The sequence below is a fragment of the Etheostoma cragini genome, chromosome 10, assembly GCF_013103735.1.
Source record: "Etheostoma cragini isolate CJK2018 chromosome 10, CSU_Ecrag_1.0, whole genome shotgun sequence".
Taxonomy (NCBI): domain Eukaryota; kingdom Metazoa; phylum Chordata; class Actinopteri; order Perciformes; family Percidae; genus Etheostoma; species Etheostoma cragini.
Genome location: NC_048416.1, coordinates 24,879,967 through 25,024,145, shown reverse-complemented (window position 1 = coordinate 25,024,145; position 144,179 = coordinate 24,879,967). Strand labels below are relative to the sequence as shown.

General features: G+C 38.0%; 7 protein-coding genes across 46 annotated transcripts in view; 4 read left to right on the top strand and 3 right to left on the bottom strand.

Annotated features, from left to right (window-relative positions):
* The first annotated feature begins 39,314 nt into the window (after window positions 1-39,314).
* tmem33 (transmembrane protein 33) lies at window positions 39,315-45,733 on the top strand. The gene is made up of 8 exons (XM_034883830.1): window positions 39,315-39,433; window positions 40,727-40,794; window positions 41,519-41,613; window positions 41,721-41,908; window positions 42,596-42,663; window positions 42,936-43,069; window positions 44,079-44,162; window positions 44,701-45,733. The coding sequence occupies exons 2-8, from the start codon at window positions 40,747-40,749 to the stop codon at window positions 44,828-44,830; spliced, it is 747 nt and encodes a 248-aa protein (XP_034739721.1). The 5' UTR covers window positions 39,315-39,433; window positions 40,727-40,746; the 3' UTR covers window positions 44,831-45,733.
* Window positions 45,734-46,639: 906 nt separating this feature from the next.
* bbs7 (Bardet-Biedl syndrome 7) lies at window positions 46,640-54,174 on the top strand. The gene is made up of 19 exons (XM_034883828.1): window positions 46,640-47,119; window positions 47,294-47,359; window positions 47,470-47,532; window positions 47,632-47,807; window positions 47,904-48,090; window positions 48,213-48,285; window positions 48,393-48,500; window positions 48,587-48,717; window positions 48,943-49,027; window positions 50,368-50,470; window positions 50,596-50,788; window positions 50,924-50,998; window positions 51,101-51,169; window positions 51,432-51,571; window positions 52,053-52,217; window positions 52,814-52,923; window positions 53,020-53,123; window positions 53,340-53,463; window positions 53,654-54,174. The coding sequence occupies exons 1-19, from the start codon at window positions 47,084-47,086 to the stop codon at window positions 53,785-53,787; spliced, it is 2,142 nt and encodes a 713-aa protein (XP_034739719.1). The 5' UTR covers window positions 46,640-47,083; the 3' UTR covers window positions 53,788-54,174.
* A 1,312-nt stretch (window positions 54,175-55,486) lies between these two features.
* Window positions 55,487-58,932, top strand: ccna2 (cyclin A2). Its single transcript, XM_034884255.1, has 8 exons — window positions 55,487-56,078; window positions 56,655-56,904; window positions 57,041-57,147; window positions 57,277-57,500; window positions 57,603-57,807; window positions 57,885-57,998; window positions 58,128-58,261; window positions 58,418-58,932. The coding sequence occupies exons 1-8, from the start codon at window positions 55,860-55,862 to the stop codon at window positions 58,467-58,469; spliced, it is 1,305 nt and encodes a 434-aa protein (XP_034740146.1). The 5' UTR covers window positions 55,487-55,859; the 3' UTR covers window positions 58,470-58,932.
* A 5,213-nt stretch (window positions 58,933-64,145) lies between these two features.
* Window positions 64,146-88,375, top strand: anxa5a (annexin A5a). Its single transcript, XM_034884484.1, has 13 exons — window positions 64,146-64,330; window positions 64,731-64,765; window positions 68,654-68,738; window positions 70,886-70,980; window positions 74,898-75,011; window positions 76,469-76,559; window positions 78,051-78,130; window positions 78,456-78,506; window positions 81,427-81,520; window positions 84,400-84,495; window positions 84,705-84,763; window positions 85,897-86,019; window positions 87,267-88,375. The coding sequence occupies exons 1-13, from the start codon at window positions 64,177-64,179 to the stop codon at window positions 87,324-87,326; spliced, it is 1,137 nt and encodes a 378-aa protein (XP_034740375.1). The 5' UTR covers window positions 64,146-64,176; the 3' UTR covers window positions 87,327-88,375.
* Window positions 88,376-94,892: 6,517 nt separating this feature from the next.
* fgfbp1a (fibroblast growth factor binding protein 1a) lies at window positions 94,893-97,244 on the bottom strand. Of its 3 annotated transcripts, none has more exons than XM_034884485.1 (3): window positions 97,074-97,244; window positions 96,586-96,684; window positions 94,893-95,832 (listed from the first exon to the last, which is right to left on the bottom strand). In XM_034884485.1, the coding sequence occupies exon 3, from the start codon at window positions 95,810-95,812 to the stop codon at window positions 95,180-95,182; it is 633 nt and encodes a 210-aa protein (XP_034740376.1). In that variant the 5' UTR covers window positions 95,813-95,832; window positions 96,586-96,684; window positions 97,074-97,244; the 3' UTR covers window positions 94,893-95,179. The 3 variants fall into 3 exon arrangements, with proteins under 3 accessions (XP_034740376.1, XP_034740377.1, XP_034740378.1); XM_034884486.1 differs by having other exon boundaries at window positions 96,586-96,681; XM_034884487.1 differs by lacking the exon at window positions 96,586-96,684.
* Window positions 97,245-98,018: 774 nt separating this feature from the next.
* fgfbp2a (fibroblast growth factor binding protein 2a) lies at window positions 98,019-98,993 on the bottom strand. Its single transcript, XM_034884488.1, has 2 exons — window positions 98,295-98,993; window positions 98,019-98,104 (listed from the first exon to the last, which is right to left on the bottom strand). The coding sequence occupies exon 1, from the start codon at window positions 98,924-98,926 to the stop codon at window positions 98,303-98,305; it is 624 nt and encodes a 207-aa protein (XP_034740379.1). The 5' UTR covers window positions 98,927-98,993; the 3' UTR covers window positions 98,019-98,104; window positions 98,295-98,302.
* A 4,210-nt stretch (window positions 98,994-103,203) lies between these two features.
* prom1a (prominin 1a) overlaps window positions 103,204-144,179 on the bottom strand; it is a 73,489-nt gene continuing 32,513 nt past the window's right edge. For 2 of the 38 annotated variants that reach the window (XM_034884452.1, XM_034884455.1), the window contains 23 exons: window positions 142,247-142,452; window positions 126,570-126,690; window positions 125,896-125,959; window positions 125,477-125,566; window positions 125,031-125,054; window positions 122,506-122,735; window positions 122,125-122,199; window positions 121,804-121,867; window positions 121,274-121,433; window positions 120,666-120,818; window positions 120,200-120,323; window positions 119,394-119,497; window positions 118,609-118,693; window positions 114,977-115,123; window positions 113,232-113,303; window positions 112,743-112,835; window positions 111,658-111,675; window positions 111,118-111,171; window positions 110,943-111,023; window positions 110,796-110,864; window positions 110,146-110,235; window positions 108,829-108,944; window positions 103,204-103,934 (listed from right to left, as the gene is read on the bottom strand). In XM_034884452.1, the coding sequence (XP_034740343.1) occupies window positions 103,724-103,934; window positions 108,829-108,944; window positions 110,146-110,235; window positions 110,796-110,864; window positions 110,943-111,023; window positions 111,118-111,171; window positions 111,658-111,675; window positions 112,743-112,835; window positions 113,232-113,303; window positions 114,977-115,123; window positions 118,609-118,693; window positions 119,394-119,497; window positions 120,200-120,323; window positions 120,666-120,818; window positions 121,274-121,433; window positions 121,804-121,867; window positions 122,125-122,199; window positions 122,506-122,735; window positions 125,031-125,054; window positions 125,477-125,566; window positions 125,896-125,959; window positions 126,570-126,690; window positions 142,247-142,452 (2,451 nt within the window). In that variant the 3' untranslated portion in view covers window positions 103,204-103,723. The other 36 variants (XM_034884456.1, XM_034884463.1, XR_004658364.1 and 33 more) reach the window with 35 other exon arrangements.

Genomic DNA, 144,179 nt, shown 5'->3' with positions numbered 1-144,179 from the left:
ATCAATTTACCGATTATACTCAAGGAAAAAGTGTAAATGTGTTATTCTCATGTACTACAGGCTCTTCTGTGTGTGCGATATTTTCCTGTTATCTCACATTGGTCTCGTTGCTTTCCAGATTCTACAACCAGCTCCTGCAGAGCACGGCTCGTCTCTCCTGGCCTCTCCGGCCCCTTTGGGCCTTTATCTGGGCTTCCCAAGTGACCAGGAGACCAGCCAGTGGATTACCATAAAAATCGTATTCCGGGGGATAAGATTAGGAAACATATTACCCTCAAACGCGGCCCTGGCACGAGCGAGAGTCAGGCAAGGAATCAATTACTAAATTACTCCAACCTCTAAGTCGACATTAACGCAGAGAAATGCCATCGACCGCTTCTGAAATAAGATTTCGCAAAGATGTGATCATTAAATCTCTTTCCAGTGTTCAAGAATTTGATTCATAAAATCGTCTGAAATGAGATGGAATTAAATTCTTGTCGGGGCTCTTGTCATCGTTTCATCCCGCGCTGTTTAACGTTGGTCAATGGCCTTCATGAGATGTTCCCTGTAAATAAACTTGGTAATTGAATCCGCCTCTCCACGACACATTGGTTGGTTGTTATTAATTTATTGCAGACATGCAGGCGGACGGGTGGAGATTGCAGGCCTGAGTGTGGCCTAGATGTTGCTGCTCTATACGTTTTAATTCAAACAACGTTGAGTTTAGACGCAGTTAGGCTGCAACATGCTTTTTTTCCGGTGGGGGGGGGGGGGCAATCGGAAACATCATCTGTCATTTTTTTTTTCTCCTGCTTGGCCCCTCTGCATTTCACCCCCAGTGGGGTCAAGGCATATTTTATTTAGCATAGTCTACTGGCATTGCTCCCCCCTCCCCACGCCCACATTAGCAATTGACAATTATTAGCCTCAGCCTCATAAATCAGCTGCGTGACCCGTTATTATTGTTGAATTGAATAGCTGTTGGGGAAGTGAGGGTCAGTGTCATTAACTCCCCCCCCCCCCCCCCCCCCCCCCCCCCCCCCCCCCCCCCCCCCCCCCCCCCCCCCCCAACCCCCACACCCACCCTCCTCAACCCCACACCACCCTCGGGCCCCCTGAAGGCATTTGGCCCTCTATACAAGGACCTGCTGGCTAATAATGCCGTGTGGTCGGCCTAAAAGCTTAATCACACATGCATTAAGCGGCAGACAGCGGTCTTTTGTGCTCACGTAGGTTTACTGGAATTAAGCGATTAATGGTCATCTGAGCGGCAGGCGACAAGGCGGCGCATCGAGAATGATGGAGCGGTTTTTAATGTCAAAAAAAGGGAAGAGAGAGACTGGCCTGTAGCAGCGGAGGCGTCAGGGTGAAAGGAAGGAAGAAGGGAGGGAGGAGTGGGCAGCAATTACAGTAGGCCGTGTCTCCCAATCCATCATAAAAAGTCATGGTCATTGTGAATTATATTGATTATTATACAACGCATTGTAATGTTTATTGCACACCCCTGCTTCGACATTATGCTATGCAAAAGATACCACATGTAAACACCTGCTATCAATTTCTAAAGCTGCAGATTTGTCTCGCCTTGTGCACCCCCCCCCCCCCCTCATCTCATATTCTTTTGAAGTGTTATGACTAAACACATGGCCTCTCTTGTACATTAGACTCTGTGTTTTTGCCCCTAGCCTCCATCTGCATAAACCATCAGGCAACTCATATGAATTATTATTTCCATATAGTCAAAAGAGTCCCAACAAGGGCCTCTAATATTCATAACATGCACACAACAGGATACTCTGCCTAGTATTGTTTCAAATAGACTAGAGGAGTCAACACACAATCATTAATCAATACTTGATTGGGGTGCTGTGTTTTCATGAATAAATTGACAATATAACTAATCTTGTATCATTGTCAGTCGAAGACAAACATCTCTGAAAAGCAGCTTGAAAAAAAACGCCACACACTTATGGTCTACCCACACAGATGTATTGGCTGATTAGCTCTATGTCGACTCGTATGACTCCTTTCTCTATGCTGTGTTGCGCCTGTAGGGTTGGGACAGCTTATACATACTCTTTAAAGCTCCTACAGTATGTATGCACATGCATATAAACTCTGTGTCCCTTAATCAGTCCATGTCATGGATGCTGTAATTTTCTCATATTTTGCAAGTATAGGTGAAAGGACCCCCTAACCCCTTTAATCATTCATCTCAGAATAGACCGAGGAGCATAAGCGACATTTTGAGTTTTAATTTGTTCAACTCAGCACCCTTGTAGGTAGTGTGTCCCTTATTTATTGCATCATAATCATTCTAGAGGGCTTAAATGTCTCAATTTAAAATGTTCTTTTCAGGCTCATCTCCTACGGGACAGATAACCAACTTGCTTGCGGTTTTGTTTTGCCCTCCATTTTATTTGGATACAGACTTTTTACTGCATATCATTTTTCTAGGAGATACTGTTTTAAGGGTGTTTAAAGGGTGTTTCATGTATGACACTCTCTTATTGGGTGGGGCAAGCTATTCCAGAGTTTACTTCCTATTATTCAACAACAATATGTTTTGTCCAGAAGTGGTGCGTCTAAATGGTATCACACAGTTTCTTTTACAGAGGCCTGTGTACTACCTCTGCTTTCAAGACTTTGGAAATAGCCATGCAGAACAAGTCAGAATTAAGTCAATGTGGGTTCGTAGGATTGTACCACTGTTAAGACTTTGATATCACTGATAAAACTAAATATAAATATTAATTTTGATTTGATAGCAAATTTGGAGCTAATATTACATTAATACTATGACACCATAAATACTGTAAAGTAATTGACAGCAGCCAAGAATGCCAGTAAATAATTTCATTAGAACAGCTGGCGGATTAGGTAATTATTCCTTATTTGTTTATCCTAGGTTAAGATAAACCCCATCCATCTTTGAATACAATGATCCAAACATCATCATCCCTCTGTTCACTAACAGAACCTAAGCTGTGTATTGGCCAAAAAGGAAGTCAACTTCCTTGAATTTCGTATACACTTTGTTCGTTTTTTTTGCTCTTCCTCAGAAAAGCCATCCATATTGATGGCACCGGGTGATTTATATCGCCATGACCACCATCCAATGGCAGCGCCTGTTGATCAATCAAGCCTAATTTGATTGGATGAAATCCTTAAAGAACAGCCAGATGGGAGCCATCAGAGTCAGTCTGTCCACTGCAAACTCTGATTCACTTCCGGTTCCCAGAAGGCCACTCTGAAAGATGATGCTGCACCACAGAGCTGGACAAGATAGATTTGGTATTCTGGCAGAAATCGATATATGTGGATGGTAAATTGGCTGGTACACAAAATGGGAGTCCTAGAGTGTTTTATAATACTGTCAGAAAATATGTGTTAGTGGGCTGCAACACACACAGTTTAGAGAACAGATAAGTTGCTTGTTTGAGGACATTAGGTAATGACAACTAGTCTGTGATAGTCTGTTTTTCTTATTGTCAACAAATCACATGCAAACACCAAAACCAACCATGAATTGACCCCAACTAGTATTTTATCTGTTTCCAAAGCCTAATTTATCTTATTCTTCTGTGACTTAGGGCTCCATTGTTGTCCAAAACAAAAAAGTATTTAAAATACAGTCAATGAGCCACACTGTTACACTGTGTGACATGATCCTTTATTTGAGTCAATCTAGCATACATCTTCCTAAACACTCTACTGCACCAAATCTGCTGCTGAAAATAGTCCCCAACAAACACATGTTTACTCCTGTTTGAGTGCTGTTCACACTGTGACCAGTTTTTAAAGTTTCAAGACTTAAGTAGTGGGCTTGGGACTGAGAGTAAGTGCTATGCTAGGGAAGTTGGAAAGTATTGAGACCAGACACTACTGTTGTTTTTGGTGTTTTCATGGGACTAAAAAAAAACCCTGCCTTAGTAGCCGTATCCTTTAAACAAGACTTTCAACGGGAGCCAAGTTTATGTTTAACCTCTGTTAAACTCAAACTCTGGGACACAGCTAATGAAGCAATCTCAACATTATTGTACAAGACTAAGGGCTGGGTCGTACTAGAAAAGAGCTTGATAAAGTTCAAAACCTGCTATCTCAGTCACCTTTGCTAATTCAGCTAATTCCTGCGCTACTTGATTGTGAATGTCGATTTTGATTTTGATTGCCAGACCCAGCCTTCCCAATTCTGACTTTGCAAAGCTGTGGGTAGGATTTTGGGGGGTTCGGTTCTGAAGCTCAGCCACCATCAAACGAGCAGTTCTGATGGAGTGCAGGTGGTGCTGTATCTGCAGTCAAATTAGCAGCTCTGTTAGGCTGGACTTTGACGCAGCAGTGCTTTGAATAAATGCTAACATCGCAATGTTATCGCATGCTCGCAATGAGAATGTTAATGTGCTGATGTTAAGCAAGTAATGTTTACAATGTTCGCTATCTTAGTTTAGCATAATAGCATGCTAACATTTGCTAATAAGCATTAAACACAACTTAGGCTGATGGGAATATTATTGGTCCCGTATTAGTTCATAACTAGGTTCTCGAACCTTTTTCAATTTGATGTTATGATGGGGATTGTTGAAAAGCCAGTTATTACCATTCATTTTGTGACAAACATAAATGTGTTTACCAAATTTTATGACAATCCATCCAATATTTGGTGAGGCATTTCCCTCAAAACCACATATGCCATCCTTATGGTGACACTAGAGGAAGAGTCCGGGGACTCACTGGGATTCATTGTCTGCGGGCCATGAATGTCTCTGTAACATTTAATTGCAGTCTATCTAATAGTTGAGATGTCAACTGAGTTCCTTGCATGGCTTAAAATCTGTGGCATCTCTCTTAGTTTTTCAAAAGTGGATTGCTGTTCTATTCCTTCTGTTTCTATGCAGTGTATCTCTCCTCCTCTGCCTCCTGGTGTTGAAGCTTGACGTGACAAATAGCTGGATCTGCACTTTTCTGTGGCAAAACCAACATGCCCCTCATCATCGCTGGGTGCAAATTTGATCAGAACACAACCAGAATCCCCCAGCTGCCTGATGATGAATTGGCATATTAGGAACGATGTTTATGCATCAGGCCAGCACTCTCTGGCAAATGACAGTGAACTGCTTTCTCAGACAAATCTCTGGTCGGGGATTCCACTGACTGTGGATGGATTGAACCTTCTTTGTGCGTTCCGAGAAAACTTGTCAAAGAGGGTAGATGATGACTTGGGTTTAATCGGCTCGGACACTTTCCTGTAAAATTAGTCATTTTTAACTCATTTATTAGATCAAATTGAATATAAAGTCAAACAAACCTACACACACAGCAGCAGGAACAATATTGATTGGTTTTGAATAATTTAAGAAAAGCTACGTTCATCCACAAATTACTTTTTACAGTATATATATCTTTTAATACACTGTCAAATCTAATGATGGAATGAGCTGAAGTCAGGAGTTGAACTGTTCATATAGCTTTTATATGAATTAACGTCAGTGTAAACTGGTCCAGCTGAGCCTGGTCCAGGTCCAGATTGAAGCTACAGAATGAAAACCAATAGCCCTGGGCTGATATAGAGTAACAGTGAGAAGACAGAGGGAACCGTAAGAGGAGCAATAAAGCTAATGTGATCAAAGAAAATAGCTCTCTGAATAGAGGTTGGATGAAAGCCATACCCCTGAAATCTGGGCTTGCAGGCCCTGGCAGAGGTGACAGCATGATGAAGTTTCTACTGGATTTCCTGAGAGTAGAGGCAAAGTGGACCTAAACCACCACCACTCACGTGTTGGATGTGAAATTGATAGGCAATATATGTGTTCATTGTGGGCCTCTATATAATATAATATATTTGATTATAAAAAAGCACAGTTCACATGGCTGTTTTGTTATTTTAGCGTGGAACACCTTTTACTTATGTCAGCATAAACAAGAAATTGGTTCAATGCCAGATGCCAGAATTCCCACCAATACCAGTACATACAGTATTTTTTTATTCCTGACATTGGATTCATGATTCGTTTTTATTTTATAAAATGTCTATGTATATATCTTCTCTAATAACATTGCATATATTAATATTCTGTCAAGTGGTTTCATAAAGTATGAAGTCATGTTAACAGCCTAAACTAAATATAACTGGATATTTGACTTATTCTTTGCATTAAACACACAGCTTTAAAACTCTTTATACTTGATTGCAGTTTAATTTACAGCTTTACGATCAAAACAATAAACTTAATTGGTCCCCATAATCTTGTTATCTGTAGGGTATCAACAGTATGTATTAGCTATCAGCAGCATGCAACACCCAAACGCAACAACCAGGGTGTGTTGAGGTCTGTTTAGCTGCTATTCAAAATCAATCACAAATTGCCCACCAGTTTGCAACCAGCATTTGTCCGCCCTCTCCTTCCCCTGGCTGTGTTTGCAGGTTTGCATCTGAATCAAGAGGCTGGCGGGGCCCCGAGCCGCTTGGCCACGTGGACCAGATTGATGTCATTGTCTCGGCACACTGACCTTTGCTGTAATACCCACGGTAGACATCACAAACTCTCACATCAATTTAGTCCAATTGGATGTGGCATGTCTTGGCTAACTCAATTTGTGGAGAAATGCACCTGTCTCTGCCATCCCTCCCTATAGATTTACTCAAGGGGAGGGGGGGGGGGGAGGAGGAGGTATTGCAGGGAAGAGAAAGGGAGAGTGAGGGGAGGGTTTTGGAGTGCAGTTGGCTGCTGATCCACTACCCTCCCCCCTCCTGACCAACCCAAAAACACGCAGCCATATGCATATAAACACCATACACCGACCTCTCCCTCTTTCTCTCAGCTCTTTTCCCTCGGCCTTACTTTGCAGATGTTCCTCCTCTGCAGTGGCACACTGTGTGTGTGTGTGTGTGTGTGTGTGTATTTGTGTGTGTGTTCCAAGGTCTGGGCAGAGCGTCTGGGAGGAGCAGAAGGAGAGCCATTAGCCCAGCGGTAATCAGATTAGAGCGACGATAAAGGGGGATGTGAATTTAAACAGCCAACAGAGAGAGGAAGAGGAAAAGTTGGAGGTGTTATTAAGGTTGTTCATTACTCATGTGCTCTCTCTGTTTGTGTGTGTGTGTGTGTGTGTGTGAAGTACATGCTTAATGGTATAGTATGCAAGGTCACTTTTGCATTCAGTATATGTCCATACATACAGTACATGTTATTTAGGCAGCTGTACAGGATGTAGCAATTCATGACAACCTGTTAGTTTAAGTGTGTGTGTGTGTGTGTGTGTGTGTGATGCAAAGCGGCGAGCTGTCAAAGATGAATAATATGTGTTGGGATCTGCGCATTAGGTAATGAGCAACATGCTGTTAGGCATAAGCCTTCCATCTGCGCTGTTACTGTTTACTTGTAACTATACACACACATTTGTTATAGTATTCTTGTGAGGACATTTTTTATTTATTCATTCATGAACACTAATCTTAACCAAATGAATATTAAATTGGGTTGAGTGAAAGGAGTTGCTTGTTATGATCCACGGACAAATATCATACACCTGTTGTATGGTGCCTTGTAGCCTTTTTTAGCTAATATTTTAGGTTTTCACTGTACTGTTGTCTTAGTGCTCTCATGAACTTTATTTCCTGTAGCAGCAGTCAGTTTGTTTTCAGCAGAAACCCACTGATAAACCCACTGTAAGCTACCTGCACAGCGCCAATACCACTAAGTTAGCAGCTTTCTGGTTAATGTTGGATTTACCAGCTGAAGGAACTAAACTCTCAGGAGTTCAGGTGGAGAGCAACACAGAGCTGCTTTTGGACGTGTAAATTATTTACTACATAGTTTGAATTACGTCCATATTGGGCAATTCCACACAAGGCCAATGCTCAGTTCCAGTGCAGTATGTATTGTGCTCTTTAGCAAATCAGGAAATACTGCTGTGCAGGTGGGCATGCTTTCCATCACAGTGTGTGTGTCTCTTGTGCACCGGATGTCCCTCCATCTACACTGTTGTGATTGGTTTAAAGAAATACATTTAAACACAAATCTGTGTAGCCAGACCATAGGAGATAGGTCTGGCAACGACTACCTTTTTTTAAAACTACAATCTTTCCCATAACCATATCATAAACATTGTTTATTTGCCTTAATCACAATGATTCTCTAACCTCAACCATTATGTAGTTACCATGCACAGACATTGTTGAAAGAAAGAATTAGAAAACCCTAGGACTGAAAAAGAAAGCGCAATTGAATGGCCAATATCACAGTCTTGTTTGGCAAAAGGGTTAGTGTGCTTAAATATTACTCATAACTGCTTTATAAGGCTAACATATCACCTTGGCACTATTGGCCAAACATTAAACTCGAGTCCTAAACATCAGATATCACCTAAATCAGATTTTAATACTTTTCATCTTTCTTTTATTATGAAGAATATATTTATTATGCACTTGTCCTCATAAGACATGGAAAAACACATATCAAAAAGATATATTTCATACACATGCAATAGAATTGTACTGTATATTTACGTACACAATGTACATCCTAGTAAAACATTGTTTAACCTTTAAAGCCTTGCAGGCATGAGTGAACACACAAACACCCGTAAGATGGATGTTGAGATAACATTTGCAGGCTTTATGGATTTTCCCTGCAGTGATATTGACAGGTGAGCCAATAAGCCAGCAGGGTAAACACACACCTAACCTTACTATTCACTTAACATTGACTTTAGTAGAATTTCCTGGACAACACAGTAAAAAGGCCACTGCACGTCAAAATACCAAAATGCTTTACTCGTCAGTGATTTTCATGTGATGAGTGTTGAAACATTTAGCTTTTCAACATGGCTAATTGTACCGCTATCACACTGAACAATAAATAAAATCTGCAACCTTTGTTTGTATAAAATATCATTGAAGTAGAAATGTTTCCAGAATGGCTGGAAGTTGGCAGTTGGCATCTTGTTTTTTACATTTTGACCTGTACAGAATATAAGATTGAAGACAATAACACCCAATGAGATGTCCAGATAAAGGAAAATAACACACGCAAGGAAATGCCTTGCTTATTTTTGTATGTGACAACACAAAGTAGAGTAGCTTTCCCACTATATCATTTTAATGCGTCATAATTCGTTATTTGGGGCACGGTGGGTAGCTCTGTCGCCTCTGTAGGCACCAGTGATGGCTCTGGTTTCCTCTCCCCACTAGAAACATGTATGTTAGGTTTGTGCTTTTGTCAGTTCCTCCTGACCATAAAAGGAAGTGCAGTTGATCCCCGTGACTTGCGACTGCCTACTACTCCTATGTATAGGAGCATAGGATGGGATAAATGCGGAGGACACATTTTGTTTCTCTGTGTATGCTTAGAAATAACAATGAGGGCACCTTTAACTCCCTTTATTTCATGTGGATAATTTCTTAAACCAGACTTTAATTTAAAGGGGCAATGCATTCTAATAAACAGGTTGAATGATATCATATGAAAATGTATGCACAACAATTCGTATGATATCCTACAAAATTACGGCTAGCGCCAGTTGGTCACATAAAAACAAGACATGGCAGTTAAGTTTAGTGGTCTTTACAGTTAAATTTAGCTGATATAAGGTTACTGCGAGCCAGCTGCAAAGTACCGTGAGGTCCCGAGCGTTTAAGTAACCATTACAGTTAAATTTAGCTGACAAAAGGTGACTGTCATGCCTAGTGGTGATGTAGAATTTTTTTACATGGGGTTACAAAGGGGCAGCGAGAGATCTTGACAGGCTGACAGGGGAAGAATGAACATGGAAACTCCCATATGTAAACACACTGATATGCCCTACTATGCCCTGCAACACACTGTTACGCCCTGAACTGCTATTATTTTTAGTCATAGTTCCATTATCTTAATTGTTACTTTAATTGCCACCATTCATCATACCAACTGCTAAATTATTATGAATCACAATTCTCTATATCTGTAATTAGCTCTATATCTGTGTTTAAACTTCACCTGGGGAAACTAACTTCACCTTCAGAGATTATGTAGTACTTCCAGGACATGAACACTTGTTTCCTGGGTGAAAGGCCTATGTAACCTCTTTGGGGGGAAACAAACTCTGCCCCCTGCTTGAAATTCCTGTGTTAAATGTTTTTTTAACATGAGGGTGTATGGGGATTGAATCCCTTGTAGAGCGAGCCGTAAGTGGCCACTCAATGAACTGCTGTTTTTGCCTCCTCTGTATTGGCTGTTATTTTCAACACTGGGATCTGACAAACAGTTGAAACCTTAATTTGCAATGCAAGTGCTCAGAGGTTGGATAGTATGCAGGATTTTAATTTCTCTCTCAACCTTTATTTTTTCATTCTTCACACATCTACTTCTGTTTCCATGTGAACAACAGAGTGCATTATTATGAATGCCTTTGGGAAATGGTATGTCAAGAAGTGTGGGAGTTAACAGCATTTGTAAGATGGCCGCCTTTGAGCATGGCTCTTTGGGACACTTTGCATGAACCACTTTGTTTGAGCATACTAAACCTTTAACCTGTGGTAGTTCCTTTTTTATCTGTGATTAACTTCACTGCCAACGTTCCACGTCCACTATCTCTACATACTTGTATATTTTGGATTTTGTGAAAATCTGTTAACTAATACTTTATTTACACATATATTGATATTTAATATTTGCACTCCTACCTTCTTTGTACTGCTACACAACAGTTTCCATCATGATCTAGCTTATCTTAACTTGCTGTGCTCAATATCACATCCTATTTGCTATAGTGCACTATATTTACTTTCCCCCATTTTGTCTGATGTGTTTCAGTGTCTGGATTTTCAGTGTATAATGTATGGACATCAGTGAGGAAAAATACATAATGTACATAACATTATGTCAACAGTATGCACACTGTTTTTTTGCTTAAAAACAAAAATCCCATACCCATCCCATTTGTATAAAATGCAACAAATACATTAGAACAATGCATACATCTTAGACATTAGATGTTCCTCCAGTCCCAGGACAGCATGTGGTGGAGATTGACCTTGGTACGGATTTAGGATGTGTTTAGTTTGGTGTTTACAGTGGTGACCCATTTTCACTGCATAATAAAGTACAGAATAATGTATATATTGCCCTATTTCTATATAAAACATTAAACATCATATTTTACCCACCACAGAATGTTGTTCTCTTCCCCTTCCCCATCTTCAGCTGTCCTGTCAAATAAATGCCCCAAAAACCTTTAAAAAAAGACATTCTGGGAAATGTAGGAAATGACAAACTGAGGTAGAATTGGGTAAAGGAACCTGTGGGAAGATGCCACAAAAGTAAATTACAATACTTCATTACTAAAATGAAATTAAACGAATGTGAGAGATTTATAATATCTGACTGAGAATCTCAGAGCAGATTTTTATTTATGAAACACCTGAACAGGTTACGTACACACATGATGTGCACTAACACACACAGAATCACATATTCACCCACACAAACAGGTTCCTCCCCTCTTGTTTCCAGCCAAAGGTCCAGTCATTGACCTATTACAACATGGCTGCACAGAGTGACCCCCACTGCCCCTCTCACACCACCCGTCTCTTTGCCTTGCTCCCCACCCAAATGCTGAGGCATCATTGCTCCTGAGCACACAGTGGTGTAGCACCCCCTGACCCCGCGCTGTCCCCCATTATGGAGCAGTCAGAAAGCTTTTAGGGGCTCTGGTAACGCTGAAAGATTGATGGCGTAAAATGGGGTGGAGGAGGGGGAAGAGCAGGTGGTTAAAAAGAGAATGTCCTGCTTAATGGGTTGCCAGGAATGTAATTCAATAATTATGAAAAGTGACTTAGGAGAGCTGGCTGGATGGATGGATGGCGGCTGAGGGAAGCAGAGAGGCTGCCGACCTTCTGCACATGCCAGAGCATCCTCAGCCTCCAGCCGGGCCAAAACAGGTGAACGCATTAAGGTCATTCAGCCTTAATTTGAAAAGAACACAAATTGCTACACTTTGTGACACGCACACCAGGTAATGGACCCACAAATGCAAGACTCAGATGAGTAAGGTACAATGGTTTTATTAGAACACTAATAAAACTTTCAGGCAGCAGTGTCCAAGAAACAAAAGGAAAAGTAAATCCTCAAAAAAACAGGTGGTCAAAAATTCAATGGAAACAACAAGGAAAGAACGCTTGAAGGCTGCACACTAGGAAAGCAGACGTTTTCGAAAGACTGAACTTAAATACACAAGACAGGGGAGACAATAAGACACACAGGGGCGGGGACAGGTAATCACACAGGTATGACAGCAGATGACCGGAAGTAAAACAAGACATAACATGGAAGAGCAGAAAAACTACAAAATAACACAGGAAAAAACTCACAATCGTTAGCTTGACGTCGTCATACTCAGAGTCTAGTCAGAATAGGAGTCTGATACTGCTCCACTGGGCTGCGATTATGGGGGCGTGTTTCAACCAACCAAACAAAACCTGCAATCAATTGGATAGACCTACAACCAATCAGAGCAACGGAGTAGGAAGAACGGCAAAAACATCTTTCCGATCAACTAATGCCTTGATTGCGGTTCCCTGTTCCTCTTTTAAAACGAATGCACTGTTGATAATTTCTATAACAGACGCATTGGCGGAATCGACACATCTCAATTATCCAGCGGCAGCCATCTTTGTTGTAAACAAATTCAGCCCAAGCGCTCTTTGGTGACGTGGTTGCATTACTGTTGATCATCTGTCCATCGTATAAAGCCCACCCTGACAATGTAATTTGTTCGAACAGCTCTGGTTCAAGCATAGTTGCTCAACAACAAATCAAGTCCAGACCGAACTTCTTGACCTCATCTGTTGTGGGCGGGGCTAAGTTTGGCTGTCAATCATGTCACTGTGGGCCAAATTCAGCAGTGTAACCCCACACTTCCTATAAATGTTTGACTGAAACCAAATATTCATTATGAGACTTGTGAAGGGAGGCGTTTTTGGTGCCCCTGTTTCTGGAGATTATTGTCCCATTTATTTTTCCCATAGATAATGTTACGTGACTCAAAGTTGGACTACTTTTACGTCTTGGATCAGCGTTAATTCTTTAAGTTCAATCATCAGGACAAAAGACGAACAACTGTTTATGGTTCTTTGATTAGATTTTTTTTAAATCTAAGCCTGTTTCCGTTTTGGGGGCGAAACTTTAGCGGGAAACGTACTATTCCAAGAAAGATAGCCGGACTAACACTTGCAGCTAATATTAGATAAGCTCTGTTGTTTTTGGTTTTGGAACAAAAGAAGACATGACCCTCAAAACTCTTCCTGAATATAACTTGACAAGGTTGTTGTGCCGTTTACAGTTGCTAAGCTATGATTGGACAATCACTGTTCATTGGAGTGGTTTTCAGCTGTCAGTGATATTCTAGAAGGAATTTTTCCTAATTTTTATTCTTAATCAATGTGTATAGTGTGTGTGTATATGTATATAAACATATATATACACACCTATACCTGTATATAGCTACACTTTGTGTCAGGCACACCAGGAAATGAACCCACGAATGTACGAATCAGATGAGTAAAGTACAATGGTTTTATTAGAACACTAATAAAACTTTAAAGAAATTACCCTTAGGGAGCCTTTAAAAACCCACCAGGTGTATTTTTTGTGTTTTTATATGGCTCAATGGATGTTAATTGCTGAGATAAAGCCTGATATGTGGTGTGTTTCCCTTGTGCCCGATTGTGTGTCCCTCATTTTCAGCCATATCCGCTCTTTATTTTGCAACGGCATCATTACTGCATCCGGGGCTTAGCGCCACCAAGGACGGTTGTGATTGGTTTCAAGGAATCCAAACAACCCAGAGTGTTGTTTTCCCTATCCCAGAATAGATAAGCCGTGTAGCCAGACCATTTGTAAAACATAAACACCTCATCAATCAGTTGTGTAAATCCCCACATTCTCTGAAACCATAATGAGGACTCAACCTCCGTGTCCTCAATTCTAGTCCCAAACGCAAGCCCAAAAAGTGGTCCAATTCAAAAGCAAAAAAACATTATTTAAACTTTGTTTTAGTCTAAAAAATATGAATAATTAAGAATGTTAAGATGGCATCACTTTATAATCAAGGACAAAAATTACCCATAATCGTTGTATTATGAATTAAAAAAAAATATATATCATCGCATCAAGCACATTTTCAATTAATGTTACAATTTGCTTTTTAGGTCCTTTAATTAACCACAAACACTTTTTAGTTTAGGTGTCACAGAGAGAAACAGACAATCTTACGGCCTGTCAAATGTTCACACATAGAAGAGTTTAAACTATAATATAACTATTATGTAGCATTTTCAGGCAAAAACCTGCATTTCGTGTTTGTACTACAAACATGTTTACATGCTTTAAAGGTCCAATGTGTAGGAATTTCTTCCATCTAGTGTTGAGATCATATATCGCAATCAACTATGATATCAAATATCACTATGCAGTTTCAAGTACTGTATACATCACAGCTACGGTAGCCTTCACGCTTCAAAAAGCCTCTCTTTTGCTCTGTTCAATCTCCTTTTCTTTTTCTAGGACGAATAAGAAGACTCCTTTTCCTGAAATTTTGATTTTGAATATGTGTGGTCCTCTATGTCTCCTTCTTCAAACTTGCCAGGCCCAGGAAGCGACGATACCCATTACCAGAGCATATGTGAGTTTATCTTGTTTACCTTTAAAAACATGAAAGGCAGGGCAGTATATTCTGTATATCCCTTACCGGCTAACGTATTTCAAGATGGCGCGTGAACATGGAGAGTCTACCCCAGTTCATGTGGATGGAAATGTCAAGCCGATAGGAATACTTGGAATTGATGGTGGTGGGAAATATTTATGAAAAAGGACAAGTTTGTGAACTCTTGCCTGCTGGCTTCTGCACTTTGCAACCACTGCTACCGGCAGTAAGACAGTGCAGGGACATCCACAAATTACAACACCGAAAAAAGATACAACAAAAATGTCTATTAATTTAATTGAGTTTTATTAAAAGTGCTTTAGTACAACTAGCAGGAGACAAGTAATAATTGAGGTAAGTTTGGAGAAACTAACTTCTTTAATCATTAAATTAATGAATGTGGTTGTTGTATCTCTTCGCTGTTGTGACTTCTGGACATCCCTAAGCACTCTTACATTCCAACATTGCAACATTGTATGGCAGAAAAAAAGGAAAAGCATGATATGTCCACTTTAAACAATAAAGTTTGATTAGGTCGCAGGTGATTAAAACAAAGTTCAAGTAGCACAAGCCTAATATGTATGTATATTTTTAATATTATTGTCCATTTGTAAAATACCTGACTGCTTTACAGTTTTAAAATCCCATTTCAGGATGGATTTTTCCATGTTTACCGTATGAGTTTAATTTTTAAATTAAAGCTATTGGTTTGCCTCAAACTCTGTCATCAATATTTTGCAGATCAAAATGCCAAAATAATTCGGACCGGCTGCATCGCTTTAAAGTCTGTAAGTAAGTTATTTTTTATTTTGTCAGAATCATTTACACAGCAAAAGAAAACAGAGAAAACTGTGTTCAGAACTGAATCTAAGTTAGTGCAGTCTTACTGTTTTTATGTTGTGTGTTTGCTCAGTGAAAACCGAACTGCTGATGATCGCAATTTTAGTTTTTGTCCGTGTTCAAAAGTTGATGTGGTAATTTATCTGATAAATGAGCTTCTAAAGTTCTGTAACTTTAAGAAATGTGCTCACTCAGAAAAGGAATTTTCTGTGCTCCTAAAAAAAATTGTTATTTCTTTTGTTTGTTTTTTATTCCTGGCAACCATAAAATTGTATTTTTATTTACTGTACACTGCTTCAGTTCCACATTTCAATATACCCACTTTATCAGGCTCACAACAACTATCTTCTCTGTGGGAGTAGTATTTTGCCGTTTTGATGTGATTTACAAACTGTAGCATATACATCTGACCCTAGTTTGTCAATAAATCCTTTTTTTCAGTTGGTGAAAGTCTTTCCATCAACTCTTACTCATCTTTCATCTATTTCCTCCTCCATCTCTCTCTACCCAGGGTCTACTTTCACTCTGTGTCTTCTTACTTTTGCCTTCCAAGATGTATTGATAATTTCCAGCAAAAATAGGATTTCAGTTTATTCTACAGAGCAAAAAATCTAATATTTGAGTCCTCAATCCAATTGTGTTTTACCGGAGTGGAGAACAATAAACAGGGAGGAGGGTGCCGTTCCAGACGTTCACCATGAGATTGTTGTTCAGAAGAGATCTGATATGATTACAGGAAGCAATAGATGATAATTACATCAGAACATGACTTTTCCTCGGCGAACACTTATATTCATCTGGGTTATGCATCGGCCCAAAACTGAAATGTGACAATGCATGAGATGTCATGGCTTGCTAGTGCCCGAGGGGGGGGTGTTTGCAGTTATCACAGGGTCATCACATGAGGCCAGTTAGGATGTTCAAACTACACTGTGGCATCACATCTTGTATTTAAAAGCTGAATAAATTTAAATTTTATTGTCTACTAATTGTCAATTTTTAAGGAAAATTTCACAAACATAAGTGGTTCGCAGCTTCTAAAATGTGAATATTAGCAGATTTTCTTAGTTTTCTACAATTATAAACAGAATGTATACAGCTTTTGCAGTAATTGGTCAGAAAAAACATGCTATTTCAGTATGTCAGCTTGTGCTTTGGGACCCATTAAATAATTAATTAAAAAATAAAATAATAAATCAAATTAAATAATAATCAACAGTTAATGAAGGATTGTTTGCAGCCATATGTATGAATTGTGACCTGAAAGAATTTTCTGTGATACAGAAACACAATTAAAGACATATTATTTTTTCTCCAAAAAAGAAAGTTAAAGTTGCCATTTAAAGTTTGATCCGTAGAATTTTGACTGTAAACATTTTTACATTGCCTCAACCAATCATATTTCCAAATATTGGCCAACTTCCATGAACAGTAGGCTTCTGATGTAAACAAACGTTTAACATAACAGTTCAGTACTTGAGTAAATGTACTTAATCAATGCTCACCACTGCTTGTTTACAAGTGGTTCTGTTGTACATCTGTATTGTATAGTGTAACAACACTAAAATACCATTACAGACCGGGTTATACATTTATTGCATTCAGGAGTTGTGCAGGCAAACATTAAATGTGTTGTATTTAAAGCAAAATAATCTGCTTAAGCAAGACAATTTTGGATATAATGCATAAAGTTAACATACATTAACATAATGTAAACCCACACATTGAAATGAAAGTATAATGCATAATATAGATAAGAGAAATAACAACAAAATGTTTTTATTGTATATATATATATATATATATATATATATATATATATATATATATATATATATATATATATATATATATATATATATATATATATATATATATATATGTAATAGAAGGATAAGAAATGAAAAACATATATGCATCATATTCGTAAGTAATAGCTATAATTGTGTTGTTAAAATAATAATTTAAAAAGTGAGAGGATAAGTAAGTTGTCATAGATATTGTAAATACAAAAACTGCTCTTTAGACATGGAGTTTGAATAAAGTGTATGGTATAAGCACTGATTATGAGTGGACCTATGTGTTGCTGTGGCTCTGGTGAGCCAGTTCCTCAGTATGAGTTGGCTACACAATCCGGGGAGAACAAGAGCAAAACAAACAACAACAAAAACTTGGAGTAATGACACTCGCAGTTTGCCAGGGTCGGCTGTTTGGTAAAGAACGAGCAGTGGTGAGGGCCAGGCGGTGAAAGATGGCCACTTTTACAAGGCAAGACAATGCAAAAGAAAAATAACAAAACTGGCCAACTTTGATGGCCCATGAATATATTGGGCACTCTGCCTGCCTGGGTGTGTGTGCGTGTGTGTGTGTGTGTGTGTGTGTTTGCCTGCAGCAGCAGCGGATGGGGGGCAGAAGGGTTAAGTAGGATAGAAGGCACCCATACTTCAGATTGGCAGCAAGCTGCCGCAAGGATAATCTAATCAGGGGATGCAATTCAATTAGCCAAGGGTCTCTGGGGCCAACGAGCCAGGCAGCCGGTGGCAGCGCTGCTACCGAGGGCTCTGCTGCCTCCACACCCGACACCCCGACGCTAGCCTCCACTGGGGCTCTGGCCCCTCCGTATGAATGCAGATGAAATTTGAAATATGAAAATCTCCAATAATTTATGGAAGTTGTCAGGAACACAGAGCCAAACTGCCGCTGCTGCTGGCCAAGGGGAGAGGGAGAGAAAGAGAGGGAGAGAGGAGGAGGGGTGTTATTCTTCTATGGAGTTAAAATTGTCTTTCTGCTGCTGACATTATAACACACATAACAGGGTGCTGCATCAGTGCTCTAATGAAAAAAAACACATCTATGTTATCGACATTTTGGTTTTTTTCAACATTTAAGGTCTATAAAACAAAGATAATTTATATATTTTTTATTTATCTTGAACAATCAACATAGCCTAGTGGAAAAGAAATTTGATTCCATAAAATAATGAAAAGACTGAGTTTGAAAAGATGAAGAACCATTTCATTTCTGGTCACGTTTTGTGGCTTGGTTTTTGTTTGGGATGTTCAGTATGATGAAAGAGAGCATAGAGGGTATCATATGTTCTTAACTGGAAAAAAATACTGGGCTTTTGTCAAGGCATCATGTTCAAGCTTAGATTTTAGCCCTATGCTTTAAATTGCTAATTAGAAATGTATTTTTCTAGGGAATGTTGTCTATTGTTGAGTCCCACACTCAGTTGCCAGTTAGCTAAAGCTAAAGCAGTCAAATACAACAGCCCGGCAGTAATAATGAGGGTTGTTGTTTTAAACTAGTTTTGTCCAATCTTTTTATATCAATGAGGGTAGACGAAATATTAGAAACACCTGTCAGTAAAGCAAAACAGTTCAACAGCATCACAAATTACAACGTCCCAAAATATGGTTGAATCAATCAAAAACTGAACATTGTAACCTTCATTAGGGATTTATTGCAGGACTGTTGTAGTAGACTTCATAAGTTTTAGCTAGTTTTTAGCTAAGTTTTAGGTGTATCCTAGCCCCCGTTTGTGCCTTTCACACTCAAGTCCCAGAGTTATGAATCTAATTTTCGGAAATATAAATTCGTGACCATCTCTGGCAAACCCAGACGGTTCCCGAAGCATACTGTAGTTCTAGAGGTATTCTCAAAGACTCCTTAAACCATAAAAGATGAAAAGATTTTAATCTGTTGCACGCTAAAACAAATTGTAACCAGGTTCCTGGAATGTCCATGCTTTTTGTAAAACACAAGCCAAATATTAACATGTTTTGAATTACATATATGGAATATTTTAAAGACACATCAATATATAAGTATACGTACTATAGGATTTTTTTGTTTCACATTGTACAACATGGTATTCCTGGCTACCATCTTTGTTTGGATTGGATTTGTATACAAGAAACTTGGGAAACAGGTTAAATATCTTTCTGTATTGTGCAATAGAATGTTGTTTTTCATGATATTCTTTGAGGATTTTGAATGTAGCTTCAGAGCAGCCATGAGTGATCTTAAAGAGCTTTCTTCTTCTGTTAGCCTTTTCATTTTTATTACCAAAATGCATTGTGTGCATCCAGAAGTTTACTGAACACATTGAACGTATTTCCTCACTCATTAAACATTTGAAAGTCAAATATGTAAAATCTTTTATTGATTACATTTGCATTGACAAGTTTGCAGTCTTCTTTGTTGTCTTTGTTGGAATATTTCATTCATTTCAGGAATGAGTATCAACATCTTAAATATGTAAAACAAACAACAATGCTGCACTAAAAATAAGAAAAATATACACTTCATTACGGGAATTGTTTAAGTGAGATTACAAATAGCTAATTGTATTGGAAAGAGGTTCAAATATTCTAACTGCTCTTGCAGGTTTTCTTTAAAGAAAATTACACTTTTAACAGAACAATGGTCAATATGGAGAAGTTTGTAGTGTACATTATATTTCCTGGTGATACATTTTCATTGAATGTGTCGATCCACAGACTGGTCTTAAATATTACTGCACGCACCTGTATTGTGCAGATACTCCTCTCCCATCCTCCATGTCTGTGGCACATAGCTGTGACATGCAGCTCCTCAGGGAAAGAGAAGGAGCTGATGAGAGCCAGAGTGGGGGTAGGTGGAAGGAGGTGGATACGATGGAAGATGAAGAGAGAAACCAAAGCAGAGAGAGAGAGAGAGAGAGAGAGAGAGAGAGAGAGAGAGAGAGAGAGAGCGAGCTCTTAGACAGATTATTGCTCATTAGAGGCTGCCTTGCACCATACCATTATGTCAGGAGGAATCCTTTTTCATTTGCACAAATTTGCCTGGAATATTTCTTATTTAGCCTGGCCTCCATTATCAGACCTGGAAATCAGATTAGCCTATGATTATTCTCTGGCTCGCTTGCCAACATTTCCCCATGCGGCCAACGCCAGTGGCTTGGATTTGTCTTGGCCTTTTGCTAACCTCTGCCCACCAACAATCACACAACAACAGCCGCAATATGAAATAATTCAGTGCTGGGTAATGTGCCCAGCCTGAAGGGCCAGTCAGGATTGGATTTGTTCAAGCTGCAAATAAACACATGTTTTCCATGTCAGTTGGAGAAGGGATGTTATGAATCATAAATCCTTCTGGATGCATAATTCTTGATGTAAATATAGTGATATTAATCAATACATTCTGACTTGATTTTAACAGGGACAAAGGTGTGGTGAAAAGTAATTAAATACAGTAGAATTTTAAAGGGGACCTCTTAGATTCTGCTCATCAAAGTCTGTTTACGTATTGGGGAGTACTACTGGATATGTGAATAAAATCACACCTTTGCAATTGAAAAAATCCGGAGGGGTGGAGTTAGAAAGAAGTGATCTTACCAGACCTCTGTAGCGCCTCATCGCCGCTAGACTCAATCATTAGCTGCTAGCACAACAACTGTCTGTGACAGGTTGCATTGTGGGTAATGTACGCACCTGGTTTGACAAGGAAGAAAAGTGTGTAGAATAAAAATAAAAATATCTTCTCTTGGGTTCTTTTGAATAGGATAGGCGTCCGTTAGTTCAGAAATTCTTACAGTATAAATTATGTTTAAATTCTCAGATTGTTACCCTTTTGTTCCCTAACATTGTATCTTCTTCCCTTGTATGCATCAGTACCATTAGTACAAAACACTACTCTGTAAATAAGTAGTTTTATGATGTACACTGCGGACCATAATCTAAAGCGTTAGCTAGAAAGTTTACTAATTTACTAATTTACTCATTAGATTACTAGTTACTTTTTGAGATTAAGATTATACATAACAGGAAATTGCACAAAATGTTATTATAGAACAGCTCTAGGTTGTACAAAATATTATTACCCTACTTAAACACAGAAACAGAAACATGTAGTTATTAAAAACACAGTATACATGTAAAGTTATGGCCTAACGTTAAAGCTTGTCCAAAAGGCTGCTCCTCATCTTTTAACTGGATCAAAAAAGAAAGAGCACATTTTACCCATGATGGCCCGCCTCTATTGGCTTTCTGTGCATTTTAAGATTTATTTTAAGATTTTATTATTTGCTTTTATATTTTGAAATGGCTTAGCTCCACACTATATCTCCTCCGGGTCATTGAGGTCTATTGACCAGTCTCTTTTAATGGTCCCAAAAATAAGACTGAAGACCAGGGAGGGATTGAGCTTTCTAAACTATTGCCTCCGAACTGTGGAACCAGCCGCCCCTCCATGTGACAACGGCTCCCCCACTGCCTGTTTTGAAATCCCAATTAAAGACTCATTTATACTCACTGGCTTTTAACGCAGTATGACAGTTTTCTTATTTGTGGTTTTATTGTTTCTCTCTGCGTATATCAGTCCCTGTGTTTTTATTCATTTCTTTAAAATTGTGTCTCTCTGTTGTTGTGAGCATTTTTTGCTTCTTGACTCTGCAGCACCTTGACTCAACTCTGTTGTTTTTAAATGTCCTTTATAAATAAAGTTGGATTGGATTGGAAGCGACGCAAGCACTCACTTATGAATAAACTCCAGAGGGTTCTCACAACCCCACTGATTTATCTTGGGACCTTTTGAAGGGCCCGGACCCCTATGATGGCAACCCCTGTTCTGCATCAGTATTACCAATATATTTAATCATAATTTATGAGTCAAAGGGGACATTTTACTGCAAAATAAGTATTTTTACTTTTCATACTTGAAATACATTTTGTTAATAATACTTCTGTAATTTTGAATGCAAGACTTTTACTTGTAATGGAGTATTTTCACGTTGTTGCATTGGTACTTTTACTTAAAGATTCTGAGTATACTTCTTCCGATAGTGGGGAGGATAACTATACGTGTCAACATGACTGTCAAACACCGTTGGCACTTCCAGAAGTACAGGAGGAACAGGTGGAATGGTTTCCCATTGCTAAATAATCACTCCAATTAGGCAATTAAAATCTGAGGCAGAATCAAGTTATGGATACCCCATGAACAAGCCCCCCTCCACTAATCACAAATCAATAAAGACACATTTGACTGTTACGCTTTCATTAACCTATTGCTTTTGAACTGCTCACACAGATTTAGTGTGGCTTTAATTGGCTGTAAAGCAATACGGTCTAATGTGCTGTTACGCAGTTTTAGATCCATTAATACATGTGTGATTATAAAGACTTGTTAAACTTAATAAGTCACATATTAAAAGAGATGAGCGTGAATACTGTGAGGCTTCAGAATGCACCTGAACAGGTGTGTTGATCTGTGTTACTGCCATCATTTGAAATTCTGTAAATATAGTTTTTTGGATTGTTGTTTATCATGAGAAAACTGGCCAACATTTTTAATATCCAGAAGGTTGTGTTTCTTTATTGAAATCTGTTTTCAGCTTTTCTTTAACCTCTCGTTGCCGATCAGTAGATTCATAATGGACACGTGTATGGTAAGCATCCTGAATGCAAAAACATTGTATTTGTTCTTGGCTTCAACAAGCATTGTCCAACATAAGATGCTAAGATTGCCATATCAATCGTTTCTGCAGTTTTTATAACATAAATTCAGAATTTAGGCTTGGCTTAGGACAGGCTTATGTCACTAAATACTGAGTTGATCCCGATTTCTAAATTGTCTGTGAATACTTGAGCCTATGGAGCCAAAAAACCTGGTTCCGGACACAGAAGAGCCTGCAGGTTTATTTTTCTTCAGTGGTCATGCTGCGATTTATCTTGGAAATGTGCTTTTTGAAAAAGTAGCAAATAATGTTAATTAATTGTGTCATTCTGATTGAATTAACGAATGAGGTTATGTAATAGTGGTTCATATGTACTGAGCTCTGTCTTTGCTATCAGCCACCCTAGAAATATTTGTAGTGCCACCTCAAACATTTTATTATGAGCTCTTCTAAGAAAACAATGTATAGTAAAATGTGTTTGAAGTTCATAGCCACTAAAACTACCTTTCATAAACGTCAGGAAACAGATATAAACGACTTGTGTTCCAATAATTTGTAATTTGCTCTGACTTGGAATTAAAAAGACTGAGTACATGAAGAGTTCTCTTGACTTGAGCATTTTTTTAACTTCTGTATACATATATCTCCTTAATCCAGGGATATTCAATGGGGGTCCGGGACCCATAAGGTGTCCTTAGAGTCAATGCAGGGGGCCACCAGACTTTTTTTTTTTTTAAATGAAAGAGTCCTAAAATCAATCCAATATATTATCAGCAAACATAAATCTGCACTGCTGATAGGTTTGCTGGCCCATAGGTAAATGCCATCTACAGATACAGTTCATCCTAAGGATTCACTGTGCCACATGTATGTTTAACATTGAAGGACAATTCCGACACAAAAGGAACCTAGGGCTTAATAACACATGGGTACCGAGTCGGCCTCTCTCTGGTAAACCCCAAATTAGCTTGCAAAGCTAGTGGTTGGGGCATGCAAAAGTACAAAGAAATTGCTATTTCTATACCACCACCAAGGCTCAAAATAGCATGACACTTCCAGGGTAGCATAATGAGGGTCCCTACATGTAAGCCGCAGCATTGAGAACTTTGTGTGTGTACAGACAGTTTATTAAAAAGATAGTTTATAAAGACAATATCATTCAGTATACAGGCAGGTGCCCTCTTAGGAAAACAGTCATGACCAGTCAAACGACAAACGCCATGTAACCAGTAACCAGTAACATAGCTAATAGTTTGACTGATCATGACTGTTTTCCCAAGACGACGCCTTCACTTATACGCAGATGGTAAGGTTTTATAGCTATTTTATAAGCATAGCATTCCATGCAAATAACTCATGTGTAACAACACATTCTCACTCCCATTGTGTAAAATACACTTGGTCAGGTGCCTTTGGCGTTGTTATTTGTGCTAAAAGTCTCCTTTAGGAGCACACTAAACACGCTTGGTTGGGACTATTGGCATCACTTTTGACAAAGTTAGATTGAGGAAAAGATTGTGGGTGAGCTTATAAAAGGTACGTTTCTGTGACACGCAGGACAATAACTGGACGGTTGGGATTAGAAGGGGGATTTTTACGTCGTATCTGACTCTGACAGCCATTGCTCAAGCACTAGTATTGTATGAGTTCGGAGTGAGAATGGGTTGTGTATGAAGGCTTTTGACCACCCTACACATAATTGTAGGCCCAGTTTAACATGCAACTTCATTTTATACAATCAGTGTAGGGGGTCCCTGATTCGTCTCTCTTAGGGGGTCCTTGGCTTAAAAAGCATTGAAGACCCTTGCCTTAATCAATGCATGGAAAAGCAGAAATTAAAAAAAAACTAAAAAGCAGTTGTTTTTTGGCAACTTTAGATATATCTTTATTAAGAACATTAGAATGCAGAGTATTTTAGATCAATGTTTTAGAGATCATTTTAGTATTAATAAGCAACCGCAATTAAGACTTTTAGTGCATTTGGGAACTTTGATTCAGCTTTATTTTAATATCCTCTGAACTTTAAGTCAGTTTGATTCAAATGTAAGTGCAACATCTGCAAAGTCTTAAACTCTATCTGATGATCTGTGATCTCTATAAACCCTCTAGATTAAAGACAATCATCAGGCCATCAGTCTCCGTCCCCACCGCTCTCTCAGATCTTCATCCTGCCAACTCCAGCCAGGAGGATCTGCAGGACATCGTGTAGGCATGCTGGAGTCACTGAAAGCTGGCTTGGTAAGAGCAGATTACTGCCTAATTGTGCTTTTCAGAGCAACTGTGCGCTGGGGGTTGCAACAGGGCTGCATGTGGTCTGGGGCCACAGCAGTGGACGCTGCACCGATGGAATCCAACCTAGCAGGGTCTCATTGATCTGCTGAATGCAAAGGTCACCACTGTTATGCATCTGTAGGCTGAATGATGGCTAATATCCTTCAGTTCAATCACTTTCTTGTGGTCAACTTTTTAGGCTTGTGATCCTTTCTAGCGAGTGTGAAAAGCAGCCTGCAGATTTCATTTCCAGTTGTGTTCATCCGCTTCCCTTTTTTCCCCATTATGCATCCTGAGACTGGATGATATATCTCTCCCTCTCTTTCTCTGTCTGTCTCTCTCTTTTTCCACGTCCTCCGTCCCTGCATCCCCCCACCCCAGCCCCCAGCACTCCACCAGCCAACCCCTGCTATTTTCACCCCACACACATCCGTCGCTGCACTTATCCAGCCTCAGACGGCTGCTGGCTCGATAGTTAAACGGATTATCTAACAACAGAGCACCTCTCCTTCTCCCTCTCTTCCTCTCCCTCTCTTTCTATGCACTCCTCTAGCCGTGGGTCCTCTGAGGCGGAGGGGCCCTATTGAGCGGGGCCCAGGCTCTCCACTAGCCTGGCTCTTTATTGAGGCGTCTATGGGGCTTTATGCTGCCAGCGCTCGGCCTTGCCCTCGCCATCATCAATCATCCTCAGCTCCAGGGCTGCTATCACTGCCCAGACAGCCGGCCAATCGCAGCCTTCCAGGAAGCTCTATAGGAGATGGAGAGAGAAGCAGAGGAGAGAAAAATAGAGAATCGCTCTGTTTCTCTTGCTGCCATTCTCAAGTCTGATTTGATTGACATCTTCTGTACCTTCTGGGTGCAAAACACTGGTATGAACCTAGGCTGGCCTGTGTGGAATATGATTAGATCATGAAGTGAGAGTCTGAGTCATGAAAGCACAAATAACCATGTTAAAATAATCATTATAGAAGGCATTTGGCAGCAATAACAGAGCCTTTTATAGAAGATCTATAGTAATCTTATAAGTTTGAATTTTAGATGAGGGGTTCAGTATATAAATATTGCAACAAAACTATAACTCCCCTAAGAATATAGCAATATTCTGACATATTAAACCTGATGGTCACTGTAAAACTCATCAAAGAGTGCCACAGCCATATGAGAAATTTCTATAGGAATCATGTAGGTTATTTAAAAGAAGGTCAGAAGAATGTCTATATTAACGCTCACTTTTCTCTTTTTCATCAAACCTCAACAGTATGTCAAATTTCTACTCAAGTCTTAACTTGATTTTTCTTTTCTTTCTTTTTGTTGCCCATCTCTGTCTCTGCAGCCCTGAGCTCTCATCCTGCTCCAGGAGGAATAGGCAAAATCTGATTACAGACCTATTTTACAGCAGACGCCGGGGCGCAATAAAGGATGAGAGAGCACGGAAACGGGACTTGGCCCATCAATTAGATCTCTATTAGCAGCCAATGCAGACCTCACCTCAGGAAACGCCGGGGATCTAAAATTAAACAATTCTTCAAGCTCGACAAGCCAGTCAACTCTGCTATATGTTTAAGAGAGGATGAGTGAGAGAATGGTGTCCTTACCAGAGTAACTATCCTACAATACACGTTATAAAACCATAAAGAATAAACAATATGGACCATAAGGAACGGCTACAGAGAAACAGGAATACATTTGTGCTAATAAAGAAGACACTTAAAGACCTAAACCTATAAGTTAAGGTCACTACTTATGCTGCGTTCCAGACACCGTTTTTAGCCCGTAAGTTACGACATCAAGCCACAACTCACGACTTGGTAGCGTTCCAGGCAAAGTCACCGCAAACCAGTCTTGCTAGCGTTAGCTAGCATAGCAACTACCTAACAGTGACATTAGCTAGCTGAAACTAGCGATTTCTAGTCGCCAACATATTTTGGGCTTAATTCAATAAACATAACCTGTGGGAGTACACAATCGTATGTGTATTGTTTTAATTACAATGTGCGGAATTTCTTTACTTTGCCTATTTATGTCTATTTCTCACTGTTAATCGCCGGCATATGGACAGCATCGACAGAGGTCGCCATTGTCGTTTATGTGTGTGTGTGACGTCAACAACTGTCACTGGGAGTAGGCCTACAACGATCTGGTGCAAGTTCACAAGTAGGGTTTGATTGCCGTTCTAGGGTACTTTAACGGGTAGAAGGTTGTGAAAACATTTGTTAAGGTTGCCTGGAACGCAGCATTAGCACCAAATACATACTTTAAATTCTTATTTTGGATATAGACCTAGATTGGATATTTAAAACATTAGGTACAATAAGGTCAAAAACAGCAGCTTTGGCCAACACAGACACATAAGTCCCATTAAATTTAAATGAAGTAAGCTAGTACTGATATTATACAAATATTACAGTGTTGTTTCCTTGGTTCCTTGTCCTGTAACCTTCTTCCAGTGCCATTAATCTCTAAACTAAACTGTTGACCTGCTGACCCGAGGCGGGACATAATGTCAATATTGGATAATTAGCCGCAGCATTAGAGCCATTTAGAGAGGACACCTTAAGAGGCGTCTGCAGGGCCTTTTTCAGGAAATTGAAAGTTTTACTTTGCAGTTTTCTAATTTCATCCCAGGTCTCTTCGAACGAGAGCTGCTAATTGGGGTTTAGTCAATAGGATGTGGCATTTCCATGTTAACAGGGGTTTATTGGTGGGAAAACGTGCAGTGCAGCAACACTGGATCAGCTTCCTGTGTTCCAAACCAAAGACTCCTATATATGTATGGCTCTTTATTCGTTACAGCCAGTATCCTGGTAGAAACACCAATATTAGGCTACTAAGATGATTTATAACGGCAGTATAGTCTCATGTCAGTCAGTCAGAGTAACCTTGCTGTTTCATGTATATTTCCAAACAGCAGACCAAAAGAAGAATTAATCTGCTAATAGTGGCTAAGCAAACTGTTTGATGTTAATGTTGTGTTTATATAGGCCACACGTGTCCTGCACTCTTAATGTTTATCCTGCTTATATTTCTCTCAGATTGCCTAGGTTTGGATAAATACAGTTGCTTTTACAGCTTAATGTTTATGCTCAATTCATTTCTGGCATGATCTGACGCAAGACCACGAGTTTAACGATCTTCTCCTGTTTCTCAGTACGGTGGCACGTATTTCTCTATTTGCTCAATCAAAGGATGGCAATTTATCATCGAGAAGGACAGCTTCGTATTTTCTATCTTGCCCGCTCGGTTCCAGCACCAAATTCAGCATTTTTATGGAAAACTGCAGTCATTTTGATTGATGAAATCCAAAGATGTCCAAAACAATCCGGGGGATCCCCAACTGTGGCGCACCGGCGGGGTGCTCCAGTGTTGTCATTGTTCCTGAGAAAGAAAGGAGCGCGTCCGGAGAACACCAGGGGAAAAAAATCACGATTTTCAGTTCAAAAGGGCCAGAAAAGCAGCATTTCTTTACAGGCAGTGGGAAAGTGGAAGAAAACCTTTCCACTTGCAGACGAAAACAATACTTGCTTGGCTTTTCCTCTTGATGCATTCAGCTGTAGAGACATTGGCTAATAGAAACAGGCCAGAATAGTTAATTGATTATTTTACTGTGAGGGTTGTTGTTATTTGTGTTCTCGCCAGTGAGCCAGCTGAATGGCTGGTGCAACACATCCTCCTGCATTCATGCGATTTGCGCATATAGCCTCATTGTGTGTCATGTAGCTACGTAAAGTAAAATAACGATTCCTTAAAACCGATTTCAGACCAGGGCTGCTGTAAGCTTTTATCTACCGCGCTTGTCTTGTTTGCAGTGATTCATAATGTCACTAGAATGTCACCTGTCTGGCCTAATTGGCACCTTCTGTTATTAATACCAGCAGTGTGGCTCCCTTTTTCACCCGCGGAAATAAGCCAATATTGCTTATAATACACCGTCACCCAAAGGGAGATTCAATAAATCTCCCTTTAACGGCGTTTCCCTTCAAAACTCCTTCGGGCGAGTGGAGGCCGTGTCAAGATTGCGATTGTGCGCCAGTGCTTAGGACCAGCTGCTCCTAGGACAGACAAGCCCTTGTCAATTAGGCGGTGACAAGCAGGTCCTCCAACTGCCTGCAGGCGCTCCACCAGCCAGCAGTGTACAGTCCCCGCAATTAGTATCCATTTCTGTCGAGACCTCCTTGGAGCGCGCAGACACAGTCCGGGTAAATGGCCAAACATTGTCCAAATAACACCAAGAGCCACAAACGACAACGTGTAATGGGCCCGTGTTAACCGCGCGGCGCTGTGGGGAAAGAACAACGTTTGAATTTAGGAAGGAGAACAGTAGGCTAAAAAAACTGAAAGGAAAGATCGTTTCTAAAGCAGACCCTTAAACCTGGGACTGCATAAATATCAACAACAAATTAGCACCCATATTTTTATTTACCACAGTTCCAACAATGTGTTGAGAAAAATATTGAAGCCTTCCTTTTTTTTAAATCAGCTTATTGTGAATAAACACGGAATTATGAGGAGCATTATTACCACTTAAGTCACCCCTAAGGGCTTATGCGTTGTAACTTAATGGCTTTATTCACAATTAATAAAGCATTTGATAATGCTTTATAGATCAGTTAACCCATAAACAATACATTTTGGGTTGGCAAGTTATCAAACCTTCCTCTGACCATTAGGAAGTTTAGGGCTGCAGATGAGCTGGACCTAAATCCACTCAATAATCTGTCTTTAACACATACAACTAGATCTGATGATTGAAACTTTATAATTACTTATTCATAAATATAATATCTCATCGTTAACATCTATAACCAACAAATACGTGAGCATGAACTAACTAATGGATCATCAGCATTTATACATGAATATAACGTGATCACAGTTTTGGGTACCAAAGTAATTTAGCCTTTATAAAGGGCTTGTACTAGTTAACAATACATTTATTAACACTTAGAGTGGTATTAAGACATCAATAAGACCACATTTTTGGTTGCTAGGTTGTGAAATATCCCTTTTGTCTAGTGTTGCTGGTACTTATTTGGCATAAATGTTCATTTATTTCTCACTTGCTAATAAGCCATCAAGTCTTATCATGGTAATGCATCATAAATAAAGGGTTTTTATCATCGGGTGTGCAGTTGTGTTAAGAAGAAATTGATAAATGGACCTAAGGCTTTATAGATCAGTTATAAGCCATGCATTATCACATTTGGGGTTGCCAGAGTTATTTTTGTACTTAAGTGTAAAGTCAGTCAGTGTTGTTAAAACGAAAAAAAATATTTTGACACAGATCATCTGCATCTCTTTTCTGGAATATATTGGTCGTACTGTCAAATACATTTTTTTAAACCTGTCAACCCACAATTTGTTCTTATAACTGATCTACAAAGCATCAATACATGATTAGGTCTACATGGCCAATAATAAAGCAATTACAGTTTATGAACCATGACTAATAAAACCCTTGTGAAGGGTTTCCTATTGGAAAGAGGTCCCCACATGATTTACGTATAACGTCTCAAACATTAGAAGCAATTTAAACGCTGTAGCTTAAACCAAACCAGCCGTTTTCGGTCCTATGAGAGAGTAAATAAATGTCAAGCCACCACTGTCACAACACTGACAACCTATAGAAGGATTGCTCACCAAGCCCCCTTTGTAAATGGTGTCATCGCTAGCAGCTGGTGGTGGCATTCCCGGGCCTTGGATGCTGCCCTTTGGCCCCTGGGGGCCTGGACTCCGGACAGGGCGGCCCAGCCGTCTCCACAGCGCCATGATAGCTCGGGTCAGCGGGGCCAAGTTTCCAACAGGAGAAGCTGGGGCAAAGTTAGTGAACAAAAACCCAAACGCTCACCAGGCCAGTGGGATCATTAGTATGAGCGTTTGTTTAACTAATTAGCAAGCTGGGCAGCAGAGGGAGGCTTGTAAAGGCGACATGGACGTCATATATGGCAAAGGTACATGGGCATCCGTCAACTGCGTCAACACTGGATGAATGCCGTTTGCAGATTATGACTAAAGCGCACAAGTCAAGTGAAGATTTGAAAGCCGGTTTAAGGGACCAGCTAATTATTTACCACCTACATTTTTGACCTAAATATGATGCCCTGACAGTCATTGGCAAACATAATCAATTCATATATAATGTATTTCAGTCCCTGAAATAAGTAGGCTACCGGCACTTCTGATTTTGGCACATGTACCCTTACTTTCTACCGAAACTGATCATATATCACGATTTATTTACACGACAATTCTACTATGGGATTGGCAGTCGAATCAGGCTCCTAAGATCGAAAAGGTCGACTTTTCAGGGTCACCCCTATATCCAAGACACATGCAATGGTCGATTAATACTGGCACATCGGTACTAAGCCCCTAAGTTTGAAAACAATACTTTTTACAATTTTCAGGGGGAACATTGTTCCACAGGGTTCAAAGTACAGGATGGGGACAGGGCAGCACACTGAAGTTCAAGAACAGTGCAAACAGCACATGCCAACAAAAGGAGCCACACAGCATTCAGCTGTGGTGGACCAGAAGAAGATGGGGGCGAGGGTGGGGTTCCCGCGTTAAATATGGGAAAGTTTGGGGAACGAGGTCGGGAGGTCAAGAAAAGTAAACAAGAGCAGTCTTGATGACAGAAGGAATTTAATATCAAAAATACATAAATCTTCAAGTGAGGGCAGGCACATAATGGGCACAAAGGAGGCGAGTGTTAGAGTCAACACAGGTTTTTTGTTGGCGATTAAATGGATCGGGCCAAGTTGTTAACATTTAACACAAAACGTTGGCACTAGAATAGAGGTTGAGGAGAAAAGAAGCGGGTTTCCCGGGTGGAGCATGGCAGTCATGACATGAAGAAAGACAGCTCATTTTCAAGGGAGAGATCTGGCGCTTACTGCGTTTGCAATTGTGCACCAATGTAGCACGCAACGTTTTAGAAATAAAAAAAATGATTTAATGTCCCATTTAAGATTGATTCATGTCATTGAAATAAGATATCTGTTGATATTTTAATGCCCTGCTTTTATTAAGTGAATGGGGCACTCTTGGCGTGCGCATTTACGCACAAATTCTACGCTTTTTGTGAATCCTTACGGATGCACTGGTGGATAATCCCACTTTAGCTTGTTGAATAACAGTGTCACTGCACATGGATATCCTTCATCCGATACAATAGAGCTTCGTCATCTCATCTTGCATGAAATAGGCGTACATTTGTCTCCACATCCCTTCTGAGACTGAATGCTGCCACACTGGACGCAGCGCTGAGAACTCTGTTTGACCTTCGCCCTCGCCCCTGCGAAGCCCTGCAAGTTCCCCGGCAGTCACAAACCACTCTGAATTCCATAATTCTTCACGAAAAGGCACTATTAGGAGAAAATCCTTCCTTTTTGACAATTTAATAGTGCAAACTAATCATCTGGTTGACACGGACCATTCATCTCTGTACAGGCAGACAAAGACAAGGCTTTTCCATAGGTTCGTCTGGATCCTGCAGTCAGACCAGCCTCTATTTTGAGATCAAGTGCACAATAAAAGCATTGTGACTGCCTAATGGCTATGTTTGTGAAGCCACCCAAAACCCAGTGTATTAAATGCATTTTTTGGACTAACTGCGGCAGAACTGAGAATAAAGCGGTTTCAACGAGAAGCAGATTGACATAAAACTTTGTTTGGTTCCTTAAAGCAATCAAAACACGAAACAAAAGAAAAGATAGTGTATAAAAAAAACTGAGCTCCACAAAATTGCTTAAACCCCCCAAGTTATGAATTCGTTTCTGAATCAATTTAGCGGTGCAGGCATTTTCCAAACATTCTCTTGCGGGAGTAACAAGACAGGGAAATTGATCCGGGGAGACTTCACCTCTCGGTGCGCCTCAATAAAAGAGACATCAGCCTCTCTAGACGACTGTGTAATTTTTAATATATATGCAATAAATGTTCAATTTGTTTCCAGAAATGACGGGAAATAATAACGTAACATTTTAAAGCCATCCATTACAGCCAAACAATGCTCATGCATACTGCTCCGACGCAGAGTGCTTTGATTAATTCCCGTTTTGATTGTGTTTGATGAAGCAATAACGTTACAGTTCTCGACTTTGGATCAGTTGGACTATATTTCCCTCCTGAAAAACAATATCATGGTGGCAATGCTTTGATTTTTAAAATGCAGCCTTTATATAGCAATATTTAATCTTTTAAGCACATTTATCACTTTTTAAGAGCCTTGTATTCCAAGTGGGGTCTGCTGAACTCCAGGAGTCCTCAAGGGTGAATTTCTACACAAATGATCTAAATTATGAATGACATCCAATTAGAGGTGTCACGCTATTTCCCTTAGCAGTACTCATTAAAAGAATTGTAAATCCTCAGACACAAAAACCCTCTATAGAATACAAATATTTAATTTCATGTAATGGGCTCTTATTGGTTAGAAATCTGTCAATTATTTGGGATAAATTGAATCAGCTATTGCATGATCATACCACCTTTTTAGTAGTAAAGGTTGATGTGACATCTTCATATAGATAATACAAAAGAGCTTTTGTCTAACAGATGTCCTTCCCAGTCCTCTGCTGATTATCACAACTGTTCCATAACATCAGAAATGTAGCTTGCCCTTATCATAAACTATTTCTCGTACCAAGGATGGGAATTGCCACTTAATATGTAAACTCAATATTGAAATACCACGAATCCCTTTAGGAATAAGTGATCATTTAAGAGATATTTTTAAAGATCCATTGAATATAATGTCACAATCCGTTCAGTTTTGAGTGGCACAATAAATGTTTTCAGTGTGGTGTGCAGCTCACATGTGGACATGTTCAGCTGTAGGTACTGTGGAGGGGAGGCCGAGGGTCTCGGATCGCTGTAGACCTTGACACAAAGTGCATTAAGTTGGCTGATCTCTCTCAAACCATTTGATTAATTCACTCCCATTCAAGCCCAAGCAAGCAAGGAGTGGAGGGACGTGACCAATGACATAATAGGCTCTGTCAAGCAGCCTTGCAAAACGCCCAGACCATTTGTGGTGACAATCCTGATGCCATCAGTTCCATTATAGACCTCCATTCAACCCAGAAACAAACATAGCTTTACCCCCAAAAAGGGAGAAGTCTGCTTTCTGGTGGATCCCCTTTGCTTTCTATGTCAATAGTTTTGGGCTGAAGGTGCATTGTGTGCATCAGATTCCCTCCAGACTTTCTAGACCATGCTGTTTTGATCATCAAAGATAAAAACACCTTTTTACGCATACCTATCCCCTCAAGGAATATTGCAGTGATTTCATTTGTTATGTACATAATATTTTAGTAATTTTATTTAGAAAATATTTAATTAACAAACTTGATTTTCATTTACAAACAAAACAATGCTTTTCCTGACAATGCATTGAAAATATCAATTTAAGCACAACATTTGTGCACACTTTTGTTAGGGAATGTTAATCGTATTAAGCTTTAATTCTTCACATTCCAAAACATGCAGAAAGCTCATGTCTTTGGTCTTGAATTCCCTTCTGTGACAATTGCATTAATCAGGAACAAGGTTTCACCGCAGGTTTTGTCTTTGCACACGTGTAGAGAGACAAGTGTGGAGTTAATGAAAGATCTTAGAGATGCTGAAAGGGTTAGGGGTTCATAGAAAATTAGTTCTGAGAAGAAATATGTACAGTAGCACACAGCGAAGACCTTGATGGAGAAAAAAATAGCATCATCAGATGATTTACATACCAGAGCCTTTTCCATAAAATGGATGACATGCATGCAGAAAAAAAAGCTTATGATCAAAGCTAAGAGGCCAAAAATCTGAATCCGGTCAGTGAATGCTACAGGAAAACATAGATGATCTCCCCCCCAAAAAGACGGTCTCACTGTCAACAGATGGACATTTTGACAGCAGCAGCTTCAAGTGAGTCCCTCAATACATTTTGTAAGAATGTTGCATGACCTGATGAAAACCATAGGAGCCTTTGTTTGTTTCTTTAGCTCAAACCTTAAAATCTTTACATCTTGTAGAAGCATAATCCTATTTTGCTTACCTGCACATGTTGAAGGCAGATGTCAACATGTTTGAAAGACTAGAATATTTCATACAGTAAACCACCAAATTAACCAATGAGCAGCTGAAACTACGAGAGCTGTGACCTCCATTCTGTAAATATAACTCTTATGAGGAGAGCAAATGTAAGAAGTTCTCTTGCAAATGTTGTCACTTTGAACTGTTTTGCCAATAATTAAGCAGTTATTTGTCCATTCAAAGTCTGTTTTGCTGTCAGTAAAAAGCATCAGAGCAAAATGTGACAAGGCCTACACTAACTAGTTTTTTTATCTAGACCTATATTTTCTTTTTTTATTATTCCAATCTAAAGAAAGTAACACAAATATAACTGCGTAAAGTGTTCGCAGGGAATTCATTCCCATCATGAAATAATCGTGAACGCCTTCTTTGATCAGGCAACAAAGAGATAAAAGGCAAAGAAGTCTGTTGATAACTCGGGTTATTGTTTCTTTAACCAGTTTGAGGGAAATGCACCGTGTCCTTCTTTTCCTCCCTATCAAACCAGCTCTTTCTTCCGGTCGTCTTCCTCGCTTGTCCCGATTTTCATCCCTTATACCCCAGCCTGTTTGTTTTGGTCCGAATAGATCCAGAGACTGAGATAGAGCGATTACAAGCGCATTCCTTTGAGTATACACCACGGTTTATTTCTTTTAGAAGGCTTTCACTTTGGTGTGTCACTCACTCTCTATTCTTTCTTTCTTTCTGAGAGATTTAAAGGAAACGGTTAAATAAAATGTAGGCTATAGGAATAAAGTGAGCGCAGGTCGGACATCTTTTTGTTGTTAACCCAGAGAATAAAAATATTATTATTATTTTAGTATTGTTGCTCTAAGTGATAGTAATCATCAAAGTCTCAATTAAAATATAATACGAATAGTTATAATAGCAGCATATTATTATAGAGTTTACCGAAATGTTCGACTTCAACTGCAGAACTTTATTTTTAATACAATTTCTTTCTTTGACTTTCGTTTCCTTTCTTTTTTTATTTCAAAGTATTTGTCTAAAAGAACCAGTAATTGTGCTTTAAATTTTGTTTTAGAGTATGGTCTTCCGTCGTTCCTTTTTTGTATTGTTATTTATCATAAGATGTCTTTATTGTATGTCTTTATGTAACCGATGGAAATAGAAGAAAAACCTCAAAACTGCTCTAAAATAAAAAAAAAAACTGAGCAATATTTCTGTTATATGGTTTATCGTTTCAATGAAATGCTCAACACATAATGTTATGAAACATAGGCCTATTCTACCTAACTGGGCTACAAACCCAAAACAAAATGTCATATTCAGTAGACTAAAACAGGATTTCATTTCATGTTTTTTTTTCTTCTAACTATTGCATATCAGCACTAATGTTTTTATCACACTTCTTCGTTGATTCGTTGTGTGTCTCTATAGTCAACAACAACATGGGGGATTATTTGCATCCCTTCACATCCCTTTAATATTCTATCGGTTATCCATACCAACCCTATTCATAATTTAGTGTATTTCTGTCTCTGAAAACGTGTCTCAGGATCTGACAGTTCTCCGTCAGAAGCCTGGGCAAATTAAAACTCGGGCAGAAAATGTCTCATTTAAATTCTCACCTTGAGCTCTCTGGTGACCGGTAATGGTCCGAGAGGAGCTGACGCTGAAAAAATCATCAAGGTCTATTCTAACTGTACGCTACCTGTTTGGAGTTCTGTCATGCCCGACATTTTAGACGAAATTATAAAGAAGAAAGAAAATATAGACTGATTTTGCAGCAGTTAGAATCATCAATTAAACATAGAAAATGCATGCGCCGCTGCAGCCTTACTTACTCTGTGTGCTGTGTTGAGTCTCCGCAGTTTAATTACAAGCCCTAATTTCCAATCGTAGATAGTGTCAAAAATATGCGACTATTTCTCAGAGATTCCCTTTAACAAGTGGAAACTTAGTGTCCTCCTGCACGATTTTATACATGATGAGCCGTCAGTAATGGGATTATTAAACAAAAACGTTTCAGGCGCTGGCGTTAACCTTTTTTAATGCCTAATTAGGTTTTGCAAAGAAATAATTAGATTCTACAGTGCTTACACTGCCTATATTTTCAAATGGCATCTGCAGCAAACACATCATCCTGCGACACTCGTGCCAATAATCTGCGGATATATGCGCTACAGCAGCAGCCAGATGTAAGATTTTAAAACATGTTGCGACCAAATAAGGTGCACTTAAAGCTAAAATAATCATCCAACACAAGCTTTAGGCCAAGCTGCAGGGACATGATTGTCTGGTGGACTGCGCCCTCTTGTGGTAACCTGCAGCATAACATTCAAAAAGACCAATGAAGTAGAACATAATTTGGATAGAACAAATATTCGAGAAATCTCTTATTCTACATGATTAACTAAATACAAACGAGCCTGATAATCGTTATCCAAGTTCTCGATCAGATCAGAGCCAAGCCTAAAAAAGAGGAGTCAGTTTGTTCTATAAAGATGTGGGCGTTGACCACTGCGCAGGCGCACTTTGAAGCGCAGGCGCACATTGAAGCTTTTTCCTTATGTCTTTAGACGTGATGCAAATGAGTAACTCAACATATATTGCACTATAGATCTTTAAATATCTTCCTTTATTGCAATATCACCGTGTAAGATACCTGGATGAGGACTTCTTGTTATGTGATCCCTAGAAGTGTCTTGTTTGTTAAAAATATCAAAAATATCAAAACGTGCCAACATCCATCTTTAAACAACGTATAAGCAGCAGAACGTAGTGCATTATTGTATCTCCTGTCACTTATATAGGCTAGTCTGAACTTCTGTTGAATTTAAAGTGTTACGTTTTGTATAGGAGTTGTTAATTAATGTATAAATAAATAAAGCCAATGAGCAAATATGTTCTTTTGAATCTGAGACTAATCAAAAGTTTCTAACAAAAACACTTTATCGCACAACTGAGTTTGGACAATATGGTTTTAAATATGAAAAAAAGTTGTTTGGTGTTGCACGGAAATTATTTTCTGGCAATAAATTCAGATAATATAAGATATAACTTGATTTGTCCCGAATGAAATTGTTGTGCAGCAAAACAAAGTAGGAAATAAAGAGTGTGAATATTACAATCTAAAATAATATTAAGGTGCAAATCCAAACTAATCATAAACATATACCAAAAAAAACTGATAAACAGTGTGTTTGGATCATAAAAAAAACAGATTAACAGTAGGCATCTTGCTGGGTTCAAGTTGCAAGTAGATACCCTGTGTATGGACAATATCAGACCTAAAGTATGTGTATAAGTGTAAGATTAGATTAGATTAGATTCAACTTTATTGTCATTACACAGGTACAGGTACAAGGCAACAAAATGCAGTTTAGGTCCAGAAGTGCAATAGCAGTAAGTGCAGGATATGCAATGGTTTCACAAGTGCGGGACATGGATATGTACTGAATAAATATAGAAATGAATACTATTGTAAACAGAATTTTACAGATAGATTTTTCCTATGAACATGATATATAGATAACAAGTATTGTGAGCAAGATTTACAGCTGGACATGTACTGAATATAATATACAGGTGGATGTTAATATAAAAATATTTTTTACAGATATGTACCATGAACATAATATACTAATGGTTTACAGAGTCTACAAGTGAATATGTAGGCTACTATGAATACAGACGGCTATTATTATAAACAGAATTTTTACAGATAGATATGTATAATAAGTTTGGCTAAAAGGAGCAGTATAATAAACTAATTATATATATATATATATATATATATATATATATATATATATATATATATATATATATATATATATATATTTATATATATATGTAAAAATTCTGTAAGGGAATGGTTAATAAAGAATGTTCATGATTATGCAAACGATTCAGTAATGTAAAGATAAATAATGTATATACCACATACTAAACGTTTTTTGAGTGCATTGCGCCTTTTATTGGTAAATAAATGTATTATAACCTTATTCTTCCATTCGAAAAAAGAGCAAGTCTTGTTGTAGTTCGTTATATTTACCACTAGGGAGAGTGGTGTCTGTGACCCAGACCCTCTCCTTCTCGCGAGAGACATTTTCCTTTTGAAGGCCAGCTGATCATTTACTTCAGTGTGGTGACTAGCCTGACACGTTTAAGTAAGCACGCAACCTCGACGCTGTACTACTGGTAAGCTGTGTGTTTTATTACTGCTATATATGTAATCAACCAGGAGGATTAATTCTGTACGAGATCCTTTAAACCGTTAACAAGCGTGAATGCACGAGGCTGCTAACGTTAGCGGAGGGTTTAGCTTAAATGCTAGTAACGATGGTAACAGGGAGAACATTCTAGAGCCACCTGCTACTAATGTTAGCATCAGTAAACCACCGACAGAAATCTTTAGTAAGTTACAGACGTGTGTCTGTAGTGATTCACTTTAAACAATGGTAACGCGTAGTCTTTTCCATTTGCATAGGTCCTCCGTTAAATAAAGTAGTCAATACTTTACGTTACCCAAACTAGCGTGGGCTAACGTTAATAGCTAGCATAGCTTTTTATCTTTCTCTCTGGTTACAGCAAATAATGGCCTTTATAGTTCGTCTGTTTCAATGAAGGTTAGCTAGTCTCATTGAAAGTAGCTAACACTTTCACTGTTAAAAGCCACAGTGTATTTAGGGTTTCCTCAGCACTCGTTAGCTCCAGTGGTGGAGGATGAATCACAGGGAAGTATTCAATACCAAACGGTGAAAACACTAATACAAGTGAAAGTCCTGCATTCAAGATGTTACTTAGGTAAAAGTACTAATGCAACACTGTAAAAAGACTCGCTCATAATTAAAAATCCTGCTTTGAACCCGTTACTTATGTAAAAGTATATAAGTATAATCAGGATAATGTACTAAAGTATTAGCTAAAAGTAAGAGTACTCAATGCAGAAATTGTTCCCTCTGACTATTTTCTTATACACTCACTTGCCTCTTTATTAAGTACACCTTGCTAGCACCAGGTTGGCCCCTTTTTTTAATCTTCAGAACTGCCTAACTAGGTGATGCAAACATTATTTTGTAGAGATTTTGGTAAAATTCAAGCATGACGTTTCACCACATCCCAAATGTGTTTTAATGGATTGACATCTGGTAATTGGAGATACCATTTGAGTACTTACATATGGTCATTGTCATGTGTGTACTTTGTTACATTCCACTTCTGCTATAAACAATGATTCACAGTCAGTCAAAAGGTAACGTTAGGTTAATAGGAAAAGAATAACAGTAAAAAAAATGCAGGTATGATTCCCAGGAGAAGCTGTGGCCTGCTGCTTTGAGACCAGTGAAAAGTTAGAGAAGAAATTATTATGCTAATTGGATAAATCTTTCTGGTGATTGACATTAAACTCAGGAAAAGTTTGTTAATTGTCACTCCTGTTAGTACGACTTCTCAGTATTGCTTCATAATGTACTATTTCTTTTCCCCCAACAGAGCAACCAACACTTCCAAAGATGGCCGAGACAAACCAACAAAGTCCTCCTCCCCAGCTAGGGCCTTTTGTAAGTTGTCCGTTTGATCCACACACTTCCAACTCTTTCTTTTCTTATAAGGTAAACTCTGATCAGACTGATACTTTATACAAAAAATCTTGTCACAAGGCTCACTACTCAGCCTTCACAAATATTTGTATAACGTCTTCTGTAGCTCTGGAGTCTTCTGAGAAAATAGCCCCTAACCCCCTTTGTGGAAACCCCAGTATTTAAAGTTGAACTGTTCCATGAATTAAACATCTTAAATTCTGAAGGGTGGTATTTATTTCAGAGCGGTGCTTAATATTGTGCAGGTGTTTCTTGTTGTTGTAGCTGTCATTTACAAATGCACAGCTATATTTTATCTGGAAGTTTTTTTTTTTCATTTAGCACTTAAATTATTGTAGCATAGTTACTAATGTTCTTGAGATATATTCTCGGCGATTAATGAATCCACAGAAAAATAATCTGCAACAGTTTTGAAAATCACTTGTTTGAGGCAAACACTCCAGTCTGGCTGGTAATGCTGAATGATGAGAGAACATGAAGGAGAGGTCTGAGACTTTCAGCAAATCAGTTGTCAGTATACAAGTGAAAACAGAATTCCCAACCTGTCAAGATTGTGTCCCAGCACTTTGCCCCTAACCCCTTTTCCCATGATGTTATATCATAATAGATGTAGGAGGTTTAACACTGCATCACATTTCCCAAAACCTCTGTCCTTTTATGTTTATTTTTTTTCTTTCTTCCATAGCAATTTTTAATGAGTAACAAGCTGGAAACTGCAATGTGGTTTTCACGACTCTTTACCGTCTACTGCTCAGTAATGTTTATTCTACCAATTTTGAGGTGAGTACTCTATGACAGTGCAAATCATCAATACACTGCATTCACCCTATTCTTCTTTCTCCCAGCCGAAGTAGATGTCAGAATATTTGACTGCTTGTGTATTTTAGACCCTATGCGGCAGCTAACTTCTATCAGCGAGCCTTGTTGGCGAACGCCCTCACCAGTGCCCTTCGCTTGCATCAAAGGCTTCCACGCTTTCAGCTGAGCAGAGCTTTCCTGGCCCAAGCTCTTCAGGAGGATAGCTGCCATTACCTGCTCTTCTCACTCATCCTGGTCAACTCCTACCCCATCACAAGTATCTTTTTCTCTTCAATTATAAGGAAAAGACAAATAGTGATTTATAGTTGATTTAATTTCTAATCTCATACAACTGTTATATAACATGGTTTCACTCTGCGCATTCAGTGGTTCTGATTAGTCCTATGATAATCCCATGATTTTAATCCTTAAAGATCCCACAACATGAAATTTCACTTTGAGGTTTAACAACATTTATGAGTTCCCCCACCCTGCCTATGGTTCCCACGTAGCTAAAATGGTGAAAGATATCGTATTCTGTCTTTGAGAAAATGAAAGCTCAGATGTGGGGGTCTGGAATCTTGCCCCTTATGAAGTCATAAGGGTCCTTCTTCTCATCATCTTCTCCTCCTCAAAAGCTACAGACACAGAAATGGCATGTCCTAAGGAAAGCTCATTGTGGGACTGGCTCTGGTGGCTGTAATTCTGCACCAAGGCTGAATTTTGGGAAAGAGACTTCCGAGATTGTATAAGGGGACCAATAAGGTCTATATCAAAGAGCATCCAAAAAACACCATGTCATGGGACCTTTAAAACATAATTGTTGCAGGAGAAAAACGCCAATAGCTGCACTAAATCATTATGGAGGGTTTATTCTATCTTTTTAGGTTACTGTAATGTACCTTGTACAATTTCATGTGACAATAAATTGATTGGTTGATTGATCCTTAACACTTGTGTCCAGTGAGCATCTTTCCAGTCTTCCTCTTCTCCTTGCTTCATGCAACTACCTACACAAAGAAAGTCCTGGATGTGAGTATTAGGCAGCAGTCCTCTGCTGTGACTTTTGACAGACAGCCTTTTGCTGAACATTGTTTAACCCTAAATGGTGTTTTAGTCATCTACTAAATTAACCAACCGTTGCCAAGACACCCAAATGCAATCTGAGGATGTAATAAAGCTGATGATTGATAATGTGATAACGATTACTTCTCTTTATCGGTAACATGTCAACTCTGTGCCTTACTTAAGACTAACTGCAGTTTTTTGTTGTTGGCTTCTCATGTTTTAATCTTTATTTGCAGTCTGTGGGTCCCAACAGCCTGATGTTTATCAGAAACCTCCTGGACAAACTTACATCCAATCAGCAGAACATCCTGAAGTTTATTGCCTGCAATGAGATCTTCTTGATGCCAGCCACTGTTTTTATGCTCTTTAGGTAAGTGCACATTAAGAAAGTGTTTGTTTTATTAATTTTGTGTAGAAACATTTCAGACCATTATTGCATTGTAATATCATTTACGTTGTCTACCAATATACTTTCTTTGATCAATGACGCTATGGAAGAAGTGATTGTGTTTGTCAGTTTTTTTTGTTGCTTATCCAACCAGTTCATCCAACCAGTTCATCAATCTTATGTTGCCAAAAATTCTTGGGGCAGATTATGAGTAACAAAACAGACCGGTACATGAAACCGAAAACAGAAGTACATGAAAATGCAATCCTGGAAATCCAAAAAGAATGTGACCAAACATTTTCGTATGCAAATCTTCAAGGCAACTGTCAGAGCACAGAGGCCAGATAGTCTTTGTGTTGGACTGCATTAGATTATGCTGTGTACAGTATGTGTGCAGAAACATACTAATATAGATTCATCCAGCATATTAAAACATTTTGGTGCTGCAGCTGGTTGGAGCAATCTGGAGCACAAGGAATGCAAATGGAGAAAACAATTACTGTTGCAAAATTTGCACAAGACATTATTCTATTTTCTTGTTACTGCACAGATTTAGATTAATAACAATGTTTCAGCCTGATCTTGCAGAATTACCTGAAATTACGACCTTTTCACCATTACATGGTGGTGTTAAAATTACCTGCCACCCCTGCTCAAACAATGCAAATGGGAAATCAGTTTGTTGTGGTGGACACAGAAATTGACTGGTTAAACACAGCCCTGTCGCAAAGTCAAACAAAGGAATTTCACTCGGGAGACCGCCATGTGTATACTGCGTGAAACCAAAAGTCAAAATTGCTATATTTTAACTTACAATTAACTTAAGTTGCAAAAACAATTTTGTGGTGTTCAGAGGTCCTTGTCATTGGCATATTTCTGGGATCAGATTGCAATTTTTATAAACACACTTATTTGCTGAACAAATGTTTATTGTTTATAATTAAAACATTGTAGAATCTACAATTGATTACATTTTACTTTCTTTTGTCAGTGGACAGGGGAGCTTGCTGCTGCCTTTCATTTACTACCGATTCCTCACCCTCCGCTATACATCCAGAAGAAACCCATACTGCCGGTAAGATTTTAAATAATACAAAACAATAGTTTTGAGCCATCCGTGGGACCTTATTCTTTGCATCAATGGGAGCCAACCTTAGCTCATCTTAGATGCAGTTTAGCGGTATCAGCGTATTTTGGCTAATAAGCTGCAAGAAAATTCAGTACAGAATTGGCAGAGATATGTTTTGAGGTAATACAGAAAAATAGTTGCAATAGTGTTTGTCCAGAGTTCAAGAGTGCACTATATATTCTGTCAAATCCAGTATTAGTCAGGCTCTACTACATGTTGTGGATGTGTGCAGAAACATACTAATATAGATTCATCCAGCATATTATACAGCTGGTCAGAGCAATCTGGAGCACCAGGAAGGCAAATGGAGAAAATGATTGCTGTTGCCAAATTTGCGCAATTTGATTGGAAATTAACATGTACTAAACTTTCAGTAGAATATAATCTGATGTAACACAGTGGTCTGCTATTCATAAATGTAAAACCTTAGTGACTTTACTGGGCTGTCAGAGTTGAGAATTAAACAAATCTGTTTCCACCACAGCACCTTGTTCACAGAGCTGCGAATTCTTCTGGAGCACTTCATCATGAAGCCTGCCTGCCCCACCTTCTTCAGGAAGATGTGCCTCAGCAGTATCGCCTTCATTAGCCGCCTCGCCCCCACAGGGGTCTGATTACACTCCATAAAAGTTTTTTTTGTTGTTGTTGTTTTTTGTTCCTCCACTTAAACTTTGATGAGGACAGACATTGTCATCAACAGAAGGAACTGTTTTTTGAATGTCAACTTTACAGCCTGTGCTCCAACTTCTCTGTAAATGAGTATAGTTGAAAGCAGCCAGTAATGCACTGAAGTCCCATGGTGATATTTCCTTCCCATGTTCTAAATGTGACCTCATTCAAGCAGTGGACACCCCTAACTTTGTTACGTTCACTGAATGCAGCACAGTAGACAACTGTGACCTGTATTTGCTGGCTGTTATTATTTTTTTCTTTTTTATGTCCTTATTTATTTATGAAATCACTTATTCTATGATGAAACATTAACATTCTGAGATTAGTAACTTAAATTAAAATGTGGTTCTACATAGTTATAAATGTTTTTTTTTTTTTTTTTTTAAATGATCATGTTGTGCTTGGATGGTTGGAAGATGGGGTTTGTTTGCAGCTTCTATGTTATCCAATTTCTTTTGTGTTCAAAGCATTCTATTTGATTTGTCTAAATGCCTAACTTTAAATGTATTCTATCAATGTCATCCACTTACTCTTAACAACTTATATCTATAAAGGTATGATGTCAAAATTGGTGTTGAATTGACAAACAAGAGATCTGCTGTATTTTACAGAATATTTTAAGGTACCAGACATTTTGCTGTAAGACTCATATTTGAAATAATTTGCACAATGCCTGTCTTGTTTCTCAGTTTGAAAGCTGTTTTGAATGTGATTCATTTATTTAGTTTTCTTGCGTCAATTTATTTTTCTGCCATTTTAAATGTGTTTTATTTGCCTACAGGCAAACCACATTTTTATGACAAGAATAAAATGATCTTTTATTAAACCAACAAAATATCAAAAAACAATTATGTGGTTTGTGCGTGCAATACGTTTTAATTTGATCTTGGCATCATGCATCGTAAACTAATTAAGCACATTTGCCTTCCATATGGCAATATGATACAAATTAAAATTATTTCTATGCAGGCCATGTGTTTTGACCAAAATATATCTACTGAGGGGAAGTTTATTCTTGTAATTAAAAGTAGTTTTACCCAAACAACCTTACCTTAAGGTTAGATAATGTAACTAAAGATAAACTTACAAGCTTTCAACTTTGCCTTGTATTGTTAGCGTATAGTTTGTTAGCAAAAAGCTTCTTTCATTTTTTACTTTAAGCCTGTTCTATTGCAGTAATATTTATATAAGGACACTACAAATTCCAAGTGCAATGTATACAACTCTTCTGCCATGAAGTGTACGTTTATGATGCCCATAATATTTTGTGTTGTGACGCTTCATTAGAGGTGTTAACCGTTTCAGCATTGAGTGCATATTTAGTAATGTGTTGTACTTGACTGTATTATATTCAGATGCGTTTCTAACATGTTGCCACCCTCATGTATACAAAAATAGGGAGGCCAAATAATTAGAAACACCTCTGAATATAATGTAGTCAAGTACAGCACCACACTTCAATTATCTGAGAAATACCGTGTGACGCGGTCGTCAAAAACCCTTATCAATTTATGGCAAATATGTTGTAACAATTGCACTACATTGTACAGGTGAACCTAATACAGAGTATATACCGATATCTAGCGTGACATTAAGTCATGCAGTATCATGGAAAATAAATACAACTCCGCCTCAGAGCTAAGATAGCGTATATACCAAACAACCAATCAGGAAAGGGCTTTAATTCGGACATTCTATCTCATCCAATAATGTTGCAGCTCGTTACTACCGCAGCGTTGTCTTGACAACGAACACTGCGTTTGTGTGGTCCTGAAGTGTCTCAAGGAACGTTGCCGTTAGCAACCGTTAGTATAAGTTGCCGTTAGTATAAGATTGAAGTTCGCGTTTACAACATATTGAGACGGTTACTTGCTTCCGGTGTCATAATGTAGCTCGGTCAATTTTTGTTAAACATGATATCTATTCACCTAAGTAGACAGTTGGCGTGCGAAGGAATCGTGTTAGTCAATTAGCTTTCTAGCTAGCGTTAGCACGTCGAGCTAATCTCCTTGCTTTAGATAATCCCAGTCTCTCTTCGCCAATACAATCGTGTTCTAATTTAACCAATACGTTGTGACTAACAGACCTAGGTGGACTGCAACTAATGATTCCTGCAGTTTTATAACCTACCTGGAACATTTGCACTAGCTATACTTCCCCCCCCCTTAAGAAAAAACACTCAGTGGAAGAAGAAGATGGAGATCAACCTTAATCGAGTTGATTATATTCAGGTAACGTTCAGACCAAGTACAGCCGGTGGTTTGTTTCTTATGATGTTCTTTTACAAGTCTTTTACTCTAACATTGGATTTTTGAACATTTACTGTGCATTCAGTGTTTTTTCTCAAAAACCTTTTTGACTTGGTCAATTTTGGTTACACAATTACCTCTCCTATGTCTTCACAGGTCGGTGTGACATCCCAGAAAACTATGAGGCTGCTTCCAGCATTGGGAAAAAAAGCAACTCAAAAGGTATCCGTCCTAAAAATGCCTGAACCTACCCTGGACTCATCAGACTTTGTCTTATGATTTAATTGTTTTGCACTGCAGCATCACAGCTCTTTGTTGTCTCTGTGTTTCAGGTTGCTGTTGCTGATCATGACGGTATACTAACGTGTTTTGGGATAAAGAAAGGAGAAGCAGTGGTAAGTGTCCTGGTTATGATTTTTCTTTCCTTATCATCCAGCCAGTTGAATCTTACTTTGTCATTTTCTAATGGAAAAGAGTCTGATTTTCGTTTTCAGCCCGTGTTTAAAACACTTCCAGGACAGAAAATAGCCAGAATGGACCTTGGAGGAGCTGCAGGGACACCACAGGAGAAGATTTTTGTTTGTTCTGGTTCTCAGGTCCGAGGATTCACCAAGAAAGGCAAACAGTTTCTCACCTTTGAAGCCAACCTCACTGAGAGCATTAACGCCATGTAGGAACCATTTCTTTCCTTCAACCTACCTTATTTTCTCATGCAGGACTGTTTAATTTTTACTGTAGTAAGTAATGTTGATTGTCTCTTCTCTAGGCATGTCTCAGGCGCTGATCTTTTTGTGTGTGCGAGCTACATCTACAACCACTACTGTGACTGCAAGGACCAAAACTACTACCTGTCTGGAGACAAAATCAATGATATCATATGCTTGTCCTCAGAAAATGTGACTCGACTCGTCCCCGTCTTGGCCTGCCAAGATCGGGTTCTCAGAGTCTTGCAGGTAGACCAAGAGTATATTTGCTGTTCTTATTTTGATACAGGTAGTTGTTCTACCTCATACAATTAGATGTGATTTATTATTCTGCTTGTTGTTGTTTTTTTTGTTTTTTTTAAATTCTGTAGGGATCCGAACTTGCCTATGACATTGAGGTCCCTGGACCTCCATCTGTCTTGGAACTGTACAATAAAGATGGAGGTAAGTTGACCTGTCTGTGTGCTGTGTACCAGAACGATAACATACAGTAAATGACACACACACACACACACAACAGATCTAACATAATGCCAATGATTTCTCTACAGGAGAGGAAATCCTCTATGGAACTACCGATGGCAATATAGGATTGATCCAGATCGGTGAGGGCTCAGCTGCGACCAAATGGGAGATTGATAACGACAAAAAGAAAGGAGGTATGTTGTTTACATGACCACACCAGGTTTTTGCATGTTGTCAATCAAATACAGATCACTAATACAATATTTCTGTCTCCTATCAGGAATTCTTTGTATTGACACTTATGACATTATGGGAGACGGAGTAAACGACATCCTGGTGGGAAGGGATGATGGGACAGTTGAAGTCTATGGGTTTGACAGCGCCAATGAGCCAACATTACGCTTTGAGCATGTGAGCAATTTCCACCCAGTCACTGTCAGTCAGTGCCTCTATACAATTATAAGAAAATAACAGCTTAATTTTTTTACAAGATCAAATAATATTTGTTATATTTTTCCCTGTGCATTGATACCTTTTTTGGCCTTTTCTTAGATGCCCGAGTCCATTGACAGTTTTTGTAAAACATGATTATACTGATTATTGATGGGCAAAGGTTTTTGTGTCTCCTGACTTTAGGTTTTGTCAGAGAGCGTGACTTCCATCCAGGGAGGCTGTGTAGGGAAGGAGTCTTATGATGAGGTCTTGACTACCACTTACACAGGTTGGATAAAAAATAATTAAAAACCATCACCTAGTGTTCCCAAATTTTCCTTCAGAGAAGAAAACGTGTCTGTTGTGCCTATCAAAGTATCTGTCAATCTGCAATATTTTGTATTTGAATATTGATGTACAGTCATTTCTGGGACTGTCTGACATGTAGTATGGATTTCCTGAAACCCAAAAGTTATTGTAAAGTATTTGAAGGAGATCTGTTTTTAATGGCCAGCAAACTGCCGGTGTTGAAGCCTCTCATGCTGTGCGTGAACAATTTTTTTCACTTTTCTACTGAGAAGGTCACTTCTATTTGGGCTAAAAAGTTACCTTCTACTTATGATTCCTCTATCTCTGTTGTCTGCTCTGCTGATTTTGGAAAGTTTGAACCTGTTACTTAGTCTGCACTACAGAAAATTGTTGGTCGCTTGAAGCCCTCAGGATCTCCAAGTGACACTCTCCCTCCTCGACTTTTTAAGAATGTTTTCCCTACTATATGTCCATCTGTTCTTGCAGTTGTTAATAGTAGCCTTTCCTCTGGTGTGGCCCCTGGACATTTTAAACATGCAATAGTCCAATCTCTAATTAAAAACCCTGGACTCGATCCTGAAGATCCAGCAAATTTCACGCCAATATCTAAAATACTTGAAAAGTTGGTTTACAGTCAACTAATGGCCTAGTCTGAAGAACACAACACTCTTGAAGTCTTCCAATCCGGTTTTAAAAATCAGTATCGAAACTGCTCTTTTTAGCTACTGATGGTGATTGTTGTTTTGATGCTTCTGGATCCAACTGCTGCGTTTGACAACCATCACCATTTTAGGAGTTAAAATTGACTGTGATGTTAAGCTTGACAAACAGATTGGGGCAGTGGTTAAAGCAGGGTTTTTCCAACTACGGCAGCTAGCTGAAATGAAGTCGATTCTTCCTAGGCAGCCCTTTAAGACAGTAATCCATGCCTTTGTGATCACACGGTTGGATTACTGTAATGCCCTATATGAAGGCATCAGTGCCTTATCTGTTGCTCGTCTCCAGATGGTGCAAAACGCTGCTGTGTATCTTTTAACTGGAGCACGTAAATATGAGAACATTACTAAAAATTATGGAATAATCTGCCTCTGCCTATTAGACAGGCTTTCTCACTGCATAATTTTAAATCTCTTCTTAAAAGCCACCTATTTTCCTTGGCCTTTCCTAACTGAGGCTGACATTTTTCTACTTTTGTTCTGTACAGCACTTTGTGCAACATTGGTTGCTTTTTAAAATGCTCTATAAATAAAAATGTGGATTGATTGATTGACATTGAGACATGCACAGTATAATCCACTTTACTGTTATTACCTCTTTCAGGATGGGTAACTGGTTTGACCACTGAGCCCCAGAAGGCTGAGGCTGGCCCCGGAGATGAGGTCAGAATGAGTAAGGAGATCCAGTCCAAAGTAGAAGCACTCAGGTACCAGCAAAAAGAGCTTCATTTTGTCATTATGCAGTATGCTCTTGTGCCTTTTTGAATGTGTTTGACTTACTGTGTAATGGTTTAAGTATGATTTCAAGACAAATCATAGTGTTCCCTTCCAGGGCAGAGCTGGAGCAGCTGCAGGTCAAAGTCAAGCAGGGCCGTGAGCAGTACCAGCAGACCTCTCAGTCCAGCACAGCCGTCTCTGCTGTGCCTGTCTTTAGCATCAATGACAAGTTCACCCTCTGCCAGGACGATGCCAGCTACAACCTCACTCTGGAGGTGCCGACGGCCATCGACAATCTGCTGCTCCAGGTCTGCTCATTGTTAAATCCCTGTGATTGCAGCCTCTGGTGCCTACAGACTCTTTTAATAATAAGTTATGCTCTTGATCCCATGTTGGAGACATAAACATGCTAAATGTAACTTAAAACTGAATCTCCTATGCAGAGTGACGTCCCCATAGATCTGCTGGATGTGGATAAGAACTCAGCTGTTGTCAGTTTCAGCGAATGTGATTCAGAGGTGAGCTGTGTAAACTTTCTACACAGGACAAACATACTTTACTACAAAGGTTATGAACCTGCCGCTGCCTCTAGAGGTCTGACTCTTTGTTTCTGTTTGTAGCAGCCTAATGGGAACTTTCTTCTGGCCACATACAGATGTCAGGCTAACACTACCAGACTTGAGCTCAAGGTAACACTTGCATCAAAACTCTTCATGATGTGGCATTTTGTTACTCCTTCTGTCATGAAAAGCTACAATACCATAGTTGGCCTTCCTTTGAGTAGTCATGAGTCACAGACAGTACTCAGCTGCGTCTTTTGCTCATTGCATCAGTCTTTACTCCCTTTACCCAAAGTACAAACATTTCTGGAACCACCTATTCCATTTGCTCAAACTATTTGATGTTTCACCGCAGAAAAATAATGTGTTTCATCCATAATAATTGTTCTAGGTGAGGTCCATTGAGGGACAGTATGGGACCCTGCAGGCTTATATTACCCCGAGACTGCAACCCAAGACATGCCAGGTCCGCCAATACCAGATCAAACCTCTGTCCCTCCACCAACGGACACACAGCATAGACCAAGAAAGGTGAAGACTTTCAGTTAGAAAATTGGGATTTGAATTCAGTAATCAAATCCTATTTTGAAGCTTCCTTAAGTCCTTAATTCCTGTGTTTCTTGGCAAAGGTTTGCTTTGTGTTGATGCCCAAAACCAGGTAAATATCAATCCCACTGAAATGATAACCTGATGTCGGACCTCTGAATTGCTGCCCACATTAGATATGTCCACACGTGAAATAAAAAGCCAATTTTGTGTGATTATAAGTTATACTAAAAATAGTATTTAATTGTTACATTTTATGTAAAAAATGTCCCTTGCCAAATGCTTAACCAGTTATTGTAGTAAAACTCAATCTCTAAGAGTCCTTTAGTTGCTGAGAAATATGTTTTGTTTTTAATTATTTATGATAAAAAAGACATCCAGTCCCATTGGTGTCATCTATCAGTTGTTACTCATAATTTTGATCTTACAAAATGTCTGTTACTTTGTCTCTCTGTATGACATACAGGCCTATGAACAGGCTCAGTCTGGTGGGACAGTTCAGTTTTGCTGAGATCCACTCCTGGGTGGTATTCTGTTTGCCAGAGGTGCCTGAGAAAACACCAGCAGGAGAGAGCATCACTTTCTATTTCCATAACACTTTTCTTGGGACACAGCTAGAAGCCACCTACTGGTAATTACTAGCACACAGTTAAAAGGCTTTTCTAGGATTGTATATACATTTGTAGAGATTATGAGCTAACTGACAAGGGGTTATAACTAGTGCTGTCAGGTAAATGCATGATTAACGGTGTTGACGCAAACCCATTTTAACGGCGTACATTTTTTAATTGCGAGATTAACGTTCTTTTTGGCCTAGCAAACTTTGTAGTTTTTTTACAGGCTGTTGCAACAACCAGTTACGTTAGAAAAACTACAACACCACACCAGATAGACCGGAAACAAAACAACAGGCACGCCACACACACTTGTTTGGGCTTGCAAGCGGGCCAAAGAGTGGTAACGTTACGTTTTGAGTGTTTGGCGAGCGCGAGACGCCGAAATGGACGCCAATTAGATTCTGAATGGAAAGTTTTTACTTTTTAAAAGTGGTCAAATGGTTTCATTGACGAGACCAAAGGGATCTGTGTGTTTTGTTGTTGTGAACTGAGCTATCATCGCAGCATGTCCAGTCTGAAATACCACTTGATGGCCAAGCACACAGCTGATGCCAACTCTCCGTTATAATCTACTTGGAATAAAATGTTTTTATTTTATTTGTAATTTTAGCAAAGGGGAGGGTCACTTCAAGTCAGACAACATCTCTACCATCTCTATACTGAGTGATGTTCTCTCTAAAGAAGCCACCAAGAGAAAAATCAACCTGAACAATTCATATGGTAGTTATATTATTATTGTTCAGTGTCTGCTGACAAAATATTTCCAAGGAATAATTAATTAAAAACTGTTTAACTAACTGGTTGTTATTCTTCCAGATATCAACGATGAGTCTGTGAGTCACACCCTGAAGATGATACATCCAAAACTGGAATCCCAGTTGTTGTTGGCTAGAAAGGTTCAGCTTATCGATGCACTTAAAGTACGTATTGATGAAATGTGTCGTTTTACAGTAAAAATCCACTCTGAAGCTGAATCCGTTCTGTTTTAAGACATTAACTTTGCCCATCTTTGGTTAAAACGCTCTGCGAGTTCTCACAAATATTTTTAGTGCTGTTGACAGGCTTTATTTGGAAATGTACCACATTTACTTACTGTACCTCCACCTCACTTCCTCTCTGATTTATCTGACTGGTAGGAGCTTCAGGTTCATGAAGGGAATGCTGACTTTCTCATCCCAGAGTATCGCAACATCTTGGATGAGTCCGCTAATCTCCTTGAGGAGTACAAGAAGCAGCCAGCGCACCTCGAGAGGCTTTATGGTGCAGCATTATTGCATTTCATTATTAATGAACTGATTTCCCTTACTCCTCTCCATGTATTTTTCTTTTTTTACATTTACATAATTGCAAAAATTTAAGACAGGAATTTACCTAAACATAAAGTTCTACTACATTATGACGTAGAGCTTGTTGGCTTGTGGTAAATTGTATATTTTTTTCTTTCCCTAAGGAATGATCACAGACCTCTTTATCGACAAATTCAAGTTCAAAGGCCAGAACGTGAAGACCAAGGTGTCCTTGTTGCTGGAGATTCTGGATAATTATGACTTAAACTCTCTGTTAGACTTTTTCAATGAGGCATGATATCATGTAGCTTAGAGATCATAGGGTATTATTTACGTGTCTTTGAGTGTCTTTATTTGTGCTATTTTTGTATTGTAAATACCAAAGGTTTTATGTTATGGTAGTTACTAGCAGTGACAGTGTTATGTTGTCATTTAGATACTTTTTGTCATAATAATAATAATGTACATTACTTTAATATTCATAATATATTTTGTTAGAATTCAAAAAACAAAGGTAGTGATAAATAAACCACTACAAGGTTGCCAGTTTCCTCATTTTATTGCTAACTAAGTTTTGGTTGAGGTTTGAAATTTCAGTGACTAAAATTAAGCCAGTAAAAAGCACACTAATTGTATGTTTTTATAATATCGTCACCATAGCACTGTGAGTTCCCACTCAGGAAATGTGTTACCATTGTAAGATGCATCATTTAAGGGGCGGATGGAAAGTAAATGGACAATACTATGAAATATCATATGATTATATGAAATTCTACGGAAAGCTAAAAGTGTGGTCATAAGCCAAATGTGACAATGAGTAACTTATCCATTCATCACACTGAAGTCTCATTAGTTCAATGTACCGTGCTTGCTTTCTTTATATTGCCATCCTCTTGACTTGATTTGAATTTAAGAACTCCCAAGCACCAAAAATAAGATCGTACAGCACTTTAACTGCATCACAGCAAGTACTTAATTTCAGTATTTCCATGTTTTGCTACTTCATACTGCCACTTACTATATTTAGGAGGAAATAATTGCACTCTTTACTACTTAACAGCATCTATTACATTATTATTTACATTACTTTCCCTGCTAATAATAGTTATGTACCTTAAGTTACATTTTTAATACACAACTTTTATGTTCTGGTATATTTCTACTTTTTCTAAAATAAAGAATCTGAAATCTTCTATTGCTGACAAAAGATGGAAAGGTGTGTGTTCATCATGAGTCAAATTACTACAGAATAACCAAAATTATTTAGTATTTAGTTCAGAGTATTATTTTCAACATTTCTATTTCAAATCATCTATGGTAGGAGCAAATTAAATTACACATGAACATTATGCAGTGGGTAATGTAACACATAGTACTTATCAATTGGGGGTACTTGTACTTTACTTGAATCTTTCTCGTTAGGCTGCTTTATTTTGGAAGCCAATATTTTACGTTTTCCATGTTACATTTATTTAATAATTTAAGTTACTTTGCAGATTTATATTATTAATTAAAAAATATGAATCATCTAATTCATGATGTTGGAGTATTATAGGTTAAGATACCCAGCAGTATAACCCAATCTAATCCAAATCATTTTCACTTTCACCCCCTGCAATATTTGTGATACTTACACGTTAATGCATCACTAATTATAACCCAGGGATATCATAGGGCCACAAATGATGCTCAAATAGGCCATTCTGCATAATGAGTTGTTTTTACTTGATGCTTATCATTTCAATTTTTACACTGTGTTATTGTTACTTTTGAAATTTTAGAGTACTTCTTCCACCACGGACATTTTCCCGCAGCTGTTACTCCTATATAACGCTTTTCTCCATACGTTCAAATCTACTGGTTCAAATGTGTCAAACCAGTTTTGAATTTGCAATCAAGCGAACATTGTACTCTTTCCGTTGCCGTACATGTAACGCGTCACTGCCTGTGCGGCTTGTGATTGGTCCGTTTCAATCCTCGCGGGCTACTTGAACTGAGAGAAAGCACCATCTGTATCTGCATGTTTCTGTGTATGGACCGAGGGTAGCTACCGTGGTTGCAGGTTGGTTGTAATCTTGGGGCTCAATGAGTATGGCAACTTGAAAACACACACACATTTGTAGAATTTGTATCGCGAAATGTGCATTGTTTTGTCTGGTTTGTGTGTTTTAGCGCTGCACCATAGTTCCAAGAGTCGTTGCCATCTCAACAGCTTAGTTTTAATTGTCCAAGGTTCTTAGCAAACTAGGAGCTAATGCGAGCTTTGATATAATCGTCCATACTTGATCTTTTAAAACTCTAACAAGAGCAAACACCAGTTGTATCTTGTTACGCGGACGGAGACAGGTTGGGCTTTTTTTGAGAGGAAACATGTCGGGAGCTAACAGAGGACAGGGAAGCGCGGCTAGTGAGTTTCACAACCAAGAAAATGTGCAGTCAAGACTGAGGGGCTCGCTTAAACCCCGAGCTGCCGTTTCAAATGATAACCAAGAAAACCTTCCACCGAAACAAGCAACCGGCAGAACTGTCCTGGGAGCCCTGCAGAACTACCAGCGGAGCAAAACCCTGAACCAGCGCGGCACGAAACAGGTCAGTTTGGGTAACTAGCTATGCTAAATAGCTCGAGCTAGTGTTTGCTAATGATGACCTAGATGGGGGTGCCATTGTAGTTTTTGGAGGCTAACTAATTTCAGTTATCCTTCCACTTAACATAACATGCATGTCGAGGTTTACTGACATATTTAATTTTAAATACATGGGTTTATTTATCGTGCTATGATTTAGCTAACAATGTTAACCAGATTGTCCGCCATTTTAATATCACCATTCACTTACTTGCACACTTTAAGCTTTACTGCTTTATTTAGCAGATTTGAAGAGCATTCCCAAAATCGATCACAAGTCCTGACCCTCTATAGTTTCTGCATTGATTGCAAAATATTATGTTTTTTACTTGCTCATTTCAGTGATAAACAGTGTGCCTCCTGGTTGCCTAAACACGAGTTACAGTTGGTGCTATTCCCATGCTTATTTGCTTTATCCACTTAGTCTATTGTGCATAGTGGTGGCCCCCCTAATGGCTTAAGTTTTATTTAAACTTAACTTTTTTTTGAAAACATTTAAACTTGTGGGACGAATCTAAACTGATTTATTTTCTGCTTGTAGGAGTCTGCCTGCTGTAAAAATGAAGACTTGGGCAAAAACTGCAATGAGAAGCCCATTGCCAAGCAGCCTGCTTTTCAGATCCATGTGGATGAGCCTGATGGATCCTGCACCAAGAAGCCACAGCAGGTGGTTGAAGCAGTCAAACCCAAATCTATCCCAGAAGAGTCTCTACTCACAATCAATACTGTGGCACGGCTCCGACAGCCCCTGGCCACTATTGAAATGCCATCAGCAATGGATGTCAGCTTTGGTGGGTTTTAAATACTTAAATGGCTAAATACTTAAATGTCTTAATCTCTAATTCACAAATTCTATGGAAACTGTAGTTGAAGACCAGAATATAGTTTCTTAGATTTTACTCTTCTAAATGTAAATTATTTCCCCAGACTCTCCTATGGACATGTCTGTGGTTGAGGGGGAGGAGAAACAAGTCGATGTAAACGAGGTCCCAGAATATGCGGCTGAAATCCACTCATACCTGAGGGAGATGGAGGTGAGCTTTTTTGTTTCTCAGCTGGTCTTGCTGCTTTAATATACTTCCCATGAGGCCTTTCTTCAAATGCATTTAAATATAAAGTGTATGGGCTTTGCCTGCAATTTTGTAACTGGTGATGCTTTACAGGTAAAAACCAGACCTAAGGCAGGCTATATGAAGAAGCAGCCTGACATCACCAACAGCATGAGGGCCATCCTGGTAGACTGGCTTGTTGAGGTTGGCGAAGAATACAAACTCCAGAATGAAACCCTTTATCTGGCTGTAAACTACATCGACCGCTTCCTTTCCTCCATGTCTGTCCTGAGGGGGAAGCTTCAGCTGGTTGGAACTGCTGCCATGCTGTTGGCTTCGTATGTACCAATTATTTTAGATTCAGTCTATTCAAGTTGCAATGTTTATGCTAAAGACTGGCTTCCTTGCTGTGTAAAGTGACTTTAAATATTCAAATGCAGGAAATTTGAAGAGATCTACCCCCCAGAGGTGGCAGAGTTTGTGTACATCACAGATGACACCTACACCAAGAAGCAAGTGTTAAGAATGGAGCATATGGTGCTTAAAGTGCTCTCCTTTGACCTGGCAGCACCAACCATCATCCAGTTTCTCACCCAGTACTTCCTCCATCAGTCTGTTAGCAAACCGGTGGAGAGCCTGGCAATGGTGAGCAGAAATATTAAAGTATTTATTTTGTTCAGTTTGGACATGGCAAGGATTAATCCCTTAACTTTGTCTTTCAGTACCTTGGGGAGCTCAGTCTCGTTGATTCGGATCCCTTCTTAAAGTACCTCCCATCACATACAGCTGCTGCAGCCTACGCCCTGGCAAACCACACAGTGACTGGTGGCTCATGGGTAAATTTTAATGTAGTAATTATTGAATCAAACTTGATCTTTCATCTCCTGAAGTGTGTGCACGCTTGTTAAAACGGCAGTATTTTGTGATGTATAAAAGTAAGATGACTCAAGTTGTCTCTTCCTCAGCCCAAGTCCTTGATGGAGATGTCGGGTTACTCCCTGGAAGATCTGATGCCATGTGTTAAGGATCTTCACCAAACATGCCTCAATGCTCCTCAGCATGCCCAACAGTCTGTTCGGGAAAAGTACAAGGGCTCCAAGTAAGTAGGCTGCTTACTTTAACTAAATGTTTCAGCTTTAGCTGTAGTCTTACGATTGCCATTGACTAGACTTAGATAAACTATGTTGGTGACTTTGGGTTGACTTCATAATTTTATGCAGTGGGGAAACTGTTCTAAAAGGATATTCTTTTCCAGGTACCATGAGGTTTCCCTCATTGACACTCCAACCGAATTGCTGCTGAAGTAACTTCCTCCCCATGTCATGTAGAGTTTTGTATTGTCTGTCTTAAATATTTTTTTAAAATGATGTGTCACAATTTCAAATGACATGGCCTGCTCTTCTTGGAGTAGCGCTAGATTTTTTTCTTTTTTAAGATGTTTTATATACTCATTAATACAGACGCTACAGTTGGTCAATCAAGCAGTTTATTGTTGACTTTTAATTGCTGACAAAATGTAGGTCTTATCCATACTGCAACATTCTGCTTTGCTCTAGTGTCAAACTCCTGTGAATGCGTTTTAAAGGTCGAGTTGATGGCAGTTGTTGCTGGTTCACCTGAGGTGTGACTTAATTTGACCTCCTAGAATGCATGTTTTGTCTGTAATAGAGTCGGCTGTCTCATTACGTCTTGAAAGTTGACAGTTTTTTTCAAGGCACCATCTGCACTGTAAAATATGGCTCTTGTAAATAAAATTCATTTAACATAAGACTTAATGTCTGTCTTTATGGTCAGTGTTGGACTCATGGGGGCAGCAGAGGCTAGGCTTAGTTTAGATGCTTCTAGTGGAAATTATGCATTTTTTGTAGTTTCTGTCACATGTACCATGTTAAGTTTAACATGGCCAAAACTTAGATTCTTGTGCTAAAACATTTAGATGCCATTTGTTCAGTACACTCGGCAAAGTAGAAATTATAAAAATGATTTTAACTAAGTGTTAAGCAACTTGAAGCCAGCCTTCCATAATTCCTTACCTGCTCTGGGAAGGAACTAGTTATCTATTTTACATTGAAGCCACTGTGGCAAACATTGTAGCCAAAGGCAGTAAAATTGGAATCTACTTTATTTTCCAGGTATGAGGACACATAAGGAATTTTTCTTTAAAACATCAATGCTCTTACTCATACAAAACTATATACTCTAAACAAACAATATAGAGGCAATAGTGTAAAGAATAGAAAGTATGCAGGTGTGAATTGTGATATTTTATGGTGCCAAGGGAGCTGGAATAAATGGTATATTAAATATGAACAGTAAGCCAGGCTACCTGTTAAATTTGCTGAGCAGACTCGTACAGATGCAGCAACTATGGGCAGTAAACTTGATATTTACAAACCAAGCATGTTAAGTTCAAGGACATTATCCTGAAATGCTTCATAACTTTTATATAAATGGCTTGTCATTCACTGTCTTGAGTTTTAGAAAACTAGCAAAATGTACAAAACTCCTGTTGTGGGGCTAGCATCACTTATGTGCATCTAATTTAAGGCAATAATTTAATATTTTATTTAAATGTTTCTCACACCAGACACCATTGATCAGTTAATGTAGAATGACGCAAGCCTTAAATAAGTAACAGCTGTTATTGATGCTGGGTAAAATGTTTTTGGCTGTGATTAACCAACTCAAAACTGAGGGAAAATGTTTGTTTAGTAAAATCTTTGTGGTATAATTTCCTTAAATACCTAGATTTATTTTTAAACTTAAATTTCTTTAAACCCTATATTGTCAAAAAATACATAAAATTACCTAAAGTGATCATGCTACTTGCCCAAAATTTGTAACACTGAATTTAAACTGAGTGTATAGGAAATATTAGGACCTGGAGCAAACATGGCTTGCCTTTTGTCTGCTCAGTTAATTAGTAAGTGACCAGAAAGGATGTCATTTTTTATACTTCTCATTCATCAGTGATTTGATTTTCTCTGTGAAAGTGAAGTAAATGCAGCCTGTGCCGTCGGTAGGCATCTCTCATCCCCCGCCCCTCCCCATGATACATTGGGAGGCTGGCTTTGTGCGAGGAGTCTGACAGGCGAGGGACGGCACAGCTGCCGAAAGCTTCCCACCATTTCATCTCAGGAGAATGGGCAGCTGCACACACTCTAAACAGGTTAGCTTTGTCACTGACAGCACGCGTGTCTAGACTACCTGGAGGATTAAACCATGGGAACAGATGGGAATTCTATAACATAGCCAAACCAGTTGCATAGCTGTTTGAATAATGGCTCCTGCATCTACATCACAGCTTCTGTGGAGCACCTAAGAAGATCCAAGTTCTTGGAAGAGAATTTTTTTTAAAAAGCGGTAGGGAGGGCCGGTGTCTGCCAAACCCCATGCCTGCCCCCAGAAAATTTCTGGTGGCGTCCACCTCGCTGCCCCTGGCACTGGGTTGGGGCTGGAACTTGAGCTTGTATGTGGGGATTATCCTTGGACTCTTGATGCTGATGTTGCTGCTTCTCTGGATGCTCCTCAAGCAGCTGAGCAACTCGGTGGGCAAATCCATGTTGCAGCCTGCCCGCTCTTTCAGACAGCCTCGCTTTGAACAGAGGTTTCAGCATGTATTGTGAAAAATGGGGACACTTGCCGTAACACTGCCGGGACTGAGGCTTGTGGGAGTGCTTTGAAGATTCATGTAAGAAAATGACTTTAAAATAAGATTTGAGTTGGACTTATGTGCAGGTTCGCTTTAAAAAACAATAAAACCTGTCATGTTCTTACTTATAGAAACTACTGTCTTTTTCTACTACATTAACTTTCTGGCATGCGCAAAAGAGGGACACTTCATCTACATCATCCTGAGTTATTAAAAACAGTTATTATGCAACAGCTATTTATTTTCATCTCTCAGATTAATTTACACAGCCAAGCTCAAACATCTAAATTGCTGAGTAAAGGCACAAGCCGAGATTAAATCTGCATCTTGATTCATGCTGATTAAAGCAATGCATTCAGAAGGGCAATTTGCACTCCTCTCATCACATTGGTGAATTGGCAGGAGGGATATTAAGGCTTTGCCGCCCATGAGAAGTATGAAAAAAGCTGTGTGCCATTTGTTTTCTCCAACCCCTTTGTCTATCATGGACAAAGTAAATGAGACCCTTGAGGAAAAAAGGTTAAATCAACTGCAAGTGCCCACGGGCTTAACACCATTTCTCAATGGTTACTATACACAGGTAGGGGTGTTTGACACGTTTTCACTTAGTATTACTGGGTACTTTTTTGTCTTTTAGTTTCATTTATCTTCAATCATTAGTCAGAGGTGCCTGACCTGTATTTGATTAAATATTCTCAGAGGAATCAATAATCGCATAGCCCTGAGGGAAGAATGTTAATTACAAATCGACAGTTGATTTCCTGAAAGAGCAAAACAATAAGATAAATATGGTTCAGACAGAGTGCTTCTGGGTGTGATGCCTCAGCGTTGAACATTTCTCAGAGGGTGTAAACAGTTTCTACAGGGAAAAGCTAGTTAGCTCTAATCAAAACTAACTAGTTGCACAAGATACTTTTTTGTTGTTCTATGAAATGCACCTTGTTGATTCATTTGGAGGCATTTCTTTTAGGTGTGTTTCTGGATTCTGTATAATCTATAGTTTGACATTTTAGGGAATACGGTTATTCGGCTGCTTGTTGAGTTAGATGAAAAGATTGTAACATACTTTGAAGCCAACGGCCAGTTAGCTTATAGCATAATGACTGATACAGGTGGAAGTAGCAAGTCTGGCTCTGTACAAAGGTAACACAATCCAACTGGCATCTCCGCTGAAGCTCACTAATAAGCAAGTTATCTCCTTTGTTTAATCTTTACAAAAACCAAAGTGTAAAAATGACAACTTATGAATTTTGTGAGCTTCCGTCAGAGCCAGGTCAGCTGTTTGCCCAATCAGCTGCTGTCTCTGGCTTCATTCATACAAAGGGTAAAATCAATCAGTGAATCTTCTTGTGTAATTCTTGTCAACAAAGCTTGTACATGTATTCCTGAAATGTTGAACTTGCAAACATTGTCTCTGACTTTAACGCTTGGTCAGAAAACACTTTACCATTTCTCTATTTCAAACCAGGAAATCTTGAGGATTTTCTCTTCAACAGGTCTGAACACATGGTTATTTTATATGTTTAAAAGTGTGCTCACTTCAGCTAGAGACCTGCATATTAATGAGGTCTGACATTGTGGATAGATCCCACGCCTGCATGTTTTTCACCTCTGTTGAGATCAAATTTGTCCTCTGTCACTGCTTGACCATCTGTGGCATCTCAATCCTCCTCTAACATGGAGGGCCATATGTCTGCTAATGCTGCACGTGTGTGCAGGTTCAAAGAAAGAAAAAGAAAAAACAAATGAACACAGACATGAAAAGAATCACAGCAGAGTCTGAGCCAGCATCCACTAGATACAGCAGACAGCAGAGATGGAGATTCTGGTCAAGGAAAGAGTTGAGGACAATGTTGCAGATGAGAACTACAAAAACACCTCTCACACTCTCAGTCCAATTTCTGGACCTCTGGTTGCATTTTTTGAGAGTGAGATTTAAGAACACATTAAACACCTGCTATGTTAAATAAAGCCTATGCCCCTGAGCAACAGAGGAAAACCATCTCAGGAATTTATTCTTCTGGTGGCTGCTTTGAAAAAGTATCTCTTCATATAAAAGGAATATCTGTAGGTCATAGTAGGTAAATTGGCATTTTATGATGGAAATAAGTTGAATGATGTCCTCTGTTTTTGTAGTTTGGTGCAATCAACATTTGATCTGATGAATTTGTAACTGCTTGTTCATTAGCGATTAAAGGAAGTTGGCTTCATGTCAGTCTGGGAGGCTGTGATCTGAAAAGGTGAGCATCCGTTACTGGAGGAGCTGGTGTTCACACTCATCTCCTCACAAGGGCTCCCTTTAATTAAGGTTTGCAGGGACGAGGACAGCCATGATGATATGTGAGCTGCACCTCACGCTTCGCTCTGCTGATTCCTGTCGCTCCTGTGAGGCATCAAGTATCTCCTGCTACCTGCACACGTTTAGCCACACCTGAGTACATGTTGTCTTCAGCAATGTAGAGCATGAAACATTAAGTGAATGATGTTGAGGGCAAAATGGAAAGGCACCAAATTAAAACATAAAACATGTTAAATTATGTCTCACTCCAAAATGATTTATTCATTCATTTAAAAAGAATGGCAACCTCTCTTACATATTTATAAGGTTTGCTCAGAAAATGTAATTAAGTGGCGGAAAGCAAGGTATATTTAGTCATTTACACATGTACTCATTTGAGTACTTGTACTTCAGTCAAGTATTTCCATTTCATCCCACTTCTTTTAATTCTACTCCACTACACTTCAGAGGGGAAGGTTGTTTAAATATTGATTTATATATCTATATTCTAATAGATATATCAAATTAGTTTCCCATGGACTGAGTAAAATGAGACTCACACATTGATATAATTCAATTTTTATAATAGTATAACACTTAATCCATAGGTTTTCACCATTGAGTACTTTTAGTTCTAATGGAGTATCTTGTGTTGAAGTAAGTAAAAGATGTAAATACTTCTTCCATCACTGATGAGGATTAAATACATATCGCTATGTTTTTTGTATATTTTTTAGATCATTTCATTAAGTGAATATTAAAAAATGGTAAACAGCGTGTTGAATGTCGACAGAAGTAACATAATTAAATCTAGGGGTTTGTGTGCTCTTAAATATTTCTGTAAAGTTTATTCTTTTTTCTGGAATTATTGTTTGCAAAGAAACCTAAACGTAAATGAAAACAATTTTCTCATTGCATGTAGGGAAATATATTAGAAACACTGCTTGAAAGGATAATAACTTTTTGAAAACAGCTTTCACATTCTATAACAACACCACTTTGAACCGTCGGATTAATAACTTTTAAACATTTAACCCTTGTCACTTCTTGGAAGGTCACATGAAGCCTCTGAGTGCATGGTGTCATGCTCTCCTGTTTCGACCGCATGTGGATGAGGAAATGCTTCATCTCAAATTTCCTGTGTGAGGCTGCAGCCTCCGACAGCACCCAGGAGCAGACAATAGAGAGCCTACCTGAGCCGCAGATCACCTGTGAGGAGAGAAGAAGCACACCTGTTGGTAAGAACACATACAGTTACTTATTCGTCTGGATTGAGGCTTAATTTGTTTTAGACAATTAGGTACCAACAGTGGTGGAAGAAGTATTTGTATCTTTTACTTAAGTAAAAGTAGCAATACCACACTTTGAAAATAGTACAAGTAAAAGTCTTGGATAAGTATCACCAAGTAACAAAGGTAAATATACTCACTGTTCTCTGCCAGTGTTTTACTATTATTGCTGATGTTTTTATGACAGCTGCATTAATGTTTATGTTGCATTTTAGTGCTGTAGATGTTTATGGTTGTGCATTGACTCCTTTAAATACTGTTGGGTAGTTTAATTTACAGAAATACATCATATTCTATAATATAGTATATCATACTATTTAAATCAGAAATTTGTTCCACTTTCTTTTAGTTTTCGACGGTTGTCTTCAATCAGAAAACAGGATGGTAAGTGTTTCCTTTCTTTGTCTTATCTTCTGTTCTTATGAAATATCATTAAACTATGTAAAGGATATGAGAATAACCAAGACAGTTGAAGGAAAAAAGAAACAGTTAGAATTTAAACTAGTGTTGTTTACAGCACCAGAACTAACATAGCCTATGTTTGCACAATAAAGCGACTCTTGAAAGGTCACTGCTTTTTCGAGCCACACTGAGCTATGTGCTGCATGATCAGTCATTAACAATACACATCCCAAGTAACTGTCAGCCCGGCCTCTGATTTACATGCAACCCTTGATGCCTTTTATTTCCATTTCCTATTTCTTCCAATTCTCCGACACTGTGAAGACTTGATGCGTATGTCTAAATTCAATGAAAGAGCTTTCTGCAACAATACACTAATTAGTAAAACCTTAGCGCGACTCATGCATCATACTCACATTGACACAAAAGAGAAGGAGCAGCTTTATTTGATATGCTTGATTTGATTTGATTCTCTCAAGCTTGTTGAGAGATCTCAGACTGTCTGATGAGGATAAGTTGATTCAAGATGTAAAGTGATCGCAAGAACCTGAGTTTAAGTTGGTGAAAGTGGTCTAATCAGAGTCAGAATCAGAATACTTTATTGATCCCCTCAGGGAAATTATTATAGTTGCAGTCGCTCACATTCAAATTCAAGGTGAAATAAGAGTAAGAAATGAGCAAGTCAATGAGTGTATCAAGTAACATAGCTACAGTAAGAAATAAATTAAAACATTGAGTAGAATTGAAGTAAGATTAGGTTACAAGTAAGATTAGGTTAAAAAGATGGTCTCAAATGGATTGCACACATTCTATTGTAGTGCTTTGTCAACATAAATACAGTGCAAACATAAATGAGTACAGTGTGAGTATAAGTGGCACAAGTGAATAATTAACACCTCTGCACATGTAGCTGTTAAATAATTGAACTGAGTAATCAATGTATAATAGTTGTCCAAGATCACTGAGATGAGATGTGAGACCAGTTTTGAAACAAAACGTGTTCGGGTTTATTGGCATTTCCGGTTGTCACGGGTGGCGCTAAGCTCCTCACGGAGCTGCTGCAAAATAGTCATGCAAGAGAAAACACAGATTGACAGATAGTCTAGCTAGCTGTCTGGATTTACCCTGCAGAGATTGGAGGAGCAGTTAACCATAGTCCTCAGAAATCCACCGAAGTTTAAAATTCCAACACAAAGAAAGCGTCATGAAACAGACATTAGTGAAAAGATATTCATCCGGCAGAATTTCATTCGGCACAGGAGCAATCCCAGAAGTGGTACATTATGGGTATAGACTATCCTCCGACTGACCAGTGCACTGTGGAGTGGGTGGGAGGAGTTGTCCAGGATGGAGTGTGTTTTGAACAGCATCGTCCTCTCTGTCACATTTGTTCCATATTCTATTACCATGTGGACGGAAACTGCAGGTGTCTATTGTGCCCCACACATGGCTGCATTTCATCAAAGGAGAGTTGGGTTCCAATGCTCCCTGACGGCACTTGAAAATGTAATAAAAACAACCTTTCTTCTTTGAGATTAGCATTGTTAACCACAGTTTAAAAAAGTATACCCTTTTTAGGCCCCACTAAAAGCTGCTGTACTACGAGAGTGGAGAAACAGGACTTATTGATACACAATGTAGAAAGACAAGATTTAAAGGTGCCACACGTATTTCATTACTTTTTGGTAATGTCTGAAGTTTTAACACAGACTCTATGATATTTGTATGTGGATAAAACGCCTTGGTTACCAGTCATTCTGGTGTGGTAATAAAGCCTGCAGGAAGACTCGATTTGTGCCACTTCTACTTAGTATTCAACAAGCTAAGCTGCTTGACTCTGATTGGATAACAGTTAGCCAATGAGAGCCTGGTTATCAGTATCCTTTACCCAGCGCAACTGGGCGAGCTCATGAATAGTAATGAGTTCAGGCAACATGACATCAGACTCACCAGCTGTTGTAATTGGCCTGATTTCTCCTCTTTTTTCTTTTCAGTGGCTAGAGCTGACAGAGGAGGTAGCAGTTCATTTTCACATTCACGACATAACACAAACACATGTGGACCTAAAGTATTTTTAAAAATGCAAGTAAAAACGTTTTTGTGTGGCAGTCCAGCTTTAAGATATATTAGAAATCTTCCACATAAAACGTTTTGAATATTTTAATGTTGTTGTTGATAAGCTTGTACCTCCAAAATGTGAAGGTTTTAGCACCAAAAAAAAATTGTTTTAGTAAATGAGCAACTTTACATCCATGCTTGCAGCTCTGTAAGGTTCTACAGTGGAGCTTTGAACTCAATGATAATGTCAAGATGCCAAAATGGTCCCAATGGCAATGCTTGCATGTTAATGTTTTGCAGGTTTAGCATGCTGACTATCTTAGGATTCATCCCCTGGGTCCTTACAGTGTCTGCACCACATTTTGAAACTCAATCAATAGTGGTGAAGATATTATCAGAGTGGACCAAAGTGTTGCTCAACATTACCATCCTGACAGCCCCAATGTTAGCGTGGCTGAAAATACTTTGACAGTTTGAAAGCTAACATTGATGTCGTTGTAGAAAATAGAAAATTGAAAGAACAATACTGTAAGTGTCGACTGACATCCTAATAATCAATGTAAAAAATGATTGAAAATTAGCTTTTGCCTGATTTGACAGTAGAAAAAGGTGTATTGTCTCTCAAGAGAGACTGAGGTGACAAATTGAAATTCAGTTTCATGAGTTGCATGCAGGCAGGATAGCCTGCTGTAGAAGCAGAGTGGGGGTTCCTCGGCACAACTTCATCTACATCCAAGAAAACTTTATTGGTATACCAACATGTTTTTTGCTGTGGATGAATCTGAAGGCCAGAAGCCAAAACATGTTGGTCTTACAATGAAGCTGTTTTATTTTGTTGAGGAACAACGCATCTTATTTCACATCGGTAAAAAATGTTTGGGTTCTGGGTTCTATTGTCTCAACTTACATAGTATGAGTTCATAATCTTGGAATTCTGTAACATACAGTACATGCTCATGGTAAACTTTGACCACGTGCAGCCAGGATCAAAGCTGTAACATTAACAAAAAGCAGTGACACTTCAAGATTGTCACTTTGCAAGAAGAGACTGTTCTCTTGAAAACAGATAACCAACAAAAGAGATAATAAAACAGAAATCATTACTCTGATATTACTGAGAAGACATGGGCATTATTCTTCCACCTCTCCCACCTGATCAGAGTTTGGAATAAGGCTGCAGCTGAGGCAGATGTTTTTTTTCTTCAAATTACGTTTTCCCTTGAGAACAATCTAAAACTGAGACATGGCACAATTTTTAATTGACCTACATGCTATAAAGCAGCAGCCAGACTTGATTTAGGTTACACTTCCAGTACTTCGCAGTTTAGACATAGGATGTTTAACCCAGCTGGGTTGGCCCAATACCTTTTTTATAGTGCTGCTACGAGCAGTCATTTGCAGCAATAATTAGTATCTTTACATTTTTTATGCTCACAGTTTTATACTTATTATGGCAGGGAAGCACTTGAAACATAGACCATAAGAGAGCACCTTCTGTTAAAACTTAGTATTTACTATTTCATTTTAGCATTTCCCCTTCCGCAACACACTTTACCAAAAACATAATGTTCATCATAATGCATATCATAATAATATGATTCTCGTTTATTTCCTTTAAATTGAAGCAGAATCAAACTGAACAACTATATGTTCAAAAACGTTGCTTGTTTCAGCAAACACATACATTTAGAGACATGGAGTGTTTTAATAGCAATTTCAACCAGGGCAGAGAAAACGGAGAAAACTGTTTTTTGTTTTTAAAAAAACACAGTAACTATAATTATTTTTGACGTTGTTGCTCTCTTCCTCCAGGCATACAGAGGCACCGTAAAACCTTTCGTCAACTTCAACGCCAAACACGATGCTGAAATCCTCCATAAAGCCATGAAAGGATTGGGTCAGTGTCATTGACCGTTTCCCTCTGCTGTTTACCCAGAATGTTACACAGTGTGATCCTCTATATTACATTTGATATATGGTAGATGAGTATATCTAAATTCTGTACATAGTGGAAAGTTTTTCAAATGGGAGTTTCATATAATATAATATAATACAATTCCCCAACACCTTCAACAATATAGTCGCATCTTTTAAGCCACAGGTTTATTTACACATACCCAAGTGAGAGTTGTCACTGTTTATATATTTGTGTGTCATTAGTATTATAACTACAGTTTACTGTACAATTTGAGGCTTGTCCTGCTCCTCTCTAAAACCAATACAACAATAGAACACATTAATGACACAGCTGTCAGGGAAGATATTCCATTTCCCGGTCTTAACAATAAGTGTCACCCATGCTTCTCCCAGTGTGTTGGTCTAATTAGAAGAAAACCTGAGTATCATCAAGTTTTAAACATAAACTTTATAGCAAATAGTTCATAGACATGTCACAGCGCTCACATTTCTACGACATGATCTGCAAAAAAGTCACAGTAATGAGCACTTATTATAGGCAAACACACGGGCACACAGAAAAGAAAACTGTCCGTTCTATAATAAGCAGGACTGGTAAATCATCTGAAATGGTTATAATAATTTGATATCTTTGTATATGCTTAGTGATAAAGTGATAACTCAGGCAACATCTTACAGGTGATACAGAATAAAGAAATATATTCTAATTTAAAACGTATTTAATTTTGTGAAGAAAATGTGTTTTTCTATTAAAATGGAAACTACATAAATATTTTATATTTCAGTTAATACATATTTTTGCCAAATATTGTTAAATATTGGCAGGGTTTATTATATTGTAACATTGAGAATGAGCTAGGAAGGTGATAGTCAACTTTAATATTAAATAATGCTTTGATCACCAAAGTATGTTTTCACTGTAAAACTAATTTTACTTCAATAATACTTAGAACAAAAAAGTTATGTGTTATATGTTTATCTATTGTTCAAGGCTATCGAAATCTCAACATCCTACATTTAAGTTTACAGTTGACCCCAAAATTAAAGATACGTCTTACCTGTAGTGCTTTTTATTGGTGTAGATTGTTTTGGTGTGAGCTGCCCAGTGTTGGAGATATCGGCCATAGAGATATCTGCCTTTTAAAAATATGATGGGACAAGATGGCCCTCGGCTTGTAACACTCAAAGCGCCAGAAAATACATTTTATAAACTCAACAGCAATGTAACTTTCTAGAAATCATGACCCAATTACTCAAAATGATCCACAGACCTGTTTGTGAGCTTTTTCATTTAGAAACTATTTTCTTTCTACCATTGTTCAACTCATACCAAAACAATCTAGGCTGATAAATGGCCCTATAGGTGAAAGGCAAATATGTATTCGGGGTCAACTGTCTATGTGGGAATGTGGCTCGCATACAAAGAGGACAAACTTACAAAGCAAGTTGTCAGAAATCAGTTAACCTAGTAGGCATTAGCAAGAGATGGATAATTTAAAGGATGCGTCACATTTGTACACCTAAATCATGTCTTATTTGAATTTTTTGGCTTAGTTTGGATTACGTTTTAATAGTTTGACTCTTGACACTGTTATTGTCTCTTAGGTGATGTTTAATTGCAGAGATGCAAAATGCGAAATTGCAATAAAAAACTTCCCTCTGCAGTCATTAGTGTTAATGGGCCAGATGACAATCATCAAATTAAAGGTGTACTACAAGAGTCACGACATGATGTGACCATTACAGATCAGCAGAGCTTTTTTCTATAATTACTATGGACTAATTTAACATGTTGATCCCTCAGGGGAAATAACGTGCTGCTCTAGTCTTTTTGTCTATCAGAGCCATTTCTGGCGTGCAAGTGACTTTCAGGAGCTATTGATTGTTAAATCATTGGCTTTGCCACCTCTTGCATTAGGTTATGCTGCAAGATGCCAATTATTCTATTACACATTACAATGCTTTATTAGCCCTCATACTGTACATAAAAAAGAAATTGGTTGAAATATAAAACTGATTATTGTCTTTATCCACATTCCAAAGGATGTGTGTTGGCATTTGTTTGTGTGAAGCTCACACACATTGTATTTGATATGTTATTTAACACTTATTTGATTTCTGGCACAGGTACGAATGAAGATACAATCGTCATGCTTCTGACTGCCCGCAGCAATGATCAACGCCAGCAAATTAAGGCAGCGTACAAAAAGGCATACGGCAAGGTAAACTTAGCCACTGAGAAGAAAACTGAGAGCTGAATAGAATTGTCATTGTTCAACCATTGTCATTGTTTGTTGAACCATACACCGGAATTAGCTTGTGCAGCCTGTAAAACAACACTCACTTTCTTATACAAAGTCACACAATAAATAAAGCAAGAAAAATATATATATAAAAACACTATCAAGGCATCCAATATTGTCCCATTTCATCGAATTCCTATCTAGAAAGGGCAGGGGGGCATGATTGTTCATTTCTGTGATGGCCCTGGGGATAAAACTGTTCTGCAGCCTGCAGGTGCGTGCTCTAAAAGCCTGATGGCAGATGGAAGCAGGGAGAAGAGATGGTATGAGGGGTGGGTCTCATCCTGCAGAACATTTTGCGCTATGCGGAGGCAGCAGATCTTGAAGGTCCTATGGCATGAAAATTTCAATTTAAGAGGTTTTTTAACATTAATATGCGTTGCCCCAGCCTGCCTATGGCCCCCCCCCCCAGTGGCTAGAAGTGGCCATAGGTGTAACCCGAGCCCTGGGTATCCTGCTCTGCGGCAGAGCTGGTCATAAAGCGCAAGGTGACCTCCCTTTTCTCTGCTTTGCCCACCCAGAGAATTTGGCCCACCCATGAGAGAAAGATATCATGGCTTTCAAATGAGAAAAGTGGCAGTTGGTCAGGGCCGCACCCCAAGTCGCCACCTTGCCCCCCACCTCTCTCCTCCTCAAAGCTACAGACTCAGAAATGGCACACCCTGAGGAAAGCTCATCGTAGGACTGGCTCTAGTGGCTGTCATTCTGCACCAGGGCTACATTTTGGGAAAGAGACTTTTAAATACAGTATTAGGTGACCACTAAGGTCTATATAAAAGAGACTTGAGATACAGTATTAGGGGACCACTAAGGTCTATATAAAATACACTTCAGATACAGTATTAGGTGACCACTAAGGTCTATATAAAAGAGACTTCAGATACAGTGTTAGGGGACCACAAAGGTCCATATAAAAGCAACCAAAGAGCACCATGTCATGGGACTTATAAAGATGTCGTCCAGTGGTGGCAGAGGAAGTCCAGTGCTTTTTTCAGAAGATCTCATGATTGGTTTGAGGGATTTTCTGTCCTACCCTGGGCAGTTTGCATACCACGCAGTCAAACAGTGTGTTAGGACACTCTCAATGGAACAGTGGTAGACGATCTTAAGCAGCTCAACAGACAGGTTGCTCCTCTTGAGTGTTTGTAGAAAGTAGAGCCGCTGTTGCAGGTGACAAGCAGCAGTCACACTGATGGTCATGTGACTGACGGTCATGTCAAAGTGTTACTTTGTCATCCTCACTAATCCAACATCACCTGGATGATGCTTTAAGACACTCAGGTTTATCTGTCTTCCTACCATCTTTTTATCATTTTCTTTTCCTTGAAGACTGAGGCTTTTTTGTCTTCCAATCCTTTCCAACTTCCCCACGTCAGGCACAGAGGCAATTCTTTTGGGCTATTTTGCTTCCACAACATGTCTTCTTTCAGAATAGTGGAAAGAAAAAAATCCAAAATACATATTTAAAGGTGTGTTTTTTACTTTTTCTATTTGCGTCTGTAGAGTTCTGTTAAATTCACTAAAAGTGAATGGGTATTTAAATTTCAGAAAACTCTAATATAATAATAGTAAATGTACATGTAAACAATCATCTGGGGAAGTTTTGTGAGGATATCTATTGGTTTAATTTTACCCTATTCACCTGTAGTGTCTTTACAACACGTATAAAGCCATTTCCCTGAAATTATTTGATCTAAGACACTAACAATCACCAATCCTTCCAGTTTTATCCTATCTATATTCTGAAGGGTTTTACTGAGGGGTTCATAAATCATTCATAGCCTGATATTTATTCCTGAAAACATGACAAAAGTGGATTTGACTGTTTCCCCCAGACAGTATTGTCTGATTCATGAGTGATAAAAAGTGTTATCCAATATTCCCTCTGTAAAAACCTTTATCTCTAAAGTGTCAACAAAACAAAAAAAAGAAATTTGAATTGTCCAATTTTCTGATCCAAATTCAGTTTTCAGATTAGAAATGTATGGGAAACGGGGGTGACCATCAGCTCACCCAGGTAATAGGCTGACCCCTCTGCAGCGGCCCGGGGTTCGAGTCCAACCTGCGGCCCTTTGCTGTGTGTCATCCCCCATCTCTCTCCCACCTTCCCTGTCTGTCAACTGTCACTTTCAAATAAAGGGAAAAGCCCAAACAACTATCTCAAAGAAAGATATACAAATGCTTAATTTGCACATTTAAAAAACAATTTAACAACAACAACAGAAAAACTGTTGTACTGAAAAAAAAATGGTCTTATTGTGAGTACTCAACTGGGGAAGTTGCATGGTGATGTTGACTGTGGTGTTTACCCGTTAAAAGGACTTTTGGTTGTAATGTAGTACCTTCTCCATTGTTGTTTTGCTGCTTTTATTTAAAAAAAGGATCTGACGTTTTCCAACCATAGCTACATGACTTTTGATCCTTAGTGTAGCTACACTAAGGATTAAAAGTCATGTAGCCCCCTGAAACATCACGTTTTTTTGTTGAAATTTTGTATATTGACATTTACCAGTCAAACAGGCAAAGAATCATAAGGAGGCAAGAAGGAAAATTTCCTAAAGTAGATGGACCAGAGGGCAGTCAGTTACATAAGACCATTTTACAATCTCCTGCTCTCATTTTTTACACCACACTGTCAAGTTATTTTATGACCACTTGTGGATGGAAAGCAGAAAGTTAATTTGCTTTCTGTGGATGTTATTGAAAAGCTAACGGAAGTGCTGCCTGAAGTATAAATAGATGAAGCTGTTTGAGAGAAAAAAGGTACATCAGAAAATCACAGTTGTTTCTGGCGTATCTCTTAATTTTAGTGTTTTGTCAAACTGAGACAACATATGAGAACAAATTTGCTGTTATCACTATTTCTGTGTGTTTCTATTATGTGTTTGGAAATGTAGCGATTGCAAGGGACACTGCTTTAAACTTCTCATTTGCAATAACATCTGAAAAGAGAACTGGTACCAAAAAGTCATATCTCTTACAGAGTGCATGCCCTTATTTCTCTGCTGCCATTTTCAGTTTTCTATAACTTACAGTGCGTCATTTATGCTCAGTAATGCACCTTTGGACAAACCTTTCATACACATTTGATTTCAAATGGAAACCGGTTGTTAGGTTAAAAGAAAGATGACTTTTGTAATGAAGAAATAAATAGACTTTGTGTTCGAGGTCTCATATATTGAGCTGTTAAAAAGATGAGTGTTTGACTCTATATTGAACTGGCCAAGCAAAGTAGATTATAGGATCACTTGGTGTATATACAAACACACACACAACACACACACACACAACACGCACGCACGCACGCACGCACACACACACACACACACACACACACACACACGAGCGCGCTATTACTCACTCTTTTCAGCATTTTTATTCCAGCAATGTGATTCATTGCATTAAAGAATCAATAAAGCCATCCCTGAGTAATTTGTGCTGTTTGATTAGCTGGTAGTTTGAGGAAATATAGCTTTTCTTTTTATTTCTTATGATTATCCTCATTCCTCTGGAAAGGACATCAATACAGTGAAGGGTCAATTATGCCCATTTTTACTTAACACGAAGATCCTGAATGCTTTCTTTCTGTTTTTTGATTAATTTGTAATTTCATGAAAATCGATATTTCTGGGAACCCTAAAGTGTCCATGTTACCTTTTGCTGCAATGCTATTGTTATGGTTGATGAATTTAAAGACCATTCCTTCAAATGGAGTTAAATTTACCAGACAGCTCTTTTGTTCTGTTTCTTTTACAGCATTTAAGTGATGCAAAGTTAAGTTCAATATGAATGTGCTTTTTTTTCTTTCATCATCAATCGTCATCTACGGACAACAGGACTTGGTCAGCGGTCTGAAATCGGAGCTCGGTGGGGTGTTAGAGAGTCTGACCGTGGCCTTGATGACCCCGCCTACCTTATATGATGCTTCCCAACTGCACAAGGCTCTCAAGGTAATTGGGCACATTTTCCTAAGATGCTCAAGATTGCAGATGTTGTATGCAAATGAGTTGAAACCCTCAGACAATTCACAATTAATTCAGTGGTATTCATGCACAGATGTTCCAACATCTGATGCTGAAACATTTAAGTGAGCAGTAGACCTTTTTTTCTTTTTCACAGCAGTCACTTGTCAGAGCAGGAAAACAATGATGAAGACTTCCTTCTATTTAAGCCTTGTCAATAAACCAGCATGCACAATACCAGAGCTCCAGAACTGGCCTACATGAATGCAACTCTTTTATTCACCTGCGATCAACAAGTTCAAAAGTCTGCCGTGAGAAGGTCCTATTTCATGTTGCCATTTCAAAGACTTCTCAATGGTTTATATTAATCTGTGGTAAAACTACAGTATGTTACATAGCATTTAAAAGATAAAATATCACAGATGTAAATTTTGGCTAATGTACGGATATTTAGAATTCCCATGGATGGAATGGAAGTAAATTCACCCAAGTGCAGTATTTAAACACAGTCTGGAGGTACTTGTGCTTTATTTTAGCATTTCTAATCTAGCTACTTTATACATCCACTCCTCTACATTTCAGAGAGAAATATCGTGAGACGGATGAGAGGGACAAACTTCCCAAACAAACCGAACCAAAAACATAACCTCATTGGCATAGGTGATAATATGTCACACATACTGTATGTGTTGATGCTGTAGGCTAGATCTATTGGCCAATTTATTTTATAGATAGATAAATGATTAATATTTTAGATGCCTTATTTTCTTGACTCGTCACATACCTGCTTTTTGGTTCACACTGAAGGCTCGTGAAGTTTGAAGGAAGGGAAATAGGTTTAAGCCAACTCCTGGATCCTCTTATAAGTTATAAATGGATTTTATTTTTCGTTCTCATTATTCTTCAATCACATTTACATTTGTATTACCAGCTCGGTTAAAATGTTCAATCCAAGTGAAGGAAAAACATCTAGGAAAACATCTTGGCCTTGACATCTTTATATCACGACTGCTCCTTTTCCTTTTGGCATGTCAGACAGTTTTTGCTGGAAGGTTAATTACAACAAAGAGAGGTTAATTTGTTTTAAAGTAGGACTGAACCTCAAAGCTACTTCTTGCTTCAACTGAGCTTGTTCATTCTCTAATTGCATACTCAAGTTTGTTGTGCCGACAAATTGTACTTATATTCTTCAACCATTTAAAAAAATGTTTTGTGTGTTTTAGTCACTAATATTGCTCTTTACCAAACAGGAGATAGATAGATAGACAGATAGATATAGCAGATACTTTAAGACATGTCACAGCAGCAGTACTCAAACAAAACCGCACTTAACAAAGAATAGTGCAAATGCCAAAACAAAAGTACCAATATAAGATGGGATAAAATAAAAGAATTGCTAACAGGCTGCCAAATCCACGTTGTCTCATACTGTGTTTGGTTCCCAGGGTGCCGGGACTGATGACAACGTGCTGATTGAGATCCTGGCCTCCAGGACTGGGGAAGAAATTGAAGATATCATCAAAGTGTACAAGAAAGGTGAGTCACTCAGCCGTGAAAGAAAGAGACGACAGCAGATACACACATTTACTGTGACTGTTGTGACTAGGCATGGGCCGCTACCAGGTTTCAAGGTAAACAGCAGTTTGAAAAAGTCACAGATTCAAAACCAGTAAAAATGTCCGTCATACCATTCCTAAAATAAGAGCTGTTTTTTAGTCTTCAATGACAGAAAGTGCACTTAATAAATACTTCTCTCTGCTAGTGCGCAGTTTGTTCAAAAATAAAATTCATTGAGTTCAATAGAAAAAAGTTATTTTTTTACCCAGAAATTGAAAAAAAACAAAATACATTTTAAATCTGCAATTGCTGATATTTTTATATTTTTACTGAAGGTTATCATACCATCAGAATCTTATACCGACCCATGCCTAATTGTGACTGTTAGTTAGGCTCTTTGTGTTTTATTTTGAAAGGCTAAAATCTGACAAATTTCCCCTGCTGTTGGGTGTGATTACAGGTGCAACATACTTAAATCTTTTAGAGAAATAACTGCTTTTCAGTCTGGTATTAAGGTACTCTTCAACAATATTATTAAATATACTTGTATAACATCCACCATAGGAAACATGTTGTGCCACCATCATACAAAATAAGCAAGGGCTTAAACCTACAGTGTGTGTGGTTATGTTAGGTTGTCTAAAATTTCCTTCGGGATGAATAAAGTATCTATCTATATATCTATCCATCTGTCTATCTATCTAGCTATCTATCTTATGAACTGTGATTGGTATATGTTCTATAAATAAAACAACAATAGAGGGACACATTTGTTCACCATCTCTCAGCTTAATTTTATTGGAAATCTTTTCTGGGATTACTGTACAGTACATTCAAAAAATGTGACAACACTAAAAGCAACCAGTAGTAAAGAGTCCAAAGAGAGCAGAAGTATTACTAAAGCATTGTAAAGTATTTAGAAGGGGACTCACCTTTGATCAGTTGATATTTTGGACAAATTTAAGACCAACTTTCATTCCAGGGAAAAATTATATGAATTGTTTTGGAGGATACAAAAACAAGCTTACTAGTGTAAGAGCTTCACACAAGAAGTTAAAATGTTTTTTTCTTCTTATTTCGTATACATTTCTAGTATCTTTCTAGTATTGTCTGCAGTGAGTAGAAGATGTAGAGGACTTTGTTTCCTTGTGCACATAGTTACCCACTGTAACCTGGAGGAGTTCTGTCCCTGGTGTATCTTAACAACTGTCTCACCCAAATGTGTCGCTGCAAGAATCTCTAGCATCAAATTGCAACAAACCACAATGGAAAATAGTATGTGACAGCTAAGCTACCAGGAGCCAAAGGCACCAGGTGCCAAGGTTTATTTGATCTGGACAAAAGAGAAGGCCACACTATCCATAAACCGACTAATCAAATCTCTGCTGTCGGAGATCCTCCTGCAGAACGGCGGATGGCCCACTAGGTTGATTGCAACCTTTACTGCCTCTCTTCTCCTCTTTCCTCCAGAGTTCAACACAAAGCTGGAGAAAGATATCTGCAGTGACACCGCAGGACACTTTCAGAAACTACTGGTGATCCTCCTGCAGGTACAGAGAGGGGCTGCAGGAAAGACTTATGTTTCCTTTTCCTGATAATGAGAGCCTCTGGTGATGCCATTACACCGTCATGGGAGGTTCAGGTGTGGGTTAAGAGAGGGGAGACGGGGACAGCACAAGGACACAGTTGGTGTCTCGAATTTGTTTTGGTGCACAGACAGAAACGGGATCTGCTTGGTTCTGGGACATTTAGCAGATAATGTCATCTTCAGGGATTACCTAGGTTAGGGGAGAGTGTGAGCTCACTGTCTTGCGTGTGTCTGTCTTTCCACCTGTCTGTTGCTCTGATTGGTTGGTCATTTGTCTGGCTGTGAAGGGGAGCAGGGAGGAGAGAGTCAACGAGGAGAAGATTGAGAAAGACGCTAAGGTAAGAAACAAGAACATGTCTTAAATTAATGTCAGAGATTTTTTATTAATTTCAAGAAATAACCCAAAACTGTAACCCAGTACTGTACTAAAGTAAAACCTTTGACTGCTATACTTATTTATACTTCCAATACTGGTTCCCTACACTTTAGAGGCAAATATTGCCACTAAATTAACTTGATAACTTCAGTTGCTCTACAGATTTACAAAACAATTAATACAGTAATATAAAATATAGTGTGTTATTGTAGGTGAAGATAATGTACAAGTTAGCAGCGTGTCAAAATAAGCTCCATCTTTACCAGGTGCAACATCATGACTATACTAAAGCATTAATAATTGAAAATCCAATAATGTAAGGGGCATTATCCTGAAATGGGCCATTTTGCATAATGAAAACCATTGATGCTGATGTTTTTGTCCTTTAAGACTAGAGATTTAGAGTTCTTGTGACTTTTACTTAAAACAAAAACCTTTTCTCACACAAGTAAAATAACTTAGTATTTCTTCCACCACTGCTGGAGTCTAGCTAGTTGCCTGGCAACTGCTCCCAGCCAAGAAATAATCTGGCACATAACCCCACTGAGCTGTCTGATCACTACCAAGAGCCGGAGTCTTCCTGAGGTTTCTGCCTGTTAAAAAGAAGTTTTTCCTCGCCACTGTCGCACCAAATGCTTGATCTTGGGGGGAATTGTTGGGTCTCTTCAAATTATAGTGTGGTCTAAACCTACTCTATCTATACATGTTCTATACATGTCCAGGGATAACTTCTGTTATGATTTGACACTTTAAATAAAATGTAATTGAAACTGAATTGAAAAAAGCCAAATAAAAATATCCAAAAATGAGCAAGATGAACAAAATGTAGAAAACATTAAGCTAACCATATACAAAATAGTAAACAAAAATTTGAAAATGAAGTGAACCATGCAAATAAAGTGGCAACTGTAAGCCTTTATAAATGGCAGTTGTACAGTAAAGTACGTGTGAATGTCCTTGGGCCTTTTGTCCTTTAAGAGTTTATTGTTTAGTGTTAAAGGCTCTGATAGCCCGTGAACACTTTCCCAGCCTCTCCGTGTCTGTGTCTGAGCAGGCACTTACCCGGTTGCAGCCATAGAAACAGTTCATTGCTGGGGGCTGGAGTCCTTTATCATCCCCCTAGCTCGGCTTATGCACCTCCTGTTGTACAGGCTCTGCAGGGAGGGGAGCGCGGGCGTCCTGCCCTGAGACGAGCTGTTGAAAGCTTCCCGTCAGGATGCTCTGCACGTTAACAAATGTCAACATGTTAAGTCTGTGAGGCTGCTCCCCAAAGTGCAGCTAAAGGCCAATAAAGCTCAGATGAATGGTCAACAGGATAAATGAATCAAAGAATATCAACCTTCGGGAATGGAACATCTTGTTAGATTAATATTGAGTTGTGAAATGGGATCCAATAATAGTAAAGATCAAACAATCCTACACATATCTGCATGTACAGCAAATTATCAAGACGCCAGTCCTGCTTCACTGGTGACAAAACTTCTATTAGCTATTATTATTGTAAGTGATAAACTGCTTCCCTCTTCTTGTTTCTGTACTCCTTCACCGGTCAATACATTCCTGTGCATCACAATGAATAGGAAGGGAGAAGTTAGACGAATGGAAGATACATGTTTAGTGTATGGTTATAGGGTGGTGGAGGGGAAATGGGTGGGAATGTATGTGTTTTTGTTCTGTTTTAAAAAGCAAGAAAAATATCAAACCTGTTGCCCTTTGTTATTCCCAATACAGCCTGTAATAATTTATGAGGTTTGAGCAATAAACGTATTTTTAAAAAAAGCAGTGATAAACTGCCATGTCATCAGCAGAGGTGGAAGAAGTACTCAGATCCTAGAGAAGTAGAAATGGTCTAAAATACTTGTTGAAAGTAAATGTCGCAAATTCAGAAGGTTACTTAAGTAAAAGCACAGAAGTATTTTCAGAAAAATGTACTTAGACAATCAACAGTAAAAGTACTCATTCTGCAAAATGGCTCTTTTCACAGTGTTGTTGGATTTTCGTTAATCTGTTTTTTATCAGCAACTTATACATGTAGGAGAAGTTTAATTTTCAGCAATGTGAAGCTAATTTCAGATACTTTGTACTGTATATTACTGGGTAGATGAGTAGTATAGAACTGCATCATAACACATAAGCATGTTTTTATGTTAAAAGTAACTGTGTCAAATAAATTGAATGAAAAGTACAATATTTCTCTCTGAAATGTAGCAAACTGGCAGTTTAAAGCAGCAGAAGTAAATTGGAAATACTTAAGTAAAGTACAAGAAAGTCAAACTTGTACTTAAGTACAGCACTTGTAAATAGCACTTGTAAATATGATAAGTTACATTCCACCACTGGCAATAAACTAAGAAAAATACACCATATATACTGTAATTGATTTAAAACTAATTTCACATTAATGAAGAAAAAGAAGAAGTGCTGCATTCAGATAGATAGAAAAAATGAGCTTACATTTAATGGAAGTCCATGGTATTGGTTGGCAGTCTTAAAAAGCACACAAGTCACTCTGATAGTATGTTAAAAATCCCTAAACAATACGGATAACCACCATGTTTCAACTTAAAGGGACTTTATCAGGGTATACAACGGTTAAAAGTAGGTAAACGTCTTTTACCCTGATGAAGTTTGTTGTGCATGTATTCATTATTATCAGAGTGCCTCTGTGCTGTTTAAGACTGCCAACCAATACAGATTTTCTGTCACATATCAAAGAGAAATTGAGAAAAAAAAAACATTTCTGTGTTTTGGCACAATGCAAGGTCCTCCATCAGTGCTGTTGTTTCTGCTCTGCATTTGTTCAAATAAGTCATGTCAACACAAGGTTGTCTGTGTGGGTATGTGAGAGTCTTTGTGTACAAATGTGTGTCCTGCCATTACAGGACTTGTTTGCTGCTGGTGAGGGCAAGTTTGGCACAGATGAGGAAACATTCGTCACAATTCTTGGCAACAGAAGCGCAGAACATCTCAGAGAAGGTGAGTTTGTTTGTGCCAGAACATGTGAATGTTGTGATGTGCAATTGTAATTTGTAGGTCACCTGCAGAAAAAGAGCAAGATCAGAAGTTGCAAACAACAGACAGTTACTGTTCAAATAAAAGTTAGAATGAGCAGTACAAGTAACACCAGTGAAAACATCTTAAGAAGAAGAGTACCTATTGGAAATTCAAGTTCCTTCTCTTTCAACACAAAAAGAAATAAAAGAAGTGCAGAAACACCTTGAAGATACCTTTAAAGATAAAAAAGTTTAACAAATCAACAAGAAGAAGTGAGGTGCAAGAGAGGCCGTAACTTTTCCAAAGTGAAGAGCACGAACCTTTGAATACAAGGTGAGAGCATGATAAAAACAGTAGACAGCCCCACAGTTTGAGGAGTTTATTAAGGTGTGATAAACAACAACCACAAGCTCGGCGGCAGTCCTAAGGGCAACAATGTCTAGCTGCAACAGATAAAGGTCATTGAGTAAAATGGAGAGACTTGATCAAGCTGGTTAGTGAGTCAGCCCGACTGAACACACGACTCAATGAAAAATGAAAGTAGATGGACTAGAGCAGCAAGAAACAGGTCCGTTGAAGTCAGGGCTTCACGAAGCCAAAATGAAAGGGAATGTAATTATCAGCAATGAGCGGCCATTATAGGAACTTTACTTAAAAGTGCATCAACAAGTCCTCATACCTTAGAGAGAAGATAAAATAGATTGCTTGCCAGTATCTACCAAAATTACCTCTAACGCCGCTAATCTTGCACTGGACACGTTTATGCAACTGGAAATATAATAGCTTTCATTTATTTTTATTTTTGTTTGTTTTTATTGCTTTTATTGATAGGACAGATTAAGACAGGAAAGTGTGAGAGAGATTGGGAATGAGATGCTGCAAAGGGCCACAGGTCAGAAGTGACAAGGACCAAGCCTCCGTACACTCAACCAGGTGATGTAACCAGGCACCCGGTAAACATAATCATGACCTTTATTTATATTTTTCTTTAAAACAAATTACAAAGTGCTTTAAATGGTAAAAACTAAAATAAATGTAGCACTATAATTTAATACTCAGGCAAATAAAAAATATGGATAGTTCAATTCAATCCAACACCTTTATCAATCCCACAAGGGGCAATTAGTTAAGAGCAGCTACAGACAACACACATATACATATAGGACACAAGCCTTTACATAGGCCTACACCCTAGAGAGTAGATAAATAAAAACTACATAGATTTTGTCCATTTAAAAGTCAAATTTCAGAAGGGATTAAAAAATTAGAGTTGCAATTAGTTTTAAAAGCAGGTAAAATATAATAACGTCTTGATGACAACAGAGAAAACTTCTCTGAAGAACATGATCTGAAGAAGACAAAAAGCTTGTTGCTTAAGATTTGTTAATTATAAAGATAATTTAAATCTCTTTATTTTACACCAGTATTTTAGAGCAGGTTTTGACGTTAGTGTTCAGTCTGTTTCTGTCTTTCACTGTGAGGCTGTGAAACCAGCAGATAAAAGAAAATTGCACAAGGCCTTTGATAAAAGATTGATTAAAAACAACAGAGAACGTGTGGCCTGACACAAAGGGAGCTCAGTTTCCTGGGTAAGTGAAGTCTCTGTGAAGCCCTTTTTTCACAACAACCTCAGTATTAACACTGAATTCAAGGTAGTCATAAAAAATGATACTTAAATATGTATGTAAGGTGACCTTTTCAACCTTTTCATTGTGAATGATGGACTCCCTAGCTAAAGGTTTAGCATGTGTAAAATCGATGAAAGTTCCTTGGTTTTTGAGACATTTCAGTCCAAAAAATGTTTGTCACACCAAGAAACAAAATCAGGGAGAGCCTTCCCATGATCAGATCATGATAATTAAATAGAATAAAACACCCAACTATAAAAGGAGATAAAATTGGTGTCAGTGTCACATATGTTTTTTAACCAAATCCTCCAACCTGACCTTCTCCCTAAAATGATTTACTGGTATATAACCATGTCGTTATACTTTTACTTCTTTTACTTAGTAAAAACACTAATTGCTCTCCAGACCCCAAGGAAACATGAACGTAGGTTGCTTAAACAACCATTGTTGTTTTTCTAGTCATGTCTCTTTTGCATTTGCGCCAACAATTAGCCGTTCAGCCACTCGGCCATGACGTATACCATCCCGAGGTGGTTTACTCTAATGTCCTGTCCTACGATTTACACTCAAAAGAGCTTGCTGAGAATATCGGGGATTGGCATGGTTTAAGCATGAATAGGCCGCCGAAATGAGCCCCACATACACGTTACAACATGTGTGGCATCCGTATTCTTTTGACCAAGTTGTGGCTGTAATAAACAACAATATCCAAACGACTACAATTGTTAGTTTGCAAAGTTCACCCGCAATGTATTTTGGTTGCATTTGCACATTTGAGTGTCTGATCAAGTTATGAATAATGTGATGGTTGTGCATATTGGTGATAATGTTGTACCTAAAAAGTGGATTCAGTACAATACTGCCCTACAAAGGCAAAAGACCTTAACCCGCTAGAATGTGGAACTGAGAAAAAGGACTTGAGTTTTTTCATTTGAGTGTTAACTGGTGTTACAGTGTCCTGTCTTGGTTTCTCCTGGGCTCTTCGAAGTTACTGTTACAACAACCCATTATTTTTCTTGAAAAAACAATGAAATTGACTCAAGATTCTGATTTACATTATACAGAATGTCCCAAAATAGACACAAAGTTAAGGCCTTTTGCCTTTGCAAGGCAGAATAGGCATACTGTAAATTCAAAATACAATGCGTTGAAATGCTGTCAAAACCTTTTGAATGAATCCTGAATAGGGTTTGTTTTATCAAAGTGTTGCTGTGGTTGTTGTGTTCTCTGCAGTGTTTGACGCCTATAAGAAGCTATCTGGCTCTGATATAGAGGACAGCATTGAAGGAGAGACCACTGGGAATTTGGAGAAGTTACTGGTAGCCATTGGTAAGACATGTGATTTATCAGGATGATACTTTAGTGATCACAAACAGACATCAAAGACTAGGGATTTCTTTTTACATGCACTTTAGAATGAAAGACAGCAGAAGATAACACTGGGGAGTAGAAATCAATGCCTATAGATAATTAGATTAACATGACACAAATTCAATTTCTCACAGAACCATGACTATGCGCTGTTTTTTCCTCCACAGTGAAATGTGCCAGAAGTGTGCCAGGGTTTCTTGCTGAAGGCTTGTATAAATCTATGAGGGTAGGTGTTTCCCACAGCATCCCACTGAAGTTCTTCGTAATTCAGCATATGTTTTTTTCTTATGCTTAAGAGTTTTTTTGTTGTTTTTTCATAGCAAAATAAGAGTACAAGTAAAAACCAATACAACACACTTTCAAACTTCTGTTAAGTTTTCTAGCAGACAAATAAGATATTATGGAACGTGTTTCATTGTTGTTGGATCCTTTTGCATGTTCAAGAAATCAGAGGCTGCATTTTACACAGCTAACCGTCTTGCATCAGTGCTGATGTGTTTAAGATTGGTGGATTGTGTTTTCCTACTGGAGTTAATTGGTTTCAATTAATTTTGATAAATGATATAAAAACGAATTAGCAAACTCTTAAAATGTACTTGAGCTACTTAATCCATTGCTAAGGGCATCAAGTCTGCATTCATTTGTGTGGTAATGAAGTTTAAACAAATAGACCAACATTTCGGAAAACATTTGTATTCCCTTTTTTTTTGCAGAGAATTAGATGAGAATATTGACATTATTCTCACATTTGTGTACAGTGGATATAAAGCAGCAGACAGTTAGCTTAGCTTAGCATAAAGCCTGGAATTAAGGGAAAAACGGCTAGACTGGCTCCGTCCAAAACTAATAAATCCTAAATATCATTGGGGTGTAAAGCTTCTCATTTAACTCTTTTAAGCAAGAGAAAACAAATTTGCATATTTCTTGTGATTGAACATGTTCTCAAGCAAGTTTAAAGTGTACAGTATTTGATTTCCATATCATACTGTAAAAAAATAAAGACAACAACACCTGGAAGGGTCAGAAATATACAACAAATCTATATCTTTACAGCAATGCATTCGAAAAAATATTGACAAAAATGTACAGCAGCTAAAACTTTCAAAAATCCCTTTAATACGTCTTTTAATAAGTACATTCTATTTTGTAAATGCTCATTTTTATGTAGCTACATCTCTGTAGGGAATTTAACTCTTCACCTGTCTTACTATAGCACTCTACCGTATTAATTCATGTTTGTGGATCAAAAAAAAAAACGCACCTTAAAGATACAGAAACAAAGATGTTTTACAGTTTTGTCCGCTGTTAAGCTGGATGAATATGTTACTTCATAGTTTATGTGTTTGTGTTTATGTGAAGCGTGCTGGAACTGATGACAACACCCTGATGAGGATAATGGTGTCGAGGAGTGAGGTGGACATGTTGGACATCAGAGCCTGTTTCAAAAAGACTTATGGAGTGTCTCTTTACTCCACAATCCAGGTACTTAGTTATTGCAACCTTCTCAGTGTTTCTGGCTGTGTACTTAATGTACTAAATACTCCAATCCTTCAGACAAAAACAAATGTATTACTGTAAGACTCCCCTGGTGCTCATCTATCTCTCTACATGCTCTTAGACGCCAGCTGGGTGTACTACGCCTATGTTGCTTTTAGACCATTCACGTCGGTGCATTGATCGAGTGAAGTGATTTACTTTAAATGCCTTGTTCAGTGTGATGAGGCTGAGATGAGACGATGCTTGTCTGTTTTCACACAAAGCCAAAGTTAATTAATCTATTCTCCTGGGGCCATATGTTCTTGCAGTGAAGAGTTAATACAATCGTCCTGTAGAACTCCTAAATGGCTGACTAGATTAATAAGACTTTATTAATTAACCTTAAAATATATTATTGAACCTATTTGTCTTTTTACAGTTCAAGTAGAGTTCATTTGTATTTGATTATAGAAAGTATTACTTCAAATTGCTTCCTTCATCAAAAGTATTTATGTTTCATAGTTAAAAAAAAATCCCAGTGACATCACTTTCTTTTATGACTTTTCATGTTAATTGACCGTTGTCACAGCTAATGTTTTGACCAATCAGTTACAGGTGTAACACATAACTTCTTATGGGGCTGCACTTCATTTATAGCTGGCGCTGGACTGGTATTCTGCATAAAGGTTTTCAATGGTTTACTGGCTCTTTGTAATAAGCCAGAGCCATAGTTATTGTTATTAGTTTCACCTGTGCTTTTCCTGCTGTGATGATGCCATGTTCCTCTTCATGTAGGAGCTACCTTAACAACAAATTACTGACTTGTCACTGGCATTCACATTCAAAAGAAAATGAACCCAAATTTATCATACATTTCAGGCTATATTTTGAATGCTGCTACTTTTTTTTAAATTGTCTGTTTAAAAAAAGAATCAGACACTTTCGTCAAAAACTATAATGACACGACAAGCCATTTGGGGTTCAGTGTCTCGCTCAAGGACACTTTGACATGTGGGGAGGAGGAGCAAGAGATCCAACCCCCCGAGCAACAAATGCCCACATGCACAAAAAGTGACATTTCAATGTCATTGGGAAAAATGACAATAAAGGATTTAGAAATAAAAATATCTAGAATGGAAATGAAGTTAAGTGCCCCTATCAATTCAGAGTTGATTTAGCGAGAAAAGAGGATCCTTTGGAATTTTAGTAGATGGATAAAATAAACATAATGTGTCTGTTGTTGTTTTTTGCAGGAGGACACAGCTGGAGACTACCAGAAGGCTTTACTCTATCTTTGTGGAGGGAATGATTAATGCTGTTTTACAATGTGTTTAGCAGCACTGAATGATGAGCTGCCACGGTACTGCGGGACAAAGCTACTCATGAGATGAACTTATTGATCTGGAGTTGTTGATTCTTTCTGACTTTAGCTTGATTTAATTAGTGTGATTTATCCACTTGTCATTTTTGACTCATGTCAACATCCTCTGCGTGAAGAGAGTGCATTGACTTAAACGTTTATTTAGTTTTTTGTTTAGACACATTGTATTAGACATAATTTAAACAGAAAACAGCTCAGTTATGAGTTAATGTGCAGTTTTGATTTGAACATTGACAAGAAAAGTAGCTATGTATGAAATAATTTTATTTAACACTTACATTCTTTTGTGCTGTGAGCCTATTTTTTGTCAGATTTACACATGTATGTTTTACACATATATGTTAGCAGTTGTTTTCAGTGCTCCCACAGTATGTGTTAAAAGCAACTTAGAAAATACAATACTGCTGCTCAATTATTAAACCTTACATTTCGACAGCGCTCCTGCTCTCATCAATTACAAATGAACTGCTGATCCAGACTTGAATTGCAATGCAATAGTGAGTGATTAATAGGTAATGGGACACTATTAGACCTTTGTTGACTCATAAACAGATCTGCTGCCTCCGTGTCTTTCGGCATGAACAGGCCTGATGTCTAACAAATTGGGTCTTTAGATTCATAGATGGGAAATGACTTCACTTTTCTAGAGTTTTACCACAGGGTGGCAGCACAGTCTGGAACAAGCAGGCATTGTTGTCTGCTGTTTTCATTCACAGTGAATTGCAGTTTTTCTCAATTGCTTTGGCACAATCATCAAATTACCGTTAAACTTTGTCAAACTACGTGCTATTAATACGAACATTAGGTCAGTTGTTCCCATAACTATAGTAATTTGTAATTGCTTTGGCACAAAATGACACTGGCATTGTCACATCAGATGACACTGGATGACCCATGAGGTTGATACCTTTGCAGCATAATTTCTTTTTTTGGCACATATTGTAAAGCAGTTCCTGTTAATTTTGCTGTTGTATGTCTTTTTTTCTGAGAAAAACTGAAAGACATGTAAATACCACTGAATTTGTAGCACTTTGAAAATTACATGTGGTCTTTTAGAAAACGTGTTTTAAGGTTCCCATATTCAGAAAATTCAAGTTCCCAGTTACAAAAAACTAGATTAAAATTAGTTCAGTATAAACTGTTTAATTTCATAAGCTGTTCATTACTTACCACCTCATGAGGTTTTAGATTAACTATTTATTTTTTGACCCCATGAACTATTTGGCTTAAATAATATGTATCTTCTTCTGTTTGTCTTCCTTACTTCTTTTTAATGCATGTTCTTGTTATTCAGCCCATTCAGATATATTTCATATCTAGAGTTTGGATTAAAGTTCTGGGTTTGAGAAATGCTTATCCTCACAACAAGGATTTGCAGTAATATGAAACCATTTAAGTGTTGCTGGGGTTTACTATGCTACAATATTGCGCTGATCTCTTTCATCGTTGTGAATCCAGTGGGACACACTGCGTCAATTTCTTATTTTTATTCAAGACAGGATGATCTTTGAAGAGTACACTTATTTACCCGCTAGACTTGAACTTGTTTTTTATACAGTTATCCCCACCATCACTTAGACACAGGCCTAAATGTCAGAATATAAACCTGAGTGAGTATTTATATAAACGTTTCTGTGGTTTAAAAACCACATTTATGTTCATCAAATTGGTCTGCCAGATGTTGCGTTAAATATTCCAAAAATACCTGAAGGTTCAAGTTGGAAAATGTTTTCATGTATTGGCATACTTTCCCTGAAAGGCTCATGCTTTCTTTGCAGACATGTATTCACTTGTTACTACAAAATTACTTGCAAATAGGTGTTATCTTTACTCTATAGTTAGTCCTTCAGGCAAGGAGCTAGCTGCCTGAGCTTTTATATTGCTGCTGTATTATTCTGTCATTATGTGCTCACATTTTGTAAATCTTATTCATTGTTTTCTAAAAGTGAAAAATAACTTCAACCAATCCAAACAAACAGATATACTATGTCTTTAACTAAAAATACATACAGTAGGAGAGAGACATTAAACATATAAAATAGTACACACAAGCAGGAATAAGGACCCAAAAATGGAGAGAAGCAGGCGGGAGCAGGTAAACAAGAATTTATTAAACAAAGTCCAAGGAAAAACACAGAGCAAAAGGAACAGACACTATCCAAGAACAACAAAAATTCAAAAGGTCCAAAATCAAAAAGTCCGGGGGGAAGGCCATGCAAAAACAGGGTGTGCACAGTATGAACACAACAGGAACGCTGACATAAACACGTCAACAAGACATAAAGATCTGACAAGGGAAGTGCAGACAATAAATACACAAGGTAATGAGGTAACAAGAGGCAGGTGACAAGAGGGCAGGGAAGCAGGTGGAAAACATCAGGTAATCACAAGAGCGGGAAGAGACAGGAAGTAATACTAAAGATAGGACGAGACAAAAACCCGACTTTAAATAAAACAGGAAACAGAACATACAGACACTCAAGGGAACACAAGACAACACAAGACCAAGGAGAACACAAGACCAAACACAAGACACGACAACAGAAGCAAACACGGGGGAAAAGAACCCAAAGCAAAACCCCAAACCACAACAATAAATAGTAAATTGTGAGGACTGCCCTTAAAAAATTACAAATAAACATTATCTTCCCTTTAACCTTTTTTTGAATGGACTTTCAAAAAAAATCCTTACAGCAACAGTGGACCAAAAAACCCTTATGAATATGTGGAAGATTTTAAAGGGCTTAGATTATGTATGTAGCACTTAAGCAATAATATAATGAAGTGGCGTTGGCTGCTATTGGCTGGTGGCTGTTAATAGCAGTCCTCTAATGTAAATGAGATAAACCTTCTGAGTCAAAGCATTCCATTTGTAATGCTCCCTGAATTGACACATTTTAGTTAAGTTATTTTATTAAGGAAGTTAATCAGGACCACGTCGAGTTTATGAAGTGTTTATTGAGACCTGCTACAATCACAACATCCTTTAATTAATCTAAGTAATAATGACAAAATTATATGATTTTTATTCCTGTATTACTTTGTTTTTTAACAGATGCAATAGCTTAGATCTAAACCATGCTGTTATACAAAAGTGTGGGTGGTTGATATTGTTGTTAATCAGTGGGAGGGTCTCAGCCTTTATGTGACCAGCAACTGTGAGTTCTGACTGGACTGTCTGCAGGGCGCCCATTTCCACTGCAGGAAGTTGCTGTAAACTAGCCTCCAGTGTCCTAAAAAGATAAAGTAGTAGTTTTATTTTCCAACAGATTAGGATGGTTGTGTAACTTCCTTAAAAGATTTCAGGTGAATCTCTGCTCTAATTTTGTTGGTCTTTTATCTTCGTTTTGAACATGTTACTCTGTCAGTTACAGGCCAGTTTGTGGGTTTATGTTGCTCTACACAATTATCTCTCTCATTTCACACTAACAATGTAATGGTGTGTCATTAATTCCCTTCAGCTATTTGTAATCTAGGCTCCACCGAGTTTAAAGCTCTTTATAAAGCAAATGCCCATTCACACACATACAAAGGAATTCATAGGAGTGTGTACGCATGGTTGCGCGCGCACACACACACACACACACACACACACACACACACACACACACACACACACACACACACACACACACACACACACACACACACACTTTATAATATCCTTATAGTCTCTATTGCCGGATGTATTCTTTCTACTTTCAGTTTGATCTAGGCCCACATCTCCTAGCCAATCAGGAGCCACAGGTGGTCAGGCCACCTGTAAATCCACAACACCCACAGTCCACTCAGGAAGGAATCTCTGCATCAGCCCGTAATAGGATATGACGAGAATGTTTTGCCAAACCGGAAAGAATAGTATCACAATGCAACATGTAAAGGAATGTGTAAGCTATGCACTGCAGGAAAAAAGGAATGGAGGTGGTGATTTAGGTCCTACTAAAACTACAATGAAATAGTTTATTATTATTTTCTTATTTGTCGTTATTCGTAATAACCGGCATAATAACTTTAATAACTTCTGAGAATTTAATTAGCTTGATAAGTCACAATTCAGAAAATACAACACAGTGTCTGCTTTTATCTAAAGATTGCTGCGGTTACACATTGCACTTGTAGAGGCGACAATGTGAGGGAAAGTGCCACCTGCTGGCAGCAACAAAAACTGTGGTTTTAGTTGTAGCCTACTGAGTAACTTAAAATGAATATACACATACAAACTCAACAGTTGCTCCTGGTATTTATTTATTATTTTGCAATATAAGACCAGTGGCTAATACAGTAGCCTAGTTTTAAATTGGTGTTGTAAATGTACTTGGCTCGAGAGGACTCTAGGAAACGCCCCCTGAGCCCTAACCTCGGATTTTCGAGCTCGGTAACGTCAAATGCCGTGTGGGAAAACAACAGTGCGCATGCCCAAAGCTGATTGATTGCCTTTTCCACTTTCTTAAACTGTCTATGCCTGTTCCCCTGCTGTAATTTAATTGGCTATTTGCCAAGTACACTAGCTAGCTAGCTAGCTAGACGTCAGTATTCTATTAAACAAAATTACCAAGTTCTGCCATAAACAATGTCGTTCATTTCCTACAGAACACATTTATAACTCTGTTGAAGAAGAACTTCGGTGCCCTCTAGCCGCGGAATATTGTTAAACCAAACCGCTGGTCAAATTAGGCAGATTTAACTGGAGCGGTTCTCCAGGAAAACATGGCTACCAGCTAACGTTAACTTGTCAGCGAATTTTGCTACCTGTGTGTTATTTGGAGGGGATGATACCTACTCAAGAACAGACTTTAACGATCTCAAGAGGATAACCAAACATGAGAGCAGCAGGAAAACGTGGTAAATGTGGACTTTCTTTGTCAGAGCTACCATAGCTACAAACTGGAATCGAGCAGTATCATCTTGGAGAAAACAGGTATGTGCCCAGTTGGATTAGCGTTATCAGTGTTAAACTGTTTTGGATTAAGACATTTATTGTGTTTGTTGTTTTTGAAAATTGTCTTTTTCTGGATTTGCATCTGTCCAAAGTAGTAGTAGGCCTAGTTTTCCACACGTACAGTGGACAGTTGGAAAACAATTAATTCATTGTCTTTTCATTAGACACAGTTTCTATTTTGAGAAAGCAGAATGGGGCAGCACAGTACGGATGGTGGTCATTCAGCTGCTCTCTAAAACTGGTCTGAGTTAAAGCAGAGGTGGATAGGTCTGGCAACAGTGGCGTAACGAGCCAAAACCCGGTGTTCCGGTGTTATGTGCCTTCTGGTTTTTCCACCTACTGGTTTCCGAGGCTGTCCAGATGCCGTGTAAACCTCAACGGCTACCCACGTCGACAGATTCGCTACAAATTCATAAACCTTTTACTGGCCTTTGCATGTCGCACCTCAATATAAAATGTACTTAACTAAACAGAATATCTGAGCACGACACTACAATAACATTGTACAGCGGGAAAATTGTGTTTTAAAATAAATTACGATGATCCATGTCGCGCTGGGTTCGAACCTTCTTCGGCAAAAAAATAACGGCATAAGGGTCCTCTGCACTATCCACTACACCATCGCATCGTTAACGTTTTTTTACTTAAAACAACTTTACTTTCTCTCAGTAGAACAGGAATTTCAATTTAACAGCGCAAACCGAAACAACTTGTTACCTTGATTTAGGCTTACAATTATAATAAAATCGTACGCTATGATCTCCTGCTACATCTCTGCAATATCCATGTGCAAGGACTTGTCATAAATTACACCAGGCAGCACACGGTTTGAGAAACAATCGGTCTAAAACAACTGGTTACCCTGGGCTGGAGACGCGTGATCTCGAGGCTCTCAAACAGCTACAACAACACCACCAGTTTCAAAGGAAAACTCCTCTCTAAATATACTTATATATTCACTGCATTCCTGCAGTTATTTTGTGACTTTTGCAAATGCCCTCTAATTTACTTGTTGTTGCAGCCACATTGCTACATGGCCCTGAATGCATCCTGCTGAGAGTCTGTGAATTTGATGGATTTCAGCTGTGGGCAATGCATTACGTTACAGCAGGAGATAATGCTCAAATCATCAAGGAAAATGAGTCATTCCCCTTTCTTAAATCAGAGCACGTCCTGAGGCTGGTCTGCTGGAGCTGCTGTGGGTGGAGAAAGTTGTCTGCCGCTTACTGTAGGTAACAGTCTCCTTATGATTGAATTGGCAAAATATAAGTAGGATTGACTTTGTTCTGAAGGAGGACACCTTGTATTTTAATGTTAAGGGACCAAAGTCTAGCTGAATCACTTTTCCTGCCCCAATTTACATATTTATTCGAAAGGGAACCAACTAAAATGATTTTGTGAAGCATGAATTACTGATACATTACAAGGGACTCAGTCTTTACAAGTGAGATTATAGAGATAACCCTGGAATGTAGCTACCAATTTTAACATTACAAGCAGTGGAGACTAACTAAGGACATTTACCTGAGAGCTGTATGTACTCAAGTACAATTTGTAGTACTTTTACTTTACTGTATTTCCATTTAATGCTACTTGTAGCATAAAATGTATGGTAGCAGTATAGTATAGTAGCATTTTAGTATAGGAGAATTTCATGCTACTATACATCTACTTCACACTTCAGTAGGGCCGGGTATCCTTTGATTTTTTTCCGATGCTGAACCGGTACTTGTAAACAATTCCGATTTCTAAACCGATTCTTGAAAAACTGAAAAATGACATCACAGACTTTTTTTCGAATTTAAAAATTATTTAAATATATTAACGTTTTAAAGTACTTAAATATATAATAAGTAAAAATAAGTCCCCTAACACACAACTACAATAATGTTACCAGTTATTAACTGCTGTTAACTATTACCAAGTAACAACAAGATAAATGTTTTATTTATAGGCCTAATAGTACAACCAACTCTTTTCGTATGAGTACAACACTGACAGTAGCCAGTTTGCATTATGAGACTTAGTACTTTTGATTTAATTTTGTCACCAAACAGTAGTAAATGTATGAACACCGTGCAGCTATATTAGATTGAATGTCAAGTAAGATGTTATGGTAATTAAGTACGGATTCAGCTAACTTGCAATTCTAGGGCACGAATCAAGTGTAGGCTATATTCTGAAATGGAGTGGAAAGATCTTATGATCCTGTTATATATGCCAAACATAATATATCCTCAGTTAATCTCTTCTCTTTTGTTGTTTGTTAGTATTATTTGATACTCTTAACTTGCCCTTTGACTTTGATTTTGCAAGTTGAGCATGTGTGGATTCAGGGGTTGTCAGTGCCAAAGTATGCAAGCCAAAGCTTTTTTTTAAATTCTACTCCCTCTGGGTAAATTACTGTGTCAATACCCAACACGCCCTAATCTCCCAGCTAATACCTGTAGCAGGACTGTGCACACACATTTGGAAAACACAGAAAAGAGCTTTTCATGAAGAACAAGATGGGGTTCTCTTGTTTAAGTAAGTTTTTTGTTTTTTAAATAAAAGGATTAGGATGGAAAACAAATTAGTTTAATGAAATTTAAATTAAGATGTGAAAAGACACAAACATTGAGAAGCCGTATGTGCTTACATTATGTTATGCTACAAGAGGAAACAACCAAGTATTTTCTTAAAAAGCAATTAAATGTCTCCTAAATTGACAGTCATACCACAATCATTAAGGAATACATAGAAAAAAGTGTATAATTGAGGGATACAATCCCTTTCAACAATGCGGAGAAATACTAGAAAGAAGTATTGATATGACTGCATATAGAGCTGATTATTATTTTTTTGTCTCAGCAATCATAATCCTGCACCATAGTAAAAAAGAATGTGCAAAAACTTGACCAGGAGTCGTTGCAGTGCTCCTCAGCCAGCTTCTTGTTACCAGGTTTACAGGATTTCATAGCTCTGGGTGCTGGTTGTGGATTGGAAGGCGGGTCAGTCTTCCTTTGAGGATTATGGAGTCTGAAATGAGCATCTCTGGCAGCTCTTTTGCACATACCTGCCCTGACCAATGCACTACTGTCCTGGCACAAACTCTTTTGCTTCTTCAGCGCTCTGGCAATTTGCTTCCAGTAAAGTTTGACATTGGAATCGTACTGGGGACAGACAGCTGGTCTGGCGAAATATTCACAGCTGAAGCTCCTGTCCCCCTTCTTGCAGGTGACACCAAGGATGAAGAGGTCCTCACCTATTGCTGCCCAGGTGCACTGGGACTTGTCTTTGGTAACCATTTTGCCCTTAATGGGTTGTGCAGAGACAGATTTTGTACGGCGGCCCACTGTCAGCCCTGGCCTGTCCTTGTGTTGTCCTCTGTCCACTCCTCGTCCCCTCCGTCCTTGGCTCCTTTGGCAGCCGCTTAACACCAACTGATGGGAAATGCAAGCCAGGACCAGCAGGATGGTGACATTGGTAAGGAGAGCCATTAAACCACAAAAAAAATGCCCTGCAAGAGGATAAATTAGGATTTAGATGTCTGACCTTTAATCTCTTTCATTTCCTTTATTCAAAAGAATCATGATAATTCCCTATTATACATAGGTTTTAGATGGAAACAACTTATTTCTTACAGAAACAAAATTGGGGCACTCTAGGTTTTCTTTGTATAGGCTAGACAAAAAAGCAAAGCAGCAGTGTAGAACCGCATCCTTTTTAATGCAATTAAAGTGCTTCACCTTAATATAATCTATAAAAGAAACAAAAGGCCATTTAAAAGTCACATATAGATATATATAGATACATATAGATTTGCTTTAACAGATAACACATAAAATTGAAACTAAAAATAAGTTCTGAGGGAATAAATCGGATTAAAAAGTTACAGTGCAACTAGAGATGTGAATCAATAGCCACAAACAAAATTGAATAAAAGGATCAGCCAAACAAAGATTTAATCCTTGATTTAAAAGACAAAACAATCAGAGTAAAGTGTGAAATTAATATTTCAAGTGCAGACACACACCTTTATACAATATCATCAAACGATGAATTTACAGTTATTTGTCAAATACCATATATATTCTTTAAATCTCTGTAAGAACATTATAAGGTAATGTATTATTATTAACTAATAATATAGTATAGTAGTGTTAGCCACAACACTCACTCCCTAATGCTATACTAATACGAAAGTTATACCAAATTAGTAATCACAGATCTTTACACACTGAGCCCAGATGAGGCGTAGGACATAGCTTACCTGAAGTTTCCACGGTAAACTTTAGTTTACAATCCAGAGAGCTGAGTCGCCTTCACTGTACCTGCAGCTACAGTCTGCTGTAGAATCAGCCCTCCCCTTCTCTCTCTCTCTCTCTCTCTCTCTCTCTCTCTCTCTCTCTCTCTCTCTCTCTCTCTCTCTCTCTCTCTCTCTCTCTCTCCCTCTCTCTCTCTCTCTCCCACACACTCATATTTTAGAAGCTTGTAATACCATGTTGTAACATGTTAAATTGTAATCAAATCAATGAAACTTATTCTTAATGTTACAATTTAATGAAATGTTACCACCAAAATCTGCTCAGCAACATTTCATTTTAAAGGGTAATTTTGGTAATTAAGGAGTAAATAAAGGGTAGTTGCTCTTCTTACTGTCTCATGCATGTTGGCATCTAATTTTGCTTTGTCTTAGTTCTAAGTTTAAAATGATTTAAACTAATCAAGACTGTTTTGTATAAACCTAAAAATACTTACTAGATTTATGTTGAGATATCAGGACTGAAACTATGTTTTGGCGGATTGTCCCACCTGGTTTTATGATAACTTCCCTTTCAAGGCATTCATTTCAAGCAAATGCAAATAACTTCCTCTTCTTTAAAAGCCTTCATTGCACCATCTGTTAGTACAGTGTACCAAAGATGAAATAACTGCAAATATCTTGAAAGTAGCCAGATGTCCCTGCACTAGAAAAATTTGGTGGTCTGTTTAACTAAAGCCACAGTGGCACCTGGTGGTCAAATGTGGTATAGCAGGTAGTTCCACTAATTGGTGATGGCTATGAGGATGATTTTTATAAGACATAATGATATTGTGTAGCAGTCATTTTAAAAATTACTTCTCTTTTGCTATCAAGTCTTAATAAACTCAAACATTTTCCATGATTTTTGTAGTTTTTCATCCAGTAGTGGGACAATAAAAGCATCTTATTGACACAGAATAATTGAGAATAATGTTTATTTATTTAACAAAATTATTTTCACATTCATCATATTTTTCTGTCAAATACACAATACAGAAATCACTGCCTTTTCAGCCCTAAATGAAAAATCTTGGTTTTTCCAAAGAATGTAATATTCAAGGATAATAATAAGTGATGCAAGTGGCTTATATTCATGTAAACAGCACAGATCAGGGACACCGATGAGTTGACTGTCCCTCCTGCCCTGGGTCCATATATAGTAAAGTTTTATGCAGAAACATTCTCACATGGTAAAGTAGTACTTGTGCTATTTCATGTGTGTAATAGCATGCTCTGTGAACCATATTGTTTGTTCTAACACTATTTAGACAGGAAGTCAAGTTTTTCCAAGCTGTGGTATTTGGAAGAGGATACATGCAATTTTCCCAGAGAAATCTTGCTTTGGACGTCACAGCAGTACCATCTCTTCCCCTGGAGAGAGCGCTGTAGTTCTTTTACTGCTTATGAACAAAGTGCGGTTATGTGAATTCCCCCCAAGGGCCCCTTTAATCAGGCATCTGAGGTGATCTTCATCAGAATTGTAAATCTGTGAATATAACAGCAGTAAAATGCATACGGTTGTATAAAGAGTTTGAATTTTGCATATGAATGCTATAGGCAAACTTTAAATGTAAATACAAAGGATTTTCTCATTCCACCACAGTACTCTTAGGTTAGTCATAAAAGAACATGATAAAAGCTGTGTGTTAACGATGAGGCTCGTTACAGCTGCTCACCTTCCCCGTTAGTTCCGAAACAAACCGATGAAGTAGGAGCAAATGCCTTGAAGTGACCTCCAGCAGTACTGCTGAGCCATCCTCTTTGCATTGCTCTCGACAGGAGGGGCCGATGGTTGTGGAGTGGCTCTCAGAGTTGTTTTCACTCGTGGTGGGACTCGAATGGTTGCCTTTGTGGGTGCAGGACGAGGTTGAGGTCTTGCTCCTGTCCTAGATGAAGCATCTGCCGGTGACCGGGTGAAGGAAGCCGATGAAAAGACCATTTGAGAGTCATCGGGTGCCTTCCTGCACATGTGAGGTTTGATCTGCCTTGAGGCCTGGCAGGCGTTCTGGAGCTTTCTGAGGACCCAGGTCATCTGGACGAAGTAGTGACGAGGGTTTGTGTTGTAGGAGCGGCAGGTGTGAGGCTTGCCGATGTATTCACACCAGTAGGAGCGCTTGTTACTATAGCATGACACCCTCAGCCTGGTGTATTCCCCGTGACCGGTGATGATCATGGAGCACAAGTCATTGGCCTTAGTTTTAAATTTGATGGGATCATCCCAGATGCTTTGTCTCCTGTCGCTCTGAGCCTCGGCTGACCAAAGGCAGCAGGCGAGCAGTAGCAGCAGAGTGCTGTCCTGGGTCCACATGGTGTCAGATGGATGCTGAGTGTAAGAGGAGGAGAGTAGGACTGCTCAAGCTGAGGGTCCTTTCTGCTATTTATTGGCTTGCAGACAAGGAAGGAATTTACGTAGCAGTCAGACAAAGACAAACACAACTTGTAAGGGAGGAGGAGGAAAACAGCCACTACATCAGTCATAGTTGTCTGAAGATTGCAACCACATAAGATGTTTACAGTGATACTCATGTTAATCCAGGTGTTTGGTAATAAGAGTATACATTGTCATACATAAAGAAGAACTAAATTAAGTCAATTGCATCTTATAGAACAATTCCTAGCAAACAGTCCGATACATTTCTGTTGCCAAAAAGGTTGATACAATCGTGCAAATAGTTTTTGATATTTCTCTGTTTACTACATATCAATTTAAAAGAAATGTGGCATGTCTGGGAAAAAACTTCAAGTTGTTGCTTGTCTTAAGGTGTTTTTTAGTCAGTTGGAGCCCGCAACCATGCAGAGTAGCCTATGATTTCCCTCCCAGATATAAATGCAATCAGACTGCACAACCACAAAGAAACGTGAGTATTTGTGTGTCAATGTGTCACCTAATGTTTATTAATATAGAGTACATTTAAACATGTTAATCAGGTGATTTAGTTTGTATTTGCAGTGAACATAAAACACTGACTACTGTAGCTTCACTGACTACCCATTGAAAATTATGCACTGTCTAATTTTTAACTGTAGTCCTTTGGCCAGAATGTTGTGTATATGTGCAGTAGAAGTATAAAGTAGCAAACAATTAAAATATTCCAATTTAAGTTTGAGGACCTTTTTTAAATTGTATAAGTAAAGTATCTGAGTAACTGTTGCCTACTTAGTTACTTTTTACCACTGTTCAATAATGACTTTCAGGCGTATTCCATGAGTAATTTTGTTGCAATTTTAGTTCATTGTCTTTAAAATAAAATAAAATAAATAAATACAAATTAAATTCTTACGCTGCTGCAAAATCAGCAGTGCTACACAAAGTATTCTCTTCACCCCCAGAGTGTTTGTAGTCCCCTGAGATAGCAGCATATTCACTGGCACACTTTGTCTGATGTATCTTGTGTACATGCATAGCATGCTGTCCACTGGTGTGCATGATATTCAGTTCAAGACACATTGGAAAGATAAAAACCTGTGTATGTGGAGCTCCAATAATAATTATAAAGCTATTGGAATTAAAACATCCTGTCCTATAATGTATTGTGATATGTAGCATTTTCTTTGTTAGTTCTTGACTATTACAGTTTCCTCATGACAGTAAACCGGAATACGTTTCTCCAGAGCCCCTTTATAGTGCATACTATTATAGCATTGGAGCCCCTGCTGGCAGTGTTAGTGTATGGTTCTACCCATCAAGCTAAAGATGGATTGTACATGCAGTAATGTACAATTTGTTCAGAATCTCTAAACTAACATTTAAACACAGTGTTTTGATATGCAAGTAAAGAAAAAAAGAGACTTTCTCTGAACCGCTGCTTCTGTTTTCAAAGTTTTAGTTGTTCTCTGTCTTTTAAACAAGCGTATTTAGAAGTAGAAAAGAGTTGGCTGGTTTTGCTGTTGGTGTTTATTCACATACTGTTTGGTGCCTGAGAAACCTCAGAACAAAGCTTATGGAAGAAGCAAATCATCTCTTATTGAAAATAGCTGACCAGTTACGCAACCAGTGGGCGCTGGCCAGCAGTCTCCGCACCACATAAGAATGTGCAGCCTTGTGTTAAATTTAACATGCACTTTGAGCAATATGGCTAATGTTACCAGTGGTGGAATGTAACTAAATACATTGATTCAAGTACTGCACTTAGAGTAAATACAATTTTGACGTAGTCGTACTTTACTTGAGTATTTCACTTTACTTCTTCCCCACCACATTTCAGAGGGAAATATTGTACATACATCACCTAACTTATTGGATAACGTAATTTATACAATAATATTGCAGATATAATCAACTCACTGGATTATTTTCGGGAGCAGGAGACGACGAAGGCGGGTAGAAATCAGAAGCAAGGATGCCGATCAGGCCTGCTAGCACGGCTAAGGGAATTACCACACAAATTGGCAACTGGCTACAAATACACATGGAACTGCTGCGTGATGATTTTAACAAAAGCCTGGCTGAACATTCCAGACAGCAGCTAACAGCTAGCAGCTAACAGGGTAAGTTAGCTACCGGCAGGATAGAGACAGGGTAGGTGAATTTAAATAATGACTGAGTTGAAAACAGATTTTTTTGTCACGTATACCGATCGAAATTAATGTAAAAATTGGCCAGAATTCTCCTTCAAAAAAGATTTTAAATGCATGACTTGAAATGAGCAGTATTTCTACACTGTGTTGTATTGCATAAGTAAAAAATCTAAGTTCTTATTTTTTTGGCTTATTATTTGGCAAAATAAAGTTTAAAGCATGTTAGCCAAAAATCCACTGCCTATTCAATACACTGTTTTTATATCTTACAAAGTAACTAAAATGTAAAGAGAACGGAAAAAACTTAAAACAATAAATACATTTTAAAGTTTATTCACAATACATACACTTTTCACCACCACATAAAATGTTCCTCTTCAGTGGCTCCTTCAGTGCCCAACTTTGAAGCATCACAGTTCAAACCAGTTACCACTGTATCTGTCCTGAACGTTCAGATACACAATATCAACGTTGAGCACTTAGTAAAATTCTAGTTTTTTTGACCGAGACGGGTTGCATCCAGACACTAGCAGGCAAGAATGATAGTCCTGTCAAAGTGAGCACACAGATACCAAAAAAATGTCCATCTTAAAAGGAAACAAGTAAAAAGCTATCAGCTAGCTCACTCCGGGCACAGCGCACTAAAGCTGTTTTGACACTAGTGTGTGTGTGTGTTTGTGTGTGTGTGTGTGTGTGTGTGTGTGTGTGTGTGTGTGTGTGTGTGTGTGTATTTATATATATATATAGTGTGTGTGTAAAAATATATATACACACACTAGTATGTAAAACATACTGCTTATTTATGCTACTAGTACGGATACTGTACTATACAGTACTGTATATTTACCAGTTTATGAGCTACTGTAGCTATATATAAAAAAGGTAACTAGCTTTGTAGCAACTAGCTAACTAGCCAATATCATTTATACAAAATAAAAAATAGCTCTTGAGTACATTCACTCGTTCTATAAAGTTATTTCTTTCAATGTATCCATAGCTACTGTGGGGGTTTAAAAAGCACAAAAAAATAAGCACATAATTGCAAAACCACTAAAGACATAAGACCTACAGTAAAAAATAACAATTTGGCTTGAGAAAGTATTTCTCCACTTTAAACTTACCATCACTATGAAAAGCAAGCAAGAAAGATCTCAGTAAAAATGTCCTGTTAGTGAACTCAATCTATAATTCTGATATTTTTGTCATAGTGTTTGATATATTAGGAAGTTATGCTTCGACTTAAAGGGAAATTCCACCTCAAACACTTAAAGGTAAAATTGTATTTGGTGATGCGTTTGTTGATGGATTTTGCTGTTTGGTGATGTATTTTTGGGAATAATGGCCAAATCTTGATGGCAGGATTTGTGGTCAGATATGTGCTTTTTAGTTTTTTAAAACAGTGGTACATAAACTGTGGGTGAGGCTCCCTAAATGCTCCAAGGATAAATCTGAATGGTCCCGAAGATGATTCCCAAGGAAAGAAAAAGTTCAAACAAATTGTTGTGCACATCATACAATGTTGTTGTCTGAGTTCTCTAATCTTTGTGATTTTTCTTTTTGTAAGGTGTCAAAACCCATTAAAATAAATCAATCTGTGCAAAGAACTACTGGTTAAAAATTTAGTCAGAATTGACTGCCAACAGTCTATTCCATGTTAAAACAAATAAGCAGCCCGGACATAGACATTAAATCAGAATGCAGCAACAAGCCGTGCTTTGAACATGCATTCGTATTAATGTCTATAACTATTTTTATTATCATTTCAGAGTTGTTTAAATGCATTCTGGGAAATGTAGGAAATGAATACCTGGCACGAAAGTAGATTACACTGGGTAGGGGAAAATGTATATGCTATAAAAATGTATATGCTATAAAAAACTTAAAGAGGTGTATTTAAAAATCATGTATAGTGTTAGTGTAAGTTGGTGGATTTTCCCTTTTGAAATGGAGCACATCTGTCAAAAACCAGTGTGAAAATATACTTCTGAAAGGCAACCTGTAATTTGCAATTCGCCCAAAAACCAACAAAGATGTCTGGATGTATTGTAATATTGTAAACATTTTTTTTTTTTTAAGTGATGTTAAATTTCTTTATATTAGTCACACAAATCCACCTGGGACCGTCCTCTTCCTATATTTTTTATCTTTGTTCAAATCACCCCGTTCTCAGTCATTAAAGAACACTGACACATACCAACTCACACATGCTGCAGTGAAAAAGGATGAGCCACTCCCAACCAACAGTGCTTTTCAACACATTGAATTTCATGTTAATTTGCAACTCTGCTTTGCAGATGTAATGACAGACTTTCCCACTTTTAGTATTAACATGTGTTGAATGTGTTACATCCATTCTGAGTGCAGAAGAAAGTTTCCTCTAGCAGCTTACCGTGACCTTCAAATGACCTTTCAGCCACTGTCTTCTTAAGCACAAATACGTACATTAATATGAACAGGCATCACAGTTGTTGTCATGTCCTGTTGCTGATATATTTTTCAGGTTGGTTTTGTGTCCAAACCAATGTAAACGCGACACGGCAGTCCTTCAAGAAAAAAAAAGCAGAGCAAGCCTGGCTCAGATTGATGCTTAGGGAGAATAGTTTGATGTCCTGCAGGCAGAGTTTCCTGGAGGGGGGAGCAGGTAACTGCATGAGGCTTTAATCTGCTTGGTTGAGGAGGTTGAGTTGATTGCTAAAATAAAAAAAAAACACCCAAAGGGTTTTATATGTTCTTCTCCTGTAATAAGAGACCAGCTTTTATTGAGCTTCTTCTGGTCCATGGGCTCGTGAAACAAACCGCTTAAAAAAAGATGGAAAGAAATAACAGTTTTGATTAGTACATTTTAAATATACTGAATTATTTTGTAACAATTTAGTACAACTTCTACTTCTTTTTTAAATTCTACTCTGCTTTTTGCGTCAATCATCTCTTACATAATAATGTCAGGAAACTACACAAGCCACCTCCATTTGAAGTCTTGAAATTAAATAAATGAACTTTAGTGTGATGGAATAATCTCACTTGTTTCCAATACAAATCACCTCCGAACTTTTTTTTTTTTTTTACCATTTCACCAATTTTTTTTAGACTGATTCTCCATTCAGGTGAAATTGCTACAAACTATAATTTGGCCGACTTTTTGATCTTCAAACTTTTTTCAGACTTGATAGAAGAGTGAATTACTTGTTAAATGGACACCTTGACAACAATGGTCCTGAATAGGCCTGCACGATTTGGGAAAAAATATGAATCACAATTTTTTATCATAGAATTGATAACCTAATTCTCTGCCATGATTTTTTTCTCACAAAGTATAATGTTTATTGTAGTGTAGGCTGTAAACATAGAGGCTTCAATGTAGAGCTTTATGCTTTAAAATGAATAACAAGTTATACAGTCTATGTTTAAAACTCACAGAAGAAAGTAGTAGCATTTGTTCTGCAGTTGGCTCGTAAAATTAAATATGAATCGAAGTCCCAAAAAAGTTATTTAAAAATTTTAATTGTAAACCGGGTGAATTCAGATCGCGATTTTATAACAAATAATCGTGCAGGCCTAGTCCTGAACCATTGCATTCCTGACTATCAATCTAAAAAGCTAATTCTGCTGTTGGATCAATAGCAACACATTCAATGGAATGGCTTAAATAAGAAAATATAAGAAGGAAAACATACTTACTATGGTGTATTTTAGTTTCTGTTTTCAAGGGCACTGGGAAGGCAAATATTGGAGAAAAGTGAATTAGATTTATGAAATAATAAATGAATAATTCAAAATGTACGGCCATGGCTTTTTTTTTTTTTTTAATGGCCCAGGAGATTAATGCAGCTCTGGCTGTTTTGTGAAATAACAGGCATAAGAATGCAGTCAGTTAAGTCTTTTATGAAGCTCCATGGAGGGTTTTCAAAGACAGTATGGTGCTTTTTGCTACTGAAAAAATGAAAAATGTTTTAATTTTCCTATACAACTTGCTCTCCTTTAGAAATAATGGATCTCCCTCCAGTTAATAAAACCCATATTCCCAAATTCTGTATATCGTTTTGGAGAAACCTTGGCATTTTGTTATGTTTTTAAAAGTACATGTCCCTAAATACAGACTGGTTTGTTTGTTAATCCCAAGAAGCATCAAAGAAAGACTAAAACAAGCACATAAGCACAGCTTCTCTCCTCTACAGCACACAGACTAAGCAGTCACAAGTAGTCAGACATAAATACTAAGACATTTATAGTTTGTTAGGGATTCCAAAATTAGCAATTCTCACCGTGATGGTTTTCCTGCAAAGTCATTATGAGCAGAAAAGCCCTAAAACAAGCTGTAAAGAAGTGTTACAGAGTTTGGTTACAAAAGAAGTAAAAAGAAATCAGATTAAAAAACAGGAGAGAGATGGATGGTTGTGGTGACAACAAACTAACAGCAGGACCAGATGACAGCTGTGCAAAAGTGAGATTCAAGATTGGAAGGAAGAGATTAAATGAAACGGCGTTAGAGAAACAGTGGTCTGCTGCACAGGTTTTCAGTACCTTTCAGGAGCCAGAACAAGAGCCAGCTCTCTGTCACCAGTCAATGTGCCTCGGAGGAGCCGAGGCCCGTGGGAACCTGTTCATAGTGTCATAGGTAGGGATGCTAGTGACACAGGAACACATACACAATGCAGTTCATTAACAGCCACAGACACAAACTCAACAACCGCTGCTTACTTCTCTTCTTTTATTTTGCAAAGAGAAGCAGGATGAGCGGTTCACAAGGCAGAGAGCAGAACAGCTTCATCAACATCAAGATGGATAAACTGTACGGTCACTTAAAGCGGCAATGAGTAACATATTTTACTGTCTGAAAGCACAAAATAACATTCATGTTAGTACGGTTTAATGGGGTTGTTGATCAATATGAGTGACGCAAGGGTTTTCACCAGTTACTGAAATTCCTGGCTTTCAGATTGGATTTACTCATTCCTGATGCGAAAATGTGACTTCACTGCTTTTGTCACTTTACAGAAAGAGAAATAGGAGGATGAAGTGTCAGTGTTTCAGTAGCTTCAGGTCAATAAAGGTCATAGATTAAAAGCATAATATTTTTGGACCGTGATTTGTAAGTTTCATTCCAATATATTGTATCCATTTAAAGAAAAATATAGAAGGTAATCACTAAATATTTAGATTTTATAACTTTGAAAAGTTTTCAAGTTTTTACCACAAACTGTCAGTCACTCAAATAACTGGATAGCTTTCTTTGGAATGGAACTCCACAAGAGGTATAAAATATGATGGATGTAAAGATGTCTGGTGTAGCTGTTTTGCTCTCTTCTTATACCCTCTGTTACAGTAGATTGGCTGTCCAAACGCATCCTCGTCAAAATGCAACTTAAACATAACATGCAGTTAGACGTTTTGTTAGATTAAGAAGAAAATCAAAGGAGCAGCATTCACGGCACCACACCAAAGCTTGACATGCTTGCCTCTCTCTGAACAAAATGATCAGGTGTACATTCATCGGATTTTGGCTGACTCTAAATGAAAAGAAGGAACAAGAAGATTTTTCATTCCACCTTAACATCCCAATGCGCACACAGAGCATGCAGTAGGTTAAGGATATAGTAGATTTCCCCAAAACCACAAAGCCGACCATTTGGCAATAAGATGGAGAAGTAATGGCAGCAAAATTATTAACTCGAGACAGACTGAGCAAAAATTAAGGTCATTTTTGTGCGTTAAATACAGAGCTTAGTTCAGAACATGGTTAGCTTGGCTTAGCATAAAGAAATGTACATCTGCGAGACTGTATTTCAGCAAAGCTTTTTTGAAAATATATAAAATGGAACTAGGGCTGATAGCAATGTAATTCATTTTGCAGATATTTGGCTTAGATTGTATAAACATGAACTTAGTCTTGGTGATGTCACCCAAAGGTTTCTGAAGAGCCAAAATGAAGCCCTAAGTGGGCGGCTCCACCCGTTGCCATCTTAGCAATGCCTGACGTTACCTGACACTCGGCGAAAAAGGGGCAAGAGGTGGAGCGTGGATGAAGCTGAGGCGGGCCAAATGAAGCATACAATCTATGCTCGCCTCCTGTGTCTTGTCGACAAGATACTGTACATTGTTTAAATATGTAAGCTTTAGAGGTGTTTGTTAACAGACTTTTTTTTTACATTTAAGGCAGAACCAGGCTAACTGTTTTCTCTTGCTACCAGTCTTTATGCTAAACTAGGCTTGTCTTGGCTTTAACTCATACATACTTAATGCACAAACATGAGAGTGGTACCAATCATCTTAACTAATTCTCAGAAATAAAGCTACCATTACTTGTCAACTTTCTAATTATGTCTGTGTGTCTGTCTCAGTGTGTGTGTTCACACAATGAATTAACTCCCTCAAAGGCATGCAGTGTTGTCCGACCACGTCATCATGCATGTGAAAAAGCCCACGTCCCCTGGCATGCCTCCACCTCCAATAACATGCAATAACAGGAGTATTTGAATGTTTACCTTGTCATCATAGGATTTGGGATACCTTGTGAGCTCTCACTATGATAACCATTATTACCAATTTCCATACTGAAAACAAAATATACAACCGTATGCAAAAAAGGGATGAAAAATGTAATGTGAGAGACATGCTGATCAAAGTTTTAGAGTAAAAATGCTTCCTTTTTGAGTAGTCAGACTTTTCAAGAATGTTAAGTGACATGTATATTTCTTCTGTATAAACCACAGTGTTATATTTACACTATCTTACAAAACAGGTGGGCCTGTAAGGTAATGATTGCAAGAGCCCTTCATGTAAGGTAAGGGGCACTTCTTTTAAGGTAGCACACAACAAGAAGCCACATCATCCACCCATAAGAGCAATTCCAAGCTTAAAAACGTAAACCAGCACCAATAATTTAGTAAACAAGTCTATGTACAAGATCCAGAGAAAAGCACAGAGTGATAAAAGTTGAAAGGGGGAGGGAGGTGGGTAAAATGTCTTACGTTTTCATGGGAATTGTCTCAATGCTATAAAGATACAAAAAAAAAACATAAAGCTGTTATTGAAATGCTCAGCGATAGAAATGCACCAGAAAGTTGTAACCCAGCACAGATCACACGACAAGAGACGCCATTGACCGAGACATTACATTGTATTTGTGTAAAGCCAAATGAGTGAACAAAAAGTCCATGAAAAAGAAATATATAAATTTCCAAATGCGTCAAAGTTTCTTTGTAAAGTGCCAAGTGCTTGACAGAGAGGAATGAAACAAAATAAAATAAAAGATATGAAAGATGGAAATAGTAGAAATGGTTATCACAAAGTAAAATGCCAAGTCCCAGAAACAGAGGAACTACAAGGAAGAGAAAAGGAAGGAGAAAATAAATCAACGATAAACCAGTAGAGCTACTATGACAAAAAAGAACCCCTGAAATGATTCTTTTTTTTTTTTTTTATCTAAAACTTACTATTCATATCCTTAAGTAGGATTTGAATTAGCAAAGTACAAATTTATGATTCGCAGCCTAGCTAGATTATTACTTGCAGGTAGAGAATAAGAAGCTGAAGTGAAAGAAGGATGTCGTGCAACCATTAAATATCTATTGAAATGACTATGTACTGTCTTGTATATATAAGGATATCATATCTCATTCTATTAAGTTTAAACTATAAAATATGAGTACATGCAGTTGTAATAGTAGTAGAATAAAAAGTACTAAAACTCACTCATCATAAACATCCTCTGTGTCCATCCTGCGGTAGTACTTGGCTAGTTTTACTGCGAGAATGATGCTCGGGAGCAGGAAGAGAGTGCTGCAGCCCATACCCATCCAGAATGTGTTCTGTGGAAATAATAAAATGTATAGTTTTATTAGTGTATACTTTATTAATCCCACAAGGGTAAATTTACAATTTAATTAAATTAATTAAATTGAAATATTATACTAAATAAGAAAAGAGCTGAAATAATAGCCCATTAATCGATTAGTAGAGCGACAGAATATTGATACACAGGTATTTTGTTAATCACTGAAGTAATTTCAGTTTCACCGCCTGCCAATCGGAAGGTTGGTGGTTTGATCCCTGGCCCTGCAATTCCCATGTCGAAGTGTCCTTGGGTAAGACACTGAACCCCGAGTTAACCCCGATGCTGCGCATCGGAGTGTAAATGTGTGTGAGTGTGTATCTGATGAGCAGGGGGCACTTTTTACGGTTGCCCCGAACATAGTGTATGAATGTGTGTGAATGGTTCCTGTACTATGTACAAGCGCTTTGAGTAGACGTAAAGACTAGAAAAGCGCTATATAAATACAGGCCATTTACAGTTACATCATTTCCCCAGCAAAAATGCCAATCTTGATCTAAGTTAGTAATTGTGAGGACTTTCAGCTCATTTTTGTCTTTTTTGATTGTAAATTACATATTGTTTGGGGTTTCAGACTGTAGTTTGGACAAAACAAGCAATTTAAAAGATGCACTATTTGACAGTATTGTCGGACACTTCATAAACCAAATGATTAATTAAGAAAAGAATGTGGAGATGTATCAATTAATAAATTTAAACATTAGCTGCATCCCTGTTTTGAAAAAGTTTTTGAAGTCACACTTTTTGTATGGCCATATCTTGTACATTTTTTATCTAGTTTATCACTGTGCGAAATGTAATTTACATCTACTGAAGTTTGAAAAATATATCCCATTAATACAACTGTTGCTGTGGCTTTTTTGTCCACAATTATGAACACAAACGGTGTGTTTCATATTAGCTGTGAAAGACGTGACATGTACTGTGTGACTGTTGTTGCATTAATAAGATTATTATAAGATATTGCATAAGATGTTGCATATTTAAGAAGATATATGACCCAAATAAACTACAGTTATCGGCTGTGGTATACAGTACACAGACCCACATAGCTATGGCCAACCACTCTGGCCCTTTAAAACACAATCCCACTCATGTTTAAATTGGGTGTATATCCCTGTAATCCCTAATATCAGATTATTTACAGACCAAAAAACTGCAAGCAATAAATTAATTACCATGGAGTCGACCAAAAAATTGCAAACAATGATCTCTGCCGTGTCAACCATGTTGCTGAAGGGCTTGCACGGTGCAACATCCATCACCAACTGCAGAGAGCATGAAATAAACATTAACCATCACACAACAGATTCAGGAGTACACAATGTATATCAACAGTCAAACCACCCCCTTATTCTGTATGTTAAATTCTGTTTGCTGCTTCATAACATGAAAACTTGATGTGTTACCATGCTACAGTACTTTCTTTTTTTTTTACTGCACATTGCACAATAGATCCTTGTACTTGAATTATTCGGAAAACAACAAAAATGTAATGAAAATAAAAATGTTCTATTGACAGCTCTGAGTTCAACAAAACAGCTTTATAATTTGTTTTGAATTCCTTAAGTTAACTAGCAGAAACCAACAAGCCACAAGGCAAATTCCTCAAATTTATAGAGGTTGTAATTGTTATATTCATCTTCTCTATATTTACTCCAACATGCAAATGTGTTTTTGTCAGTAGGTAACTCTCTGTGTGCCACTAGTTTTTGGTTTTGGCTAAAATGAATTTTGGACTGAACACATATAAGTCAACACTGAACTCAACTGAAGTGAAAGTGAGAACCATGTAATCTTAAACAAGCTTCAACAAATTAACACTTACAGATGTTTTGACCCATTCTATGTATTGACGGAAGTAGCCAACAATGGTTGCTGTGTATTTTTCGGTTTCCTGTGGAAGATTAAAATGTGAGATACAGATAATGTCCTGCATTGAGAATATAAACAAAGCAAAAGACCCTTGAGTTACCCGATTGATTAAATGTGTAGCATTCTGGGAGATGAGATACTGGGCCGCTTCGATGGCATCGAGAACTGCTAAAACTTTGTTCTGCAGAGGAGACAGGAGAGATTTTGATCAGTTTGAGTTTAAATCTAAGTTTAGAGTGGATTTCAGATTTAGATTAAAGTGCTGGTTTACTTACTGGCAGGTCTGAGGCTGTTCTTTCCAGGAACCTTATACTCTGGTTCAGTGCGCTCTTTAAAAGGGAGCACATTTAAGAGCACAAGTTAACACCAGCAATCTCAAAGGTCAGGGGATACAGTCAGGGGCCATTTTACACCAGTGAAACACAAAGGGAGACCAGGCAAGAACAACACTTGAACAATATTTGGCTTTCAGTCCGGGCATGCTGAAGAATTTGTTTCCAAATTAAATATCCACAAAGTATAGGATGGAACAGTTACCAGATGAATTACTAAATTAAACCTATACTTCTTTACTTGAATTGGATATTTTGTAATATTTTGGTACAAAACCCTTCATGTTCAACACCTTAGAGTATGTGATTGTTATGTAAATGTTTATACAAGAACACACACACACACAATATCCTACAATATCACCCAAAATGAGCTATATTTTCTCAGATAACTATTTGTCATCTGTGAGATACAATATCTCTTAATGTTCCAAATAATGAATGGGGACACTAAATACACAGGGTAGAGACATTTCAGCTTACCCTTGCTCTAACATATTTCTTGAAGTAGAAAGTGGAAAAAGAAAAACATAAAAAGCTTTTGTAAAAGCTGTGTTGAAGTGCATCACTGCCTGTTTGAATTGCTAGTAGCTTTAAATCCTTGGTGTTATTCAAGAGAAAAACTGAATATTTAACTTGTTTTTCATAGACATGATGTGACACACGCCTAGATCAAAAACACTCTGCTGATGATCAGTCAAGCACTGAAATAAGTTTTCTCCGTCAGGGAAGATACCCTGCTCTTCAATAAGCATTAGCACTAGGATAACACACCAATTAGCATATCACAACCTCTCCTCTGAGCATAGATATCCTAAAATACATTTTGGAGTTGACATTCTTTAAGCCTGCATTGTTCACTTGGGGTGCAACAAGCTGTAAACACAACACGGACATCACCGTATGAATTTTGAATATGGAGAACAGCTGCTTATTTATAGATCAAGCACACAAAGCAACATTCTTATTGATTAAGAGTTGTGTTTCTGGCCATCTGACAAATTTAAGTCTAATATTCACTCTCTTTCCAGCTCTGTTTTTGATCTCTACCAACTCCTAAGGGAAATATCTGGCTCTTTAGCTGCTAAATGCTTAACTATGTTCACCAGCTAGCATCTGTTTCTACTGATTGGTGCCAAGCAAGTAGTTTAGTGGGAACCACCATACTAGTGACACCTTTTACATTAAAAACAGTCATTTGATCCATTGTTTGTATACATTTATGCATCGGGTAGCTTTAAAGTCTAGTTGAATTGTGCAGGAAACACAACACCCTGGGAATAAATTACTAACTCCATTGTACTACGGTATATAAAGGGAAAATCTTGTCTTGTCTTTTCCCTTAACCTTCTTTATCTTTGGAAGTCATTGTTTCCTAATCTAAAAATAACAGATTTAACCAAACGAATGCAAAGTACAAAGCTGTTTTAGCATAGTTTTCTTTTATTGGTTTAGGGTGGATGTTTTTCTTTAGGGGATGACTAGACAGAAGATCTAACCCAAAAACCAAGAGTCTAGCCTGTCATGAATATCTGGACTGAAAACAGACACACACAATGAGGCATTACCATGGCCTGCTCCATGGGGATGATCTGTTGACTGTGGATCTGCCGCAGAGTACCAACGTGGCCTTTCAGAGAAGTCTGCAGAGCACCTCTGGGCTAAAGTGCACAAACAGGCAAAGAAACAATTTGGGTTATACATCATTTATCACGGTGTTGAAGGAAATGTTAGCCCATAAACAATACAAGTCATATCAGAGAAGTTATTTATTGTTTCCCTGCTGGCTAATAAAAATAGTTTGCATTTCTCCTGTTCTGTGTGTAGACCCTTACTGTGAATTAAGCTGAGCTTCTGAAGGACCTTAAAGGAGTCACCATTTAGAGGTAAATCAAAATATGTTGTGTTACCTTCCTGAAACCCCCTGAAGGCATGGTGGAGCAGTCAGATTGCTCCCAGAGACTGTCTCAATTAAGTTAATCAAATGATGAGCCCGTGAACTAAGGCAACACTGTGGATGTTGTATATCAGCCAGAACAGCACCAATGTGTTCTTACCATGAGATCTGTCTGGGCCTCCAGCTCTCTGGCAAATGTGAGCAGGTCAATCACAGTGACCCCTTTGTTGACCTGAAGCAAGCAAAAACAAAAAATCATATAACCATGCTTCACTTAGCAGTAATGTTTGGAGGAAAGTACTTAGATTAACTGTCCATTATTTGCCACTTAATTATAAAGCCGTTTTATTTTAGTTGATTGTTTAGTAGACATCTTAAAATCCCACTGAATGATGACAGTGAATAAAGACGTTCGACGTACCAACCAGATGGCTGACCCTCGGCAGAAAAGGCAGTTGGACCGATCAGTCTCCCCGAGTTGGTCAAAATATTGCCTCAGAACACACTGTCACTCCCCGATGTGAGTCGAGTGCAGATGTGAGTTGGGCATGCTCAGATTTAAATGGTTTACAGCATAACATGTCATACTAAAATTTGTGAAATCCATGAAATAATAAACATTTCTCAACGTTAGCATAAAACTCCATTCAACTGACAGCCTTTGTTGTGATTGATGCTAACTTGTAGCCAGCAGTGGACAAACTTATTCAAGTAGGTCCATGTTTACTGTATTCACATTACAGATGTCTCAAAGTGACACATGCGCGACTCAAATCTGCACTCGACTGACATCGGGGAGTGACACGCATTTTCATTTCATTTCATTTCATATATTTATTATACAGGAAAGTTAGAAAAAGTAACATTACATTACAATACAAAAACGGGCCTGACTCAGTTTAAAAACTAACTGAACTGTGTTTCAGGACAGGTGGTACACTTGACTGGAGTCCATAAAGCTTTTTTTCTCTCTCTTTCTCTATCTCTCTCTCTTTCTTTCTCGCTCTCTCTCATTCTCTCAGGAAATAAATCTAAGGGAACCTGACAGGCAGTGTTGGAGAGAACAAAGAATGTCAAGTCATGGCTTATTCCTACACACTCTTTGCCTTGGCAAGATTACTTTTGGATAATCGGGCTTCAGTGATCCTCAACAGAACCCACTGAACAATGTCACGTCACAGCTCCTGTTAGGTGGCTGCCTGCTATATGTTAACTGACAGCCAAGGAGGCGGCTGTTTAATCAAGCTATTGTTAGTAACATACCAATTAAAGTACAACTGTAATACAATAATATTGGCATTTGTCTTATTATTGTTTCCACGGCTATTTTACAAATAAACTGGTATTTATAAAGAGCTAACTCAAATAAACCGATGTCATAAAACCTCAAACCGCAATCTAACTGGTTCAGTTCACAGTAAAGTATCGCAAAGAATATTTTTATCTTTATTTTTTGAAATTTTCAGTCAGATCATATTTATCTACCGTGAGAATGTATTTGTTCCTGTTTTTTTGTGTGTGTTTTCTGTTCATTTGCTTTGTTCTTGAATGTGTGTATGTGTGTGTGCCTGCTTGACCCTTTAAGTTTATTTTTATTCATGGATATTTTTAGTGTTTGTGTGTCCCTTCATACTTATGGGTCTGCTCAGTTTGTTTCTGAATAGATAAGATAGAACTTGATTTATTCTGAAGGTAACTGTTGCACAGCAGTTGCTGTACAAAGTAGAAAAGAGTGCAAATATATTGAGTGTAAATAAAACAATAAAAATAAGGTGCAAAAAACAAATGTACACAATGCTAGAAATGTAAACGGGTGAACCAGGGAACAGTAACTGTAAATATGAAAGATACACACAAAGTAGGCTAGGGAGTAAATGGTTATGTAATGTAATATTTGTGTGTCACCTCTTCCAGGTAGTCTGCATAGTTGATTTCTGACAGCCCTGCTTCAGAGAAATCCAGAAGGTTCTGCTTCCCCTCTTTCTCTAACAGGGTTATTGCCCTGAGATCGAGCTTAACGCTGTCCAGATGACTCACCACATCCTTGGTAAACTGCAAACACAAAAATATAGCAACAGCTTTGATAAGATGCTTGAAATATATGTATATATATATATATATATATATATATATATATATATATACACATAATATGTGAGCTAAAATGTTACATTTTTACACTTTGTGTTGATTCTCAAATCATCCCTACTTACCCTACATCAAACATCACTCACAAAGGTTTCCACTTATGTATTTCTGTTAGTAAAGCTTTTATTATGAACAACCAAAATGAATCCATGCAATCTAATGTTTTTCCAAATATGTAGTGAGGAGGATGTACATGAGCTGTGTGACATATTAAACAAACTGGTCATTTACATCTTTAGTTCTGTGTACAGTGGAATTACTGTAAGAATACATAAATGTTAACATAATGAAAGGGAAACAAAAATGCAAAACAAATGTTGCCACTAGGATGGCCAAGATCTTAAAGATGTGGTTTGGATGGAAGTTCACATATCCCACTAGAATGATGTTTGTGTGCAAAGTTTCTCCTTGTTTTAACTGGAAATTGCAGTCCCTATTATTGCATTTCTGCACACAATCCTTTCCTTTTAGTATTTTGTTTTATAAGTAGTCTAAATGCCTTTTATGACTTATGCAAAGCACTTTGTATTGCCTTATTGTTGAAAATTGCTATACAAATAAACAAGTTGAAATGCAAAACTCACATTTCTACTAACTTTGTATAGATCCCGAGAGGGTAAACAGTTTCCGCTGGGCAGACTTGAAGCAATATTTCTACAATGACTGCAAGTTTAAGTGTCAATAATTCAAAAACGCTATAAATGCTTGTTTGCTTTTTTTTGGCAGTATTAGGAGAACACAACAAAAAATGTTGCCAATGACATTGTTTGTTCCCAAATGGGTTGGATTTCCCCCAGAAATAATCAATATTTTTTTTAACAACATTTTTTGGGCTTTTCTGCCTTTCATTTTTGACAGGACAAGTTAGGTGTGAAAAAGGGAAGACATGCAGGAAATCATCACAGTTGGTTTCGATCCCTAGACTTCTGCATCGAGACACAAACCTCTCAGTACATGTGCACCTGCTCCACCACTGAGCCAACCCGGTCACAATGAACAATATATCTTTATATAATCTTTTCTATATATTATATCTAAATGAAAAATGTATAAATCTGGAGATTGAAGCCAATTTCGCGCAAATAAAATCCTAATAACGAATGGCACCTATTTTACTCAGTGCATCATTTACAGATCTAGGCCACGAAATGACTGTAAGGAATCTGATTGGAAAAACAGTAACCAATGGCATCGCTGCTCCCTAAAGTAAAGAACCAATCAATTTAAAGGGGACCAGTTAACGCCTGCCGGCCACATAGTCTCTAAACAGTCAGTTCACAGTGAAGGCCTGCACGGATCACTAATTTGGAAGCAGCGTGCACTACCTTCACGCTCCTGCGGCTTACGAGCGAGCTAACTGCTAACAGACACCGCTGCGACCAGTTAACAACACAAAGCCTGTCGTTATAAATGTAATTTATAAAAGGTTTCTTGTGTCAGTGTAAGACCGTGCAGAGTCTGCGTGAGCTTCTCCCATGATCTAACCGAGCACGCCGCCATGTTAAAGAGGCCAAAGCTCAAAATGCTTCCCTGTACTTTTTGACAAGCGTCCTTGGCGGGGCGGCCACAGCTTCTTTGCAGCTCAAGTCGGCGGCGGTGTGAACGCACGGCTAACCTTTTCTTTAACTGTCAATGCTTTTAACTTGTCGTGGTTCGGCGCCGTGGATGGACCGACATTTAATTTATCAAGTGTGCTCAACGGTTGTACTATGTTAATTATGGTTAGTAAAATCATTAATATAATATGAAATCAATGTTCAAGTCATGTTTTGACAGTCATGTGAAATGTCACAAAAAGATGTTATTCTGTAGTAGTAAAATGTATCAAGCTAGTTTAGCGTATAACGTTGGAAAACAGATAATTTAGGAAAACTTCGTTAGCTGGTAAACCTTAGCACAACATTAGCCGTAAACTAACAGCTAAAAACTGGCTAGCTAGCTAGCTAAAGGCTGGTAACGTTGCCCGTGAGCTAGCAAGTTACTATGCAGATGTTGTGGTAGAGATAATTAGCTAAAACTTGTGTGTGTGTGTGTGCGCGTTTTCTTCGTAGGTGGTGTGGACTTCTACAAAGACACCCCTGTCCCAGCACATGGATTGGTAAAAATAAACTTCGACCCTTGATCAGCGTACATCATAAATGGGCAAAAATAATTATTCATTGAAGACCTAATGTTATCCTATCAAGACGTTGGGAATTTCAGTATTTCTGGTGAATAACGTTACTTTTAGATGTGTTTTAATTTAATTTATAATTCCTCCTAATTCTGAGAATGATGTTGTGGGTCTGATAAAAATTGTACTGTGTGTTAATGACAAAACGGTACAATCAAGATGATGCACTCTTTTTGAGTGACCAACTTGAATCACAGGTTAATTGCAATCTAAGAATTAGGCCATCAGTGACCTGATAGAGAATCAAATTTCACCATGGGAATAAAATGCATGTTGTTACTAGGACTAAGGGAACATTTCTATGTAGAATGGCCAGGCAGTATTCAAGTGTCCTTTTTATTTTGTATGTTTTAAGGTAGCCTTATCAGAATTAAAACTATAGACGGTGCAGGTGGTACAATAACTAGCCCATAGTAATTTTTGCTGAAATTATGTCAGGTAGGGTGTCACATGTTTGGAAACTTATAAAATATGTACAGGCATTAAATAAAGACAAATGACCAACGTGGAGAAACGGATGAAGCATGGGACATATCAGCTCTTGGCTTAAGGGAGCCAAGACAGTCTTGCCAACTGGCAAACAAATAATTGTCTTAGGCAGGCAGAAGTTGCTGGCTCAGGGCTAAGAAGAAATAAAAACTTACATCAGTGTAATGTTTCAGGCATACACTGAGGTAAGGGCCATGGCATGTTAAAGCTATCTGCCGTCAACATCACAGACTTTGTTTTAGCAGCAAAGAAATCATTAGGTAATGCTAATTAGAGGCTGCAGCCATGGACACTCTATCACTGTTAGCTCATAGAGCTACATGCATACTAAATGATTCTTAACCCTGATTTGATCATGTATTACATTTCATTGATTTATTGTTTATTAACAGGCCATAATAGTTTTTTATGAAGAATAGTACAGAGTGTAATTTAAATGAAAATTAGCATACATTCATCCTAGAAAATGGCTTAAGTACCGCAGGGAGCTCCCTTATTGAGTGCTTTTTTAAACACATAATTGTATTGGAAAGTATATTGTCTAAACATTTGACATCAGAATTTGTGGAATTATTTGTGACACTTTTTTAGTTAAATGATAGCACAATGCCCTAGTTTAATTATTGTATATAAAGGAAAACAAATCTATACAAACACCCACAGTTGGTCCATGCAACATATTGTATGAAAGAATGCTCCTTATGGTGTGTGTCTTGAGTTTACTAACCACTGTAGTGTTCAGGAACAAGGAGATGTTGAAGACTTTGTCCAGACGCATGGCTGAGTAGATGCCTTTGTTCTCTTTGCAAGTACTAAGAAGGACACACATACATACAGATATAACAGAGAAAAAGGAAGAGAGAGAGAGAAATGTCAACTTAAAAGTGTCAGAGTGTAAATATTTGCTGCCACCAAGTGAAATCATCTGGAAGTACATGACACGCTGACATGTGCCCTGATAGAAAACAGTGTAATGTTCCTCAAAAGCCTGGACTATTTTCTAATGTGTCAAAATGTAGACATTATTAGCACTGAGCATTGTTTCTTAATGGACAAAGACCTGTCGAAACAAAATTGCTCTATTTGGAAATATAATGAGTGGAGCTAGGCTATCCCAGTTACAGATAATATGCGGCTTCTCACTGGAAGGAGATGATGAAAGCTGATGCAACCACTGAGAAAGATGCTGAAGAAACGCAGTGCAGAAAGTGTATAAAAATGATGCTAATGAGCTTCTCAAGGTCAATAGAAACTCTCTCTCTCATTTGCATCCCCATCAATGGAAATAAAACATTTAGTTGCATGCTTGATGCCCAACTCACCGCCTGCACCAAAACAAGACATTAAGCAAAATGTGAAAAACAGCATCATCATTTTTTGTAACCAAATCTAAATATGAAATGCAGACAAGACGGTGTGGAGTAGGCTGTTATTGTCAAAGCGTTAATCTGAAAGGGGGCAGGCAGATGTAACGCTGTCACCTAAAGAAATAAAAATTAATTTTCTATTTGCCTGTATAAGCTCTCTGCAGTCAGCTCTAGGTCGGAGTCGTTGTACATGTAGCCAGGGATGAAGTTTCTCCAATCTGGGTTGACTAGATATGGGGTGTCCACAACCTGGAGGATCAGACAGCCGGAAAGAGGATGTGTGATTTATCATTTGAATGGGAAACAAATAGGATCAACTAGGGTGTAAATGAAAGAAGCATGTATGCTTATAAAATGATTCCATGAATTATTGTTATAAAGGTTAAAGTTATCCTTGTGAATACTGAGTATATTCCACGTAATATTTAGAATAAAGTTTAAAGTTATCCTTGTGAATACTATGTATATTCCACGTAATATTCTGTTTGCAGAAGACGGGCCATGCTGTTCCAAGTATTTTCATTACAAGTTCTGTAATTCATTGTTCGGTAATAAAATCAAACAAGAGTTCTGATACTCCTTAAATAAAATAAGATTTGACAGCTTGTTTCACTTGTTTAAAAAGACAAACTTTATCTAATCGCCAAATTGTTTTATTTTTGCTTTGTAAACTTGAGGCAAAATTAGGTTCAGACTTAATGCAAACAACAGCATGCCACCCATAACTGAGAGCAACTTCCATTTTCACAATCCCACCCAAGGGACACTGACATAAATGCTCATTTTTGGGTTTAGGTATAAGAATGTTATGGACTGATGCAGTTTAAGTCCAAGGAACAATCAAACAAACAAAAAAGTTATGTATGAAATGCAAATTAAGTTACTACTTGAGATTTACTTTATATTTCTCTCCTGTTTGTTTTGTTACATTTAGGGCGACTCATTACTTGCCTTGAAGACTTCTTTGGTGTGGAAGGGATCACAGACAAGTTTCTCCATGTTTCCTCCAGCCAGGAAGATGCTGGTCACCACTCCCATCAGCACCCAGGAGAAGATGATGCTAAATCCAACGCCGCTATGGAGAAAGACAGACAGGCCCTCAGGTACAGAACAATAAGAAATAATGGTGTAGCAGTAGTAGAATGGGTGGATTGGAGGTGAGGAAGTCACAGAAATGAACGTTTTTTCAAAAAATGGTTTCTTCTTGTATAAGTTTTCAACTTGTGGAAAGCTATTTCATACTGTGTAAAAAAAATAACTTTTTTTTGAACAACGTTATCTGTGTTTTGCAAACAAATATTGAACTTTAAGAATGTATCATGTACAGTTAATAGTCTAGTTTAAGACTATTAAACTATTAAATATCAGTTTAAACTTTTGAAACTGACAGAGCCTGTCTTGTTGGCGGTTGACTCACGCCACAAGCATCGTTCCTCCTGTGTTGGAGATGCAGCCTCGTGTTGTAGGTGAGGCGTGCTTGTCATATCCCAAGGTGCCACACAGCAGGCCCAGGTAGTTGAAGGCCAGGACCAGGACCACCATGCAGCAAAGAGCAATACAGCCAATCCACCTGTAATCAGCAGGCAAAGCTAAACAATTAACGCTAAAGTAGCAAGACAGTGGAGCCCCGTCGCTTACTCATTATTATAAAAGAGCACATATGCAAATGACGTAAAAGAAAAATGTAATACAAAGCTTTAAAACAACTAATACTGTATATCAACTTAGCTTTCCCTCTACTGCACTATTTAAACTTAACTAATGTAGAAATAATATGAATATTTCCATCCATCCATCTTATCCGGTTTTGGGTGAATATTTTGTAATTGCCAAAGTGCAATTTATAAAGCACACATTGTTTTTATAGTAGCTTGTGAAAAGAGTCTGGACAAGTTAGAGAGCATGAAGCTAAATGTCAAGCATCGAGACAGTGCCCACATAAAGTATTTACACTTTTTACAGTTTACAGGTATATTTCTTTTTTTCTCTCTTACAGTTGATAGGTATTATAGGAGGCCAGTTTACCTGTAGAAGTCCATTCTGTCAATTTCAGGGTAGTAGTCCTCAATCTTGGCATGGACATGGCTAATGAAGATAGTGAAGTTGGACAGGGAACTCTGCACAGGGAATACCTTGGAATAGCTGCTGATGTTTTTGCCAATGTCCTCCACCAAACTCTGTACACCTGAGAGACAGATCCATCAATTAATTCCATCAGTTTTAATAAATGGCCTGTGTAAATATACCTGAAAAATTTAAAAAGATGACAGCAACACTGAGTAAAACTTCAAATCAATACCCAGAAACAAGCTCATGTTTAATGGTTTGTCTTATTTCTGATTGATTAGTATTAAATGATACCCCACGGAAAGATGGCAATGTTATTCTAAGTGCAGGTTGAAACTTAAAATCCACCGAATTTGGCTTAGAGTTGGGGTTCATGTAATCAATTAGTGTAGTACACACAGCAGAAACTATTTACATGTACAGAGTGGATTTATTTGTGTGAGAAAGTGTAAGGAAATAGTTTTTTAAAAGTGCAAAATGTCACTTACTCTCGACAACACTTCCGGTCTGTTCAATCACCGTATGTGGCGTGTCGTTTAAAGAAGAGTAGCCCTGTGGGAACAAAAAGAAAAACGTTTTGTAAGATGGATTTTCTTAGTCAATTTTTTAGTTTTAGGTTATTTTTTATTTTAACAAAATGACAATTCAAAGACATTCTGTAAAATGTTGCAAATCACTAACTGAAGCAGAAGTAGACTACAAGTAGAGGGAAATTGGTGCCACTAGCACATTAAATAACTCCCAGTGATCCATTGACATTACAGACTGCCAATGACAACAATGTTATAAGATTTATGGTCCAGGCTCACCCTCTGGACGATAGCACTTAGGTCCGTTTTCATGACATGGTTCACTTTTTCCAGCTGAGCATTCACGTTTGGTAGCTAAAATATAAACAAACAGTACAGCTACAGTATACATACACACTGATACATTATCATTATTCAACAATGCCTGGTCAACATTCAGTGATTCCTGTACCTTTTCTAACATGCATTAATACCAAATCAGTGTATTGAGACACAACTTCCCAGATTTTGTTGTTATTACTAAGTTGTCAGATAAATGGTTGAAAACATTGTCTTTGAAAAGTAGCTTAATTAAGAAGCAATAGCACAACACATATTAAAAAAGTTGAAAATGTGCATTAGAACTTATGTAAAAAGTCAAATTTGCATTCAGTTTTGTACCCGTGTGAAGTTGGCGCTGATCTGCAGCTGGAACAGAGACTGACGTATGTTGCGGCACAGCTGGGCAGAGGTGGCGTCTGACTCCTCGTCATGACAGCCTGGGTCATTGAGGGTGCGGTTGATACTGGTCCGGACCAGGCTCAGGTTGAAGTTGAGTTTCCCTGTTCCTACCTGCAGTACCTCTAGACCCGCACTGACGTTCTCCAGGGCCTCCTTGGTTTCTCGCATGGCTGAAATAAAAGACAAATAAATGAGGTTGGACGTAGATGGTGTAGCTGTGACGTGGGGAACACCAGGATGTGAAGGCCAATTAAAATAAAGGACTTTCTTATATAGCTGGGCGATATGGAGAAAATCAAATATCCAAATATTTTTTACCAAATACCTCGATATTGTGGCTAAATGGTAGGTTTGACAATTGGTGCTTTCACAAAATATGCACACAATGAGATTTTTGATAAAAAACATAAGTTATGTTAATATAATAACTATGTGGGTAAAGGCAAATGGTAGAACAGCTAGAACAATCTGGTGTGTTCAGAAAATTACATCACTCTACTGTAATGCAGCCTTAAAACCAGGAAAGACGACTCTTGTGTCATATCAGGATATTATATCCAAAATTTCAGACGATATATCTAGCCTCTTATATTGATTTCTATGTATTATTGATATATTGCCCATCCCTACTTTCTCAACATAATTTTCCCTCCAAAAATGTGAAAAGTAGAAAAATGGGATACGAGCTGTTTAGGAGCGGCACTTGAGGAGTGTAGGAGTGTCTTATCTACACAACTACATTGTAAACTTTCTCATTGTCTAACCTATATTTTGAGGTAAAATTTTAAATTAAATCAGTTGTCAGAAAAGGATTTTCCCCTCACGAGTCCCAGACTGCGTAGCACTTTTACATTTAGAGTTGTAAAATATACATATATTCTTTTTCAATATTACTGAGACATACTGTATAAACATTTAAAATAACCTTTTCTTTTACCAATTAAACCGATTTAGTGGCTAGTATAAAAGTGGATTTTGATATCAACATACACAGCAAATGGACAGCACAAGTCTGTTTAATATTGCACAAAAGCACAGACTTATACAGGATACAAAGTATGCTCTCATTGTAAGGACTAAGCCTGAACTGAGTACATCATATGGAGTTTCAGATCCAAGCCCCGGTGTTTGATATTGTTTTTGGCACTTTGAGTGTATCAGTGGTGAGTTCACATGCTTGTGTGAATCTCTTTTGCCTGCCGGCCAGAAGCTTTTGGTGAACAATAACCAAACAGGAATCCTATGAGTAATGTAAATTTGCTTCTTCAATAAAAAATGGTTGCTGTTAGTAACTAACTCTTTCCCCCCCACTGCCTGCAGCAGACTTTTAAAATAAAACAGGATGAAGAATGCAAAAACACTGGCATCCTTGAACATTGCTATAAAAGATGCAAGAGTGCGGGAGAGGAAACATTGTGTTTACTATCACATAGCTAAATGCTTAGCCTTACTGGAGGAACTGACAACACAGATGGATGCTATATGCTAAAAGCATACCGTTTTCACATCTGATTAAAAACAGTATTTGTACCGGATATTCTCCTGATTGTGCGGCTCAACCCCAGTACAAACACAATAATACACAAACATTAAAAATCAAACTGTATTGACATAGTCATCTTTGGTTGAGCATTCTTGCACCTGGACGGCTATTTCATCTTTGTTTCTGTTGTGCTACAAGCCTGTATATTCCCTGTTGTTAAAACAAACATCAATACAACTGCTTGTTAAACATAAAGTAACTCAATAAAATAATACTTTTATAGTTTAATGTTCAAAAGGTTGACTAAATGACATCTGAGTATGCTGTACTTTGAAAAACAACTGGTTAAAGTAATAGGACTGGTAACACAAACACAACTTGTAATGCTCACTTTTACAGTGGGGGAACACAATTGGGAACAAAGGGAGATGTCCAGGTGCAGGTTGATGTTGCGTTGGGTTATGGCAAGATCTGATGATGCCATTACCTTAAAACTGCACTAGGCAAGACTTTTTATGGAAAGGGAATCTGTTATATGTAAATGGAAGAACTCACATTTGCCCATAAAAATAGTCAATCTGGTGACAGCACTAGCAGCAAAACCATCTGTGCATTCTGCAGGTGGTGAATTTGACCTTAAGAAAACATTTCTCCTTTAAAGTTTGCAATTAAACACTGGATCCAAACCAAGCTAGCAGACCGAATTTAAGAAGTGTCACTTAGCTGACATCACTTTACATCATTTCTGTATTGTGAAGTTCATCAGACTTTATCTGCTATTTGTGGTCACCAGAGTCAGATTTTGCATACTGCAGTTTTAACATATTAATTGGTTCCTGTTCATTTAAGATGCTTAGATAGGTCCAAGTGCTCATGAAAGATCACAAGGGAACAAATCACGGGAGCAACACCGGTGTCAAAGTTCACAAGGTCAGGGGTCAAGGGATTGTGGGTCATTGTCCAGTTACTGAGTTATTGTTACCTTTGATGGCTCTCTCGATTTTCACTTCATAAAAAAGCATGAAATATATGGATTAAAAAATAATCTGAATAATAATTACAGGTTACATCTTTTATTAACTCAATTACCTTAAATAGTTACAAACAATATTGAAATCAGATTCCCAAAAACATTTCTCATTCTTATTTTTAGGGCAGAATTCTTCAACCCTAACAAGTGATTTAATCTTCAGTCATATTACATATATTATATATTACAGCATACAGAAGAATTGGCTAATGGGGTTATAATCCAACTTTGTTATTCTTTTAATAACAATATTTGTAAGTAAGGCAATATTCTATATGTTATTTAAAGACTTACAGAATATTTGGAGGTGCAGCTGTAACCTGCATTCGGTAGCTTGCAGCTTACAATAACCTGATCATATCGCAACTCAAGAGGAAATGAAAAATATGCAGACGTACCTCCAGCCATATTGAGCACTCTGCCCAAGGCAGGATGGACTTCCTTATCCAACTGATCGTGTATCCTTCCACCTAATAATGGACCTATATCTGTAAAGAACGCACCATCAGATCAACAGAAGAAAGCAGTCCATATCTTTATTATGTTTGCTGCTTTTGCTGTTGTTAACTTTCAGGAAAAGAGCTGCCTGCAGTACTTTCACAAAAGTAGGATGAATACTCAAGGGATCCTCTATAACAGTCAAAGCTGTAGCTTTCTAGACCTAGTTTTCTAACAAATCCTTTTTAAAAACAAGTGAAGGATAGTAGACACAGTGAATTAAGATAATAAGCATGATATATGACCAAGAGCAAGATTTTCAGGGAATTGTTTCTGTCCACTTACTTTACTATCAAAGGCACAGATGAGGTCTACTTACTATCTAGGTCATAGATGACTTTGTTCTTGGCTGTGGCGTATTGGGATATTAGGTAATCAATTTGCTGCAAACAGGAAACACAACAGATTATAGCACAGTCTTACAAATGGAAGTAAAGAGTTTTATAAGTCTCGTCATAGACACCAACAAGCACTCAGTTTAATCTTATCTTTCAAAATAATATTGAGAAAATAACAAAATATAAAAACGGTCTTCATAAACATATAATGTTTAACAAACCGTTTGTTCTCAAAAGACTGCTGGTTTCACACCAACAAGAAAAGTGTGAATTAAAAGCCTGGGCTCCTGGGTTTGTTTAAAAGGCTGTACAAAATATGAACGATATACTGTATCTCAGTTGAGTGAGTTTGAATTTTTTTGGTTTTCAATTGACCAGGATTAAACCTTTATTCCACGCTTTACCCAAATGATTACGCTAGCTAACATTTCCGTAACCAGTAGCTGTTCTTTAACACAAGCAGCAAAGTAATTGCTGTTCAATTTAGAGTTTTATTATAGAATTTAATTTGCAGTATTGTTAGAGAATGTAATGATTAAGTTTACATTGACAGCATATAATCTAAATTTTCTCAGTTTCTACTTTGATAACATTAATATGGTGTTGGAGCTTAAGGACACAAAGCAGAGTGAAAATGTTCACACATCTGTCTCACCATTGGTGTATCGTTAGCGAAGGTGTGGAGGTCCCTCATGTTGCTGTTGACCAATCTCCGTATGTTCTTCACCTGAGAGCTCAGGTTTTGATTGGCAGCATATGCACACAGCACTCCGATCCTAAACAAATGACAAACACAAAGCACTGTGACCTTCCCGTCTTCCTGTGTCGCTGAGGGACCCTGCTGCTCACACATTAGTCATCACAGTAGCCCAGGGGTGTGCGTTTTACAGAATCGGATGATAACATGTCATCAACAGTAGGGGTCAGTGTGGACCACCACATTTCTCTTTAAATTTTCTTTCTCAACTTCCTCCAAATGCTCCTTAAGAATAGGCTTAATTTTCTTGAAAGCCAGTTGTACAGTTCATGTGTGATTATCAACACATAGATGCAATTTGTCCCGTTCAAAATGAATCTCATATAAATTGTTGATGGCATAACAGTTCGTCAAGCATATTTCTATAGAGAATAATACAGCACAATAAAAACCAATTTGTATCGTGCATCACAAGTCTGTAAACCTTATAGAAAGGTGTCTTACCAAAATTATAAATCAACTGAAAGTAATCACACATCAGTCACACAAAATGACTTATAGCACAAAATGATGATTACTATTAAAATTGTTCAGCAGGCGGTTGGCTATATTTTCTGATTTTTAAGGTAAAAGATACATCTCCCCCAAGTAATTTGGAAATCAACACGTAGAAGTAAATGCAGGTGTGTCTTCATTAGGCTCTGAGGCCCTATCTGTATAATCAGGTCCCTGGGTTGTAAACATGTTCAAATTAAATGTGAAAACACTGAATCGCATAAAGCAGACCATAAAAGTGAGTCTCTTGCATACTTCAAACAGACCTGAGTAGCTCGGTACAAGGCTTAATTAGCTTGAGCTACATCAAGGGAAAGACAGCCCATATTATTAAGCCGTTTCCATGACTAACTCTCATCCCAGCTGAATTACCAAAACAGCATCTCACAGCTAGTATTATGCATCTAACGTTTTTATTGTTGAATGGCTGTGTGCAAGACAAGTTAGCATGGTTGCGGTTAATGGGGTGATTCACTTCAGAACAGATGGTCAGAGAAACATCTGTATGACTGATCGTGAAGCATCAAAACTCTGGAAGTTCAGTTGTATAACATAGTGAGTCTCATTTATAGAAATGCTTCAGTGGAATAAGCCGCTTTTTGAATGATGTAAGATGAGTCTACTCGTAGAAAGGAATAACAAAAGGACTGACTCAGACGCTGGGAAGGTTGAGATCAATGGAGCTGAATCATTGTGTTGTGACTCACTGTATAAAAAGGCAGCAGAGGTCTCTGTTTATCTGGGTTTCTGTGTATGTATGCACAACAACTTGCATGTATGTATGTGCCGACAGTGCATGCAAAGAGAGGTTATGCCTTTTTCATAAGGATATTGTGCGTGTCTGTTTGAGTGTAGTTTTTCTTTCCATTCCTGTGATCGTCAGTCACTGCGGAAGAAGTCTTCCTTTGTGGATATAATCCTGTTTGTTAATGGATTTTATAGTGTTTTCATACACTGCCTGTGCAGACCATTACTGGTTTCTCTTATTATGAAATACATTTATGAGGTGGAACTAGTTAGAAGTCGATATTCTGGACCTTATTAAATGTGAGGCAGTGTACTCAGTACTGAGATCCCAATGTGACATCTTTGAATCTTACCTTTTATCCAAACAGTCACCAGTCCACATTTAATTTACATTGATTACATTGACATAAAACAGCGTGAGTCGTTAAATGTTTAATATTTGTGCTTGATACCTTTAGCAATTGTATTGCATATCAAAGTGATTGTAAACACCAGAGCAGCATAAAATCAATGTGTAGCTGCTAAAACCTTGCTGAAGAAAGCTAATTAACCACACCTTATCAATATTGGCGAACAATTAGCCACCAGTAGTTTTTTAAAGTGTCAATTATTTTTCCCTGATAAAGCATTAGTCATTTTGGACATGTAACATTTTTTTTTAATGTTTGTTGTTAAAAACATTTCAACATCTAAGATTTGAGAGATGGTTGCAGAAGAGCATTGGCATGTTATTTAGTCAAATATATAAAAGAGACATGGTGAGTTAAGTTCTTCTTCTCTTTTATGAAATTGGTAGCTGTTTGGCAGCTTAGTCAAAACCTGGCTGTCAGAGCATCTTTCAATGGATAAAAAAAAGAACTGTCAAAATAGTCCATGTAGAAATTGGTGTGCACATATCAAAAGTGTTTTCGATTTGTAGTTAACAGGCTTAAATATGCATAAGCACATGAACAAATATGCTATAGCACCATGTGCTGCCCTCGGGAGAGAAACTCTTTTCATCTATGTGGCATTGAGCTGCGCCACGTCTGGAGTAATTGTAATGATGTTTGCCATAAATAGTGAGTAGGCCGACACAGAGTAAACGCTGTCATCGTACAAGTGGAGACTTAATGAGAAACTAGGCCAAACAACTAGGCTGGGACACAGAAGTGGAGCCATCCGGAACCAGGGGAAGATTCAAAATGGCCACTTCCACAACAATAGCCTTTTGTCAAACACTTCTCTGCCCTCTCTCTGTCTCTCTCACACACAAAAGTACACAATTTCATAAAAATGTCTTTCAATTTTACATGCACAAATTCACAATCACATACAACTCCTCTCACTTGCTCTCTGTCTCTGGTGGTCTGTGTCTTTATTGCCATAGCCCATACTTTCCTCTCTTCTGTTTCTCCAGCCCTGTCTCATTTGTCTTTCTGCTCTGACGTGCCTGTTTTCATTCCCGTCTCTCTCACTACACCTCTTCTTCTCTGTTTCTCTTGCTCAGACTGTTTTTTTTTCCCTCTCTCATTATTCTATCTCATGCTTTATTCTAATTTTCCTGTAACACCCCCTCTCATTTTTTCTCTTTCTCTCTCTCCTCTTTTGCCCTCAGCTTCCCTTTTCTTTTCTCTCTCTCTTTCTGTCTCTTATATTCACCTCCCTCTCTTTTCTTTGTCTCTCGCTCACTCCCTCACCCTGCCGGTGTCCAGCAAGGTCACTGGAATCTGCAGCCAAACAAAGACTCTTTGAGAAAAACGCCAAGCGCTTTCCAATGAGCTGTGTAGTACATGACTGGCCACCTTGCTTCAACACAATCAAGTTTGGTTTAGTTTGAGTTTAGTGGTCTTGTTTGGTTGTCGTTAAAATTTGTTAACTGAGAAGTGATGAAGTTAAATCAGGACGTAAACCCCAAAGAAGAGGGAAAAAAATACATATTTGTGTACGAATACAAAATGATCAAACAAACAACAAACTTGGGATGACAACCAAGGAATCTCAGAGCTGAATAATAGAAAAAAGATCAGTGCTGCTGTTGAGTGAATTTATGTGAGAAAATCCATTTTCTCACTGATGCATACAACGTTTGATTAAAGGCAACAGGAAACATGTCCCCCCTGCGGTGTCACCTTCATACCACCTTACATTTTTTATTTTATTTTTATCACATAGGTTAGAGAAATATTTCAGTTAATTCAGCTAAATAGCTTTTTATATGCAATGCATAGAAAAAAGACATACATTTGGCCCGAGAGCAAAGAATATATTTAAGTTCAGAAGATGTTCAGGCCTAAAATGCATACCTAACCATCCTTGTTTCCAAAATATTGAGTGGTAATTTTCACATAAGAATTTCCTTTTAAAAAGCCATTTAGCAATTCAGTTATTCACTTTTTGAAAATTAGTGCTGTTGTGCTGCATTACACATTTCTCTGTCACCTGAGACTCTTAACCTGACTCACTAGCTCAAACTGTGGTCAATAACTGCATTGCCGTACGGTTGCTTGTTGACAGTGTGTCTCTTATTGACCACAGGGGACAATTCAAACACAGTGGGAGGATGTTTTCCTTCCAGCAAATTTGTAAAAGGGCTGTAATTCCTGTTTGAGCGAAAGCCAAATGACACATGAAACTCTTCCTCAGGGTGGAAACCCCACAACAGCAGAAGCAGAAGAAGAGCATCAAACTAGTGCAGTTCCCCAGTATCTAGGCCACTACTGGGGGCTGAGTAGTGAGTGTTACATGGTCTGGTGGCTCCATAGCTTCTACAAACTCCAACAATGGCCTGAATTCAGAGTGATTGTAGTTGCGAGGTTTGGACAGTTGCCCTTCAGCCCCTCCCTGCTTCCACACTGCTGGAACTGTACCTCTATTATCCTGTTACTCAACAAGAAATTATTAATATAGTCTTTGTAATAATTCTAAAACAAATAATATTGCTATCAATTTAACTGTTGCTGTTTTAAAATAGTTAGCAAAATTGCTAACAAAATAGTGCCAGTGCTTTTATTGCAATGCCATTTTTAGACCTACAACAAAGTATTAGACAAGGGTTTATTTAAAACATTACATTTACATCTTTGAACATTGATATTCTGTAGTATTTTCAGTCAGCTTTGTGCTAGCCTGACCTCAGTGACCTGTATTTATAAGTTCATGAGAGCAGAATGAGAATAGATAGCAATATATCCGCTTGTTTTGTTTGTATGTGGGACAATAGCTCATTAAAGGACCAACTCTACATACATGCAGAGCCAAATAATTTTATTTTAAAACACACTGCACTTTATTACCTTTGGCCATTGTTATTTTTAAGTAATTGTGTTTCTCAGGATCAGCAACATTACCAGTGGCATCACACACATCTCATAATGTAAGCTGGTAGATGGGATTTTAACCCACTTTAGCCACTTTTTAATTTCATAAGCCAATATTTTACAAAAAGTTCACACTTTCATTCCACTTAGACACTTTTTATTCCATATTTCCACTTTTAAATCACTTGTATGAAGTCCAATTAACAGCTATATTAAATTTGCCCATCTACATTCAATATTTTCAAAATTGTATTCAGTTAGCATGTTTGTATACTGATTTTCCCCTCAACCAGCCATTCGTATATCCCTTTTTAGCATCCTTTTTATGCACTGTTTTTATTTGTCTTCTCAGAGCTTGCCAGGTCACAGTCAGAACTTGGCTTCCCAGTGCAGCATTGTGTCCTATAAAGATTTTAACCAGGCACTGAATACTTCTGACTCTGGGGTCTTTGCTCTAGGCCTGACAACAGAGTGAGACGGTGCTATTGTGCTCTGTTTTTTCCCTCCTCATAAGGACACTGTGTGATTTGATGTCAGTTCGAACAAAAAACAACAGCAACTAAAAACTGGCTACAGTAGTTTGATGGGAGACCACACACTATTAATTCCACTATAAACAGTTCAGGAATTATATAAATACTAAACTCTGAGCCAAACAGCCTGTAGGGCTCAGAGTTGAGCAAACAGCCACAGAAGGTCACTAAAATACAGTGATATTTTAAAAAACTCCAAAAGGGTCGAAAGACAAAAAAAAAGACCGCTATAGTACATAGCATTTTATGATTAAACTTCAAAACATCCAGTCAGAAAAAGCAGCGTAACGCTTTATTCAACAACTGGAAGCATAGTTAGACATTACAATAGTTATACTGAGTTAAATAAAAATATGACTGTATCCTTTTTTTGTACTATATTATAGGTTATGTTTTAATCTAAAAAAAAATGGTATTGGTTAAAGCAACAGTCTGAGCTCCTCAGCAAGGTACTTGCTTACTGTATAAATGCATCTCAGTTTCTTAATGTAAAGTTTAATTTACAGCAGAGGACAGGTTTGGGAATTTTGAGATCTGCATTCAGAACATCCACAGGCTCAAACAAATATAACCATAATCTGCGTTTATAAACTAATCACTGAATTCAACATTACCGGCTGTTCTATAATTTGTGAAGGAGAGAGGCAGACAACTCTTTCCATGACTGCAATATAAAAAACGATGTGACGGATTTGTTCTGCTCAGTAAACCATCCCTAGATAGATTAAGGCAAATATTAACGGTGTGATTTAAAAATAAATGTCAGCTTTCCAAAATAACTTGTGTCCAGACTTAATAACTTATTGCACTCCTAAAGCCTTGACTAATCAAACTTATGCTTTGTACTGAATCAGCTATGATTTGCATTTAATTATTTAACCCTGAGCCTCCAACTACAAGAACTCTTGGTGGTTTAAAACTTTCTTTGGTGTCAGTACTCAATGTCTGTTTTCCAGTGAACCTGGAGTTCTGCCAAGTTAGAGATCGTTGAATCACTTTGATTGGTTTTAAAAGAGTAGTCTTGATTTAAGTCAAATTTTGAAGTGTAAGTTGGCTCAGTATAAAGCAAACACTGCCCAGGATCCAGATGCATACAACTTTGTGTATGCACAAAGACAAAGAAACAATGGCTCAAATGTGAATAAAATGAATTTTAAAATGTATTGAGGTTAAAAAATTTACCTTTGGTGAAATTTCTCAGAATGCAGTATATACCAGTTAGTGTCAGGGAAATGGTGTATATGGTGTATACATGATCAAAGTTGCCACAGTTAATTTAGAAGAATTTACACAGACATGTTACATGTAAATATTATTTATTATTATTATTATATTTTATTGTCACACAAAACTATGTCTGCTTTCATATGAACTGCAGTGTGGTTTGTTGGAAGTAACAAGGTAATCTAAACCCCATAATGTCCTTTTTGAAGCAGGCTGACATCTGAAATGCAACAAAAGGTTTGAAAGGTCTAACATGCATTTACTCAATTCCTGGTTTGTAAAGGTCACTCCTATGTGTGCAAATGTGTGTCCATTACAGTTTGGAGGATCAAATTATCTGTAGGTGTGACTGCATGCTGTGCTTTTGACCTTAAATGCCGCCTGCCCTTTTTTTCTTGTTATTAATTTCATTGTACTTTGTGTTGTAGCGGTAAAGTGATGTTTCTAGCATAAAGAATTCCAAGAGCACTGACTCTTATTTTATGAGTTAACTTTTTTTTTTAGTTTTAACATTATTTGTTTTCTTCATAAAAGAGATTTTTTTGTTTTCATTCACAAGATTTTTTGGTTTCATTAATACAGTCATAGGAATGCACTGATCTAATCTCTGATATTTGGCCGATACTGATTTAAGAGAGTTGTGTTGTGGCTTATTTTTTACCCTGCTGAGCACAAAGTAAAAACACATAGTGACACAAAGAAAGACATCTCTATCCTCATTAGAAATGTGTATGTTCCTGAATTAAAAATCCTCCCTAGCTAGTTGTCCCTGAGATAAAGAGCAGCTGTAGACGACATCACCGAGCCCTGCAGCTTTGCCTTTCCATATATTTTCTCATTCCTGTGCAACATAATGCCATATCATCACTATTGTAACACAATGTCTCCAATAAATTTGAAAGAAAGCCTGACTAAGCTGTGCACATCAATTAGTTTCACTATGTAGAATTCCTGTTAGACTATTTTGTGTATTGATTTGTAGCATGCACAGTACAAGAACCCACAGACCATAAAAGGCCGCAGGAGGAGGAAAAAATGTAATTAGTAAAAAATAAAATTGATATCAGCTATAAACCAGAAAAAAGAGAATTAGAATGATTTGTAAGAGTGAGGCCTCTCCAGGAGATGTGATAAATTATGGGATGCACTGGAAAATCTGACAACGACCTCTCCAGTTAATTAGCTTGGCAGTGTTTTTTATAAAGCTGCCTTTGTGTGGTGTCTGGGCAGCCACCATGTGTGTAAGTGGACGTAATGATTTGTGGACTGGGTCAGAAAGTGAGTGTAGATCAGTTAGTTCAGTAAAGGAATTAAACTCTTTAAATCATCTCCAAAATAATAATTATTCAGGAACCTTAGAGAACAACAATGGTTTTGATAGGGTTTCAAATCTAAGACTCAAAGCTTAAGACATTATTCTTCTACTGATGTTCTAAATCATTTACACCTACATCCTGTATTTTTTTGTAAGTTCTGTAGATATAATATACATACAACCTTTCAAGTGTATTGGTTGAATCCTGTCACTTTTGCCTATCTGCTGCCCACTTGAGTAAAGCTTCGTCTTACATTTTGTTGCCTTTAACTGCTCCAAAACTTGGCTCTGGCACTGGAAAGGAATTCTACCTGAGGACATCCCAGTAGCTTGACATTTAGTCAGCAAGTGACATCTTCACAGTCATTGTGGCTTCTGTTATGAGCGTTATGTCCGTTAATCTCACTATTAATGAATTTCCTAAAATTAGCCTGCATGTGATGACTCCCTACGGAGACTGTTATCTAAGCGATGTGTGTTACAGAAAGTAAAGGGTTGTGTGACAGTCTGTTAGGAGTTGTGTGTGTGTCAGTGACTAATTTTGGGCTTGTTTTGTCTCAAAGTGAGACAGAGTGATTCTGTTGATGCTTTTGTGTCAGCAGTGAGTAAGTGACTGTGGGTTGTTTTTACTACAGTTACTAGCTACTACCTCTAAGTAGAGCTGGGCAATATGGAAAAAAATCAAATATCACAATATTTGTTTCTGTGATTAACAAATATCACAATATTTTTAACCAAATACCTCGATATTGATATTGTGGTGATTTTGGAGTGTTGACAGTTGGTGCATTATAAAATATTTACCAAATGTTGGGATAAATTGACTTAGTGGTTAAAGACAAATAATAGAACAGCTAAAACAGTCTGGTGAGTTCCAAAAATGATATCCCTTTACTTTAATTCAGCCTTTAAATTTAGGAAAAGGACAACACTTGTGTCATAAAGGTAATATATCAAGATATCATCATTTATAAAATTGAATATTATATCTAGCCGCATATATCAGTATTGATATGACGTTGATAGGTTGCCCATCCCTACTTTAGAGCTGCAATCAAAAACACAGTGGAATGAAGTATCAGTTATTTTACGTTTTCAAGGGCTATTTGAACTATTACATAAAGATAAAAAACTACAATGATGGCAGTGATTCCAGTGGTCTTTTATGTTTTCAACCATACATGAAGGAGTGGGGTCACAGATAGATGACATGTCTAACTTTCTTTCTTCAGTTGTATAGAAGTGTTTGTCGTATAATGTGTTTGTCAGTTTGACGTATAATTATAATGGAAAAAGAACATGACTAAAATACTTTAACGTAGATTTTATTTAAGGATTTATTACGTGGCATCGGATCAGTGCACTTCCCATTACCAATACCAGCGTTTTAGGCAGTATCAGAGGCAATACCAATACTATTTATACTCGGAACATTTCTAGTTTCTACTCATTAAATGGGTCACTTATATAATAATGTATAATAATTCAGGAGAGTTTTGTGCCACTAACTCTTGTCACATAAATGAGAAAAAATATTTTGTTTTACGATAATTGGCCCACGGCAGAACTGAACTAAACCAGGAGGGCCCCCAAACATGTATAATGTGAATAATCATCTTAGAAAAGGTGAAGCTGCAATACCAGGAGGACTACAAAACATATCTTGGCAAAAGTAAGACAGTCTAAATCAAAAGACATCCATGTGATGTAACAGAAAGTAAGTGGTCCGTGGGCAGTACAATTGGATTAGTAATTTAAGTTTACCAACATGTATATTTATTAATATGTAATTTAAGGGGGAAAGTAGCATTATACTGAAGATCCGGTCCTATTTTAAGGCAGAATTTGTTAGCCCAGGGCTTTAAATGTGTTTAGAAATTTTGTTTAATTCAGAATATGCTACACAGCCCCTTAGAGAGTATTGCGTCTTGTTGCTTCTCTTTTGCTTCAAACTTGTGTTTTACATTTTGCATCCTGAGTTTGGTTATGAAGTTGATTGTGAAACAGCTCTTCGCCATTCAGGCAGTGTATTCCTCAATTGCAAACGCTGACTGTGTTGCTGTGTGTTGGTTACTCAGCAGGGCGGGGACATTGGTCCCTTCTACATTCAGCATACATAATCTAAACATGGAAGTTTAAGTAAGTTTTTTTGCTTGCACTGTTTTAAGAATATTTCTTGGCACTTCTGTGTGTACTGGATACAGTAGTTAGTGAAGTAGTGAAGAATGACTGTAGATTTTAGGAGTGAGAAACAGGCCAGAATCAAGCCTGGGACGTTTTATACAGTATGCATCTTACACCACTTAAGACGTCCCCTTGTGGATATCTAAGATAGAAAATATCTTAGTATCTAAACTTACTGCCTCAGATTTAAAATGCAGGGCGCTGAATCAGCCAACTACTGTACCTTATCATAATTAGACCCCATATGACTAGCATGAATTACTAAGCCCATAATGTTGGGACCTTTTGTGTTTATAGTCTTGGGCATCCAGCAACTGAAATAGACTGGTGACATGCATGCTGGGTAACCTAGGGGAGACAGAGGGAAGAATCTTCTATCTGTCCTTTTATCATTATGAATCCATGCATGTGGAATCAGAGCTGATTAGTGGAGACTCCTGCTGTTGTTCTAATAATATTCTGCCTTTTGATAGCAGGCAGGCTTGATACAACATACTATACTGTGTTATAAAACTACACACATTCATCAACACTTCCATGATGATCACCATTAGGATCTTTTTTTTGTTTATACAGAGTTAAGTACATCATCTTCCAAGGCTGTGCACCGCTATTCTGGAAAGACTACTTTCGTTTCTTTTGCTAACCATTCCAGACTAAGCTATACCCTGTTAAAAATGTATGCTGTACAGACAGACAAGCATTGTTGAAACCTAAACTGTGGACAATTTTTAAATCAAATTTAAATCTGTCGTTATTTTAAAGTAGTTGAGATCCCAATGTTTCCAAAGATATCATACATGTATATCAAGCCAAATCTTTGATCAAACCTACAATGTAAAAAATTGTGTAAATGATGCACACGTAGAATATTTTCATTTGATGGACCACTACAGACATAATACACATGAGGTCTTGAGTTTGATATTTCACTCCATATAATGTGAATATCATACAGCTTTAATGAAAAATTAAAACAAGACGGTATAGAAGATGTATTTTGTGAGACAGTGTGGAATAAGAGGATCTTGTCAACCTTCAAACTACTGAAGGGTAAGCTAAATGTATTCATATGGATGCTAATGTTCATTAATATCATCAAAGAAACTAAGAATAAACACATACAATGTTTGGGCAAGGTTATTTAGATTCAGTAATGCTGGCTTCATCAGACCAAACATAACTGTAACAGCCCTGCAGACGTTCTTTCATTATTGCTGCATCGTTACTAATACCATTACATCAATTTTAATTTATCTCACTCAAAACGTCTTTCTAAATGGCTGTTTGTGGGTTGGGAGATAATTTGTGATCCTAACACTTTGATTTTCTACTGCTAACATGTCTGAATGTGAATAGAAACACTTGTCTTTGTCTTGATCACCGACTTCTGGCATGTGCCAAGATTTATAGCTCTGAAAGAAATCAGTCTAATGTAATAACATGACACAGTAATTTGAGGATTTACAATTAATACGGGCCTGTTAATCAGTTTATGTTTATTTAGATTTCAAGTTTTATTTCCCTGATTTAACCTGATGAATGTGTTGACAAAACAGCTGCACTAATCATAGAATTGCCTTGATCGGGTTCTGATGAAATTATTTGTGTTTAGTAAATGATTGAATCTACAAAATCTTCATTTTAGATTTATTCTGACAAATATGTGCCCAATTTTCTGCCTCTAGTACACCACATACAGAATTAACTCTGTCCTGAACTGCACTTTTGCTGTGTGTTTGGTATATCTGATCACACACACTGACAACGAGCCCATCTGTGTTATTAAGACAGCACATTCGTAGCCAGAGCATTTGAGTGGGATTGTGTGCAATTTCAACATGACTGGCTTCCATGTGAATCAAATCCCTTCAGCACTACTCTAACCCTGTGAACATTACTCATTCACGTTTACAACCATCCTCCGGGATTTGACCCTGCTGCCTTCAGAGTAAAGGGTGATGTAAGATATAGCTTTTCTAGTGATCTCCTCACATAAACCCCATGCACAATATTATATATATAAACTATTGCACTGATTCTACCCAGACAGATTCAAGTGTAAGGACCATCAGAAATAGTGTAAGGCCTCAATGGACTTCCCTCAACTGCAGAGTGTATTTCTGATCTGTCTCCGATATGTGAAAGAGCTGAGCTGCTATGATATTATATACTGTCTGATAACAAATATTAATTCTCCCAACTCTTTTCCACTCCTGGTGCTTGTCTTTTTCTTCCAACCTCATCCAAGTGACACAGTCTAATTCTTCTCCAATACTACAAGATTCCCAAAAGTAAAAATCTAGCTTAATGTCATACCACAAACCCACTTTTCTAACTAAGAAAATCAAAACAATGCTGCTGAATACAAAGTTGTGAACACCAATATCATTGTAAATAGGGGATTTCTCTCTATAAAGTCCTCATAAGAACTAGTATATTTTGAGATCTAACAGCCAATGTAATGTAGGTCTATAAAAAAGCGTAAAATGTGATTTACATTTCAATGTGTTTGGAAGACATACAAGAACTGACAAGTTAGCATGAGCAGAAAACACAAAAGTGTACCACATATAGAAGCTAAAACAGGAAGTCCAAGAAAAAAACACTGTCCTGTCTGGGAAGTGCAGAGCAGAAACATCACAACAGTTACAGCTTACCCTTAAAGATTTGTTGCCAGAAAAAAAGAAATTAAGTTACTCATACATTACCATGCTGAGTGACATAGGTGGTTTATTGATTCAAATTGTTTTGTTTTGGGAATATTCACTCCCCTATCTCATTCTAAGCCATTTTTTTGCTGTCACTCTTATTTGGGTGTCTTTTACCCCTCTTAATCTGATTTTAACACTTCTTGGAAAATAAATATCACCCCTGCCACTCCTCCGTGCCTCGTTGTCAGCTTTCTAGTGGCGGTAAAATGCAGACTGTGCCTGGGCTCGGTACTCATCCCTCTTCTGCCTGTAATTTTTTCATTAGAGCCTCTGCAGCGTCTCTGCCTGGTAGCTGGGGAGATGTAATAAGAGCTCTGAGGATGCTCTCAGACTCTGGGCTTCTAGGATATTGCCTAGGAATTTCTAATAGCCGGGCTTCGTTCCAACAAAGACAAAAAGTCAAAGAACATCAAACTAAGTACACTCCTGGATCCCTTCAGTCCTAACACAAGAAGCAAAAGCAGCTCTCCCAAGTCTTTTGTACTGTGGCTACATCCCCAGCGGCTCCTGCTCCTTCTATCATTGAGACTATAAAACAGTAGATTGAGATGGTGTGTGTGGATTTCTGAGAGATGAGTTTCTGAGAAATGCAGGACAGCAAGATGATATAGGCCTATGTAGAATAATCACAAAGTAAACTTAAAGCTTTATTCCCAAACATTTTCAGCTCACTCCTATATAATATTCAATTACTATGTGCAATTTGTGCAGGAATCTTAGTTGCCTGGGTTTTGACGCTACAATATTAACACTATGTCCCAAAAGCACTATAAATAGTACATGTCAACAAAAAAAGATAATAGTCTTAAAGGACAGGGATAGGTTCATCATTTTCAGCTGTCTTAAAACAATAAGACAGCTGATTTTCTGTTACAATTCCTCCAATTCATAGTGGCTATTTAGGAAATCCCTTCCGATTGCATTTCCATGTAAGTGATGGGGGACAAAATCCATTCCTTGTTTTGTGCAAACATGTATACCAAAGTTTATCTGAAGTTAATATGACACCTTGGCAGTCTTGAGTTAGACAAGTGGGTATCTTCTGGAGAAACCTTTGTTTCAAGGTTGCGCTGCAGTGGACAATATCAATAATTTATGACAGGTGGATTGCAAACTGACTCTTTTTGGCTGCTCTGAAGATGCTCTGTTGCTGCCTTTCAATTTACAGAACATGTTTGGCCAAAAGACTTTGCTAAAATAGAACTGCTCACAAGGTTTTGAGACCATTTTAAGTAATGTGCAGTGAAAGTTCAAATTCATGACATTCTCCTAAAGTTATAATGCTACATTGTGCTAATATCCTTGAATGATTTTAACTGGCCTAAAGGCAGCTGCCTGTTTTGATGAGCAAGTCCATAGTGGCAGCAGCTGATGACTTGCTTCTGGAATCATTAATATAATTGGAAAATATAGAAAAAGGTCCAGGTAGAAACATTTCCGGTCTAGGAAATCTACTTTCTTCACTCTCTTTGATACTATTTCTCATTTGCCAAGATGTTGACTCTGCCATATTTAGAAAATGTACCCTAACCAACTGTATGATAAATGTATCTGGAGTCATGACCTTCCTGTGGGCTTGCAGCTGCCTATTTGCATGTACAAAATATGAAGAGAAGGTCTATTATCTTAGCATCCACTGTAGGAGAAGAAACACACCAGGCCAAAACCAGCTGAAAGTACTATCTATTAAACTACAATACCTAGTGACAGTTACTACAGTTTGGAAAATTGGCAATGTAGGAATCAATTCCAGTGCTAGATTCACTGCATTTCCTACCAGTTAAAATCATTGGCTTTTAGGCATTTTCCTAAAATGCTCATGTTAAATAGTGAAATGACACTGCTGCAGCAGTGATGTAATAAACAGTCAGATGCAGTACTGTACATATTATTATTACTATACAAGAAAGCCAAGGAGAATAGTAAGTTGTAGAGGTGACAACCATGTTAAGCATATGATACCAACGGAATCATATGTAATAATTGTGATGAAATTCCAAGGTATGTTGTGGATTGGAGGGTAATTTGTTCGTCTTTGATTTATTAGTATTTGGCGTGCGTTGACATGAATGAATGTCCCACAACATGCAAGCTTTCAGTGTGAATCCCCCTGCAGATTATAATGACCAGTGCTGAACACAAGTATGAAGTGTGCGGCCGCATACAGTATTTAGCTACAGTAGGAATTTACTATATATAGCAAACAGCATGGGGGATGGGGAAAGCTGATGACCCCGTGTGTGTGTGTGTGTGTGTAACAGACTCACAAGATGACCAGAGGTGCATGTGTGTACAGTGTGTTTTTGCTAGAGATGCACAGATTACAACTTTCAAGGCCAATTCAGATTTTTCATTAAGTTTGGCCTGCCGATACTGATGTTAGCCAATTCCGATTTCATATTTTCTATCCACTTTAAGCACACACAAATATCTATTTTCTATCTTTTCATTAATAATACATTTAACATTTTGCATACAACAAAGATTTTTTTTTGAACAAATGCCTATAAAATAGAACTATATAAATTCACACACATTTAAAGTGCAATGTTATGGAAGAACAAGTTCCTTCTTTTCACATCCAATATCCAACTAAACAAATTTGATATATTTAGCAAACTTCTGTATGTATGAAAACAGGGAAAACAGGTAATAGCAACATAATATATAAATAACAAAAACAAAATAAATATAGCCTTGCAGTATAATGATATTTCTCAAAACATACACACACAGGACCGTTAGAACATTGATGTTGATGCTGATGTTGCTGCGCGATGTTAAACATGCGGCGCCCGAGTGCATTGGACTGGCATAAAATCGGCATATGTCAGACTGACCTGCCAGTCATGGCCGGTCACGTGAAAACCGGCCAATTCCGGTCACTGGCGGTCAATCGGTGCAGCTCTAGTTTTTGCCGGAATGTGAGAACACTATAAAAGACAGAGGTGTATCTTGTATTCCAGTGTAAGTGTGCATGCATAAACAAGTCTGCCCACACTGTTTGGACCAGAAAGTACACATCTAATTGTTTGTCGTGTGTGTATGCATGTGTTATACTCACGTGATGACCAGCGAGGTGGCGAAGAGTAGTGTTCCCAGCAGGCCACGCCGGCAATCTGCGTTCTTCCTCTGGCGTTGGTGCATCTCTCCGCCGCAGTTGTCACAGCAGCGACACATGCAGAAGAAGAGGCCAGCTATCGGCACCAAAACTGCAAACAGCAGGCCGACTGCCGCACATACTAGGAAGCCTATCTCGTAGTAGATGGCCTGGGGTCAGCGGGGGAAGAACCAGATGAAGAATGAGGGACAATTATTTAGGAAACATGATGGAGAAAGAAGTTGGACATGGAAATGAGATCAAGAGAGAAAAGATGGATCAGAGGTGGAGAGACAAAAAACGAGATGAAACAACATGAGGGGAAAATGGGATGGGGGTTGTTGAGGGAAAGCAGAATTGGATTGGTAGAGGTGAGCAGATGAGTTGGGTAGTGAGGGAGAGAAGAAAGGAGGGATTAATAACGCTGTAAAGGAGAAAAAAGGAAGGACACACACAAGGCAGAGGATAAAATGAACAACAACTCTAAAAATATCTGGTAGGATCCCACTGCAGGAAATTCTCTCTATACTCTATGTCCAAAAGGGATTTGTGGATAAACAATAAACACATTGCATAACACTACTCACTGCTGGAGAGTCCTTTCTTTCTAATTCTTAAATACTATAAGCCAGTTCAAGGATTGACTCCTTAACCACATCATTAACCAACATATATGCCAAGACTCTCTTTCTTAATACATTTCTCACGTATGCCACTGAAAGCTGGTTGAGACTTGCAGTAAGTAGGACTGCACAATTATGGCCAAAATGCTAATCACGATTATTTTAAAACAATATTTTGACGATTGTCACAATTAATTATCACAATTATTGGTTGATTTTAACCAAAACATATTTTATTGTCACATAAGCTATTTATAACTGCACACTTCACATCCATATTATGCTACATGCTTCTAATGTTGAAGTTGTATAGACATACAGCTGCTACACATGTAAATGAAAATTTGCTATTGGAAATAAAAACGTGAAATATTTTTTTTCAATGTATCTCTGAGAAAGCTCCTTCACTCTTTTTCAACAATAACTGATTAAAAGAGCTAGGGAGAGAGTGCATGGGCGCTACTCACAGAGCAACAGCTGACTCATTAATTAAATGAAATGGCGGGTCAGTGGAGTTACACACATTGTGTGTATGTAATGTCTGTATCGTCACTGCGCTGCATTTTTATGAACTATCACAATTCCGGTCCTGGGTCACATCTCTTGTAGGTTCAGAAGGCTCTGTCTAACGCTATTACGCTACAAAGTGTTAGTTGCATTCAGTAACTTTGCCTTGTTTTTTGCCGTGGCGGCCGCAATAGCAGAGTTACCAGCGGAAACACTGGTACAAATACAGATTTGCCTCTCCTGCTTAACAATAAACAGCTGTGTTAATAACAATTAAAACTGTAGACAAATGTCAGAAGTGTGAACCGGCGCTGTGTGGCAAGGCTGCGTGGAGAGTAAGACGCGAGAGAGTAGAGGAGAGATCCAACACAGGCACGGCTTTACAGAAGAAATGGGTCATGTAATGCAAAATTAAACCATATACACAACATTGCAGCGGATGCGAGGACATTAGGTGTACAGGTGCGACCCAGAGGAAAAATATTACTCGCGCCCTAGAGCTCTGTGAGCTAACAGACGCTAACTAGCACTGGTCACTGCTGATGTTTGAAAAACAACACAGACGGGATAAAATGTTGTTTACTAGTAAACTGATAAACCTTGAGACCAACGTATAACCAACTATCTGTTGAATTTTCCTCCCGTTACTCTGTCCTCTGTAACCGTCTACATCTAGAAACTAAGCTGCGCAGTGCAGGGAACTACTCGGACTGGCTCATGATCAGACACTGGTTTACGGAGTGGTAGATAGGCTTTGGGAAAAAAAA

Excerpts from the sequence above, each read along its gene's own strand:
- fgfbp2a (XM_034884488.1), bottom strand. The coding sequence starts at position 98,926 with ATGTGGACCCAGGACAGCACTCTGCTGCTACTGCTCGCCTGCTGCCTT.
- fgfbp1a (XM_034884485.1), bottom strand. The coding sequence starts at position 95,812 with ATGGCTCTCCTTACCAATGTCACCATCCTGCTGGTCCTGGCTTGCATT.
- bbs7 (XM_034883828.1), top strand. The coding sequence starts at position 47,084 with ATGGAGATCAACCTTAATCGAGTTGATTATATTCAG. Across the intron at positions 52,218-52,813 it reads CAGCTAGAAGCCACCTACTG|CAAAGGGGAGGGTCACTTCA; the intron begins GTAATTACTAGC and ends TTGTAATTTTAG. Across the intron at positions 53,124-53,339 it reads AGCTTATCGATGCACTTAAA|GAGCTTCAGGTTCATGAAGG; the intron begins GTACGTATTGAT and ends TCTGACTGGTAG.
- anxa5a (XM_034884484.1), top strand. The coding sequence starts at position 64,177 with ATGCTCTCCTGTTTCGACCGCATGTGGATGAGGAAATGCTTCATCTCA. Across the intron at positions 84,496-84,704 it reads GAAGTTACTGGTAGCCATTG|TGAAATGTGCCAGAAGTGTG; the intron begins GTAAGACATGTG and ends TTTCCTCCACAG. Across the intron at positions 86,020-87,266 it reads CTCTTTACTCCACAATCCAG|GAGGACACAGCTGGAGACTA; the intron begins GTACTTAGTTAT and ends TGTTTTTTGCAG.
- ccna2 (XM_034884255.1), top strand. The coding sequence starts at position 55,860 with ATGTCGGGAGCTAACAGAGGACAGGGAAGCGCGGCTAGTGAGTTTCAC. Across the intron at positions 57,148-57,276 it reads CATACCTGAGGGAGATGGAG|GTAAAAACCAGACCTAAGGC; the intron begins GTGAGCTTTTTT and ends GATGCTTTACAG. Across the intron at positions 57,808-57,884 it reads CGGTGGAGAGCCTGGCAATG|TACCTTGGGGAGCTCAGTCT; the intron begins GTGAGCAGAAAT and ends TTTGTCTTTCAG.
- tmem33 (XM_034883830.1), top strand. The coding sequence starts at position 40,747 with ATGGCCGAGACAAACCAACAAAGTCCTCCTCCCCAGCTAGGGCCTTTT. Across the intron at positions 43,070-44,078 it reads ACTGTTTTTATGCTCTTTAG|TGGACAGGGGAGCTTGCTGC; the intron begins GTAAGTGCACAT and ends TTCTTTTGTCAG. Across the intron at positions 44,163-44,700 it reads AGAAGAAACCCATACTGCCG|CACCTTGTTCACAGAGCTGC; the intron begins GTAAGATTTTAA and ends TTTCCACCACAG.